General features: G+C 43.0%; 1 protein-coding gene across 1 annotated transcript; it reads left to right on the forward strand.

Moving 5' to 3' along the window:
* Positions 1–17,124: 17,124 nt before the first annotated feature.
* Positions 17,125–85,975, forward strand: MREG (melanoregulin). The gene is made up of 5 exons (XM_043445816.1): positions 17,125–17,651; positions 36,551–36,710; positions 81,364–81,454; positions 82,558–82,721; positions 83,974–85,975. Exons 1-5 carry the CDS (start codon positions 17,557–17,559, stop codon positions 84,106–84,108), a joined length of 645 nt encoding a protein of 214 aa, XP_043301751.1. The 5' UTR covers positions 17,125–17,556; the 3' UTR covers positions 84,109–85,975.
* The last annotated feature ends 58,204 nt before the right edge of the window (positions 85,976–144,179 follow it).

Here is a 144,179-nt window from a genome sequence, read left to right on the forward strand (position 1 = left end):
TTTGCCTTGTCTGCTCTAACTTAGCAGCCTCAATCCTTCTTCTGTTTTTTCTTTTTAGTATTTATTTATTTATTATTTGGCTGCATCAGGTCTTAGTTGTGGCATGTGGGATCTTTCATTTTCAAACTTCAAGTATGTTTGAGAAAATATCTAGAATATAGCAAGATCAAGTAGAATTAAATTAATACACAGTAAGTGGGAAAACATCAAGATATGATATTTAAATCCTGCCTAGGAAGATCAAGTAGAAACTTTGCTGTTGATTTGTATATATTTTTGGATTGTCTAAGTTTTTTGGATTCAATTCATAAAAGGCATCTTTGGTTTACAAACAGCACACTTCAAATGTAGTTTATTTCAACCTAAAGCACATGTTTTATATTTACATGAAATTTTAGCTAGTTATTTTTAGTGAAAGATATAAATTGTTGTATGGAATTCAAAATGCCATGCTTCACATTTAAAATTTTTAGCATGAAGAAGTTGTACTGAAGGAAAAAAAAGGAACATTGCATTCTTGAAAATTCAGGTAAACATTAAAATTTTAAATTCCCTTATATAGTATGTTATGGCAAATAGATGGGGAAATGGTGGAAACAGTGACTGACTTTATTTTTCTGGGCTCCAAAATCACTGCAGATGGTGATTGCAGCCATGAAATTAAAAGATGCTTACTCCTTGGAAGGAAAGTTGTGACCAACCTAGATAGCAAATTAAAAAGCAGAGACATTACTTTGTCAACAAAGGTCCGTCTAGTCAAGGCTATGGTTTTTCCAGTGGTCATGTATGGATGTGGGAGTTGGACTATAAAAAAAGCTGAGTGCTGAAGAACTGATGCTTTTGAACTGTGGTGTTGGAGAAGACTCTTGAGAGTCCCTTGGACTGCAAGGAGATTCAACCAGTCCATCCTAAAGGAGATCAGTCCTGGGTGTTCATTGGAAGGACTGATATTGAAGCTGAAACTCCAGTCCTTTGGCCACCTGATGCAAAGAGCTGACTCATTTGAAAAGACCCTGATGCTGGGAAAGATTGAGGGCAGGAGGAGAAGGGGACGACAGAGGATGAGATGGCTGGATGGCATCACCGACTCAATGGACATGGGTTTGGGTAGACTTAGGGAGTTGGTGATGGACAGGGAGGCCTGGCGTGCTGCGGTCCATGGGGTCGCAAAGAGTCGGACACGACTGAGCGACTGAACTGAACTGAACTGAAATGTGTTTTGAAATTTAGAAAGCATTTTATACAAAATATTCAAATTTGGAATGCTTTAGAAAAAATGAAATTTATAAGTGGTTCTTTTTTCAGAGAGGATGGAAGACAGGATAGTTGATTTGACTCTCACTTGTCTAGAACATGAACTTTGGCTATTTCTTATTTTCCAAAACCAAACACATTAAAGGAAAACAATCAGATGCAGTTATTCATGTTTTACCAATAAAAGATGAATGATTTTCATCAAGTATTTTTAAAAATTGTTTGTTTGGAGTGTGCCTTTCCAAATCATTCTGGAGATTCTAAAATCTCTGAACATTATTTTTTATTTCAACAAATTTTTAAGGCTGTGTGAATCACAATATTTCAAACTTCTTTTGAAGGAAAATACCCTCTAGTTTTAAATAGAAATTACTTGTCACATTTAAATGAGTTGCTTATAGTTATACATAATTTTGATTTATTCAGTGTCTGCTTGACAAGGATGCTTGATTTTTAAAACAAATAGTAGTAGCTGACTTGCCTTGTGTAATCTAAATTTGCTTTGAGGACAGAGTAACAACATGTTGATAACACCTAGTTACTCAGAAGGGGCTTCCCCGGTGGCTCAGTGGTAAAGAATCTGCCTGTCCATGCAGGAGACTCAGGGTTTGATCCCTTGGTCTGGAAGATCCCCTGGAGAAGAAAATGGCAACCTGTTCCAGTATTCTAGCCTGAGAAATCTCATGGACAGAGGAGCCTGACCAGCTACACCCCATGAGGTCGCAAAGAGTCAGATATGACTTAGGGACTAAACGAGTTACTCGAAAGTGAAGGCTCCTGCAGTAGAGGGTTAGTTTTAATATAACAAACTGCTTCCAAAGAAGAGGTTTTTTTAAAACTAATTTTTAAAAAGTGGAGGTGACATTGACATAAAACTAGCAATTTTTAAATGAACGATTCAGTGGCATTTAGTATGTCCACAGTGTTCTGCAACCACCACCTCTATTTAGTCCCAAAATATTCCCAAAGGGAAGCTCCATAAAGCAGTTGCTCTGCATTTCCCCGCTCTGCAGCCCTGGCAACAATCAGGCAGAGTTCTGTCCCTCTGGATTTATCCACTCTGGGATATGTCATGTATATGGAATTGTACAATATGTGATCCTTGGTGTCTAGCTTTTTTCATGTACCATAATGCTTTTGAGGTTCATCCAAATTGTGGCATGCATTTTTAATCAGTTTATGTAGGTGAGATTGCCTCCACCGTTGGACAGAATTCTCTTAACCTTATTTATAGAATGTTCCTTCTTAAGAGCAAAAGGATTTTGTGATAATGCCTAGAGGACTTAATATGTTTTACCACGATAAAAGGAGGAAGAAAATAAAGATCAGCCTACCTCACTCTGAAGTAATCTGATACTAGAATTCTTGGCATTTTCAGAGGAAGGAAATTCTGAGCTCATGGAATGACCAGGGGTATAGATTTAGGTCTCGGGGTTACCAGGCAATGGATGCTATGATGTGCCACCCAGATCTTCCCCAGGAGGAAAGGAGTTACTGGGGCGACTACTGGAAGTGCTGCCAGCAGTCAGCCCTCAGCAGCTACCAGCTCCCTGCCAGCCAGTCTCAGCTGGAGAGCTGCCCTAGCCAAGGTTATGTTCCCTTTCCAGGTGGCTCTCATCCAGAGGTTGATATCATGGAGGTAGAAAGGCTAAGCCCTCTTGTACCAACACAGAACAGCTCAGCCGTGAAGTCCCCATAGAGCTGGCTGAGACCCAGCCCTGCTCCCTTTTCTTCCCTCCCCTTCCACAGGTGTTGATTCCATGAGTGCTCCTCACTAAGCCTCCTATACCTCTGAGTACTCCCAGCTAGACCTCCTGTAAGACATGCTCTCCACTGTTTGTTGTTTAGTCCCTAAGTCATGTCTGATTCTTTGCAACCCCAGAGACTGTAGCCTGCCAGGTTCCTCTGTCTGTGGGATTTTCCAGGCAAGAATACTGGAGTGGGTTGCCATTTCCTTCTCCAGGGGATTTTCCTGACCCAGGGATGGAACCTATGTCTCCTGCATTGGCAGGTAGATTCTTAACCACTGAGCTATCTGGGAAGCCCTGTGCTTTCCATTATGCCTCCTGTAAGCCCTGAGTGATTCCTGCTGATATTCTGTAAACTCATTCCATCTCAGAGTCTGCTTCCCTGGAAACCCAATGTATAGTCCCAAATTTTGCATGGTTCCACGAGGCATTCCAGGAGTGAAGTCAGGCACCTTCTCTAAGCTGAGAAGCTTAGCTTTTTCCTACTGGAGACTTGCTCTTGTACCAGAGATCATCTCTCCAAGTTAAAATAAGTTCTCCTTTCAAGGTCTTTAAAGCAACGTCTCTTCTGGATATTGGATGGGGAGTAATTAAGGATTTTTTTTTTTATTTGTTAAGTCTTATTTGAGTTGGACTACAAAGAAAACTGAGCACCAAAGAATTGATACTTTTGAACTGTGGTGTTGGAGAAGACTCTTGAGAGTCCCTTGGACAGCAAGGAGATCCAACCAGTCCATCCTAAAGGAGATCAGTCCTGAATATTCATTGGAAGGACTGATGCTGAAGCTGAAACTCCAATACTTTGGCCACCTGATGCAAAGAGCTGACTCATTTGAAAAGACCCTGGTGCCGGGAAAGACTGAAGGCAGGAGGAGAAGGGGACGACAGAGGATGAGGTGGTTGGATGGCATCACCAACTCAATGGACATGAGTTTGAGCAAGCTCCGGGAGTTAATGATGGACAGGGAGGCCTGGTGTGCTGCAGTCCATGGGGTCGCAAAGAGTTGGACACGACTGAGCGACTGAACTGATTTCCCACGGAAATCATTCCCCCATCTGGCCAAGATGTGCATGTTCAAGGGTTCTTTCGCCTTGTCAAGGACCTCAGTAGTGCTAGGAATCAGGAAGTGGATATACTTAAATTTGGGGTTAAATTGTTATACCAGTTCCTCATTTTTATAATACATTTTCTAGAGGCAGAAAACCATCAGTGTTTAATATGACCTGAGCAAGGATGGGTCTCCGTTTAACTGAGGAGTCCTTATGATTAAAGTAGCCTATAGACCAAAAAAAAAAAAAACCAAAACACGGGGCAACTTATCCTTATAGGGAGTATAGGAAGGATGTACACAGAGGGTGGTCTATGTAAAACCCTGCCTGAAGTGACGAACGCCTTTCAAGATTGGAACAGGGCAGGCAGAGCTGATGTGGGGTTCAGCAAGGGAAGGGAGAACGGAGTTTACAGACTTAAGTAGCAGTCTTTACAGTCATAGGAAAGGACCCTCATGGCTTACACTGAAAAGAGCCTCAACTCCAGCCAAGCGGAGCATTAAGCATCTATAGACTTGCTGAGTTTCACTCTTTCCTTGTCCAAATACCGGCATATGGTGCTATTCTGTGATGAAGGAGCGAAGACCACCTCCCTTCAGATACGACTCACTGCCGATGGTCTTCTGGTACTGGCCTCTGTCCTTCCTGCTCCATCCTGTGTGTCCCAGCCTGTCCCCACCCCTGCTCCTCACACTCATACTCAGCCTCCATCTCTGTGTAGAACAATGTAGTTCTCTTTTCCCCCTTTTCTACACCGTTTATCAGAGGGAATCTTTACACAGCCCAACGACCTATTAACACCTTTCACCAAATGAAGACAGTTCTTTTTTTATTATTATTATTGTTGATAGCAGTTTTATTTGTAATAGACAAAAACAGGAAATAACCCAGATATTATCCAACGGATGAATGGATAAACAAACTGTGATCCGTTAAAATAAAAAGGAGCAAACTTACTGATACACTTAACAACCCAGATGGATTTTTAGAGAGCTAAGCTCAGTGAGAAAAGCCATCCCGAAGGCTATATATTGTGTGGTTTCATTTGTATAACATTTTGGGATTTTTGGCTGCACCTCCATGGCTTGCAAGATCCTAGTTCCCCCAGCAGGGATCGAACTTGTGCCCCCTGCCATGAAAGCTCAGAGTCCTAACCACTGGTCCTCCAGGGAAGTTCTTTACATAATATTTTTGAGATGACAGTTAACACAAGTGGAGTACAGAATAGTGGTTGCCAAAGGTTGATGAGAGGGTGGAGCAGGAAGGAAACAGGTGTGTCTGTGAAGAGCAACCTGCAGGATTCTTGAGTCTATGGAAACGTTCTGTATTGAGATGAGCTGCGTCGGTGTCAATATCCTGCTTGGGATATGTGCCACATATTTCCCACAAGATGGGAAAACTCAAATCTCTCTGCATTATTTCTTATAATTATCTCAAAATAAAAGGTTTAACATAAAAAACCTAAATGAATGAGATTATAACAGATTCTGTATTGGGGAAAAGAGTTGATGTAAAGGACAATATTGGGGCAACTGGTGAAGTTTGAATATTGATTGTATATGCTTAAAAATAATGTTGTATTAATGTTAAATTCTTTGAACTTGATAATAATTACACTGGGGTTATATAAGAACATATTTTAGGTCTGGCAGATACATTAGATTATTTAGGGCTGATGAATCTTGATTGCTGCAATTTTATCTCAAATATGCCAAAAAAAAGAAAAAAACTGACAACATATATAGATATAGGGGCGTGTAGGTGTGTATAAAAGAGAAAAACAATAAAGCCAAATGTGCCAAAATGTTCTTCTGGGAAATTGTACGCATACCTTTGAATCTATGTCTTACAGCTGTTTCAAAGATATTAAATTTTATTTAATTTATTAAATTTGATTTATTAGATTATTTTTATTTATTTATTTAATAAATAAATTTATTAAATAAATAAATGTATTAAAGTTGACAAAGTGCAAAATAAAATATTAAAATGCAAAACCCAAAGCACTTCCACTTTAATCATTTTACCTACATTTCTCCTTTTATATAAGTCAAGAAATATATGTAATAGCCTCTGCTTTCTATGTTTTTCAAGCTAACAAATCTAGTAGCAATGGTTAATAAGATCAAATGAAAGATTAAAGAGTAACCAGTGCTGTTTAGCCCATGCAAGTCAAGAGAAGAGAGGACTTATTGCTCAGTTGAGCAGTGCCCTATACAGGTTTAGAGTTTAGCCTTGCACCAGTTTAAACCTCTAAACTGAACACTACAATTCAATTGGCCCTTTAAGCTAAGGCTCCTTAGCCCCATCTCCAGAGAAACTGTAGTTCATTTACAACAGAGGCCCACGAGGTGGCAGCATGGAGCACTACAGGGGGTTTATATGTAACCTTCATGGGAAATTTCAGTTCAGTTCAGTTCAGTCGCTCAGCTGTGTGCGAGTCTTTGTGACCCCATGGACTGCAGCACGTCAGGCTTCCCTGTCCATCACCAACTCCCAGAGCTTGCTCAAACTTATGTCCATCGAGTCGGTGATGCCATCCAAACATCTCATCCTCTGTCGTCCCCTTCTCCTCCTGCCCTCAATCTTTCCCAGCATTAGGGTCCTTTCCAGTGAGTCAGTTCTTTGCATCAGGTGGCCAAAGTATTGGAGCTTCAGCTTCAGCATCAGTCCTTCCAGTGAATATTCAGGACTGATGGGGAGATTTACCTAGTCCTTTTTCAGTGGTAGAACTTGTGTGGAGAAGTTGCAGAGTTCTGGTCTGTTTATGTATCTCTGTGGGTGTTGTGGAGAAAGAGGTAATATCAATGAATGGGAAACTGAAGAATCATTGGCATAAATTTGGTTGTCTATTAACACTCATATTGGTAGGATCTGGGTTTAAGTTGGGGCAAACTTTCAGGGGCCTTTCATAGCAAATGTGAAAGGTGGTCATGTTTTCTCCGTTACTGTAGTTTTTGATGCATGTCCTATACAACTTTGTGTCACCTTGTGTACAGCAGATGTTTAATAAGTATTTATTTATTTTTTTGGTGCGTCAGGCTGCCTCCCTTTATTCAGATAAAATAGCTGTATGTTTTGATGAGTGTTAACAACCAGCCTCCAGTTTATTACACCTACAAGACAGTGATTAATGCTGCTTCAGAATTATCAAATTTTCTGCTATTGAAAAGTGAAAGTGTTAGTCGCTCATTCGTGCCCAATTCTTTGTGACCCATGGACTGTATAGCCTGCTAGGCTCCTCTGTCTATGTAATTCTCCAGGCAAGAATATTGGAGTGGGTAGCCAATCCCTTCTCCAGGGATCTTCCTGACCCAGAGATCAAGCCCTGGTCTCCTGCGTTACAGGCGGATTCTTTACCATCTGAGCCACCAACACTGATAAATGTTTATTAAGGTGAGTTTAATTGGATTAAGAATAATTGTGGCATGATGGAAGGGTCTGAGTTTATGTTTAACTTTAGTTAGGTGGAATTTAGAGAGACTTTAGAAAATGTAGAATTCTCGGGATTGTAGGAGTAGGTGGTCTTCCAGAGGTGGGAAAAGGTCTGATTCTAGATTACATCTGAAGATGTGAGAATTGAAGCTACTCTGGGTATCTGAAAAATGTTTATTGTAGCAGAATAGTTAGTATGACAATAGAGTTAGATAAATGCATAGTTAGATGTGGGAATATAGTTAGAGTGGGGGTATTGTTAGAAGGAGCAGTATAATTAGCTGTGGGAACATAGTTGGCTTATGGCAAGGTAGCTGGCTGTGGAAGCATAGTTAGTAAAGGTATGACAGGATAGTTAGCTATGAGAGCATAGTTAGGCACAGCAGTTAAACATGGGAAGTCAGGAGTAAGGTAAGAAAGAGCACATTGGAAGAATCAAAATGATGGGTGTGCTGGGGCACAGATGAACCACTTGTTTCATTATTTTCCAGTTTTTGCTTTATGTCGTGCTCTGAAGATGGGTACTATTTATTTTTCATCTTTGATTTCATAAGAAGTTGAGCACAATGCCATGTTTATAAAGTTGACACCAAATAAGTATTTCTTGGGCTTCCCTGGTAGCCCAACTGGTGAAGAATCCGCTTGCAATGCGGGAGACCCCAGTTCAATTGGGGCTTCCCAGGTGGCACAGTGATAAAGAATCCGCCTGCTGAAGCAGGAGCCGCAGGAGATGTGGGTTCGATCCCTGGGTTGGGAAGATCCCCTGCAGGAGGAAATGGCACTGTTCTTGCCTGGAAAATTCCATGGATGGAGGAGCCTGGTGGGCTATAGTCCATGGGGTCGAAAAGAATCAGACACGACTGAGCACACATGTACCAGTCCAATTCCCGGGTTGGGGAGATCCCCTGGAGAAGGGAGAGGCTACCCACTGGAGTATTCTTGAGCTTCCCTGGTGGCTCAGATGGTAAAGAATCCACCTGCAATGCAGGAGACCTGGGTTCGATCCCTGGTCCAGTATTCTTGCTTGGAGAATCCCCATGACAGAGGAGCCTGGCTGGCTACAGTCCACGGAGTGGCAAAGAGTTAGACACGACTGAGTGACTTAGCACAGCATAGCACAGGTGGTTTGTTAAATCAGATACATTTAGGTGGTCACAGTTGGCTGTGTAAACTGATAGGTTAGAAGCTGACTAAAGTACATGTGCTTTATTGATAACAATGATTATGGCCAGCATTTACAGGCTGCTTCCTATTTTTCATGAAATTGTACTAACTGCCTTCTGTGTATTATCTCACCTAATCCTGACTGCAGCCACAGGGGCTGATGACATATCTTGTTTTCCCTTGCCGACATCCATTCCTTTTCTGGTGGCTCCATTTGATTTTCATTAGGAAACCCACTCAGTCCAACTGGCTTACTTTTCCTCTTGCCCCCATTCTTCTTCACTTGAACACTACAGGGTGTCCTTGAGACTCAGCAGGTACACTCCTCCCTCTAAAAAAGCATTGGTTCCATTTCAGGCCAATTAAAGTTGGACCCAGGCCTGTGAAGGAGCTCCTATCTTCTGCTGAGATTATCAGCAGAAACGATGGTGAAATCCAGTGTTACCCGGAGCCTGAGAGTGTCACTACGTCAGAGCCCAGAGAAGACCGTGGAGCATCTTAGTCTGTTGTGTGTTCCTGTGTCCGTCATTCAGTCGTGTCCAACTCTTTGTGACCCTGTGGATTGTAGCCCGCCAGGCTCCTCTGTCCATGGGTTCTCCAGGCAAGAATACTGGAGTGGGTTGCCATTCCCTTCTCCACTTTGTCTGGCTGGGCTACTGTAACTGAAATTCCACAGACTGGGTGGCTTACACACAGTTCTAGAGGCTGGAAAAGCCAGGATGAAAGCACCAGTAGATTCAGTGTCTGGAGAGGGCCTGCTTCCTGGTTCACACATAGCTCTGCTCTCTCTGTGTCCTTATGTGGCAGAAGGAGTGAGGACGCTCTCCGGGGTCTCTTTTATTGGGTGCACAGTGCTCAGTCATGTCCAACTCTTTGTGACTCCATGGATTGTAGCCTGCAAGGTTCCTCTGTCCATGAGATTTCTCAGGCAAGAATACTGGAGTAAGTTGCCACTAGCTTCTCCAGGAGATCTTCCCAACCCAGGGATCGAACCCACATCTCTTGTGTCTCCTGCATTGGCAGGTGGATTCTTTATCATTGTGCCACCTGGGAAGCTCCTTTCATTAGGGCAGTAGTCATATTCCAATCACTTCATGAGAAATATATGGGGAAACAGTGGAAACAGTGTCAGACTTTATTTTTTGGGGCTCCAAAATCACTGCAGATGGTGATTGCAGCCATGAAATTAAAAGACACTTACTCCTTGGAAGGAAAGTTATGACCAACCTAGATAGCATATTTAAAAGCAGAGACATTACTTTGCCAACAAAGGTCCGTCTAGTCAAGGCTATGGTTTTTCCAGTAGTCATGTACGGACGTGAGAGTTGGACTGTGAAGAAAGCTGAGTGCAGAAAAACTGATGCTTTTGAACTGTGGTGTTGGAGAAGACTCTTGAGAGTCCCTTGGACTGCAAGGAGATTCAACCAGTCCATCCTAAAGGAGATCGGTCCTGGGTGTTCATTGGAAGGACTGATGTTGAAGCTGAAACTCCAATACTTTTGGCCACCTGATGCAAAGAGCTGACTCATTTGAAAAGACCCTGATGCTGGGAAAGATTAAAGGCAGGAGGAGAAGGGGACGACAGAGGATGAGATGGTTGGATGGCATCACTGACTCAATGGACATGGGTTTGGGTAGACTCAGGGAGTTGGTGATAGACAGGGAGGCCTGGCGTGCTGTGGTCCATGGGGTCCCAAAGAGTCGGACATGACTGAGAGACTGAACTGAACTGACTGAGTCATATTTATGAGTGCTCCATCCTCATGACCTAATCACCTCTCAAAGGCCTCATCTTCAAATTGCATCACACTGGGGCTTCGGTGTCAACATACGAATCAGGGAGAAACACAAACATTCTGTCTCTAGCAAAGACCAACCCTTTTTAAAAATCTTTTGAGTGCCTGGATCCATTTATGTTTAAAGCTAGCATGACTTCTTGATTTTCAGATACTTGGGACAGTAAATTTCCTTATACTTAAACTAGTCTTAGTGATGTTTTTGTCATTCAAAATTGGTGAATTAAGACCCAAAGGATTATCACAGAGGTCACACAAATCTAGACAGAAAAAGTATTACATAGAGTTGAGACACAGTCCCTTCACGTTGGGACTATAAGAATACAGTTTTCTTGGAGAATTTTTCCTTATGCTTTATACCTTTTTCTAGCTTACTGTGTTTTTATTCTCTCTAAGGGCCTCTTTTTAAAAGGTCTGACCTATGCCTAAGTATGAAGTTATTTTAAAAAGACATTCAACTAAATTTTGAGGAGAGACAAGATGTTTGTTGCTTGAAACTAAAGAGGGAACAAAGATTGATTATTAAGGTTTTCTCAGAGTATATACATTTGGGAGGAGGGAAGGAAGTGAAACTGACCAGCAAACTATAGCAAATAAAAATAGTTTCAAAATTTAGAAAGTATTATGGGAAACTACAGAGTGATGTAACTGACAAATTCTTAGGTAGTGGATAATGAATGTTTCTCTTCAGAGAGAAGCCAAGTAGAGAAACAGAAATAAAAGTCTCACCTGACTAAATCAAAGTGGACTGTTGTGCTTGGCTTGAAAGAGAACTCTTTAATTCTCTCTCCTGTCACAATTACCCTTTTTTGCCTTGTAAAACCCTTTATTTCTGAAAGCAACAGAATCTGATTCTTAGTTACTTAAGCAATAAAAAGAACTATTGATCCACAAGTTATGGAGTAACCCACAGAATGACGGGAAAACTAAATAGCTAGAATGGCTAGATTTTGGAAAATACAGAACCAGAAATGCTACAGGTATAAATATGTCCATTGCTGTTGAACCTCCTCTTCAAGATGATGTCCCCCAAATAATTCATATCTCAATTATTTTCCATCTTTGGGTTCTTGCCCTTAAGTTGCAAATTTCAGGAAGAGTGTCCGATTGGTCTATCTTGGTCACAGGCTCATCTCTCATTTGGGATCAGGGACCAGAGGTGGGGGAAATGCCTTCACTGTCTGCCTGGCTCCTGTAATTGAAAGGGGGGCGGGGTTCCTCAAAGGAAGACAAAGAGCTGGTAACAAAAGGAGGGATGAGGCACACTGCAGAGGCAGAAACAACAGACCCAACAGGAACCCTTGACTGGCTTTACCTTGTTGACATCCAGTCCACTCTCTGATGGGATCTTTGCAGAGTCCCATAAAAGGCATCTGGGCTGTCCATCCTGGGCCCCTTGGGGAGGATGATAATGCTGGCCTTGGCTTGGAGTGCTTGTTTGTTTCAGAAGATGTCTTTTTTTCTCTAAGGAAGACAATGCTTTTGAAATCTTTACTGGATTCGGGAAGCTCATTAATAGGCTCTTCACAAACTGGCATAATGCAAACTCTGGGTTCATTAGCTCTTTTTCTGTCTTCATACACACATTTATTCAACACACTTATTGAGTGTCTACCATATACCTACATTGTTCTAAAAGTTGTGATACAGTGTTTGTTTCTATTTATTCTCTGTGATAAGTCTGTACTATTGTAGATGCTAGAATATTGCAAAGAACAAGCAATATCCCCACCTTCATGAATGGAACCTACATTCTAGTTCACCATTGTATCCTAGTACTGGACTCTATAAATATTTGTTGAATGAATAACTGAATGATACCAACTTGAGCTATGTTGCTGCAAGCATAGCTTTTTTGTGGAATGCTAATTGTATGGTGTTGGAACACAAGAATTTTTCCCACGCTGCATATAGTATGCCTTTTCCTCCAATTCTCAGTAAGCTCTTAAAGAAATAGGACTTCAAACTATACTGTTCAGTTGCTCAGTTGTGTCCAATTCTTGTTTTCAAAGCAAACTGTAGTTTTCTCTGCCATGGAGAAATCTGAAACTATAGGATGGCAGTTCTGTCTTGTAACAAGCAGCTGATGGGTCTCTGAGTCACCGGTTGTTCCAGGGGACTGCCCACTCCCACAACATCAGGTGCTCAAGGGCTCTTGGTAAATGTCAGATGTTGCTGCCAGTGGTGGGTGGTGTTGGCATCAACTCAGGCAGGAGGAACAATGTAACATCACTCTAAAAAAAGGAAAGCTTGCTGCTCCCCTGCTAATGAAATCTGAAACAGGAAGTGGGAGTGTCAAAATGTGGTCTCAGATATCTACCAGCTGAAGCTGCAGCGTTTGGTAACACTATCATTCCTCAAGTTACCAAACAAAAAAAAAAAGCCAGGGAAATCATGAAGGTATTTAACTTCTGGGAAGATTAATACTTGAGAAAACCGATATAATAATCTTTAGAAAACTAATAAATAGAATATTCACATCTGTTAACCCTGTTGGAGATCATGGCAACCCACTCCAATATTCTTGCCTGGGAAATTCTCTGGACAGAGGAGCCTGGCAGGCTACAGTCCACGGGGTAGGACAGAGTTGGACATGCCTGAACAACTGAGCATGGATGCGCATCGGTTAAGAAGAATGAGGTAGTATGATGTGTACTAAAAGGCTATATCTCCACGAAATGAAGTGGAAAAAGCTCGCAGGTAAATGAATGCATGCCTTGTATATTAAAACCAAACTCACTATCAAAAATGATGAGGTAGGGACTCCCCTGTGGTCCAGTGGTTAAGACTCCGCACTTCCACTGCAAGGGGTGCGAGTTTCATCCCTGGTTGGGGAACTAAGATCCCTCATGCCTCATGGTGCGACCAAAAAAATAAAACACACACAATGATGGTATACATACATTACAGGGAACATACGTGTGTGTATGTGTCCAAAAAAACGTTTGTAGCATACTGATAATAATGGTTACCCTGAGGAGGCTAGAAAGGAGACAGGACTGTGGATAGTGATCACAGGGAACTTTGTAACATTTCAGTCTTCTAGAGGCATATTTCATTTAAAAGTTTTAACAGTTAACATTAATTTTAAAAAAATTAATAGTTGTTCAAGCAAGCAAACACTAGATATAATCCTTAGTAAGGAAGAGCATTAACCTTCTGATCAAGTTTGTTAAAATGGACATAGTTCTACGGCTTTCCAGAAATATTCAGTCTGAAACTGACCACATGAAAGATGCCCACACACTTCAGAGGCACAAATGTGAAAAGAAATACTGTCATATGTCAGCCCAATAGTACTGGAACTGACATTTGCTCAGCAGGCCTTACTATTTGGATTTAGTCAACTGTGTTGAATTCTACTACTTCCTAGAGTACTTTATGGCTTTCCAATGGTCTCATTTGAGTCTCACGACTCAGTATCTCCATTTCACAAATTAGAAAACTGAGGCTCAGAAAAATTAAGTGGGACTTCCCTGGTAATCCAGTAGTTGAGAACCTGCCTGCTAATGCTGGGGACCTGAGTTTGATCCCTAGTCTGAGAAGATCCCACATGCTGCGGGGCAGCTAAGCCCATTCGCTACAACTATTCAGCCTGCCCTCTAGAGCCTGTGCTCAACAAGAGAAGCCACGGAAATGAAAAGACCGCCCACCTCATCTAGAGAGTAGCCCCCACTTTCCACAACTAGAGAAAACCTGAGTGCAGTAATGAAGATCCAGTGCAGCCCAAAATAAATAATAAACAAATAAAACTTCTTAAAAAAGAAATTAAGTGACTTGTTTAAAATCAAGTTTAGTAAAGGGCAGAGAACCTGTATTTTCCAGGAACTGAATACCTTCTCTGATTTCTCCATTCTCAACAAATCCAACTTCAGTAGTTAATAAAAGTTGTCGGATGCCAGCTTTCATCTTATTGCTAGCAGCCCCCTTGGTCCACTTTCTACCTGAATATAGGTGAGTGAACTCAATCCAGCATCCAATTTCAGAACAAAGTTCATCCACCAAAGGGACTGCCCAGCTGCTAGCAAGTCTGCTGTCGAGAACAACAGTCCCCATCCTGGCACAGCTGTAAGTGATCAGGGACACAGTGCTGGGTTCGATACCGCAGCCCTGTGCCGCCGGGTGACAACTGGTGTTCTGTCACGTCCTCTTAACTTTTCATGATGCGTCCCTCTCCTGTTTCCCCAGCTAAGTCAGAGCTCTGAGGAACCTTCTCTTATCTTTCCTTAACTCTCAGTAGCCAGCCTCTCAATGAATATGCACTTGATAAGTTCCTTCGGCCTCATAATGTAGCCAGAACAGGATAAACTTAGGTGTAGTAACACACTTTTAAATGAACACACTGCCCATGAGAATTGACACTTCTGAAAATAAACTTGCTCTTCTTCCTTGCCTCTTCAAACCTGCCCATGTGACATCCATCTTTATCACAATCAATAACACAATTCTACTCTCACAAATTGTAAGCCCCCAACGTTGGACTCACTCTTGACTTTCATTTATGCTTTACTTCCAATCCATTATAAATCTTATTGGCTGTGCCTTCAAACTCCATTCAGAGTCCAGTTATTTCTTCCCACCTCTAGTTGCTTCCTCCCTGGTCTAAATCACAGTCATCTATCACGTGGGTCATTAGAATGGCCTCCAGTCGCCTCTTCTAAAACAGTCCTTGTTACCCAGTTTCTTCTCAAGACAGCAGTCAATGGATCCTATTGCCATCCATGTTGACCATATCTCTCCCTCTACTCAAAAGCCTCCAAAGGTTTGCTCGCTCACATGGGACAAAATCGAGTTCTTACCACGTCCTAAGAGGCCACTTGGTTCTATCATCTCCTATTACTCTTCCTCCTGGCCCATTCCTCTCTCCAGCCCCTGAAACCCCTGCTCTTTCTTGGGCAGCCTACTGTTTATTCTGTCTCCTCTGGGGTTTTGCATGTAGCCTTCACTCTCCCAGCAATACTCTTCCCCATGGAACCAGGGCTAGCTTGCTCATCATCTTTCAATCTTTCAAAGGTCACCATGTAGGGAGGCCTTCCCTGTCCCTAAAGGTCACCATGTAGGGAGGCCTTCCCTGACCACCCCATTTAAAACTGCAGCCACCACTCCTCTCCCCAGCACGCACACACACACACACACACACACACACACACACACACACACACACACACACACACACACACACACACACACACCCCCTTTCCTGTCACTGCTTAGCCCCTTTCCTGTCTTATTTTTCTCCATAGTACACATCGCCTTCTAACACACTCAATAATGTATTTCATTTGTCTAACTCCCCTAGTAGAATGTTTGCTCCAAAAAAGTAAGGATTTTTATTTCTTTCCTTCACTGCAGTGTCCCCAGAGCCTACAACATGCCTGGTACCTACAGATGTTTGATAAACATTTGTTGAATAAACATGATTGATAAAGATGAAAATTCCATAATATTGGTGGTTGTCTAGGGAAATATACTTTCAGATGTGGCCGGTCAGAGTGTGAATTGGAATTACCTCTTTGGAGGACAATTTGGCAAGATCCAGGCTTCCCTGGTGGCTCAGAAGGTAAAGCGTCTGTCTGCAATGCAGGAGACCCAGGTTTGATCCCTGGGGTGGGAAGATGCCCTGGAGAAGGAAATGGCAGCCCACTCCAGTACTCTTGTCTGGAAAATCCCATGGACGGAGGAGCCTGGTAGGCTAGTCCATGGGCTTGCAAAGAGTTGGACACAACTGAGCGACTTCACTTCACTTCACTTTTTGGCAAGATCCATCAAAAATTAAAAAGTCATCTTACCTATGACCTAGAAATTCAACTGCCAAATATTCATTCAAGAGATATACATGTCCAAACACATAGTTCAAGGATATTTACTGCAGCATTATTTTAATAACAAAAGGCTGTAATGAACTTGTTATTCATCCATTGGAATCTGGTTAAAAAAACATAAGGGCATCAACCACATAAATGCAACTGTTTAAGATCATAGAGAAGGAGTTCTTCATGAGCTGGTGGGACAGTCTCCGTTGTAAACTGAGTGAAAAAAGTCAGGGACAGAAATGTGTGGAGTATGGCAGAGTATAAAGGGAAAAGGCTCTGGGTGCCTATACTTACATGTTTGCATAAGCATTAAGTGTGTATGTGTGTGTGTTTAAAATCTGGAAAATAGTAAAAAAAAATTCAGTTGCAGCCGACTTGTTGGGACCCCATGGACTGCAGCCCCCCCACCCCCACCCCCGGTCCATGGGATTTCCCGGCAAGAATCCTGGGGTGGGTGGTGGGTTGCTATTTCTTCTCCAGGGGATCTTCCTGACTCAGGAATCCAACCTGCCTCTCCAGCCTCTCCTGCACTGGCAGGCGGATTCTTTACCATTGAGCTACTGGGGAAGTAAAAAAGCTAATGACAGAGGTTGCCTTTTTTTTTTTTTTTTGAGAAAATTATTCAAGGGCTGGGAGACTTGAAGACATTTTAAAATTCGTTGTGAACGGACTACTTAAAAAACTCGCTTCTATAATGCATGAATCCATTTTTGCTAACTTTTGCCCTGTGTGGTGCTGACACGCTAAAAATACGCCCTAACCTCTGCTTTGAAGGCAAGGGGTGGGGGCGGGAAGGAGGACCTTTTATTTCCTCGGGGAGTGAAGCCAATAAAACGTATGAATAGATCCAGCCCAACCTCGCGCTCTGTGACTCGGGGGCGGGCTCCTCCTTCCCCCAGCCCCATCCCCAGCTGCGCCCTCGGATTCTGCCATCTGGCGGCTGGAGTCCCGGCTTCCTCCTTAGAGGGCAGCAGCGGAGCGTCTCGGGGACGCATGCGCCCCAATTTGCGCCCGGGGAATTAAAGAGCGAGAAGAAAAGCCCCAACGAAACCCGCGCCCCAAACAAAACCCAAGTGGAGGAAAGCGCGCGGCTCCGCAGCTCCGGGGCCGTGGAGGCGCCTCCCGCCTCGCCCGCGTCCCCGGCCGCGGCGGGATGCGCACGGACCGGCCCGCGACGCCCCGGCCGCCACTGTCCCCGCACCTGGACGCCGGTCGGCTGGCCGCGCCCCAGCCGCGCTCGCTCGCCGCCGCGGCTCGCCCCGAGTCGCCCGGCGCCGGCGGGGCACCTCGCTCTCCATGGGGCTGAGGGACTGGCTGAGGACCGCGTGCTGCTGCTGCCCCTCCAAGTGCCTGGAGGAGCCCGCCGTGCCGGAGAAGGAGCCTCTGGTCAGGTGGGTGCGCGCGCCCCGGCCGTAATCTGGGGCTCCCTGGCTGCCGCCGGGCACCACGGACTCGGGGTACCCGTGTGCTCGTCCGAGCTGGGGAGGTGCGCTTGTTTTTAGCTCACACGGAGGCACAGACTAAGCCCCTTGGTTCCTTAAAGAAGATCCTGCTCCTTGGGGGTTGTTCCTTGGTAAAGTTTCTGCCAGAATGCACGAATCCTTGGAGGCGCCTGAGACCCAAGAAGATGCGTGTGGGAAACGGCAAGAGCTCGGGTGCAGTTCCCCGGGCAGAGAACTACCGGAGAGAAGTTTGCACAGGGGTCCTATTAAATACAACTGTGATTGTCTGTTACATAGGCGTATTTCAGTGAAATGGGCGACTGTGAATTTCTTTCACCCAGGAAAAAAGTTGGATACGTTATCATTCAATTTTGTTAGGAAGAGAAGACATTTACAGTGACGGAGAGCAAGGACATATTTTTCACATTAAAGAAAGTACCTATTTTTCTCAAGGGACACTGGAACGTTGATTCATGACAGATTAAGCTATTAAATGGGAAGAAATTAATGCATGTTAGCAATGTGCTAAGTGCCTTTGTGAAGGGACCATACAACAGGGCTTTGTTCTTGGCTGTGATTGTAAGCAATTATTTTATATCTTGACTCTGCTGAAATTAAGGTTTCATTTCGGCATGACTTGGGGGTAGGTAGGGTAGAAACAAAATATTTAAAATGAAATTAGGAAATAGTAGATGAGGCAAAATTCCAGGGTTGCGTAGGGGAGAACATGGAAGCCAGTGTTTCTTATGAAATATGCAACTGATATGATAAAGCTTTCACAACTTTTTTAAAACACGATTTACCTTTTCTTACTCTATCAAGTCCAAACACTCCCCTTGGCTTTTGAGATCTTACATAACCCTTTCCCTCCTGTCCACTCCTGTTTTCCAGTATATTACACATTGTGCACTCTTTGATTTAATCAGACAGGCATCCTTACTGCTCTAGGAACAATCTAAGCTTCTTATTCCCTCCAAGCTTGTTTCAAGTGGTGACCTTTATTCTTCCTGCCCCTTCTTAAATGCCAGTTTTCAAGTCCCCCTCAAACAGTCTTCTTTGATTTTTTCGTCCTTATTCGTCTTTCTCTCCTATGACTTAGGGTTTAGAACTTGCTATCTGCCCCTCACGGTTTAGTGAGCACATGTATATGTAAACTTGTATGTCCTGTTTGTTTTCTGTGTAATATACACACCATACAGAATGTTTTTGTTTGCTCCTGCAGTGGTGTTCCCACTTTGATTATTAGATTGTTGTGGGCAGGGAGAAACCCAGTAATCTACCCGTAGTCTTAAAATAGTGGATAGCAATCTGGAATTTCAGGCTTGGATTATGCCCTTAATTTGTCAATATTCATAGTAACATGAAATAACAGCCTTCAGCTTGGTCTCATTCTCAGAGCCTTGGGTCTTTCCAGTATTCTGTTGGGAATTGCTATTTAAGGTAATAGTTTTGGTTGTTTTAAAATCTCAACCCTCTTCTGCCTTGGTTTACACTGTAAGTCAGTGAATTTGCAAGTGATTTTAAGACTTTAGAGTCAGTTGGGGCAGAATAGCATAGTGCTTAGGAGCCAGATTGCCTGGGGTTAAATTCCAGCCTGGGTGACCTGGCACAAGTTATGAAACTTTTTTTGTGCTTTAATTTCCTCATCTGTAAAATGGGAATGATAATAGTATGTACCTCAAAGGGATGCAGTGTACAGATACCTGCATGTTCTTTCCTGCCCAAGTCATTAGAAGGTCTAGATTGAAATCTTTTTTAAATGTGAAGTTCACTGCTTTTTGATACATTCACAGAGCTGTGCAGTCATCAAGACTCTTAACTCCGGACATTTTTCATCACTCCAAAAAGAAGCACTATACTCATTGGCAGTTACTCGCTGCCCTCCCCTCCCTGCCCACTCCCTGCCGTCCCCTAGGCCCGCAGACAACCACGAATCTACTTTTTGTCTTTAGAGATTTACCTATTCTGGACATTTTGTATAAACGGAATCCTTCATTATGTGGCCTTTTGCATCTGACTTCTTTCACTTAGCATGTTTTCAAGTTTCATCTATGTTGTATGTTTATCAGTACTTAACTCTTTTTATCATTGGGTAATATTCCAGTGTATAGATGTTTTACATTTTATTTATCAATTGATAGATATTGGGGTGGTTTCCACTTTTTGGCTTTTAAAATAATGCTTCTGTGAACATTAGTGTACAAATTTTTGTGTGGACATATGTTTTTGATTCTCCTGGGTATATACCTAGAAGTGGAATTGCTAGGTCACATAGTAAATTTTACATTTTAACTTTCTGAGTTGCTGCCAGGCTGTTTTCCAAAGTGGCTGGTTTGAAATCTTGACGTGGTGAGGTCAGATGGCCAGATGGTCTTAATTTTTATTTTATTAAGAATTCATTCTTCATGTCATTTTTTTTTTCATTTATAAAAAACAGATTTTATACAGACACTGCCTGCCCTCAACTGAATCCGTTATTCCATCATAAAACAGTGGTTATCAAGCTTTATTTCATACCCCAAAGCAATAGTGCTGGAAGAGATATGGTCGGAAGGAAGACGTCATTTGTGCACATGGTCACCTGCAGTCCTTTTCCAAAACAGACCAGGGAATCTCATTAGTTCAGCAAAACTAGTTTTTAATCTCAGCTCCTATGCCAATCTGACATTGCCACTTGAGGTTTTTAAAAAATATTTATTTATTTGGCTGTGTTGAGTCTCAGTTGAGGCACACAGACTTGGGAGTTGGGGTTTTGCTGTCCCGCAGCATGTGGGATTCCAGTTCCCTGACCAGGAACCCAACAGGTGTCTCCCACATTACAAGGCAGATTTTTAACCACTGGACCACCAGGAAAGTCCCTGTGTGTTTGCTCTTGCTCTGTTTGCTTTTTCTGGAATTCTGTACCTAAAGGGAATGGCTGTCACTTGTCTGGCTTGCATCTATGCTTTTCTCTGTCCCATGAGTTCGTTCTTTGCCCTTTCTCTAGAAGTATGCTGGGGCCGCCCCTGACTGTAAATTCCTCCCCATGTTGCTGTTTTCTTTAGCTGGCATCCTCTGCTTTCCCTCGTGTTGGGCGCAGATGTCTTTAAAGTGCAGTTGGTTGTACCCCCACCTCCTCCTTCACCTCCCACTCATCATGAGATCTGGTTCTTTCCCCTGCATGATTACATGAGCACTCTTCTCTTGAAAGTTACAAGAGAAAGAAATCTGCTGCTCTTCTCTCCGTGTACACGGAGTGCCCCTATGCTGACCATCCGGGCCTGATTTCCCATTTCCTCATTCCCTGGCCCCTGATTTCGCATTTTCTCATCTCTGTGCCTGTGATCCATCTAATCATGCTGGTTTTCCTTCTGGTGTTGCTGTCAATGGCCTAATTGTTAGCCAGACATCTTTTTGTTTGCTCTACTGCTGAAGATTCTGCTTGGATACGGTCCATTTCAGTTGCTGCCTATATGATGAAGTCTTAGAAAGTCTCCCCAGACAGTTATGGTGTCTCTTTTTTTTCTGTTGACCCCTTAAGTCCCTTACTGCACTCTCCCTGGTATTATTTCACTTGTAAGGTGGGGACTGTGACCCCTGTCAGACTGTAGATTCGAATCTAGATTGGGGGGGATGAATCTTACTACTTTAGCATCCCCTGGTGTGTCCAGCACAGTCTTCCACATGGAGTCAGAACTGAATAAATGCTTTTTGATTAATAAAAATTATAATAGCTGTTAATTTATTAATTTCTTCCTATGTGTAAATTTTAAAAAATATATTTGGAACAAAATGTTATAAAGAATAACAGAGCAGATACCCACATACCAGCACCCACCTTAAAAAAAAATTAACAGAAGAGTCGAACCCCCTGTGTATCCATCCATGGCTGCATCATCCTTGCCCTGCATAAGTAACCTCTACACTGAATCTGTGTTTAGCATTCTTAAGCTTATGTAAATGGTGCATACTGTATTGTGCTATTGTATATGGTTTTTTACATGCATTCTGTCATTTGTCGCTATGGGAAAGATTAAAAGCCATGCATTCTGTCTTCTGTCACTGTGGGAAAGATTGAAGGCAAAAGAAGGGGGTGGCGGAGGATGAGATGGTTATTAGCATCATTGACTCAGTGGACATTAATTTGAGCAAACTCCAGTTGTTTCCCGTTGTCATCTGTGGATGTGAGAGTTGGACCATAAAGAAGGCTGAACACTGAAGAATTGATGCTTTTGAACTGTGGTGCTGGAGAAGACTCTTGAGAGTCCCTTGGACAGCAAAGGAGATCAAACCAGTCAATCCTAAAGATTGAAATCAACCCTGAATATTCATTGGAAGTCCTGATGCTGAAGCGGAAGCTCTAATACTTTGGCCACCTGATGTGGAGACTTGACTCATTGGAAAAGACCCTGTTGCTCGGAAAGATTGAGGGCAAGAGGAGAAGGGGGTGACAGAGGGTGGGATGGTTGGATGCCATCATCGACTCAACGGACATGAGTTTGAGCAAACTCTGGGAGATAGTGGACAGGGAAGCCTGGTGTGCTGCAGTTAATTAGTTAATGAGGTCCCAAAGAGTCAGACACGACTTAGCCACCAAACAGCAACAGTGACCAGATGAAATAGGTGTTATTTATTCCCATTTTATAGATAAGGAACTCAGGGCTTAGAGTGTTTAAATAATTAGTTCACAGTCACAGTTGGTAAGTAGGAGAGTCAGAATTTGAATCCATGTCTGTTTGACTTCAGAGTTTATGCCTTGCATTGCAGAAAATTCAGAAAGCTACCAAATGGTTTCCAAATTTAACTGATAGTGTTTATATCCTAGACACTGGTAGATGTCACTAGCCTTAGCTCCTGCCCATTGTGACTCTTTTCTCCTTTTCTCCTTTCTTCTATGTCCTTCCTTAGCTTAATTCTTCTACCTGGATGCAGGGGAAACCTGACCTTGAGAGCCAAGCCAGGGGGAGTTAGGAGACCTGAGTCCTCGTCACAACTATTAATTGTCTGTGGGACCTTGGGGAAGTCTCATAACTTCCTTGAACCTTAGTTTCTTCTTCTGTCCAGGAAAGGCATCTGACTTTAAGGTGCAGCCTTGAAGAGCCGTCCCAGGCTTGATGCAGACTGTCTTCTTTCTGTGGGCTTACGTCACCTGAATTCTGTTTGACATGGAATACAGGCGCATCAAGGTTGTGTGTAGTCCTGGGGAAGAGCCTGAAGGCCTACGATGTGTGAATCATGACTATGATCCAGCTGCCAAGGTCGGCTTCGCCAGCAAATATATGAGTAGGCATTTCTAACACCAGGAAGCTTAGAACAAGTCTAGGCTTGGAGAAATGATCCATGGTCTGATATGGGCTTGACACCAGGCTTCTGTCGAAAAAAAGCCAAAGGTTTCATTCAGTCTCACTATTTCCTCACTTTCATCCCAGGTTTAGGAATGAATCATGTAATGTTCATCTTGTCCATCATCTATGTAAGGTCTGAAGTTCTGACATTCTTCTCCACACTATTTTTCTCAAGTAGAGTAAGTAATGATCACAATGACAATAAAATATCCATATGCACTGAGGACAGGACAGTGATGCAAATGGATCATTTTGGAATGGCTGGATCATTGTTTATTTGTCTGTAAAATAGCGAATGATGTTTTGACCCAAGATTTCATGTTGCTAATTAAAAGAAACAGTGGGGTACCTGTTATTAGGTTACAGGACTGCTGTGACAAGTTGCCACAAATTTGATAGCTGTATATTAAGGCATATGTGTGGAATCTAGAACAATGGAACAGATGAATCTATTTGCAGAGCAGGAATAGAGATGTAGACATAGTGAGCAGATGTGTGGATATGGTGGGAAAAGGGAGGGTGGCATGATTTGGGAGATTGGGGTTGACATGTAAACACTGCCATGTGTAAAGTAGATAGCTAGTGGGAACTGTTGTATAGCACCGGGAGCTGAGCTGGTTGCTCTGTGATGACCTCGGGGGTGGGATGGGGGAAGCGTGGGAGGGAGGTCCACGAGGGAGGGGTTATATGTATGCTTATAGCTGATGGCAGATGGTGACTGCAGCCATGAAATTAAAACACGTTTGCTCCTTGGAAGAAAAGCTATGACTAACCTAGACAGCATATTAAAAAGCAGAGACATTACTTTGCTGACAAAGATCCGTCTAGTCAAAGCTATGGTTTTTCCAGTAGTCATGTATAGATGTGAGAGTTGGACCATAAAGAAAGCTGAGCACCGACGAATCGATGCTTTTGAACTGTGGTGTTGGAGAAGACTCTTGAGAGTCCCTTGGACTGCAAGGAGATCAAACCAGTCCATCCTAAAGGAAATCAGTCCTGAATATTCATTGGAAGGACTGATGCTGAAGCTGAAACTCCAATACTTTGGCCACCTGATGCAAGGAGCTGACTCATTTGAAAAGACCCTGATGCTGGGAAAGATTGAGGGCAGGAGGAGAAAGGGACGACAGAGGATGAGATGGTTGGATGGCATCACTGACTGGATGGCCATGAGTTTGAGCAAGCTCTGGGAGTTAGTGAAGGACAGGGAGGCCTGGTGTGCTGCAGTCCATGGGGTTGTGAAGAGTCTGACACAGCTGAGCAACGGAACAACAACAGCACAGAGTTTGTTTTGCACCAATAATATGCCCTGCACTCTGTTCTTCGGTGTTTTTTTTTTTTTTTAGAAAATAATTTTTGTGAGACTGTATATATCTAAAGAACTCCTGTACTGCCTGGAAAGGAGTTAAGAGTTTACAGTATTACCTCTCATTATTTTTTTCTTAACTTTTAAAATCTGGTGTTTGTATATCAAAGACTGAAAACATACAAGCACATGTACAGTGTAAAACACGACTACAGGGACTTCCCTGGTGGTCCAGTGGTTAAGACTTTGCCTTCCAGTGCTGGGGGTGCAGGTTCGATTCCCAGTTGGGGAGCTAAGATCCCGCATGCCTGGTGGCCAAAAAACAAAAACATAAAAAAGAAGCGATATTGAAACAAATTCAATAATAACTTTAAAAATGGTCCACATGAGAAAAAAAAAAACAAAACTTTTATTTTTAAAAAAGAACAACTACAAGATGGATACTCCTATAACTACCGCCCAAGGCGAGAGATAGCTGTGGGCAACCCCACACCCCGCCCCCACCCCTGATTATATCTAAACTTTTGTGATAGTCATTTCCTTGCTTTTCTTGATAGCTTTTCCACCTATGTATGCATCTTAAAAATGGACTTTAGCTTTGCCTGCTTTTAAACTTGACATACGTAGGATCAAACTGTGTGTGTTCTAGACTTTGTGAGCTCGGTCCAAGCTGGGGCAGGCCGTCGGTGGTTCTCACTGCTTTATGGTGTATCCCCACTGATTCACCCATTCTTCTGTTGGTGGATTTTCTGGCGTATTCTCCTTGGTTCACCCGTTCTTCTCTTGGTGGATGTTTGGGTGGTTTCCAGTTTGGGGCTCTTAGGCACGGTATAGATTTTAAAGTCAGCGCATAAGGACAAATTGCTCATTCTTCAGCCACATTGGCCTCCTCCTGGGTCCTCAGATACACTCTTAGCGCCCTCCCTGCCTCGCATGTTCTTTCTTCACTTACCCAGGAAACTCCCTCCCGCGATTCAGGTCCCTACTTAGAGTTATTTTATCAGAAAGATCTTCCCTGACCACCCTCTTTCAAACAGTACTTTTTACCCTCACTCTGACCCTTATTCTTTCAGAGGCTGATCACCACCAGACATGAATATGTATGCTTACTGTCTGCTTCCTCTGGAAGACTCTGAGCCCCACCTTCATGAACTTAAACAGATCAAAGATGTTAAGAGCTTGTCTGTGAGTCCAGAGAGTGGGATTCCAGCCTCGTTTCTGACATTCAGAGCCCTGTGATGTTGGGAAGTCAGAATTCATTCATTCAACAAATTGAGCATCCATTAAGTGTCAGGTTCTGTTCTAAGCACTCCACATACATCATTGAGCAAAACAGATACAGACCCTATTCTCAGGGGGCTTTCATTATGGTTTTAGGGGAGCACAACAAACAGTAAACATAGTAGTGATAAATAAATCAGAAGGTAAACAAATACAGTCATCCCTAGGTATCTGCAGGGAGTTGATTCCAAAAACCACCATCTCCTCTGCCCCTCCCCAACCCAGGGATGTAGACCCCATGAATATGGAGGTAGAGCCGGGGCAGGAGAGCATGCATGCAATTTTAAATAGATTGGTTAGAGTAAGCCTCATTGAAGAGGGGATATTTAAACAGTGATATGATATGAAGGAGGGGAGGGAGCGAGGCATGTGGATATGGGGGTGGGGTGGGGAGGGAGCACTATTATAGGTGGAAGAATCGGCCACTGCAAGGGCCTCAGATGGCAGTGTGACTGGTGGGTTCAGGGAACAGCAAAGAGACCAGAGTGGCTGGCATGGCATGTGGGGACTATAGACCACAGTGTGACCTAGGCTTGTATTCTATGTCAGATGGGAGCCGCTGGAGGGTTGTGACGGAGGGGAGACAGGAATTGATTGATGTATTGAAAAGACCACTTTAATTGTGTTAAGAAGAGAATTGGTAGAGGCAGTGGTTGAAAAAGGTGAAAGTGAAAGAAAGTGTTAGTCACTCAGTCATGTCCGACCAACTCTGCGAGCCCATGGACTGTAGCTCCTCTGTCCATGGGATTTCCCAGGCAAGAATACTGGAGTGGGTAGCCATTCCCTTCTCCATGGGCTTTTCCAGACCTGGAAAAAGGTAGATCAGTGAAAAAAAAATCTGCAGGAATCCTTTTGTAAGACAGAGGTTCTTTGACCTGGGGAGTGGTAGTGGTAGAGGTGGGCATTTGTTTAATGTATGGTCAGTAAGATTTTCTGTTGGATTAGATGTTGGGGCTGAGACAACCAAGGATGACTTGAAGGGTTTTGGCCTGAGGAAGGATAGGTTTCCCATCTTCTAGATGGGGAGACTGTTGGTGGGGAGGTTTGGAGGGAAGGTCAGGGGCTTGGTGCACCATGCTGAACTTGAGCAGTGGACCAGGCATGCTCATGGAGAAGGGGAGAAGGCAGGCCGTGCAGGAGTCTGGGACTTGAGAGCGTGGTCTGAGCTGGGGATTCAGTTACAGGTTTGAGACTCTTCCTCAAGAAGATGGCATTTAAAGCCGTGAGACCAGGAGTTAGTGTAAACAAGGCAGAGACCAAAGGCTGAGTCTAATCTTCCCGAGCCTGAGTGTTTCCTCATCTGGGAGACAGAAAAGTCATGCTTCCCCTGCCTACCTCACAGACTTCTTGTCAGAACCATCTTCAAGCCTTTAAAGCATTTAAAGCAGTGAATGAAACCTGTGATGACGCGAGGTTCTGTTTCAGCCTTGGGATGGGAAGGCATGAAGGGTGAGAGCATGTCAGGGAGTGATCGGGGCCCAGAAAAGCAGTGAATGAAACCTGTGATGACGTGAGGTTCTGTTTCATCCTTGGGATGGGAAAGCATGAAGGGTGAGGGCATGTCAGGGAGCAAGCGGGGCCCGGAGAAAAGCACCCGGAGGTTTTCTTCTTACATATTGAGAAGGTAGATACTTCTGCTGTTAAAGGATGTCGTGAGACCAGGTGTTTAAACGCTGAGAAAAGCGCCAGAATCCATGGGACGATGTTTAGACTTGGGGTTCAATCATGTTCAAACATTGGATTAACATTGGTGTATTTACGCCTGGAGTCTCCCTTAGCCCTATTGGTATTGGAAGAAAAGATTCCCGAGAGGTTTGGCCTCACACCCTAGGTGGGGTTGGGGATGGAAGCTGAGACTTGGCTCTTCTTACCTTCTGGGAGAAAAAGCAGCCTTTGCTTTGCTTCACGTGTAACTTCAGAGTCACCTCTCAGATGCCCAAAGTTCATAAAATATTTATCATCAGCAGATGGCAGCCAGGGGCGAATCGGCCCCTCTCACTTTCCTCGGAACCTTTAGAGATCATTTTACAGAGGAGGGAGGGAGAGTGAAGCTCCATTTCAGTGCCCTCTTCTCCCTGCCGTCTGTCCTTCTGGGCTGTGTCCCAGACCCCAGGGCCTTTGCACAGAGTTCTGTTTACACAAAGGTCCCACAGTGCTTTAAAGGCTTGAGTGCACAGAGGTTCCCAAGCTTCTGCTTTAGTTGTTCGCTAGGTTTTTCTTTGCTCTGGACTCTCCACCCTAAGGGTTCAAAGTTTTAGAACAGTGGATCCTGCCTTGCCTGGGTGGTGGAGCAGGACGAAAGGAAATGGGGAGCAGGGATCTTGGGAATCAGGCTGGTGTGACAGGTCCTTCTCTATGAGTTCAGGCCCTTGTTCACTGTTACCTTGATTGGTGTTTTGGTGACATTGTTAACACAATGATTTATTTAGCGGTGAGCCCCACCTCTCTAGGCCTTCAAAGAAACCAGACTTATAACTTGAATAGGTAAGAAGAAGGTGATGGGAGCGAGGTCCAGGTGAGGGAGGCAGCCAAGCAGAGTAGGGGGCTGCTCTGCAGAGGAGGACAGCTGCCCAGATCCCGAGCTTGAGAGCATCACTCGGATGAGAGCCATTGCTCACCCTGGGCCAGAAGCCCTTGGTTCTCTCCCCCATTTTATATCGTCCCCTGGGGAGAGGATCAGTGACTAGGCAGAGTCTGAGACTCACAGGTTGTCAGGGGAGCACTGCTCCTAATTAGGGGGTGCTGGCGAGGCACCGCCTGTCTGGAGACATCCAAACAGGCCAGTGTTGACCTTCCTACAGAGCTGTCTTCAGGATTTGAGGTTAAGGATGAGTGGTACTGTTAGACATTGGCTGGAGTCGTGTGTGTGTGTGTGTGTGTGTGTGTGTGTGTGTGTGTGCTTGTGGGGTGGGGAGAAGAAAGAGAAGACAGAGAGATATTGATTAACTGATTGACTGTGAGAGGGTAGGACGACTGGCCAAGGGGCTTCCTGGTGGCTCGGTGGTAAAGAATCCACCTGCCGATACAGGAGACGCGGATCTGATCCCTGAGTTGGGAAGATTCCCTGGAGAATGAAATGGCAGCCTGCTCCAGTATTCTTGTCAGGAGAGCCCATGGACAGAGGAGCCTGGCAGGCTATAGTCCATGGGGTTGCAAAGAAACGCATACGACTTAGCTACTAAACAACAATGAGTGACTGGCCAAGAAGGCACCTGTCATAATCTTCTCAAAACAGGCCAAGAAATTGTGGCTTGTGAAGCTAAAAGCGGCTAGATTATTCAAGGTCAGATGCTATTTTATCACCTTCCCAGGTGGCACAGTGGTAAAGAATGTGCCTGCCAGAGCAGACATGAGACTCAGGTTCGATCCCTGGATCGGGAAGATCCCCTGGAGAAGGGAATGGCAACCCACTCCAGTATTCTTGTCTGGAAAATTCCATTGACAGAGGAGCCCTGTGGGCTAGAGTCCATGGGGTCACAGAGAGTCAGATACAACTGAGTGATTGAGCATACACCCATTCAAGTGGATATTGGCCAATGTCTAAACCTCCTGCATTAGGGAACTTTTAATGAGTTATGTCGGATTTCCTTTAATACTTTGGGGTCACAGCTTTGTAACTTTTAAAGGTACTTGTAAAGCAGCTTCTCTCTGCCCGCCCCCACCAGGTGATGTGGGTTGTGAAGAAATACTGGGTACATCCCGGTGACTCAGATGGTGAAGAATCTGCCTGCAATGTGGGAGACCCAGGTTTGATCCCTGGGTCAGGAAGATCCCCTGGAGAAGGAAATGGCAACCTGCTCCAGTATTCTTGCCTGGGAAATCCCATGGACAGAGGAGCCTGGCAGGCTACAATCCATAGGTCGCAAAGAGTCGGATACGACCCAGCAACTAACACTTTCACTTCTCATCCCTACTTTAAAGTAGTGGAACCTATCAACTTGTTGAGACAAACAAATGAAACAGATTTGGGGAAAAATGAAAGACTGAGTTTCTGGAATGTAACTCAGGTTTCAGGATCTGAGAGGGGTGTGTACTGTCCTGGTGAAAACTGTGCCCCCGGGGTTTGGATGCCTTGAGAAGTCCCAGGGGAATTTGCTTCCCAGGGAAGTCGGGAATCACTTTACACCTGGAGTCAGTATCTGAGCTGCTGTGTTTGAGGACCCTTCCCATCACAGCACTTGGACGCACTCTATGCACTCTGTGACCTTGGCTGCTTAGAGATGCCCCATCGGGGACCTTGTGTTGGAGGGTGGGGACCATCCTGTCCCGGGAGAAGTCAAACAACTGTGGAATCTCGTCCCCATCTGTTAAGTGGGATAGCGTCCCTGTCACCTGCCCCCGTGAGACCTCAGATGGTTGTACAGAGGGAGGGATAGAGTGTGGAGGGATAAGGTAAATGCTGTGTGGTTTATCACTGGCCGCAAAATTGTATGGGCATAAAGATGTTGGAGTTCATGCTCTTCACGCTCTGACGCTGGCCGGTGTTGCCTGCTCTGGAGGATTCCTCTCTGTCCAGCGTTCTCGCTCCCTGGCTCTCCTGCTGTCTGTAGTCTCCTTTTCCATTCCCCTGAGGTCCTTCTTCACTCCCTCCCTTTCCTTCCTCCTTGTTCCCAGATGCTTCCTCTGGTCCCCTGGTTTCTGCGGTGATGGAGATGCATGAGTGTTTCTCCCACATCTAGGTCTCCTGTCCTGTCCTTGGTCCTAAGCCCAGATCCTGAGTGCCCCCCGCGTGTCCTGCAGGTCAGCCGTGGCTCCTCCCGTCCTCCGTAAAGGCATCACCTGCACGCGGTCAGCGCTGACTCCCCTCCTCCCACCTCCGTGTTACCCAGCTGGGGTCAGGAGGGCAGCCTTGACTGAGTCACTGATGCTGCAGGAACCCATGCTTGCTGTTCCCACCTCTATTTCTCAAGCCCGTGCCCTCCCTCACTCATGCCCCAACCAGTATTTCAAAATGTTTCGAATTAAACATGGACTTATTTAGCGATAGAACACTACCTTTCCTATGCCCCAAAGGAATCTTCTCTGTAGCTCTAACGAATTACAGATTTGAACCAGCTGTTCTGGCTGTGGTTGGTTTGTGGGCATCTTCCTCTCTGCCGAGCAGCCCTGCCCATCTCCTGCCCCACGGTGGCCCCGAGGCCCCCAACACTAGGAACTCAAAAGGAAAGCCACACCTACCCTCTTGTGACCGTTGATTGTGACAGCCTCCTAAGCCCTGTTCCTTCTTTATCGAGAGTTGTTGTTGTAAAACTTAGACCTGACAAGGCTCAAAATCGCTTCGATAACTTGTCACCATTCACAGAACAAAACTTGAACTCCAGCAGGCCCCAAATGTCCTTTTCTTCCTGCCTGTCCATTTCCCTCCTTGGGAGCCTATGTGGTCAGCCCTGTGTGAACACTTGGGAATTCCCCCACCCTGTGGACACTTTCCATTTCCATACGCTGCAGGTGGTGTTCCCTCTGTCAAAAACACCATTCCCTTTGCTTCTCTTCCTGGAGAAAGACTGTATAGTCCTCAGATCTGGGTTACTTTCTGCTCCATGCAACCTTTCTTGAACTTCCTTCTCATCACACATAATGTGTCACTCTTTCTCTGTTCTACAACTTTCTGTTTGCACTTAAAAAGGAAATTCACTTGCCTCCTTGCATCATATAGTCACACCAGCAACAGGGACAATGCCCTGTTTATTTGTGAGTTCCTAGAGCACCCAGCCCAGTAGCAGTATACAGTTGAATAAATGAATGCATGAATGAATGAATGAGATGGACGTGCTTGGTAAAGCTCGTATGGACACCAAGGCATCATTTGCCTCCCCGTTTGTTGGCTCATCATTCTGAAAAGGAGCAGGTGGTGGGTCTCTCTGTTCAGCTTTTGCGGGGTCAGGCAGCTAAGGGAAAACAGGGCATTTCTGACAACCTCATGGCTGAGCTGTGTCTGACTCCCTGAAAGTCGCTCCTTCTCCGTAGTTCTGATCCCTCTGTCCAGTCTCTGCCCCTGCATTTCTGAACTGGAGAGACTTCAAGAGCACTTTTCAGCATCCATTCAGGTAGCTGGCCTCCTGTAGACCTTGACTGCCAGCTCCTGTCCCCTCTCTGTCCCAGTTTTCATGAGCGGGCCGTGGTTGGCTCTCCCAAGCCTGACCCAGACTCATCACTCAAGTGCTAGAGTCCATCCGTAGCTGGGAGGGTTCCTGTGTTGAACACCAGTTTGGAGACCCAAGTTTTGCTTCCTGTTGCAGCATCTCCTTAGTGCCAGCTTCTGAATATTTCATGTTGGTTTAAACCTTAACATTACCTTCAGCCCAGTTGTCAGTTACTCTTATCCTTCCTTCCCAGAGGCTGTCTGCTTATCAGGCGCCCACTGTCTGTCCTCCTTTGCCAGTCCCTCTCCTCACACCTGCAGATGTGTTGGCCACCCTGTGGCCGTGGGGCATTGTGGCTCTGCCTCAGACGAGGGCATCACTCACCGTCCAGGTAAAAAGCCAGGAGCTTCTACCACCTCCTGCTCCTGGATGATGCAGGGTAATACCTACCCTGTCTCACCAGAGTTGCTTCAGTTCCATCCTAATGAATCCCTCACATCCACTCTTCACCCCTCTGAAGCATTCCCCACACTGTAGCCAGAAAGATTTTTTTTTTTTAATTGTGGTAAAAGTCACATAATATAAAGCATGCTATATTAACCATGGTCTACCTTGATAGCTCAGTTAAAAGAATCCACCTGCAATGCAGGAGACCCCGGTTCGATTCCTGGGTCAGGAACATCCTCTGGAGAAGGGATTGGCTATCCACTCTGGTCTTCTTGGGCTTCCCTTGTGGCTCAGCTGGTAAAGAATCTGCCTGCAATGAGAGAGACCTGGGTTTGATCTCTGGGTTGGAAAGATCCCGTGGAGAAGAGACAGGCTACCCACTGCAGCATTCTTGGCTGGAGAATTCCATGGGCTGTATAGTCAAGGGCCGCAATGAGATGGACCCGACCAAGTGACTTTCACTTTCATGTGAACTATATCTAAGTGTGCAGTTCAGTGGCTCTAAGTACATTCACATTGTGCAACTGTCACCACCATCCATCTCCTGGATTTTTTACTTTCCTAAACTGAAACTCTGTCCCTATTAAACACTAAGACCCCCTTCCCCCTCCCCACCTCCCTCCCACTCCTGGCCCTTCTCACCTACCATTGACTTTCTTTTATTAAAAAAAAAATTATTATTTGGCTGGGCTTGGTCTAAGTTGCAGCATCTGAGATCTAGTTCCCTGACCAGGGATAGAACCTGGGTCCCCTGAATTGAGAGCCGGGATTCTTAGCCAGTGGACCACCAGGAAAGTCCCCAGTGTACTTTCTGACTCTGTGAATTTGAGTATTCTTTGCTGTTGTCATTGTTCAGTCTCTGAGTTGTGTCTGACTCTTTTTGACCCCGTGGACTGCAGCATGCCAGGCTTCTGTGTCCTCCACTGTCTCCCAGAGTTTGCTCAAAGTCCTGTCCATTGAGTTGGTGATGCTATCTAACCATCTCATCCTCTGCCACCCCCTTTTCCTTTTCCTTTTCCCAGCATCAGGGTCTTTTCCAGTGAGTCAGCTCTCCACATCAGGTGGTCAAAGTACTGGAGCTTCAGCTTCGGCATCAGTCCTTCCAGTGAATATTCAGGATTGGTTTCCTTTAGGATTGACTGGTTTGATCTCCTTGCAGTCCGAGGGACTCTCAAGAGTCTTCTCCAACACCACAGTTCAAAAACATCAATTCTTCGGCGCTCAGCCTTTTTTATGGTTCAACTCTCACATCCATACATGACTACTGGAAAGACCATACCTAGCTTTGACTATACTGACTTTCGTTGGCAAAGTAATATCTCTGTTTTTTAATATATTGTCTAGGTTTGTCATAGCTTTTCTTCCAAGGAGCAAGCGTCTTTTAATTTCGTGGCTAGAGTTACTATCTGCAGTGATTTTGGAGCCCAAGAAAAGAAAATCGGTCACTGTTTCCACCTTTCCCCCTGTATTTGCCATGGAGTGGTGGGATCAGATGCCATGTTCTTAGTTTTTTTGTATAAGTTAGCCAGAAAAATCTTTAAAGGTGTAATATTGTTCATGTCACATTACAGTCCTGCTTTAAGGCATTCTGCACCTTACCTAGCTCCTAGGAATAAAGACCACATTTCTAAAGAATGTTAGAAAACATGGCCTACGGAGCCAAGATTATCTGGCCCCCACTGCCACCTCAGCTTCTCTTGCACTCACTAGCCAACATCCCCCTTCTTTTCCTACCTTTGCTCTGCTTCAGTCGACCCCAGGGCCTTTGAACATGCCATTTCCTTTGTTTGGAACTCTTGTTTCTTGTCTTTCAGCTTAAAGCTCATTTAAATCCCTTTTTCACAATGCCTACCTGATGCCTACCCCCACTACCTCTCACAGCTCCCTGAGTTCCCCCTTTATAGCACTTATCACTGTTTTTAATTATATTGTCATGTGATCATTCATTACTCTGTCGCTCCTTAGACTCCAAGGTCCAAGGATAGGGACCACGTCTGTGTTGCTCACAATTTTATAAGCCCTGTGAGTAATGTAGAGTCAGGGACTTGTACATATTATTAACGTCAGATGAAGGAGATGACCCCAGCGTGACCCGACCTGACCAGTCCCACAGAAGTTAACCAGGTCTTTGCATAAGCATGTCCTAGGTATGACAGTCTGCCACTCAGCTCCTTGTGAACATAGATACTGCCTCATAAAGGGTAAATCCTTTACCTTTATGGCTCATGAAATCCTTACTCAACATCCAGTACTGCTTATTAAAAGTATTCAGATGTGTGTGTAAGTATTCAGATGTGCATGTTTATTACTTAATTTTCTTCTAAGGAATTTGATTGATAATACATACCATTGTACTTTGAATTCACTCTATTTCCTTGAATTCAGAACCAGTAAAAATTTCATCTCTTCATATTAATTGTTTGCTTCTTTTAATCACACGAGAATTCTATTCCTCATTGGAACCCCCCCCCCTTTTTTTTTGTCTTAGCTGCCAGGGTATTCATGATAAATTTCATGTTTAACATGGTAATATTACCTCTGCCAGGTATCCTATTTTAGCTGTCCTCTGTTGTTCTAAAAGTGATTTTTTAATTGTTATGCTGTGTTATGCTTCATTATTAAAAACAGCGCAGATTCTTTTCCTTGGAATATATATTTATATGTTGTGCGTGCATGCTAAGTCACTGACTCTTTGCGACCCTGTGGACTGCAACCCACCAGGCTCCTCTGTCCATGGAATTTTCCAGGCAAGAATACTAGAGTGGGTTGCTGTGCCCTCCTCCAGGAGGTCTTCCTGACCCACGGATCGAACCCCCATCTCTTAGTCTCCTGCATTGGCAGGCGAGTTCTTTACCACTAGCGCCACTGTGCTCTAGAACCCTTGATCCACAACGGGTGAAGCCTCCCACACAACTATTATATGTTACTGAGAGAGTTAACTTCAGTTCATTCAGTTCAGTCACTCATTCGTGTCCGACTCTTTGCCATCCCATGGACTGCAGCACGCCAGGCTTTCCTGTCCATCACCAGCTCCTGGAGCTTGCTCAGACTCATGTCCATCGAGTCGGTGATGCCATCCAACCATCTCATCCTCTCTCGTTCCCTTCTCCTCCTGCCTTCAATTTTTCCCAACATCAGGATCTTCTCCAATGAGTCAGTTCTCCACATCAGGTGACCAAAGTACTGGAGTTTCAGCTTCAACACCAGTCCTTCCAATGAATATTCAAGACTGATTTCCTTTAGGATTGACTGGTTTGAACTTGCAGTCCAAGGGACTCTCAAGAGTCATCTCCAACACCGCAGTTCAAAAGCATAATTTCTTTGGCGCTCAGCTTTCTTTATGGTCCACCTCTCATGTCCATACATGACTAATGGAAAAACCATAACTTTGACTAGACTGACCTTTGTTGGCAAAGTAATGTCTCTGCTTTTTAATATGCTGTCTAGGTTGGTTATAGCTTTTCTTCCAAGGAGCAAGCATTAAGGAGAGTTAACAGGCAGGTTGATAAGAAGTCCAAGCCTAAGACCCCCTTTAAGGAAGAGGTAAACATTCTTTCTTTTTCACATTCTTTTACCTTAGACAAGTAGGCCTTATAAGCAGCAGTATCTGTTGTTCAAGGACCTGCCTTTTTTTGAGCTTTGGATGTATGTTATGGGAGAAAGTCTGGATAAAAACTTCCGCAGCCTTGAGCTCTGGGTTAACCTGTTTTTTCTGGCTAATCTCATGCTGATGTCATCCTAGGATGTATGTTATGGGAAATGGTCTGGGCAAAATTCTCACAGCCTTGAGGTATTTTTTTTCTGTTCTCAGCAGCTAGCAGAAAAGTATATAAGGCCCCACTAAACTAGTGAGGCAGGTACTCTTTCCACCCCCTTCTGCTGTCTATGTCAGAAGCTTTCTTTGTCCTGTCCCTTTAAATAAAATTCTGTGCACAAAGCTCTGAGTGACTGAGACCTGTCTTTGGTCCCAGAGTTAAATCTTCTCCTTTGGAGACCAGGAATCCACTGGTGGCACTGTTCACCACAAGCTATCACTACATTATGTAATATGTAACACATTTTGATTTATATGTAACTTACATGTGGTGTATGTATATGTTTAGTTAGTTATTTTGGGTCTTTGTTGCGGCACAGCTTTTCTCTAGTTGTGGAAGTCAGGGATACTCTCCTGGTGCGCGGCTCCTCTTGCCGCAGAGCACGGGCTCTACAGCACAGGCTCCATAGTTGCGGCTCTTGGGTTTAGTTGCTTTGCGACATGTGTATCCTCCCGGACCAGAGATCAGACTCATGTCTCCTGCATTGACAGGTGGATTCTTTACCACCGAGCCACCAGGGAAGCCTGATGTATGTATCATATGTAATATGTATTACAAAGCCCTTATACCCCCTTTTTTTTTTATCCCATAGTGGTAGCAATCCATATTCTTCGTTTGGAGCCACGCTGGCGAGGGATGATGAAAAGAATTTGTGGAGTATGCCTCACGACGTGTCCCATACAGAGGCAGACGACGACAGGATCCTGTACAACCTGATCGTCGTTCGTAATCAGCAGGCCAAAGATTCAGAGGTAAGCAGCTTTTGAGATCATGCTATGAGCCGATGGTAATGCACAGCAAAAGAGAGCCATGACAGGGAAGAACAGCTTGAAGTAGAGAAAAGAATGAAGCATGATACGTGTGACATGAAGGGCAGGTCTTTTAGCAGCATCTAGTCACAAATTATAGCTGGTCTTGGTGTACCTGCTTAATACACAGATAAGACTGATTTCTACTTGTTGCTTTAATGATATAAGTTACAACTGTATGGGAACAGCAAGGCAGTGCTGCTCAGATCATGAAGATACTTTATGGTCTTAAATAGTGTAACCAGCCCGTGTCTAATCTTTCCAGTTGTTTGGCAAGCCGCAGTTCAACATTCAGACTGAAGGTTGGAGGGTACTTTGCGTCATCCCCAGTTTTGAATTAATGGAGCCTAAATTGTTTTTTTTTTTTTTTCCTGTTTTACCTTCTTGAATTGTGCTTATTGGTCAAATAATGTATCTGGAGTATTTGAGATGATTTGTGTGATAAGGCTTGAAATCACTCTTAATGGACTTTTAATCAAAGTTATTGATACAGGAACACTAGACTATTGAAAAGGAGATGACCTCATAAATTAAGAGAAAACAGCAAAAGGGATCATATTTTATTTTCTCTTTTTTTTCAAAAGTAGTATTATATACTATAAAAATTCAGTATAATGTTGTATTATGGGTGTCTTTTTCCATATAATACAGCCTAAGTTTTCTTATCTCTGTGTTCAACTGTTAGTTCTGAGTAGATACCTATATTAGATATGACTTTATGTGTTCCTTTGTATATTATAGTAATTGAGAAGAATAGGGACATTTAAAATGCCAGGCTCTTGCTTTGAAGTAAAGTACCAGAGTGTGTGTGTATGGGGTAGTTATGGCAAGGGAGGTCTGTTTCTTATGTAGGTTTCTTTATATTTTTGATTATTAATTGTTTTTTCTCCAAAACATGCTGTAGCAGGATATGATAACTTTTTTTTTTTTTTTGGTCACATGACTTGTGGGGTCTCAGCTCCCCAGCGCAGAGATCAGTCCCCCACCCCCTGCAGTGGAAGTGAGGAGTTGTAACCACTGGACCGCCAGGGAAGTCCCATTAACTCTTAGAAGAGCCACGTGTCCCAGTCCTTTTATTCTAGTGTGACCTGGGGTACCTTAGGGGGATAGAGGTAGACTTAGAAGTAAGGAATCACAGTTGCCTGTGGTTCTTAAGACCTGGGGGAAGGGTAGCTGAAGAGTTCCCCCAGTGGCTTTGATGAGCATCGTTTCTTGGCAGTGGGGTCCTGCTGAGGACCACTTCTACAAAATATTGGTCACAGGGCTTAACTCAAAGACTAGGGGAAGGAAATGGCAACCCACTCTGGTATTTTTGCCTGGAAAATCCCATAGACAGAGGAACTGGCGGGCTACAGACCATGGGGTCACAAAAGAGTTGGAGTTGACTTAGCAACTAAACCACCACCACCAACATCCTACTAGTGGCCCTGCACCTGCTACCCCGGCTTCCCTTATCCCCACTGCAATCCCCTCCTCCACTGGTAACGTTCAAAAGACATCATACAGGCTGCTTAGGCCAGGAACAGCTGTCCTGGCTGCCCCTCCTGAGCATATGGATGGGAATGCATGCATGACCTAGTTTTTCCTTTAATGGGAAGAGATAGTCCTTACCCTACTGTATTGAGCTGACCAGTTAGGGTTTCTGCTGGTGAGAATGGAACCCGTTCTTTTTCTTTTCCTTTTCTTTCCCGACCCTGCTCAAAGCTGTGACTGTAATAGGGAAATGAAACGTGTAGTACTCTCCTCTCTCTCCCCGCACAGGGTCTCATGCCAACTCGGAAAGGGGCTTGAAGGGTGTTTGCACGGGGCCTGGCAGCCCTCTCAGAGCAGCTCCAGCTTCTCTGCCCTGTTTGCCTTTGCTATTGAAGAATCAGTGGAGGAGGCAATGTGAGCTGCACATCGCCCTGAATAAGCACAGCTTCCAAAGAGGCTATTGTGTCATTCTGTGCTGCTCTTGGGCCTGTGTGAAGGGCCTTCCAGAAGCCTGTTTCTTCTCCTTGCCTAAGAGTAAAGTCAAGTTTAACTCTAGAGAAAGAAACCCTGCAACCAGGACAGGCCATCAGGTCAATAACATGAAGATGTGACGATGTGATGATGATGAACTGATGTGAAATGTCTGTTCATAGTGCTTGCTTCTTTTTAGGTGTGAAAAATATATATAAATATATTTCCTGGTGGCTCAGATGGTAAAGAGTCTGCTGGCAGTGCAGGAGATGTGGGTTCAATCCCTTCATCAGAAAATTCCCTGGAGAAGGGAATAGCTATACACTCCAGTATTCTTGCCTGGAGAAGTCCATGGACAGAGGAGTCTGGCAGGCTATAGCTCATGGGATTGCAAAGAATCAAACATGACTGAAGTGACTAACACACTATATCTATATGTTTACATACATATATACACATAAAGTGAAAGTCTCTCAGTCGTGGCCGACTCTTTGTGACCCCATGGACTGTAGAGTCCATGGAATTCTCCAAGCCAGAATACTGGAGTGGGTAGCCTTTCCCTTCTCCACGGGATCTTTCCAATCAAGGGATTGAACCCAGGTCTCCTGCATTGCAGGTCTCCTGCAGGGATTCTTCATCAGCTGAGCCACAGGGAAGCCGTATACATATAAAGGTGTTTTATAAAGTATGTATTTTAAGGTATATGGGTTTCCCTGGTGGCTCAGTGGTGAAGAATCTGCCTGCAATGCAGGAGACCTGTGTTTGATCCCTGGGTCGGGAAGATCCCCTGGAGGAGGACATGGCAACCCACTCTAGTATTGTCGTCTAGAGAATCCCATGGACAGAGGAGCCCGGAAGGCTGCAGTCCATAGAGTCGCATGGAGTCGGACACAACTGAAGTGACTAAGCAGCAGCGTCTATACATACATACATACATAATATATGAAAAAGAAAGTGAAAGTGTTAGTTGCTCTGTCATGTCCAACTCTTTGCGACCCATGGGCTGTGTAGCCCACCAGGTTCCTCTGTCCATGGAATTCTCCAGGCAACAATGTATATACACGTGGTTAAAAAAAGTTTGTTTTCTACCAAAAGTATGATACGCATATAAAAGTATTGTTGTTCAGTTAAGTCGTGTCTGACTCTTTGCAACCCTGTGAACTGCAGCACGCCAGGCTTCCCTGTCCTTCACTATCTCCCTGAGTTTGCTTAAACTCACATCCATTGAGTCAGTGATGCCATCCAACTATCTTATCCTCTGTTGCCCCCTTCTCCTCTTACCCTCAATCTTTCCTAGTATCATTCTCCCCACAGATTGGATCATATGTTACATATCATTCTGTACTTTGCTTTTTTTCCATTTAATAATATATTTTGGACATATTTCCATCTCACCATGTGTTCAGTTCAGTTCACTCGCTCAGTCGTGTCCAACTCTTTGTGACCCCGTGAATCGCAGCATGCCAGGCCTCCCTGTACATCACTAACTCCCGGAGTTTGATCAAACTCATGACCATCGAGTCAGTGATGCCATCCAGCCATCTCATCCTCTGTCGTCCCCTTCTCCTCCTGCCCCCAATCCTTCCCAGCATTAGGGCCTTTTCTAATGAGTCAATACTTCACATGAAGTGGCCAAAGTATTGGACTTTCAGCTTCAGCATCAGTCCTTCCAATGAACACCCAGGACTGATCTCCTTTAGGATGGACTGGTTGGATCTCCTTGCAGTCCAAGGGATTCTCAAGAGTCTTCTCCAACACCACAGTACAAAAGCATCAATTCTTCGGCGCTCAGCTTTCTTCACAGTCTAACTCTCACATCCATACATGACCACTAGAAAAACCATAGCCTTGACGAGACGGACCTTTATTGGCAAAGTAATGTCTCTGCTTTTAAATATGCTATCTAGATTGGTCATAACTTTCCTTCCAAGGAGTAAGCATCTTTTAATTTCATGGCTGCAATCACCACCTGCAGTGATTTTGGAGCCCCCAAAAATAAAGTCTGACACTGTTTCCACTGTTTCCCCATCTATTTCCCATGAAGTGATGGGACCAGATGCCATGATCTTAGTTTTCTGAATGTTGAGCTTTAAGCCAACTTTTTCACTCTCCTCCTTCACTTTCATCAAGAGGCTTTTTAGTTCCTCTTCACTTTCTGCCATAAGGGTGGTGTCATCTGCATATCTGAGGTTATTGATATTTCTCCCTGCAATCTTGATTCCAACTTGTGCTTCCTCCAGCCCAGCATTTCTCATGATGTACTCTGCATATAAGTTAAATAAGCAGGGTGACAATATACAGCCTTGACGTACTCCTTTTCCTATTTGGAACCAGTCTGCTGTTCCATGTCCAGTTCTAACTGTTGCTTCCTAACCTGCATACAGGTTTCTCAAGAGACAGGTCAGATGGTCTGGTATTCCCATCTCTTTAAGAATTTTCCACGGTTTATTGTGATCTACACAGTCAAAGGCTTTGGCATAGTCAATAAAGCAGAAATAGATGTTTTTCTGGAACTCGCTTGCTTTTTTGATGATACAGCAGATGTTGGCAATTTGATGTCTGGTTCCTCTGCCTTTTCTAAAACCAGCTTGAACATCTGGAAGTTCACGGTTCACATATTGCTGAAGCCTGGCTTGGAGAATTTTGAACAGTACTTTACTAGTGTATGAGATGAGTAGATTTCCCTTATTGTTTTGAGGGGCTCTCTTTTCTCTTGCTTGGATTTCCCATCATTTATTCAGACAGTCCCTATTATTATTTAGGTTGATTCAGGTTTTTTGTTGTTAGGAGCAGAAGCAATGCCTCAATGGGTATCCGTATATACTTGTATGATCTTTTGTTGTTTTTTCAGGTGTAGAATTACTGGATCAAAGAGTCCATGTGTATTTAAAATGTAGGAATTGTCTTAGTGCTTCCTTTCTGGAAGAACCAAGGAAAAACACTTTAGGGTGCAGAACTAACACTGGAAATTCACACAGTGTTTAAGAGGAGCAGCTGCTGATCTCCAGATAGCTATTTGCCATGCTGAGAACTGTGGATCTGGAAGTGCCAGAACTGGCTTTTTAAGAGAAACTAAAACCCTAAATTTACATATAAAATGTTCAGATTAGTAAATGATAGCTCACATTAAACATGTGTCAGCTAAACAAAATATGTTTATGGGCTATATACTTAATGTTTACGATACAGACTGCTGCTGCTGCTGAGTCACTTCAGTCGTGTCCGACTCTGTGACCCTATAGACGGCAGCCCAGCGGGCTCCTCTGTCCCTGGGATTCTCCAGGCAAGAACACTGGAGTGGGTTGCCATTTCCTTCGCCAATGCATGCATGCATGCTAAGTTGCTTCAGTCGTATCCGACTCTGTGCGACCCCATGGACAGCAGCCCACCAGGCTCCTCTGTCCACGGGATTCTCCAGGCAAGAATACAGACTACTACTACTCAATATTATTGTTATTTTGTTCAATAGGATTGAAAAACGAACTAACTGTAAATTTAGAAGGTAGAAGTAAAAAGCTGGTGGTGGGTGTATCTATTGCTTATTTTCTTTTTCATGCAGGATAAAATTGGCACACATTTTAATAAAATAGAGGATTTTCGTTTCTTGAGAGAAAAACAAATTCCACCTCCTAAGGAATAAGGAACCCTAGATACTTTTGCATGAGGAAGATTTAGAAACTCAAGCAAGGCATTAAGGAAAATTGAACATTATGTTTTTCCTTGAGCAGCAATAGCGTGAAAAACCTAGGAACGTCTGTACTTGGAATTCTCTGGAAATGGAAGAGTAATTTCAAAACAGTGTGTGTATCACCTACATTCCCTCATTGAATCTGGAGCTGGTAGGAGAAGGGCTACGAGTATAGTTAAGGCTAAATTTGCAGTGTTGTCCCAAACTGGAAAAAAATCAGAAAAGACGATATATAGGAGGGCAAATAATGAAACATGGCCTGAATTTAAAGTTACTTGCAGTGTCAGAAAATAAAATAGTAACATTATTTAATTCTTACACAATACACTTTCATTTACACAAGCCTTCAAAAGCTTGAAGACAGCAGAAGAACTGACACATTTACAGACCTCCAAGTACTGGAAAAATTTTGCTCTTGTCTTTAATTTTGGAAAATATTTTATGCTTAACTAATTCAGAAAACTAAGATCATGGCATCTGGTCCCATCACTTCATGGGAAATAGATGGGGAAACAGTGTCAGACTTTATTTTTTTGGGCTCCAAAATCACTGCAGCTGGTGATTGCAGCCATGAAATTAAAAGACACTTACTCCTTGGAAGGAAAGTTATGACCAACTTAGATAGCATATTAAAAAGCAGAGACGTTACTTTGCCAACAAAGGTCCGTCTAGTCAAGGCTATGGTTTTTCCAGTAGTCATGTATGGATGTGAGAGTTGGACTGTGAAAGAAAGCTGAGCGCCGAAAAACTGATGCTTTTGAACTGTGATGTTGGAGAAGACTCTTGAGAGTCCCTTGGACTGCAAGGAGATCCAACCAGTCCATCCTAAAGGAGATCAGTCCTGGGTGTTCATTGGAAGGATTGATACTGAAGCTGAAAGTCCAATACTTTGGCCACCTCATGTGAAGAGTTGACTCATTAGAAAAGACCCTAATGCTGGGAAGGATTGGGGGCAGGAGGAGAAGGGGACGACAGAGGATGAGATGGCTGGATGGCATCACCCACACGATGGACATGAGTTTGGGTGGACTCCAGGAGTTGGTGATGGACAGGGAGGCCTGGCGTGCTGCGATTCATGGGGCCGCAAAGAGTCGGACACGACTGAGTGACTGAAATGAACTAAAGAAATAATAGGGACTTCCCTGGCGGCCCAGTGTGCTTTGAATGGAGGGGGTGTGTGTTCAACCCCTGGTTGGGGAACTAACACCCCACATTCCAAACCACCAAAAAAATTTTTTTAAGTAGTAAACAACCACCAAATTATGTCAATAAATCATTGTCCTTATATTCATTCTCATTAACCTAGCTGTATACTTCATATAACACTCTGTATTCTAGGGGGCCTAATAATGGTTAATGAAATAGCACTGCACCTTATTTATTTGTTTTGTGTAAATAATTCTAATCATACTGACTGACCCTGCCCTCCGAGATAATTATGAAAACTGTGCCAAGCACTGGTGAGCTGCTTGACATACATTAAGTCCTCTACACAACAGCTGTGAGGTGTATGCCATTATTATTTCTTTTTGAATCAACTTGTTCAAGGCCACATTGTTGAAATATGGAGCCAGGATCTGAATCTGGACTTTGTGACTCTAGAAATGTAAAATGTAGTGAGCACCATGATTGAAGTTGTAAGAGAGGACTAGATATTGTCTGTGATTCCATGAAGATTTCAAAATGCATGGGCGGAATCTATCCAAAGTCTGTTTCTGTGACTTTTTGAAACCAGTGATGTGAAAGGCAGTCTCACATCAGTGGGATAAGAACTGTGTTTGGTTTGGGGATTGTGACCAAAGTTCAGAAAGTGGTCTCTGTCAAAATCCACCTTTTCCACATTATGGATCTATATGCTGAGTACAGCTGGTTAAGACTCCAACCAAGTGTTTTGGTTTTATTAGCTCCAAGATTCTTCATCTTGTTTCTTCTCAGCCCTTCGGTGTTTAGTGTTCTCTTGTCTTGCTATTTGGTGCCTCTTCCAATGGTTCAGTAATAGATCTTTTAGGAGTCTGTGCGTGGCTTTAAGATTTTTACTCTCTTCAAAAATACTTACATTTTTGATTAAGAATGTGAGTGCTGAAAATCAAACTGTTCTTATAAATGCTATTAAGGACTATTTTGGTTCAAAATAGGTAATGTTTATTTGGTACCATTGGTAATAGACATGCTAGGCTTGTTTTTAAAGCTATTAAATAATTACATGCTCGGAAATGTACCTCGTTCTGATGATGAGCTTCTATCACTGACTGAAGTAGTGTTTATGCACTGGCAGGAGCCACGTGAACACCAGATGCTATGTGGCTCAAGGGATCCTGTGAAAACTTGAACATCTCCCTCTGCTGAGCCCCAGGGAGTGGCTGTATGTTACTATTTTTCAAAACTTTACAGGCAAAAACATAAAATGTTCCTGTTTGCAATTTGTTTGTTCTTCCTGTGCCTCAGGACTCCCTGCTGGCAGAGTGTTGCCAGGCATTGTAAACAGTCCCTATAAAATGTTTAAAAGAGCGACAGGTGTTCCCAGGGGTTTGTTTGAAGTGTCTGGATTATACGCTCAGCCTGTCATATTAAAAGAAGGGACAAAACAGAGTTAACTGGAATGTGTGGTCGGAGGATGTGAGGAGGTGGAGAGAGGGTTGAGTTGATGGGGTACCAGCCACATCACTTGGAAGCGCTTGGAGGTGGGATGTTCTGGCTGGGCTCTGCATGACTCCCTCCAAGTCTTCACTTGATGCGTGCGGCTTGCTCTGGTCAGGCCCTCTGACTTCTCTACAAGTGGGTGAACACTGGCTACAGTTGGTGATAGGACTGTAAGTTTTAAGCCAAGCGTCAAGGAGCAAAATAACAGTGGAAAATGGAAGCGATTCTCTAGATAATTCTGGGCTTCTCAAAAGGCCTCTTTGTTTAGGATGCGGATGATCCAGATTGTTGAATGTAAGCATTCTTTTTTTTTTTTTTTAACTTTTTATTTTGTATTAGGGTATAGCCGATTAATGAACAATGTTGTGGTAGTTTCAGGTGAACATTGAAGGGACTCAGCCATAGGTATGCATGTATCCATTCACCCCCAAACTCCCCTCCCATCCAGGCATGCAAGCATTCTTTATTTGACTTTACTAGTGACTGTTTGGGTTGGAGGGGGAGAGAATAAAAACACTCATTAGGATCTGAGAATTAAGTTGTCTTACCCTCTGTGTTCTAGGTAATAATATTTATGCAGGATCATGCTGGGTGCTGAGCACAAGTGCCCTTCTTAATGTGTGTGCTCCAGACAAAAACTCAAGCCTCACAGGAACCCTATGAAGAAGGGGTTTTGACACATAAGATCAGAGACTTTCGGCCATCTGTCCAAGGCATTGAGAGTGGGGCAATTGGGATCATAGTTCAGCCTGTGTGTGTGACCTGGAAGCCTGTATGAACAGAAACACTTGTCCACATCTCTCTCTTGAGCTTAGAAAGAGCTTCAGTGGGATCTTTTTGGTCAAAGATAAAGTGAATGGGTGTTAACAAATGGGTGTTGAAGTGAAGTGAAGAAGTCATTCAGTCGTGTCCGACTCTTTGCGACCCCATGGACTGTAGCCTTCCAGGCTCCTCCATCCATGGGATTTTCCAGGCAAGAGAACTGGAGTGGGCTGCCATTTCCTTCTCCAGGGCATCTTCCCAACCCAGGGATCGAACCTGGGTCTCCTGCATTGCAGACAGATGCTTTAGCATCTGAGCCACCAGGGAAGCCAAATGGGTGTTGACTTCTGGCCAAAGCAGCTGCCCTGGGCTGAGTATTTGTCAACTGTTCCTCGCCCTGCACCAGCTGAATCACAGAGTGGATGACGTTGGTATTTGTTTAGTATCCGCCTCCCTGGTGGCCCAGACAGTAAAGAATTTGCCTGCAGTGTGTCGGACCTGGGTTTGATCCCTGGGTCAGGAAGATCTCCTGGAGAAGGGAATGGCAACCCACTCCAGTATTCTTGCCTGGAGAATCCCATGGAGAGAGGAGCCTCGTGGGCTGCAGTCTGTGGGGTCACAAAGAGTCGGACACGACTGAGAGACGAACAAAACTGCAAACCTGTGGTGTGCAGTGCATGCAGCAGCCTCCAGGCGCTGCTGCCTGGGGAACTTCTAACACCTCGGGCACCATTCTGGGTACAAAAGATCTGCTGGGCTCCACCAGAAGACATTGTCTGTCTGTCTGTAATGTTCTTTTCTACTCTTTGCCCACCCCTGACTTTAAAAAAAAAAATCTAAGCATTTTGGATATTAGCATTAAGGTTTTACGTGTTTCTTAGCAAGTAGGTAGCACATCAAAACTCTGTGTAAGCCAACGGAGCTGAGACAGAAAATGAAGCAGGCAAAGGGAAAATCATTAGATATTCCGTAGGATGTGAGGTGGTGAAAAGCATGCTGTTTTGGAATTAGACAGCTGGGGATGAGAGTCATACCTCTGCCGACACGGAGATGACACTGAATAGGTAGTTATTTGACCTCAGGGAGCTCTTCCTGTTTATTGTCCAATCTGGGACACGATCACAAGGTCTTCACTAAGAGGAAAGATGGAGGACTTCTCTGCTGGTCCAGTGGTTAAGACTCTGCGCTTCCAGTGCAGGAACCGAGGGTCGATCCCAGGTCGGGAAACATAAGATCCAGCATGCTGTGTGCCGTGGCCAAAAAATTAAAAAAAGGAAGAAGAAGAAAGAAGTTTCTTAATATTGAGTATGTATATACATGTGTGCTCAGTCGTGTCTGACTGTGACCCCACGGAATATAACCTACCAGGCTCCTCAGTCCATGCAATTTTCCAGGCAAGAATACTGCAGTGGGTTGCCATTTCCTACTCCAGGGGATCTTCCTGACCCAGGGATCAAACCCGTGTCTCTTGAGTCTCCTACACTGGCAGGCGGATTCTTTACCACTGAGCCACCGAGTATGCCAGGCCAAAGATATAAATTGAAACTGCTCTAGACAAGCTGGGATGTATGATCACCTTTTAAAAAAATCATGGTAAAATATAAATAACATAAAATTTGCCATTTTAACCATATTTAAGTGTCAGTTCAGTGGTAGCTAAATGCATTCGCATTGTTGGGCAGCCATCATCACCATCCACCTCCAGGACTTTTCATCTTCCCAAACTAGAACTCCATGTCCGTTACACGGTAACTCCCTCCTACCGTTTCGCAGCCCCTGAAACCCAACTTTCTACTTTCTGTCTCTGTGAATGAGACTATACTAGGTACCTCGTATTAAGGGAATCATACAATATTTGTCTTTTTGTGACTGGCTGACTTCACTTAGCCCAAGACCCTCAAAGTTCATCCATGTTGTAGCATGTGTTAGAATTTCCTTCCTTTTTAAAGCTGAATAACATTCTATTGTATGTATAAATAACATTTTGTTTATTCATTCTTCTGTCAGCAGGCATTTGGGTTGCTTCCAACTTTTGGCCAATGTGAGTGATGCTGCTATGAACGTGGGTATACAAATATTTGCTTGAGTCCCTGATTTAAATTCTTTTGGGTGCATACCCAGAAGTGGAATTATTGGGTCATACTGTAATTCTGTGTTTAATTTTTTGAGGAACCACCATAATCTTTCACAGTATCTGTACCATTTTACTTTCTCAATAGCAAAGCATGAGAGTTCTAATTTATCCACAGCCTCTCCAGTACTTGTTAGTAAGATCACCTTTCTTAACTTCCACACTGATCAATGAAACAGCTGATGACTTCAGATTGATCAGCTTTCACATCCAGATAGAGACAGTTGCAGCTGTGGACCACTCACCACCACTTATAACCCTAGCATTAGGGTTATAAACCCAGAAGAAACTGATGTCTTAGCAGAGCCTTCTTCTGAGCCACTTGTCCACGGAAGAGAAATAGAGACTGGGAGAGCTCTTTGTATGCGAATTTAGTTCTGTTTTTTCCTGAGCATCCACATGCTAACGAGTAATGGCCAGGCCCTCTTTCTATTCCTGTTCCTTAGATTGTCCTTACTGGCCTCCTTTCCTTGGAGCTCTAGAAAGGTAGTAGATAATACACCTTGGGAGTACTGACAGGTCAGTGCCAGAGAAGATGGACAATGCCTTGGGGACCTCCAGGAAGATGCAGTGCCTGGAAGAGAAGGGCAGGGAGCTGTCCATCTCGTTGCGTTACTAGAACTTCACTGTCACAGTAACAGGTGGCTGCATTTTTGGGTTTCCTAAGTTATTGTGCTTGTGCTGGTGAATTTCCAGAAGGCAAGCCACATGTTTATTTGTGCTCATGTGCAGGATCGTTTGATGATAAGACTTGTATCTCTCCGTTAGTTTTTCTACAACTTGCATAAAGCAATTAGGCCTAAGAAGAAACAGAAACCATAAAGCTGCCTCAGTTCACTTCCGTTCAGTTCAGTTCAGTCACTCAGTCTTGTCTGAGTCTTTGTGACCCCATGGACTGAAGCACGCCAGGCTTCCCTGTCCATCACCAATTCCCAGAGCTTACTCCAACTTATGTTCATCGAGTCAGTGATGCCATCCAACCATCTCATCCTCTGTCGTCCCCTTCTCTCTTCTTCAATCTTTCCCAGCCTCAGGGTCTTTTCAGATGAGTCAGTTCTTTGAATCAGGTGGCCAAAGTATTGGAGCTTCAGCTTCAGCATCAGTCCTTCCAATGAATATTCAGGACTGATTTCCTTCAGGATGGACTGGTTGGATCTCCTTGCAGTCTAAGGGACTCTCAAGAGTCTTCTCCAACACCACAGTTCAAAAGCATCAATTCTTTGGCGCTCAGCTTTCTTTATGGTTCGACTCTCACATCTGTATGTGACTACTAGAAAAACCATAGCTTTGACTAGATGTACCTTTGTTGGCAAAGTAATGTCTCTGCTTTTTAATATGCTGTCTAGGTTGATCACAGCTTTTCTTCCAAGGGGCAAGCGTCTTTTAATTTCATGGCTGCAGTCACCATCTGCAGTGATTTTGGAGCCCAAGAAAAGAAAGTCTCTCACTGTTTCTATTGTTTCCCCATCTATTTGCATGAAGTGATGGGACCAGATGCCATGATATTAGTTTTCTGAATGTTGAGTTTTAAGTCAACTTTTTCACTCTCCTCTTTCACTTTCATCAACAGGCTCTTTAGTTCTTCTTCACTTTCTGTCATAAGGGTGGTGTCATCTGTGTATCTGAGGTTTTTGATATTTATCCTGGCAACCTTGGTTCCATCTTGTGCTTCATCCAGCCCGGCATTTCGCATGATGTACTCTGCATATAAGTTAAATAAGCAGGGTGACAATATACAGCCTTGACGTACTCCTTTTCCTCTTTGGAACCAATCTGTTGTTCCATGCCCAGTTCTAACTGTTGCTTCTTGACCTGCATACAGGTTTCTCAGGAGGCAGGTGAGGTGGTCTGGTATTTTTGTCTCTTTAAGAATTTTCCACTGTTTGTTGTGATCCAACTGCCTGAAGAGTTGTATTTTTTTAAGTTATAGTTAACTAGTTACAAATTTGAAACATGAGGGATTATCAACAAATTAAGCCTTCAGTGAACTACCTCAGTGATGACTTTGGTTTTTCCTTGAACAAATGAGATCATCAGAAATACCTGCCTCTGTAGAGTCAGAGAGCTTCCTCCACACCACACCTGGATTTTCACAGCAGTCTACTGATGTAGATGAGTCATTTATTAAAAAAGAGTGAGAGAGGCTTCCCTGTTGGTTCAGTGGTTAGCACCCTGAGCTCCCAATGCATGGGGCCCCGGGTTCGATCCCTGGTCAGGGAACTAGATCCCACATGTCACAACTAAAGATTCTGCATGCCGCAACCAAGACCCCATGCAGCCAAAAATATATATAAATTAAAAAAAAAAAAAAAAGAATGTGAGAGAGAGAGACCCTAAGAGGTTTTCTCTTCCTGATAGCATCCAGAAATAGGCTTCTGACTCAGGGTTCAATGCCCTTCCCTCTGGGGAGGAGAAGAAGAGCTACAGGATCTGAGGATTTAGGGCAGATAGCTATATGATTGTCTCTGTTCTTTATTTTAAACGAGAGCAAAAATAATCATGTGGTAAAATAAGTCTGTGGGCCTAGAACTTTATAGAGAAGAATGTAAAACACTTGCCAACTTATTTCCTTCTTCAAAAAATACCAGTGGGGCCGCGGCGCCCGTTCCCCGCCGGCGGGGCAGGGCCCGTTCCCCTGGGGGTGGGGAATTAAAAAAAAAAAAAAAATACTAGCGTGTCTGATCTTTCAAGGTATCTGCTATTAAGGATTTGTTTCAACAAAATTCTGCCTAATGTGTCTAACCTATTTATTAGTTAATTTTATTAAAAACAATGTGTCTAATGTTCAGTTAGGCAAGCTTATTTCCAATGAGTGTTTTCAGTTCTTCATAGAGTCTAGTATTTTCTAGACCCTGAGAATCTAGTATTTTCTAGTCTTGATGTTTATTTAGTGTTAACAATGCAGAAAACTCCTTTATGCTCTTCCTGCATCTCTTTCCTCTCAACTCAATACAAGGACAAACTGATTTCTATTTGCCATGCAGTTAGAATTTCTGCTTTCATCAAAGTAAGGACCCGCTTTCAATTTCACAGCTGTTCTTGGGTCACCGTGATGGGTATGTATGCCAGGGAGCCTGGTTGTTTGCTCATGCAAATCTCACAGGCTTATGATACCATGGGTGTGTCACTTCTGCCCCAGATCTAGTAATCAGCTTTGCAGGTCTCTGCACTTGATTTTCTCAGGGCACATAGAGATTTTTGAACTTAGGGAGCATATTATTCAGAGAAACAGAAGCAGGAGGATGTGTGGTGTATCTATATCTCTATATCTGTATATTTATACCTATATATCTCTCTCTCTACTTCTCTATCTTATCTATCTCTATCTTTCTATCATATTTACCTGTCTATTTACTTTTTTTTTTTTTTTTAAAGGAAATGGTGCACACAATTGTGGAGGCTTGGTGAGTCAGCATCTGATGGGGGAGGCTGTAGATTTAGGGGGTAGTTGCAATTCAAGTTCAAAGGCAGAATTCCTTCCTGTAGAAAGGAGGGTAATCTTTGTTTTATCGAAACCTTCAAGTGATTAGGCAGGGCCCACCCACACTGAGCTTCCTTTGTGGCTCAGCTGATAAAGAATCTGCCTGCAGTGTGGGAGGCCTGGGTTCGATCCCTGGGTTGGGAAGATCCCCTGGAGACGGGAAAGGCTACCCACTCCAGTATTCTGGCCTGGAGAATTCCATGGACTGTATAATCCATGCAGTCGCAAAGAGTCAGACATGACTGAACGACTTTGACTTCACCCACATTATACAGAGTAATCTGCTTTACTCCCAGTGTGCTAATTTAAATATTAATCTCATACACAAAATACTTCCAGAGAAACATCCAGAATATTTGACCAAATATCTGGGCACTGTGACTCAGCCAACTTGACACAAAGATGAACCATCATAGAGGATTTTACTAACACTAACCAAATTTGCAAGAGACTGCCATGTAAACCCGAACGTATGTAACCATTTGATGGGCCATAACCTTGACTAATGTGTCCAGCCTCTCCCACATAATGAAATGTGTAAAGGAAACCAGTGACCACACTAGGTGACTGGGGAAGAGGGATCAGAGCTCAGTCGCAGCTGACATCAGCGGAACACTTGCTGTGTGCCCAGTGCTGCTCTGAGTACATTACACTGGCTTGTGCTCAATCACTAAGTCCTGTCTGACTCTCTCCAGCTCCATGGACTGCAGCCCGACAGGCTCCGCTGTCCATAGGATTTCCCAGGCGAGAATACTGGGAGTGGGTTGCCGTTCCCTTCTCCAGGCCAAGCCAAGTGAAGTTGCTCAGTCGTGTCCGGCTCTTTGTGATCGCATGGACTGTAGCCTACCAGGCTCCTCCGTCCGTGGAATTTTCCAGGCAAGAATACTGGAGTGGGTTGCCATTTCCTTCTGCAGGGGTACTTCCCGGACCAGGGATCGAACCTCCTGTGTCTCGTTACAACTCAGTTACCAGGGAAGCCATCCATACACCATGTTGACAGCTGTTGTCCTCCAGATGTGATAACCTGGAACTTTCACCCCCGGTATAAAGGTATTCCTCTGATTTGGTTAGGACACCCTGCCCCTTGATGGTGGTGGATAGAGGTTTCTGAACATCACCCCCAGGTGACTTGTAGCTTCAGGAACTGGACATAAGCAGGGATTTGGGAGGGCAGGCAACAGGATATGGAATCAAGGGAGATCCAGAATAATGCAATATTAGACGAATCTTAGACTTGAGAGCAGGGGCTATTTGTTTAGTCACTAAGCGGTGTCCAAGTCTTTGAGACCCCACAGAATGTAGCCCTCCAGGCTTCTCTGTCCATGGGATTCTCCAGGCAAGAATACTGGAATGGGTTGCCATTTCTTTCTCCAGAGAGCAAGGGAGATATTTCAGATATTTTAAACTGAAGAGGCTAGGCAGATACCCAACAGAGCCAGCAGATTAGTAATGGAAGGTAAGGTCTCTAGACATTTCACTTCCAGTGAAATAATCTATGTAGATTTATTGCAGATAGAATTTAATGCATTGCCAAGGCTCCGCAAGTCCTATCTCATTTTCTCCCATGGAACCTCTTGACTTTTTTCTCAGTCCAGTAGTGATGTCATGTGTGTTGCCTATGGACAACTACACTTCTAAAATTGAAGACACATTCATTTTCTTAATTTGTTATTTAATATATAAAGCTGGACTGAGAGCATAGAAATTGAGGAGGCTGTTGAGCTTTGAGGAATCTCTGCCTAAATAGACTGTGGCAGCCTTCAGTAAAGTTATATGTTTTCCTCTTTGCAGAAAGGAGAGAGCCCAGGGGAAGTGGTGGCCTCTGAGTGGTATCCCTTGTGATCAAAATAGCTCCTTGCTTCCTCATCAGTCCTTTTGGCCCCTTTCATTGGCTTGAAATTCTTTTAAGGTGGAGCAGCCTAAGTATCAAATCCAAGTTACATGAACTCACGGGGCAGTTCTGCTGTTGGCAGTCCATCCTATACATATTATACCGTTAAACAAAGATACGTGTTCTTTGCAGTGGTGTTTTGAAAAGTAAACATCTGAAATAAAAATATTTGATGGTTAAAAAATAATGAGGTTTAAAAAAAATAAAAAGAAAGCAGTGCTGTGATGAGCCAGTCTGAAGCTTGAGGCAAAAAGGTTAGTTATACTGTTTGTATTGAAAAATGGTATTATTTGTTCATTGTGTATTTTTTTATATTGATTTAAAAAAAATATTGCATTAAAATATTTATCTTGAGAAAAATAATGAGGTAGGATTATCCTGGCTTGGAAAGATAGTTATGATCTATTGCTAAGTGGGTATGTATAATGTGTAGGAAAATGTCCATTTGTATAAAAGTATATGTATGCTAATATATAACTAAGATTTCTTCATAGGAAGGTCACCTATGAGCTTTTTTTAGCCTTGGTGACCGCTGGGGAGTAGAAGTGGGTGGAAAAAAGGATACTTTCTCTTTTAATTTCATGATCTTCTGTACTGTCTGACAGTGGTACATACGTGTGTTTTGCTTCTGTATACATCTACTTGGTATAAAATAATTATTTCACAGCACACTTTGTGGAGGCTATTTCCCTGGGTCTTTCTAATCTGTCTAGTTTTAGTGTGGGTATGTTGAAGAAAAGGGAGGGAGTGGGAAGACGGAGAGAGGGAGGAAGGGAGAGACAAGAGAGATTAAAAGAGAAAAGGAGAGATCGCTTAGGAGGAACTGCAGCACGTTTTGAGGAATCCTGCCAAAATGGACTGAACGGCAGAATGTGCATGAAGCAGTCAGTTGGTATTTATCTTTTTAACATTCTGAGATTCGTCTGATAAAGCAGGCTCTTTCTCTGGAGCTTACCTCCCCTCCAACCGCCTGCGAATTCACATGGTAATTAACAGAGCCGCGGTTGTCCGCGGCTTCCCCACCCCCGCTTCCCCACCGCCCCTCCCCCGCCGCGTCCTTTGATCGGTCCTGCTCGTCTTAGAGGAACCGAAAATGGCTCTTAATTGCACAGAGCCTGCCGGATCCCTGGATACTGGTGCGCTGGGACTGCAGGGTGTGAATGTGCTCAGCTGGGGAATCTCGGAAGGCTTACGGGGAGTCCTCTGTAAGAACAGTTTTCTGGTTTTGAGTGGATGCGGGGAGTGGGAGCTGGGGGGCAGGGGGCGTGGATGGCAGCACCCGCCCGGTTCTGTTGGGGGCCGAGATCTGTGGCCTCTCCGCCCTAAAATCCCCAGAGTGTTCTGGAAGGAGATCATGTTTTTCTTGATATGAAACCACCCTTCCGTTTAGGTATTCAGTCCCTGGGTAACTGTTGTTACATCATAATTAGGCCACGTGACCATGCTCTTCCCCCACCCTGGTGGGAGCTGTGCCCTTTGATGGGTTTGCAATACAAGAGGCAAGTCAGGTGGCTTTTGAATGAATACAAACTGGGTCTGCACTCTTGAAATAATCCTTCTGTTTAATTAGAAATGAGGTCAGGTAAAGTCACTCCCACAGCTTGTTTACCACATTGCTGTTGTCATTGTTATGATTAAATAACTTGGAGCCTAGACCTAGAGATTATCATACTAAGTGAAGTAAGACATACAGAGAAAGACAAATACCATGTGATACTACTCATATGTGAAATCTAGTTTTTTAAAAAAGATACAAATGAACTCATTTACAAAAGAGAAGCAGATTTATAAATGTTGAAAAAAAAACTTAACAGGTACCAAAGAGGAAATGTTGAGGGGTGTGTGGATAAATCAGGAGTTTGGGATGAACACTCCAGCCCTGCTATATATAAGGTAGATGACCGGAGGGGCCCTACTATATAGCACAGGGAACTCTACCCAGTATTATGTGATAACCTATGTGAGAAAAGAATCTAAAAAGTGATGACTATTTGTATATGTGTAACTGAATCACTTTATAGTACACCTGAAACTAACAGAACATTATAAATCAATTATACTGAAATAACATTAAAATATTTTTTGAAAATCAAGTAAATGTGTGTGTGCGTGTTAGTTGCTCAGTCATGTCTGACTCTGTGTGACCCTATGGACTGTGGCCCACAAGGCTCTTCTGTCCATGGGATTCTCCAGGCAAGAGTATTGGAGTGGATCAGTCAGTCAGTTCAGTTGCTCAGTCATGTCCAGCTCTTCGTGACCCCATGGACTGCAGCACGCCAGGCCTCCCTGTCCATCACCAGCTCCCGGAGTTTAATCAAACTCATGTCCACTGAGTCGGTGATGCCATCCAACCTTCTCATCCTCTGTTGTCCCCCTCTCCTCCCGCCTTCAATCTTTCCCAGCATCAGGGTCTTTTCACATGAGTCAGCTCTTCGAATCAAGTGATCAAAGTGTTGGAGCTTCAGCTTCAACATCAGTCCTTCCAATGAACATTCAGGACTGATTTCCTTTAGGATGCACTGGTTGGATCTCCTTGCAGTCCAAGGGACTCTCAAGAGTCTTCTCCAACAGCACAGTTCAAAAGCATCAATTCTTTGGCGCTCAGCTTTCTTTATAGTCCAACTCTCACATCCATACATGACTATTGGAAAAACCATATCCTTGACTAGATGGACCTTTGTTGGCAAAGTAATGTCTCTGCTTTTTAATATGCTATTTCTCACTTGCACTGTATAATCATTAGGGATTTGATTTAAGTCATAACTGGAGTGGGTAGGTAAGCATAAACAGAGATTAAAAAAAAAAATCCACTGAAACTGGCTCCGAGTTATTATTTTTAACCAAGCATAGACAACTCCTTAAAAAAGTAAATAACTTGGAACTAGTTTCAGTGGACCTGAGTCAAGTTTACCTGGTTCCTTCTCCGATGGTGTGGTTTGCGGCAGGAGGCCACATGCAGTGAGCAGTGTGTGTTTGGGCCCCACGTCGTCTCTCCTGGCTGTGGATCCAAGAACCAGAAGATCGTTTGCTCCTGCTGCTTTCCCCAGGCCCAGATGCTGGGCAGTCATCAGGGAGGGGCCAGGCAGGAGGAAGGCCTCACAGACCCACCAGGATACTTTTTGTTTCATGGTGCAGTTGAAGGCACCTCAGTCTCTCGGAGTTTCCTTTTTTACTTTTTCTTGTTTTTGCCAGCCTTGGTGAGTTTACCATGAAGTTTTGAAACCATGTACAAGTGGTCGAAATAAAATGTCCCTGTGGTTGAGTTTGTTGTTAAACACAGGACACGCTTCAGGGACACGAGCTTTTATCTGTTGACTCTTTGCCAGCAGTCACTTAAAGCTTGGTGGACTCCGAGGAGAGCTATGGATGGGAGTGTCAACAGCTTCTAAGAAGAGAGAGACCCTCAGACCAAGGACTGGTCAGGGTGTCTGCTGTTTCAGCCCAGCCTTGGCAATGTGCGAAAATAAGTTTTAAAATGCCCTCTTGTCGTCTTATACTGCATAGACTATCATCTGTCTAAAGTCAACGCAGTTTCTATATTTTTTCCTTCTGGGAAATGACTGTAGGCCATGGTCTTCAGCCATCATCCATTTGCCTCTAGGCAGAAGCCTGGGGGGAAGGGTGATGGGGTGTGAGGAAAAGGGTGATGTGCAAACAGGAGACTGCTTGAAGTACGACTGAGCTACCCGGGGATGTATTTGTCACCCCCAAGATGGGCAACCTTCAAGTACAGAACTGTTCTCCCTGCCTTTCTGGGGCCCCATTGACTTCTCAAGGCTCCCCTCCACCCTGCCCCCGCCAGGATTGTTCTCATGGTGCCCTCTGGCTGTGCCCTTGTTGTTGGCTCTTCATCAAGCCTGGTCCCCCTACCCCCAGTTACCCCATCGCTAACATTTTTTTTTCCCCATCTTTCCACCCAGTTCAACATCCTTTTACTCTCTGTAGGCTCAGCTCAACTGGAAATTAAAAAGAAACAGGTATTAGGTCAAAGCTAGAGGAATTCAGTGAAGAGTATGAATGACTTGGAGGAGGAAATGTGTGATCTCGAACTCATCATCACTGGTAAAATGTGAGGAAGAGCGGAGGTTTTCTGAGCAGAGAGGTCCCTCAGTGTAGTGGTTTCTTGCTGGGCATCCAGATGTATTCATGCCTGTTGTCACTGTGGTTTTTGGTCCTGAACTGGGGTTGGAGCAACCTCATCACCTTGGAAACACTGCCAGAAGCATGCCATATGAGATTCCTGGGGTAGGGATAGAATCCTGTCTGAGGGCTCTCAGGGTGGAGGTCAGGGCCCTGGATGAGCCAGTCTGTTTCTTATCCCAGAGGACTTTGTGGGGCCCAAGGGCTGAATTGTTGAAAGGGGTGGACTTTGGCACCGACTGGCAGTCAGCATCAAGCGCAACTAGTACCAGCCTTGTGTGAGCTGCACAAGAATGTGGGCAGTGAGCTGGGGGTGCCTGGATACGCTAGCCTTCTGACCGAGGTCGGGTAAGGAGGGGACATTTGAACATCATCTCCCTTTGAGCTGGCAGATCCTCTGCTGATGTGGAAACACTGGCTGCCGTTCACACCACTCACTCTGCCTGTTCTTCTGACCTAGTTTGGAAAGGTCTTTTTCTTCCTCTCTTGTTTCTCCTGCTCGTGGCTCTTCTTCCAGCCATGGAAAGCAGAAGGGCAGGGCTTTGTAACGTGTCCCAATAGGGAAAGAAGCAGAACCTGATTTTTTGGGTCCATCCTTCTCTGCATTTTGCTTGCTCATGTTTTCACCCCTGTCTGTGCTTGTATTTAAAGTGAACGTCTTGGCCGATGCGGGCTAAGATTTAGTCATTGAGAGGAACTGGCTCAAGCCCACATGGATCTAGACTTTTCATTGCTGAATGTTTTTGAACTCTCAGCATTTTCATTGATGCTTCAGTTCCCACCTTCGTATTTTGATCCATGACATGCTGTTTATCTTTTACCTGCTTTAAAGTGACGTTTGGGGGATAGAAAGCATCTTTGAACATATTTGGGCTTCCCTGGTGGCTCAGACAGTGAAGAATCTGCCTGGAATGCAGGAGACCCAGGTTCGATCCCTGGGTGGGGAAGATTCCCTGGAGAAGGGAATGGCAACCCACTCCAGTATTCTTGCCTGGAGAATTCCACAGACGGAAAAGCCTGGCAGACTACAGTCCATGGGGTCGCTATGAGTCAGACATGACTGAATGCCTAACCCTTTGAACATAAAGCGCTAGAAGGTACATGTTTCAGAGGGATGATTCTCTATTGGGTGGAGAGTAGTTGGCACTATTGCTTCTTCTTTTTATCCATTGCAGTGACTTATTTTCTTCCTTCCTTCCTTCCTTCCTTTTTTTAAAGTGTTTATTTATTTGAGTGCACCTGATCTTTATTGCCTCACACACGACCTTTTGATCTTTGTTGAGGCACATGGCATCTTTAATTGTGGCATGTGACCTCTCAGTTGTGGTATGTGGGACTCAGTCCCCTGACCAGGGCTTGAACTCAGGCCTCTGGAATTGGGAGTGTGGAGTCTTAGCCCCTGGATCACCAGGGAAGTCTGGCACTATCTGTCACTGTTTTAACCTATCGTGGCAGCGTACCGTGTGCTTCTGGCACATGTTGCCTTCTTTGAAAGCTCATCAGTCATGTTGGATTAGGGCTCACTTTAATGACTTCATTTTAACTTGATCACTTTTGTAAAGACAGTGTTTCCCAATAAAGTCACATTCTGAGGCGCTGGGGGTTAGGACTCGGCATACAAATTTTGTGGGGACACAGTTCAACCCGTAATGGGGACCAAAAATATTTACTTGTTTGGTCATCAGATGTAGACCCTGTGGCTATAGCAGGGTTTAAAGAGTCTGCCCTCAGGGAGCTTACATTCTATTAAAAGGACACTGACAACAAATAATGTAGGTTTTGCTTGCTTCTTAGAAGGAAAGCTGACAGACTTAGATAGCGTATTAAAAAGCAGAGACATCACTTTGCTGACAAAGGTCCGTATAGTCAAAGCTATATGGTCTTTCCACTAGTCATGTATGGATGTGATAGTTGGACCATAAAGAAAGCTGAATGCCAAATAATCGATACTTTTGAATTGTGGTGTTGGAGAAGATTCTTGAGAGTCTCTTGGAAAGCACGGAGATCAAACCAGTCAATCCTAAAGGTTAAAATCAACCTTGAATATTCATTGGAAGGACTGATGCTAAAGCTGAAACTCTAATATTTTGGCCACCTGATGCAAAGAGCTGACTTATTGGAAAAGACTCTGATGCAGGGAAAGATTGAAGGCAGGAGGAGAAGGGAGCGACAGAGAATGAGATGGTTGGATGGCATCACCGACTTACTAGACATGAGTTTGAGCAAACTCCAGGAGATAGTGAAGGACAGGGAAGCCTGGCATGCTGCAGTCCGTGGGGTCACAAAGAGTGGGACAGAACTTAGTGACCGAGCAACAACAACACAAGGTTATGTAGAGGTGGAAAAATTTTCCTTTCTTCCCTTCTTTGGCTGGACTGATAATTAAATTGATATAAGACAGATTAATAGGAGAAAAATAAACTTAATTATGTATTTATGAGATTCCCATAAAGATATGAAGACTCAAAGGGCAACCACATAATTGAAGTTTATGTAACATCCTGAGTGAAGAAAAGGGGTGTAGGAGTTCGGGGGTTCAAAGTTGGAGGAAAGCCATTCATGGGAAGGCAGAGGAGATGTTTGAAAAACAAGTTTCCTTGTTATGCAGATAAGTTTCCTAGATAAAAAATAATTTTGGGTACAGGCCCCCTTTCCAATATAAATTTAGATGGTTGAAGGGAAATTAAAAAACTTTTCCTTAATCCGATGGGTTTTGATTGCCTTTACCTTCAAATATTGGGTTGGCCAAAAAGTTCATTCAAGTTTTCCTGTAACATCTTATGGAAAAACCTGAATGAACTTCTTGGCCAACCCAATAATCCTTATGCCAAAGAGATATGTTTTAGGGTAACAAAATCTTCTCCCCTTTCAGTTGTGATAAGCATTTGGAAGAAAAACGAGATAATATGAGGGAACAGAAAGTGACTTTGGGGTCAGTGCAGAGACCTGATTGGGCTGGGAACAGCCTTGTAAAGCGCATTCAGGCAGAGGAATAGGACCTGCAGAGGCTCCGAGGCAGGAATGAGCACGGTGTGTGCGGGGACAGCAAGGAGGCCAGTGCGGCGCAGCAGAGGGAGCCAGGGGAGCAAGGACCAGACCCCTCAGGCCTGGTAGGCACGGTGAGGGTTTTGAATTCTAAGAGGGGTAGGGAGTGCTTTCGAATTAATCAGATAGGAAATGCTAATTTGTTGCTTTGCAAAATCTGTTCTTCTCTGGCCCCAGTTACTTCTAATCTGGGCAACTTGCATTCCCTGGGAGTCCTGAGCAGGCCTGGCCTTCCACCATGCCTCTCCTCTGCATTGCAAGATACATCTCCACAGGAATCCTGATCTCTGCACACACCCTGAGCAGAGGCACTGTCTGCCCTTTGTCTGGACTGTCTTGTCAGGGTGTTTTACGGTGAACAGCCTTGGGAGGTAGAGCCAGGTCTCTCTCTGGAGCAAAGGGTGGGTGGGTCTATCCCATTGTAAAAGGTCAGGTTCCCTGAGTTTAGGGTTCCTTTCCTGTAATGTAGCCCACTGCACGTGTAGGCATCATTGAGCTCTCTTCTCATTACTGGATGGGATTTGGCGTGAACAATGCTGATCTGCTCTTGCTGGATTCTTTGTCTCTGACCCTGGAGTCTTGTGTCTTTTGCCAGCACTTGTGAAACTGTGGCAGGAGATCACATTCGTTTCTAAGCTTGTGAGTCAAATCTCAGATGCTTCACAATTTTCAACACCCTTAAAATAGTTCTTATGTTGGCATCATGACTGAGAGCTTGACCGTGGGTCAAGACTTCCGTGTATGTATGTGGTTTTTAAACATTTTTTCTGTTATTTTTGGAACTCTTCACACTTCCCTCTTCCATGAAATTTACCAGAAAACAGATCTAAATTGAAACTGCCCTGGTCTGAGGAAAGGCAAGAACTTAAAGGGCGAGGTGAGGACATGGTCTCAGAAGTTTCTGTGCTTAAAGGCCTGTGAACCATGGAGCCCAGATGCAGCTTTTAATGCAAGAAACGTTAAGTGCTGTCATCCTGGGTGTCTGCATTTTAAGGATTCAGACCTTCTTTGAGTGAGATGTGTGCCCTGTGGGAATGGGGGTGGGAGTGTTTCTGAGAGTAAGTCAGGTGGACTGGATTCCTCCATGCCACATGTCTCTCCACAGTTTAGACAAGCTGTGGTCCACGTGCCAAATTCCAGTTTTATTGGAACACAGACACTCCCACTTGTTTATATGTGTTTTCTGGCTGCTTTGGTGCTTCGGTGACAAAGATGAGTAATTGTGATGGAGACCTTCTGTTTTGTCAGTTCAGTTCAGTCGCTCAGTGGTGTCCGACTTTTCCAGTGGGTCAGCTCTTCGCATCAGGTGGCCAAAGTATTGGAGCTTCAGCTTCAGCATCAGTCCTTCCAGTGAATATTCAGGACTAATTTCCTTTAGGACTGACTGGTTTGATTTCCTTGCAGCCCAAGGGACTCTCAAGAGCTTTTTCCAACATCAAGTTCAAAGCATCAATTCTTTGGCGCTCAGCTTTCTCTATGGTCCAACTCTGACATCCATATATGACTACTGGAAAAACCATTAAATATGTCTTGTAAACATATGAAATATGCTTTGTAAAATATGTGTTGTGAAATATGAAAAGCCACTAAATGTGTCTTGTAAACCCTAAAATATTTAGTATCTGGCTTGACGCCATCCAAGCTTTGCTTGTGGTTTGGTGCTCAAGTAGAAGCTCCGATACTTTGGCCACCTGATGCAAAGAGCCAACTCATTGGAAAAGACCCTGATGCTGGGAAGGACTGAAGGCCAAAGGAGAAGAGGGCGGAAGGGGATGAGATGGTTAGATAGCATCACTGACTCAATGGACATGAATCTGAGCAAACTCTGGCAAACAGTGAAGGACAGGGAAGCCTGGGATGCTACAATCATGGTGTCACAGAGTAGGAAATGACTTAGCGACAGCAACAACATACTTGGCTCAAATGCTTGTGTGGCAGATTTAATTTTTAAAACAACAAGCACACATAACCAACCCCCCTCGAGGAGGGCTCTCCACACCCGCTGCCTGGTGATACTTTGGAAGAAGACATTCTCTTTGGAACCTGACAGACTCTTTTCAGCCTTTTCATTTATGGGTGCAAAACAGCTTTTAACTCCTGATGCTTTTTTCTTTAGAAAAATGCCTATACAATTACGTATCATGTGAGATTAGTCAACATTTTAAAAAATACCCTGGCATTTCTAAACATGTTGATTTTACCATGGATGGGTGCCACTGTTTTCTCTTCCCATTCTGAGAATTTTAAATGCAGAGGGATTGTTTTAGGGGCTTTGTTTGAATTAATTAAAGCCTGCCATGTTGATAAGGAAACAGGCAGGTGACTGACAAGGCAGAGGTCTGGAAAACTGGAAATGGCTGCTGAATTTAGGATTCATGAAGGCAGCTTCCTAATTGGCTTGGCAAAGGGTCATCCATGTGTCTATGACAGCCAGTGAAGACTGGAGTAATTATAAACCATGTGTTAACCAGTGAGTTTGCAGGCAATTACAGGACTGCTTCCACTTAAGCCATTATTTTGCCTTCAGGCGGAGGCATTACATCACGCTTGGGGCTTTGTCAGAGTCATCTCCAAACACTTGAGTTGGGGGAGCAGCATCTTCGGGTTCTGCTGAAGATGGTAGAGGAGTAAAACATGGATGGCAGATGAGATACTGGAATTGTAAGGAAAAATGTTTGACAAGGCTTGACTCTAAATAATAACTTCCAGTTGTTATAGGAACCCTGTCGTCATTGACAGGTGACAGAGCAGGCATTTTGTGCCTCTTTTGAAAGGGTCCGTGTGACTCCACGGTGTGTCCGTGGGGGTATAATATGCTGGAGGTATTCTTTGAGTGATTGGATGGTGGTTCAGTTCACAGGTCCATGTCTTCAAAAGGACATAGATCACTTAGAGCAGATCTGGAGTAGACAGCGAAAATACAGAAAAATTGGAAAGTAGGAATCAAGTGAGGGGACAGGTGGGGTGAACGCAGATTGTCAAGTCAGATTCACACGGATCATGGATTTTGCCCAGTGCCAAACTTTCCCTGAGAGCTCAGTTGGTAAAGAATCAGCCTGTGATGCATGAGACCCAGGTTCGATCTCTGGGTCAGGAAGATCCCCTGGAGAAGGGAATGGCTACCCACTCCAGTATTCTTGCCTAGGAAATCTCAGGGACAGAGGAGCCTGGCAGGCTACAGTTCATGGGGTCGCAAAGAGTCAGACACGACTTAGCGACTAAACCACCACCTCCTCCAGGCTTTACTAGCACTTTCAATGACACAGACAGTTGAGAGGCTCAGGAGAAGCAGAGAGAAGTCTGGGACACTGAGAATGTTTCCCAGGGCCCCCTGCACCCCACAGGACCTGCACCCTACAGGACATGCACCCCTGACTCAGAATACTAGGCGAGGTTCACTGGGTTACCTCACACAGTGCAAAGTATTTAAATTATGAAAGAGCTCTGTTGTATGACCTCTCATTATTCTGTAGAATATGTGACATTCTCTGGGGACTATACCCCAAAGATATTTGATGTCTTGAGTCCAAGTCATCCTATGGCCAGAGACATCCTGCTAAGGGTATTCTATAGTCAAACCTTCTTCCTAGCAAATATTATTAGTCTAGTTACCTGGAGGTTCACTTGATAAGAAAATCAGATAGATTTACCTGCCTTCTTGGGCTTCCCAGGTGGTGTTAGTGGTAAAGAACCCACCTTCCAATGCAGTGAGTTCAGTCCCTGGGTCGGGAAGATCCCCTGGAGGAGGGCATGGCAACCCACTCCAGTATTCTTGCCTGGAGAATCCCCATGGACAGAGGAGCCTGGCACGCTACAGTCCATGATATCAATTCAGTGGTGTGCGACTCTTTGTGACCCCATGGACTGTAGCCCGCCAGGCTCCTCTGTCCATGGGATTCTCCAGGCAAGAATACTGGGGTGGGTAGCCCTGCCCTTCTCCAGGGGATCTTCCTGACCCTGGGTTCAAACCCGTGTCTCCTGTGACTTGTGAACGCAGGCAGAATCTTTACTGCTGAGCACCCGGGGAAGCCCGTAGGGTTGCATAGAGTCGGAAATGACTGAAGCAGCATAGCACGCATGCACGCACCGGCCTTCTTTCCTTTTTTGGGGGAGGCTTACCCACGCCTGCCCTTAACACACAGCCAGTAAATGGACCACAGGCCAGCTATTTAACTCCTGAAGGTGTAAAGAACTGGAATTATTCAGGGCCAGGCAGAAATAAAAGCAGTTTGGCAGCTTTCAAATAAAGGAAGGACAATTATAATTTGGGTTCCTGGTAATAAAGTATGGAAAAAGTCATTCAGAAAGGGTTAGCACTATAACAAGAAGTATTTTTATTAAAAAAAAAGAAAAGAAAACTTTCAGATTTGGGAGGTTGTTAGTGTTTCAAAGCAAGTGACAACTTCCTACTTTCTCTCCTTCCTTCCTCTCTGCTGTCTCTCTGCCTGGCTCTGCTCAGTTTTGCATGTACCAGCCACCCCCTTCCGGGTTATCATCTTGTCCTTGTTCTTTCTCCCTTTTCCTCCACCTCTTTGAAGCTGGCAGAGATCCTGAATTCAGAGTAAATGCCCATAGAAGCAACAGTGTTTTCAGCTAAATATTGTAACATGCACAGGAACTTGCAGACTTCTTGACAGGCTTTTCAGTTCAACAGAATTCTGTTGAAATCAGGTGACCTAAGGTCTGTGCATTGCAATCCAGAACATGGTAAATACTTTTAAAAATAAATTCGACTTACGGTAATATCCATAGCTAGATTTTTCTATTTTTGAAGCAGTTAGATACTTGGTTAGGTTAATAAAGGAAATCATTAAAAATAATAAAAATCAATAAAAATAATCCTTGGGGATTTTAAAGTTTTTATTCTGAATATAAAAGCAGTACATGATCATTATGGAAAATTTGGAACATATAGGGAAAAAAATCATCTATACATAATCTTATCCTTAGATTAAACACTATTATACTACTTCATTACATTTTTCTTTTGCTTTTTTTGAGACAAAATATACATATATATAGACATGCACAGACATGTATGTATTTATTCTCCTCTGTCCATGGGGAATTCTACAGGCAAGAATATTTGCCATTCCCTTCTCCAGAAGGGAGAATATATATATATATACACACATATATATATGTAATGTTTTATATACTATATGTAATATTACATTTATACATAACATTATGTATAGTGTATATATTATGTATATAGACTATACATACATGTACTATGTATATATGTATTATATATATTATGTATATACACTTATATATTATGTGTGTATTTATGTCTATAATGTATATATACTAATGTGAATATATACACTATTGTTTCAAAAATTTGTTATGATAAATATATATAGTCTGCTTTAACCCTGGTCACTAATGTATCATTTTTTTCATCCATCACCTTTTAATTAGTGCTTTAAAGCACATTATTTGCATTGACCTTTTTTGCATTTGAGATTATTTCCTTAGGCTAGATTCTTAAAACTGGAATTCATAGATTAAAGATTTTAGCCATTTTTATATACTCTGATATATACTGCCAAATAGTTTTGTCTGTGAAAAAAAAATAGCACCAATTTCATAACTCTCAATCTTAATACAAAAAAGCTCCTTTCACCACACCCTTCCCAGCACTGGATGTTCTCATTTTTTTTTTATTTTTAATAGATAATTTCGCTAAATGTAAGGGTTAGTAAGGGTTGGTTAGTTGGTCAGTCGTGTCCAACTCTTTGCAATCCCATGGACTGTAGCCCTCCAGGCTCCTCTGTCCATGGAATTCTCCAGGCAAGAATACTGGAGTGGGTTGCCATTCCCTTCTCCAGGGGATCTTCCCAACCCAGAGCTCGAACCCGGGTCTCTTGCATTGCAGGCAGATTCTTTACCATCTGAGCCACCAGGAAAGCCTTTATACACCTTGGCTAGACAACAGCAAGACAAAATTTACTGTTTCATTGAGAGTTCTTGAAGGGTAGATAATTATTTCCTAATTGATCCTTTCGTGAATTATCTATCCATGGCTTCTGTTCTTTAGTATGATTGTTCTTTCTGTATTCATCCCTTGCTATACTGTATCAGTGGAGAAGGAAATGGCAACCCACTCCAGTATTCTTGCCTGGGAAGTCCCATGAACAGAGGAGCCTGGCGGGCCACAGTCCATGGGGTCGCAAAGAGTCGGACACGACTGAGTGACTAAACACCATACTTGTATCAAATGCTTTTTCCACTATGTTACCTGCCTTTTTAATATTATTATTTTTCTCTGTGAATAAGTTTCAGGTTTTTATTTAGTCAAATTATATATTTTTCTGTTGCCTTGGAGTTCTTTCAAAGTAGTATGACGTTTGTCCAGGTATAGGAATCAGTTCAATGAGATTGTGGTACAAAAGCATTTTTAGAGAGTGAAAGACACACTACCAATGATAGGGGCAGTGACTTCTCCCCCGACCGTCACCTGGAAAGAACCTGCAGTTCTTATGGACCCACACAGGAACGTTTTCTGTAAGGTCTGGATAGAGAGGTGGCCTTTTGCAAACTGCCACTCTTTAGCATATATTTACATATACGGCATCTTTTCATTTGGATGAGCCTCACTGAAGGTGCTAACTCGCCAGGCATGGCCAGCAGCTGCCATATTGCACATCCCAGGGCTAGAGGCTGACCTTTGCGATGCCCTCTAGACTCATGCAGACAATCCATGGTTACATCCAGGCTTGCCTCGGTACTTTGAAGATGCTGCCTTCCTTGACGGCACACACTTCAAGTAATTGGCTGTTTCTGTCTTGCTCAGAAATTCAAGCCCCCCTTTCCACTCCATGCACAGGAATTGACTTATCATCCTTTGCCTTTAGTGACAACAACTAATTGTCTCTTTCTTGCCGTGGCCTGAGCAGCAGAACCGAGAATGGGTTCCAGTGAGTTGATTAGGAGTTGCAGTGTCACAGGAAAACACCGAGGCCCAGTTCTTTCCACTGACCATGTTGGCCAGATCGCCTCCTGAGTGGAGCCCTTCTCCCATCACTAAAACTGTGCGTGGGCTGGAACCCCCCAAATTCAACAAGACTGACTTGAAATCTCTTTGCTTAACAGCCCCATCCGTGGCTTTGCTGGCATCCATCCACAGCCGGAGCTGCAAGCTATCCCTCGGCTTAATCTGGTTTAAACCAGATACAAGAATTAGGTCAGTGGCCACTGGCTGCAAGGCAGTCTGTTTCCAGAACTCCAGTGGAACTGCAGAATATAAATAAGCAGGGAGAGTTGGAAAAGTATTACTTGGTACTTGAATTTGACTTGTTCTGGGTCAGACTTCTAGCCCTGGTTCTGGGTCTTGACACAAGAGCTCGCAGAGGGCAGTGAATCTACATTAGCAACCAGGGGTGGTGGTGGTTCAGTAGCTCAGTCGTGTTTGACTCTTTGCGACCCCACGGACGGCAGTGCTCCCCTGTCTTTCACCATCTCCTGGAGTTTGCTCAGACTCATGTCCATTGAGTCGGTGATGCCATCCAGCCATCTCAGGATGTACTCTTCCATGGTGCCTCCGGCAGGAACTGCAGGATGCTATTTGGGGTTTAAGGCTCTGCCTGGTAGGTTGGGTCAAACCGCCCAAACTGCCAGACCTTGGGCAAGTTTCACTTTATTATCTTTTAAGTATTAGAGCAGAGGTCCCCAGCCTTTTTGGCACTAGGAACCAATTTTGTGGGAGACAATTTTTCCAAAGACCAGGGATGGGGGGATGATTCAAGTGCATTACATTTATTGTGCACTTTATTTCTAATCTGATGCCACCTCTGATCTGACAGGAGGTACTGCTTTGCCGCCTGGAGGCTGGGGACTCCTGTTAATTAGAGCATCTGGGGTGGGGGGTCTCAGACCGTAGCGGTCAGTGCAGGAAGCTTACCCAACTAAGGCCCAGCTTTCTCTGGGATTCAGGGAAAAGGCAAGTAGATGGCTCTGGAAGGTCAGTAGGAAGGAGTTGTTGTTCAGTCGCTCAGTTGTCTGACTCTTTGTTACCCCATGGACTGCAGCACGCTAGGCTTCCCTGTCCTTCACTATCTCCCAGAGTTTGCTCAGCGATGCAAACCTGTGTCAGAGGCTTGTTCCTTCTTTTTTTTTTTTTTTTTTAAATATGAGCTTTATTTTTTTTAAAGATTATTTTGATGTGGATCATTTTACAAGTTTAAATTTTATTGAATTTGTTACAGTGTTGCTTCTGTTCAATTTTGTGTTTGTTCGTTTGTTTTGGCCACAAGGCATGTAGGGTCTTAGCTCCCTGACCAGGGATTGAATCTGCACACCCTGCATTGGAAGGTGAGGTCCTAACGACTGGAACGCCAGGAATGTCCCCAGAAGCTTGTTCTTATTTCACTGGAGTGGTGGGTCTGAGGAGACTGGGGGAGAAAGAACCTCATCAGAGTTTGACCTTCCCAACTGAAAAGGCTCATTTCCTTAGGCCTTAGTTACTGACTGATAGGTCTGGAGTGGAGCAGGTGTTCCAGAGTAGCAAGATGTCTAGGCTGAAGCAGTAATGAAACTACACACTTCAGATTGGGACCCGAACCCAGGCTCACTTCAGCTGGAACTGGAGCCCAGTCTTCTAACTTCTCTCCTTTGGAACGGACTGGAATTCAGCCTCACATGAGGTGGGACTTGAACCCACAGTCTCTGGCTTAGAAGGGGACTCGAACCCACAGTCTCCCGGTTGAAACAGTCTAGGACTTCCCTGGTGGTCCAGGGTTAAGACTCTATGCTCCCAATGCAGGGGACCTGGGTTTGATCCCTGGTCGGGGAACTAGATTCGGCACCTAAGAGTTGGCTAAAGATGCTGCAGGCTGCAAACTAAGATCCGATGTGGCCAAATAAATATTAAAAAAAAAAAAGAATGGAAACCCCACGTCTGATCACAGGACTTAATGAAGCAGGCTGTTTATATCTCAGCACAGAAGGAACTCAGCAAGAGGTCAAGTGATAGGCAAGAAGTCGATTTATTATTAATGATATAGAAGGCTTGTGAAAGACACGAATGGGCAGGCAGGAGGGCTCTGCCCTGAGAGCTAAGAGGAAAAGCAGGTTCATTCAGGGAGAAACACGCTCCACAGAGTGTGGGCCGTGTCAGAAGTCAAGAGGCCATGAGGTGTGAGGTTGGTTAGTGTTTATGGGCTGGGTAATTTCATAGGCTAATGAGTGGGGGGATTATCCCAACTATTTTGGGGCAGGGGCAGAGATTTCCAGGAATCGGGCCAGTGCCCACTTTTATAGGTGGCTTTGGAACTGTCATGGTGCTGATGGGCGTGTTATTTAGCATATGCATTATATATTATAATGAGCATATAATGAGGCTCAAGGTCTACTGGAAGTTGAATCTTTTGCCATCTTGGACCTGTTAGGTTCTAACCAGTTCATGTTGTATCCTGAACAACGATGTCATTCTTTTTTTAAAAAAACAATTTTATTTATTTATTTTGGCTGTTGTGGGTCTTCATCACTGCAAGGGCTTTTCTCTAGTTTCGGTGAGGGGAGAGCTAGCTACTCTTCATTGAGGTGTGCGGGCTTCTCATTGCAGTGGCTTCTCTTGTTGTGGGGCACAGGCTCTAGGGCTTGCCAGCTTCAATAGTTGCGGCAGATGGACTCCATAGTTGCGGTTCCCGGGCCCTAGACCGCAGGCCCAATAGATGTGGCATACGGCTTAGTTGCTTTGAGGAATGTGGGATCTTCCCAGAACAGGAATCAAACCTGCGTCTCCTGCATTGCCAGGCAGATTCTTTACCACCGAGCCACCAGGGAAGCCCCCCTATGCCATTCATTTAAAGTTTGTGCCCTGCCTCCTCCTGTCCTGCCTCTATAAGGCCAAGCCTTGGTGGGAGCTGTTGGAGGGCCCTCCAAATTCTGGAGCCTCCAAGGACCAAGCGCCAGGTCCCCGGGTACTGGCTTCTCCTTGGCCTCCACTCCCTACCACTTCCTCCTGCAGTGTTCATCTGGTCTGCGGTTTCTCCTCTAACACACCAACTTTCTTGTCTGATCTGTGCCACTTGGGCCGAGGTGGAAGCAGAAGGCTGATGAGTGGAGCGGCAGTCTAGGAACAGTGAAATACAGTCCTGTCTTTCCTGCTCACACACGGTGGGGTGGAGGGTGGAGAGAATGGGCTTTTATAGTCCCGACGGAGGATGCCTGTCCTGGGTGGGTGGCCTTGACTCTGTCCAGACCAAGCTCTGAGCTTCCTCTGCATAATCTCTTCTTTCCTCCCCTGGCCCCTTGCACTGGGACCTGGGCAGTGAGGGGTGTGTGGTCAGGGGTGTGTGGAGAGCAGGGTGGGGCCTGTCTGTCCTCTGAATCCGAGTGGCCCTGCCAGAGCCGCTTTGGGAATGAAAGTCCCTGCATTATGTTCCCTTTCTTTCTCTGTGCCCCAGTTTCCACATTGGTGACAGGGCAGGGCCATGGAATGAGCTACATTTGGGCCTAATTGGTGCAGCTTAGGGTACTGGGAGAAGCATGGGTTAAGGTGTCAAAGAGACTTGGGTGGAAACTTTAGGTTCCCTACTTAACAGCTGTGAGGTCGCAGCTGAGTTGTTTAACCTCCTAGGGTCTCACTTAACAACCTCTAGAAAAGAATCCACAAACCCAGCTCATCAGATTCTCTAATGAAAACAAGGACACATGTGGCATGCTCAGGACAGGGCCTGCCTCACAGTCTAGCCTCAATGTCTGTTGTTATTTAAAGAGACATATGTGAAAAGTACTTTTCAAATGTCGGCTGCTTGATCAGCACAGAGCAGGAGATGTGAATGGGTTATTTTGTTTTATTTCATCTTTCTTGAATTTATTCTGCTTCCCCAAAATATGGGGATCAAAATATCTTGATTATATAAACCTGCCTTGTTCAGAATCCACATGGAGAACTCACATGGCTTTTTCTGATAACATTTAGTGCTGCTTTCTAGATTCAAAGCAGGCACTCAGGCATCAGCAGAAGGTGGCCTTTCTGTGAATTGTCATTTTCATTTGAGTTCAGCCAACCCACTGGGATGCCTGCTGTGTGCTCTACGGCATGGATGAATCCAGATTCTTGTATCCACAAAGTCCAAAATCTAGTAGTGAAAGAGGTATTACAAGTGCCTGTATGACAGTGTGTGTGCCCAGTTGTGTCAGGCTCTTTGTGACCCCATGGACTGTAGCCCACCAGACTCTGTCCACGGGATTCTCCAGGCAAGGATACTAGGGCGGATTACCATTTCCTTCTCCAGGAGATCTTCCCAACTCAGGGATCGAACCCATGTCTCTTGTGTCTCCTGCATTGACAAGCGGATTCTTTACTGCCAAGCCACCTGGGCAACCCCTCAATGACAATATCTTGACAGTCAGTAACTCTACAGCAGTTCCCATAAAGGGGCTGAGGAATTTCCACAGAAGCAGCAGTTCCTTTGAGCTGGTAAGAAAGGTGAAGGCTTCTCAGGGTGGCAGCATTTGGCTGTCCCTGGGAGACGGGGTAGGGTTTAGATGACAGTGGGTTGTGGGCAGGAGTGAATGTGGTCAGAGGCAGACAGGGTCACGATGGAGAGCCTGTCTGGGGCTGACACTGCTTTTTCAGTAAGTGGTACCCACTGGAGTTCTCTGTGAGAGAAATGACCCAGTCTGACCTTTAGGAAGATAACTTGTTGGGAGGAGACTGGAGTAGTTTGTTTCTGGAAGCAGAGGGACCTTTACTGGAGCTGTTCAGGCCAGTGAAGGCTGAGGCAGTGGGGATAGATAAGAGAGGAATCTTGTGACAGAGGCCGAAGGACCAGGACTGGGTGACTGATTGGGATGCGATGCGAAGGTGGGCTGGAAGGGGAGTGAGCGGTAGATGGCCACGTTGGGAGTGTCACGCTCCACAGAGCGGTAGATGGCCACGTTGGAGTGTTGGGGTGCTGGCTTGGTGGAGGCCGCTGGGGAGTCAGACTGGGCTTTGTCCAGTGGCCGGGTCAGCCACCCATCCATGTGGAGGCATCGGGCAGGAAGGGGATGATGGAGACCTGGACCCAAGGCTTGGGCTCAGGGCCCCAGAAGGAGTGACCACAGAGGTGGGGGCGTTTGAGGAAATCATCCAGGCAGGTGGAAAGGAAACGACCCGACACAGTGCCTTGGGAGAGGACCGCCCAAGAAGAGGCAGAGGAGGAACAGGACCTGCAGAGGGAGGCAGGAGAGCGAGGAAGTGGAGCCGGAGGAGGCACTTTAGAGGCAGTCAATGAGTCTGAACCTCAGACCTCTTGCTGGCTGACTCCAGGCAAGGACCAGACCTTTCTTCTGTCGTATGGGGGGACTGATGTCCACCCTCCCCCACCAGGTGTCCTGAAGGGCACTTAGTAGATGCTTCTTTCTTCTTTCCCGTAGAGACCTGGGGAGACATGGGAAGAAGTGGGGTGGGGAGGGCACATCAGTGTCCAATGCTTTAGGAAAGGACACTCCTGTTGGGTTACTCCTGAGCTGAGGAGGTGGGGGACGGACCCTGGTACTTGGCGTGGGTAGCAGGTCTGAAAAGCTGACGGCCAGGCGGCAATGAGTAAGGGGATGAGGAGGAAGAGAAAAGGCTCTGGAAGGTCCCTTTGAAGCCACGTGGCCGAGAAGGGAGGGTGGAGAACCACGCGACGTTAGAGGAAGCAGGGTAAAGGGGAGGGCGTCCTGGTAGTGCGTCAGTGAAACCCTCTGACCTCTCAGGAAGAGGGAGCTAGTTCCTGGCAGAACTCCATTTCTTGCATTTGGCATCTGGGGTTGAAGCTTTCGAGTGTTTTTGTTCAGAGATGCCAGCCAATGCACTCTGGAAGGAAGAAGTCTGTCACGTGAGCCAGGGAAACTGTGGTTGGTCTTGTGAGCCCACTGGGGCCCCAGCCGGGTTTCTGAATTAGGTGTCCTGTGACCCAGTCATCTCGAAAGCCTGGGAGGAGAGGGCCACCAGCTTTCCGGGGACTTTTCCAAGGGAAGGGAGACAGTGTGACCGGTCTCCTTCTGAAATGAGTGATGGGGCTTCAAGGGGAAGAGCAAAGAAGTACCCAGTAGGTAGGTGAGTCTAAGAAACTTGGGGCCTTTCTCAGTTCCAAAGCCTAGTTTCAGAAAAGCGTGGGCAGTTTCTCAGCTCTCTCTGCATTGCAGACAAGCACAACCCAGTCCCAGACATTGACCTTTTCTCCTCTGTCCTCGTGATCTCAGACCCTGGCTTCTGCCACCCCTCACTGCCCACCCCATCTGCATCTTGAAGGGAGTGGTTTTGCCTTTGTCTCACTCCTCAAAGATGAGTGTAGCAGGAGGGTGTGGGAGAGGGGGGTTGAGGTCCTTCCACCTGCTCTGAGGAGGGGAGGCGGAACGGAAGTCCCCAAAGGAAGGACTCCCAGGAGTCAGCCCTTGAGAAGGATGTTCTTGCATGGCTGCATTCTTGCCTACAGCCTGGTAATACTTTGCTTTTAGAAAAGTTCTTTTTCCTTCCAGGATTTTAATTGTGTTTTCTTAGATCCTCCTTCAGGTTGACCTCTGTTCCAATCACCGGCTCTTTCGTCTTTACCTCCCTTCTTCCCTTGCTCATGTGCCAACTCCCCCCCAACCCCGCCACTTTCCCATTTGGAGAGACAGGGTGGACAGTGGCTATGTGTGTTGGCCTACAACCAGACTGCCTGGGTCAGAAATCCCAGCTCCTTACCTACTGCTGTGTACACCTGGGCAAGTACTTCATCTCTCTGAGCCGCAGTTTGCTCATTTTTCAAATGCTATAATAATATCCATCTCGTTGGGACTTCCCTGGTAGCCCAGTAGCTAAAGCTTTGTGTTCCCAATGCAGGGGGGCAGGGTTTCGATCCCTGGTCCGGGAACTAAATCCCAGATGCTGCACCTAAGAGTTTGCTTGCCACAGCTAAAGATCCTGCCTGCTGCAAATACGATCCAAATAAATAAATTAAAATATTAAAAAAAATCCATCTCATACATGTCATATCATGAGAATTAACTAAATAAATAGATATAAACAGCTTAGAGTAGTACCTGGGAGGTTGTAAGTACTCTGCCAGTATGATCTATCTATGTCTGTCTACTGTCTGTCTGACTCTCTTTTTTTTGTAAATGCCTTCAAATCCTTTTCTGATTTTCCCAGGTGACACAGAAGGAATATATTATGTTGAAAGAACCTACAGAAGTTATATTTCTAGAAATTATAAATTATATAGTATATTTTCACTGTGCTGTGTGCTTAGTCATTCAGTTGTGTCTGACTCTTTTCGACCCCAAGGATTGTAGCCCACTAGGCTCCTCGGTCCGTGGGGATCCTTGAGGCAAGAATACTGGAGTGGGTTGCCATGCTTGCCTCCAGGGGTCTCCCAAACCCAGGGATCGAACCCAGGTCTCCTGCATTGCAGGTGGATTCTTACTGCCTGAGCCACCAGCGAAGCCCCTAAAGTACAGCAGCTATCCCATGAAGCTCCAGTGATGGAGAGCCCATTCTCTTAGAAAACCTTCATCCTGGGTGGAAAGTTCCATCTAATATCGATCTTTCTGTGGCTTCCACTAAAGCGAACAATTCTTACTAGAACAAGGAATAAATAAAGTTATTAGTTCTTGTTATGAGGAGCAAATAAAAATGCACCCAACTCTTAGGTTGAAAAAAGTCAACATAGTCAAAGGACCAGATGCAGGGACGTGTCTTTTGCATGAACTGCTGCTAATAAATTTCACCTTGTTGATTTTATATCATAGGCCTTATTTGTTACAGGTTTCAAGCCTTGATTCTTACATTCCCTGTGTTAGTCATCTCTGCTATTTTTGTGACCTTTGACCCCATGCAGTACCTGATGAAAATGATGACTAGGCTCAGAAACCAAGCCCTTTCCTGGGTCACTAAAAACCTTCCTCCAGGCTGACATCAACAGCTTTGAATGCTCTTCAGTAGCTGGAAGACTACCCTAGTCTGTGTTATCCACTTCGAGTTTCTCTGTGAAAAGCAAGCACGAGAGAATCTGTTAGAGGCTTGTTAAAATCCAGATATTCCCCCACTCCCATATATCACATGTCTTTTTCTTACTTATTTACCTGCAGAATGAAAGAAAATGAAATGGGAGAAGCAGTCAGTATTTTTTTTTTAATATCTTTTGGAAACTTCATTTTGAATAGAAAGTAGCATAAGATGATCCAAACTGGTGAAAGTTGAAAGGAAAGAGATAACAGTTACAATGTTCAAAGAATTCATTTTATCAAAAAGCTGTCACTTGCAAGTAAAAGTGTTTGACTACTCTGTACCTTGTAGTTCCTTGAGTTAGATGTTTAATGTTATTATAGCCACAGTCGTATGGAGTCTTCTTTTAGTGTGGATGTTGAGTTGAAGTGGGAATTCCCATAGGGATGTTCACAGTGTATGATACATGTGGATACTTGGGGCGATATAGCTATTCCATCTTTCTCTCTCTCTCATTGCAAGGGAGGAGAACAACTGGGGACACAGATTCTCACTAGCATTTGCACAGATCACGATCTGTTCCCTGGGACTGGCACATTGCAGCCCCAAATAAAATCTGGGTTCCAGTAGCAAAAAAGAAAGACATAATGCAGACCCTGGGGTAACTGTTCAGTCTGCCATAAGCAGATGCTTGATGTTTGCTTCTCCAAGACCTGTTTTCTCCTTCCCTCATCAATCTATCAAGTTTGTCCCAAATTTCCTTTGGAGAGAACAGTTACATTCTCAGTTCTAAGAGTGGACACTGATTCAGTTCAGTTCAGTTGTTCAGTCATGTCCAACTCTTTGTGACCCCATGGACTGCAGCACGCCAGGCTTCCCTGTCCATCACCAGTTCCCAGAGCTTGCTCAGGCTCATGTCCATCGAGTTGGTGATGCCATCCAACCATCTCATCCTCTGTCATCCCCTTCTCCTCCTGCCTTCAGTCTTTCCCAGCATCAAGGTTTTTTCCAATGGGTCAGTTCTTTGCATCAGGTGACCAAAGGATTTGAGTTTCAGCTTCAGCATCAGTCCTTCCAGTGGATATTCAGTACTGATTTTGACAGGTTTGATCTCCTTGCTTAGAGTCTTCTCCAGCACCACAGCTCAAACAGGACACTGATTGGCTTAAGCTAATAAACTCAACCCTGGCTAGATATTAGAACCAATAAGAAACTATTTAAAAATATCTGTGCATGGGACCCACCTCTCAGAGCAATAAAATCAGAATCCTTTGAAGGGGTGCTTGGCTTGAAATCCAATAACATAAGCCAATCAGCATATCCCATTGGCTCAAGGATGGTCACATAACCCAGCTCAAGCCAAGTAGATGCAGCAAGTTTTCATTTTATGCCCTCTGTTCTCTTTGAATTTTTATTTCTTTGTGTTTATATTATTTGTATAATTAAAAATAAATTGATCTCTTTTGAGGTTGCTCCTAGAAGTATAAGGTGATTTTAAAGTATATGTCATCTATTGTTAGAGTTCATTTCTTTAAATGTACAAATCTCCAGGAAGAAGTAAGAAGTATTTTTTAACTGTGCCATGTATCCACAACCTCACAATAACACAGAACAAGTGTGAATAAAATGTTTTAATTTTATGTATGAGAAAATGACCCCTGGAGCTTGAATCAGAGCTCAAGGTCAGGACCAGTTCGTGGGATGGAAGAGCTGCAGGAGAGCTGGCTCCTGACAGTGGAAGCCGATTGTGGTTTGCTCTGCTTTTCATGTTTGACCTCAGCCTTCCTCTCTAGCAGCTCTAATCTGATCTGGCCAACAACTAGAGAGGAGAAAGACCTCAAGGATTCAGCTAAGTATCTTCAGTTGCTCTTTGTCAGACGTTTTTGGGTTTGACTTGGTTCCCAGATATCTTGTGAAATTAAATTTGCATGATTTTTTTGATTACACCTCTGCTAATGTATTCATTGTTTAACTTTCAGGCCATGGCATCACAATGACCACATTGCATTACTTCAGAAGTTATGAGTAAACAAAGATTGTTTTAGAAAATAAGAGTTTAGCTTTTGATGTCTAGTTAATTTGAGTGTCAAGTCACTTATGAAGAATATTTGACTTGTTATTTTCAAGTTATTTATCTGAAGAAAACTGGTGCAATTTTTACAATGTAGAAGGATATCATAAGACTCGTTTTCTCTAATACTAAGGAATAAATGAGTTAGTTTCTTTAGTTGTGGGTAAGATTTTGTTCATCACCGTTTCTTATTTGCTACTTTTAGATTCTGTTCTTTGGGATCATATGTTAAAAAGAAATTCAAATCCCCTCTTATCATTTATTTTTTCAAAAACCAGTTCTTTGTTAAAACTCTGCCCAGGTTACTTCTGGTTTTAGAGCTTTAAGTTTTGCACAGAGCTTTTGGATGCTTTCATATATGATTATCCATGACTATTGTGTCAAAAGAAGACAGTGGATAATGTGGATTTATGAAATGTGCAGTTTCATTCTGTTAATCTTAACAGGCACTTATCACATGCATCCATCCTCAGCAGATTTTAAAATGTTGCATTGTTGCTTCTCCTTGACAGTTTATCAGAGGAACAGACAGTGAAATGGAATGAGTTTGTGTAACATTAAGTGTTAGTGTCTAGGAATAGCAAAATAATCGACAGATGGACAGCAAGAAAAGAAAGATTAAAAAAAAAATCTGAAGCCTGGATTACCCAATGATGAATGTGTGTCTGAAAAAGAGAGATTTGGCTACACTTAATTCAGGACAGAAGTTCTTACCATAAGCCCAAGGAGCTAAAGAAGAATTAGCAGAGACTTTCCATTGCGAGGTAATGAAGCCACCTAGTGGTTTGTTAGATAATTTAAGGTTATGTGAATGTATAAAGTGTCTTACTTGCGAATTGATTGGGTGGGTCTCTATCAAGCATGAATAGGACTCTGATCACTTGTCATTTAGTCCGGCAAGGAGGGTCAGTTTCATTGAGAATAAGCACAGCGCTGCTCTGTGTAATCTTTTATATATTTATAATCTTTTTTTAAATCATAAAGGACTTAAGTTAACTCACATGAAACTACAATGAGAGCACAAACTAGAAAAGAGAAAAAAGATATAAAAAGTAGTAAAAATTTCTGATAATTCAAAAATGTTTTCAAGATTCTGTACATTTTCCATGATAGGATTCTATGTTTTCAGGAAAGCATGGAAACCGATCAGTTATAAAAATTAGTGTTCAGAACAGTGAAATAATTTTGGGGGAAAGCAAAATCCTACCTGATGTCAAGAACAGAGAAATGTTTTTTTCTGAAGGTCCTCACCGATGAGGTACTGCCTCATGCCATGTATAATACCCTCAGTCCTTGTAATGGAAATCATCCCGAGTCTTGGAATATTGTTTCTTAGCTGTGCCTGGAGGAGAATGTGCACCAAGCTCTGTTTTCAGGGCTTGCATTAAAGCGTTTGATCCTCATAATAAGCCCGAGAGGAAGGCAGTATTATTATCCCATAGTGCAGATTAGGCCAGTGACATGCTGTGTCACTTTATGAACCTGCCCAAAGTTAGGCTCTTAGTGAGAATGGAACTGGAATTCAGACCCTCTGCGCTTTTTTCCAAGATGCTGTGTATACTGAATGACACGTCCCGTGAAAATGGCAGTGCCGTACTGAATACTTGGACGGTCTGCAGGGCGCTGGTTAGGAGCGCTTTGACATGGTGCCCAGGACGCGGTGTGGACTGCACACTTCTGAGATGACCCAGCTAACGTTGCCCTCCGGTGTCGCAGGCTTCTCCCTGACTCCAGTCCCTGCACACTCATGCATATGCATGTGCATTCACACCTTTGATCAAAAACAGAGGACCAGGCAAGAGGATTCAGACTCACCACTTCCTGACTGATGAAAAACAGCTGAAATTCATGACCTTTTAAAACAGTTTTATTGAAGTACAGTTGATTTACAATGTTGTGTTAATTTCTGCTGTATAGCAAAGCAGTTCATTCATTATATGTATATACATTCCTTTTCATATTCTTTTCTATTATGGTTTATCACAAAATATTGAATACAGTTCCCTGTGCTATACAGTAAGACCTTGTTCAGCCATTCTATGTATACCAGTTTGCATCTGCTAACCCCAGACTCCTAATCCATCCCTTCCCGCTCCCCTCTCCTTGGCAACCACCAGTCTGTTCTCTATGTCCACAATTCTGTTTCTGTTCCATAGATACGTTCATTTGTGTCATATTTTAGATTCCACATATAAGTGATACCAGAGAGTATTTGTCTTTCTTTATAAGTGATACCAGAGAGTATTTGTCTTTCTTTCTGACTTATTTCACTTCGTATGATAGTCTCTAGGTCCATCCATGTTGCTGCAAATGGCATTATTTCATTCTCTTTTATAATGGCTGAGTAGTGTTCTGTTGTATACATGTACCACATCATCTTTATACATTCCTCTGTCGATGGGCATTTAGGTTGTTTCCATGTTTTGGCTGTTGTGAACTATAGTTTGTGAAATCCATGACCTTCTGATGGCTTTGTACCTTCAGATACAAGATTTAAAATGCAGTCATAACCAAATCTGCTTTATTTTGCTAGTTTTTCTTTCTTAGAGTGGTATCTATAAATGTTTGGGGATGGAAGCTAAATTGATTTCTCTTAACCAGTCATGAAAGTTGATTAGGGATGAGCAAGGCAAGCCTGGCAACACTGAAACGTTTTCAGTTAGAGGAGTCAAAATACCATATAATCTGAGTCTCAACTTGAGCATTTAGAATGATGCTCTTTTAAGCTGTACTTTAGCATAATTGTATGACTAATTTCTTGCAAAGCAGAAAAGATATACTCTATAAAATGAATTTTCCATATAGATAAGGCTCCTTGAAAACAAATTTCCATGGTGTTTAAAAGAAATCCATAGCTCAGTAAAGATTCTAATGTTCCTGAAAGATTTAAGTTCTGTTTGAGGAGCTGAAGCTCAATATTTTGGCCACCTGATGCGTAGAGCCGGTTCATTAGAAAAGACCCTGATGCTGGGAAAGATTAACAGCAGCAGCAGAAGGGGATGACAGAGGATGAGATGGTTGGATGGCACCACCGACTCAATGGACATGAGTTTGAGCACGCTCTGGGAGATGGTGAAGGACAGGGATGCCTGGCATCCACGGGGTTGCAAAGAGTCGGATATGACTCAGTGACTGAACACCACCAATGATGACCTACTACCCATAAGGTTGAAGTATTCAGAAAGATAACCTTTTAAGAGTTCTGCTGAGTGCTTGAAAGTTTATCCTGTCTTGGGAATATAAATGAAAGAGCAATGCTGTAATACGATAAAGGAAACATTGGCTGGAAATCAAGAAACTTGGGATTCCCAACTCCACTGTATTCTGATAGCAAAGGAAGATACAAATTCTTTGGGTGTCATTTTTTCTCAGAAACTTCTGAGTCAGACCTGGGTTCAAATACCAATTCCAGTACCTATTAGCTGGATGATATTGTATTAGCTAGGTAAACTTTCTGGGTGTCAGTTTATTTATCTATAAAAAGTCTTTAGTAATACTGTGTGCAGGTATTTTATATATAAAAGTGTGCAGATATTTTATATATAAAAGTTTTTTTTAATACCTTCAATCTTTATAACATTCTTAAATGGAATATTCACTGTTGTTATCCCCACTTTATAGGTGCTATCACTGTAGTTGGGAAATTAGATAATGTGAAGAGGTTACTTAGGACAGTTTCTGAGATGTGTTACCTGGTACATGATATTCCAGACATGGAGGTGATGTATTCCTGCTGACTTCATCTCACCCAACTCCTTCTTCCTTTTGGGATATGCCTTGAAGATTAGTGAAGAGGAGAACCACACGCATTAACAAGTTAACTTTGGGAATTAGATAGAGATTTAGGCCAAAGTGTAAAAATAAAACTGAACTTTAATTTTTCCTACAGGAGTGGCAAAAACTCAATTATGATATCTACACCCTGCGGCAGATTCGAAGGGAAGTGAGAAGTAGATGGAAACGCATTTTAGAAGATTTAGGTGAGTCTAAAAGTGATTATAAAATGGCAAATATAACCAGTTGTGGTTATTCTTCTTTACTTCTTCCAGCCTGGTTTTTATAAAAGGAATGTCAATAACTGACTGATTAAGGCTACTGTGTACTAATTATTTTCCCAATGCCATCCTCTCTGTATCCTCCGGCATACACATCTGATGTTTCTGTTATCATCAGCCCTTGTCTTGAGGACATATTTTGCCATGTGTTACCCCATCTGTCTTCAGTATCAAGTAGCACAGGGCAGTGAAATCATATGGGACATTCATTCAATCAAGATCATTGAATTGGGGGGCACTGTACATTGATTGATTTAAATGGAGTGATTTGCCAATTACTCATAGATTTATAAGATAGAGCAGATTGGGAGAAATATTATTTGTAAGAGAGGCAGCAAATACCTGTGGTATTAGAGTAGCTACTGGGTATTGATTTTTCTTAATTCTGCCAGGGTTGTAATTCAGTAAATATGGCCCTCACATGATAAAGAAGCTTGTTTTCATGTTCACAAAAAATGAATTTATCAATTTTGAAGTCCTCAGTCCTTCTCCTTTGAAAGAGAACATTACACCTTGGCATTATAACTTTGCAAATGTGGGTACCAAGTTGCTGTCCCCTGTTACTTATATTATGCTTGTATTAAATCTATGAGTCTTTTAGACCTTTGTACAAGTAATTTAGCCAACCAACAATATTGCCCTGGGGGAGGGAATCTGGGCTTGGAGGGAGGAGTGTGGACCTGAAGATGACCATTTTGCAGGTTGAGGGGGCAAGTAGGAATTCTGGGGACAGGGGAGGAGGTGGGGAAGGGGAGGAGGGTTTCCAAAAGGGGGTGGCAGGCAGTCAGTAGGTGAGTAGCAGAGGCTTAACTTGGAGGGATAAGTAACAAAGAAAATTTGATACGAAGAAACCGCAAAAGCATTTTGATTAAAGACCCGACCAACCTCACTGAGCTGCAGGGCAGCAAAGGGAGTGGGCTTCAGTTTTCTCGCATTTGCTCCAAAGCCATCGACAGGTCCCCTCACCCCTTGCAGGTCTGTTGTCTCCTCGTGACTGCTTCACACGAGGGTTTAATTTCTTTACACAGGTTTTCAAAGAGAAGCAGACTCTTTGTTGGCAGTGACAAAACTTAGCACCATCAGTGATTCTAAAAACACAAGGAAAGCTCGGGAAATACTGCTGAGACTGGCTGAAGAGACCAGTATTTTCCCAACCAGTTGGGAGCTCTCGGAGAGATATCTCTTTGTTATGGTAAGTGTCCATCTGCTTATTTTTTTGTAATTTTTTAAAAATTAATTTTTATTAGAGTATAGATGCTTTTGTCCTTTTGGAGGGTGTCTCAGATGGTAAAGAATCCGCCTGCCATCCAGAAGATTTCAGAGACCAGATTCTGGCCTTGGGTTGGGAAGATCCCCTGGAGAAGGGAATGGCAACCCACTTCAGTATTCTTGCCTGGAGAATCCCATGGGCAGAGGAGCCTGGCAGGCTATAGTCCATAGGATTGCACAGAGTCAGACATGAATGAAGCAGCTTATCTCATGTAGTTGCTTTAAAATGTATTGGTAGAACACTGAATCGAGTTTCCTGAGCTATACCGTAGGTCCTTATTAGTTAATCTATTTTATGAATAGTATCAATAGTGTATATACGTCAATCTCAGCCTCCCAATTCATCCCACTCACTCCCCTTTCCCTCTCGTTGGTGTCCATACATTTGTTTTCTGTATCTTTGTCTCTATTTCTGTTTTGCAAATAAGATCATCTGTACCATTTTTCTAGATTCCACATACATGCATTCATATATAATATTTGTTTCTCTCTTTCTGACTTACTTCCCTCTGAATGACAGGCCTTTAGGTCCATCCACATCTCTGCAAATCATCCAATTTTGTTCCTTTTTATGGCTGAGTAATATTCCATTGTTTAGATGTACCGCACCTTCTTTATCCAGTCCTCTGTTAATGGACATTTAGGTTCCTGATTTTGCTTTAAATTTTTGCTTCTCTGTTAATGTATATACTTACTCATCATTCTGACCCCATGAACTTCACCATGGTATGAGGTGTGGCAGATGGTGCTGACATCTTATGCCTCGGTGTCCAGTGGCCAGCACATCATAATCATTTGGAGGGCTTTTAAAATTCAGGTTTCTGGAATATGCTTAGACCAGTTGAGACTTGGGTTGTAGTTCAAGAATCTGTATTTTTCAGCCAATTTTGTTGTGCAGTCAGCTTTTTGAACCGTTTTTAGATCAAAGAGATGTGAGAAATAGTGGGTATACAGCCTAAGATTGAAAAATGATTTGAAAAGACTCTAAGAGCCAGGGGAATGTTTCCTGAGAATGTAAGTGATTAAGGAGTGTCTCTAAATTTGTTGAGAAATATTTAATAAATGTTTTACTCACTCATTGTTATTTCTAGATGGATGTGCTTTTAGATGAATTTTGCCACAGACATGGCTTTGTTTCCATTTTGACAACAATTTTGTTTTTAATTTTTTGGCAGGACCGTCTCATTGCACTTGATGCTGCAGAAGAGTTCTTTAAAATTGCCAGTCGAACTTACCCCAAGAAGGCTGGGGTCCCATGCCTGGCAGATGGCCGGAAAGAACTGCACTACTTTCCTTTTCCAAGTCCCTAAAGGAGAAGCTTCAAGGCAGAATGGGAATTCTTCCACTGGACCTCAACAACCAACCAAAGTTGGGCAGATGTGTGCAAACGAGAATGAGCAAGAAGAGAGCTAGCTAAGAGAAAAAGGATTTTTGAATCCTCCTAAAACCTAAGAGTTTGGATAGCTGGTCATCATGAAACTCTATGAAATGTTGAGGTTGCATTGAAACATCTTGGTGATCTTGCATCAAAGAGTTGGTCAGTGGGCTGTTTTATCATGGGTGATTAGATTCTTTTGCCCCCATTTTTATAAGTAAACGGCAACCCACTCCAGTATTCTTGCCTGGAGAATCCCAGGGACAGAGGAGCCTAGTGCCGTCTACGGGGTTGCACAGAGTCGGACATGACTGAAGCGACTTAGCAGCAGCAGCAGCAGCCCCCATTTTGGTTTTGGTTGTACAATGAGCTTTGACCACTGATCCTATTAGGAGAATGGGATATTCCAGTTAATAAAATAAGATTACTGGAGCCATCATTGAGCCCAAATATGGATTACCAATTTTTAAATAACTGTTATATAATACAGGCTAACACCAAAACACTACCAGACATGATGTGACCTTCCTTGATTTTGGAGCACCTACAGAACCTTGGAGGTGTTTGGGGCATCCATTGGATAATATCCAGAAGTTTAGGTGTACCAAATAATAGAAATATCTAGGAGTGCTGCTCAGGAGGGAGTCCTAAGTAGAATGATCCCAAGTAGAACTCCATGTAAAAAGCTTTGTCTTCAGTTGTGGTACAGGCATCTCAAATTTTTAACATTAGCGATATCTGGTTACCTCGTTTTTGCATAGTGTCCAGCTCTAGTCCACAAGCCCCTGCCTGATATTTTATTGGGGATATTTGACCTTCACTGCCTTCTCTTCTCTTTAGCCTATTTCCAGCTTATTGACTGAAAGTTGGACCTGCCCAGAGTCCTCGCGTGTATATTTGCAAATCTGTAGGCCGTGTTGCATTGAAGAAAGTCATTGCTGAACTTTCTTCCATCCTGAAGATGATTTTCAGAATGGAGCATTTCTGTCAATACAGTCTGCCACAGGTTGAGCAGCTCAGCTTCAAAAGTTAATAGCCCCTTAAGCAAGGAGCTTGCCATGAAATCAGGGTTCATTGTATTGAAAAGAGCTTTTCAGGTTTATCAGTAGATTGCTGAAAATAATAGTAATATTCTTACTTTTACAGATTTTGCTTTTATGACTTCAAGTTTAAAAGTAACTTGTATGTAGTCTGTGCAGGGGATTGTGACTTGAAGATTTCCCTACCCCAACTCGCTCTTTAGGTAGTGAATACTTTGTTTAAAATATTTGTTAAAAAAAAAAAAATATTTGTTAGAGGAGATCCATGTTATCCATTTATGAGTGCATTGCAGACCAATTAACTGACATGTTTCAGAAAATTTTTTCATAGTTGAATAAGTAAACAAAAAGTTTTATTTTTTAAAATAAATAATACATTTTTATTTTGTTTAGTTCTTAATACCTCTCTCAGGTATTAAGAAAATATGAGAGGTATTTTCTCTCATTTCTGTAGGCTCTTGCAAGATAAACATACAGTGAGACAAACAAACAAAACCAAAAAGAAACCATAAATTAGCAAAATACATTTGAAGATCATACTGTTTTCATCCTTGTCCATGGAATTTGTGTTTTGTCTTTCTCCCTTTTTTGATGTCAAAATAGAGAATATTGTTTGCATCTATAGAAATAGAGAATAAATTGTAACCATAGTCTTTATTTTTGGTAATGAATAAGTAAGGTTAAAACTGTCTCTATGATTATAAAAACTCATGGAATTATCCAGGAAACTTTCATTGCAAAGAATTAAAAAGTTTCTATTTTACTTTTCAGTTGCATGTGTGTTATATTTCCGAGAATAAAGAGGAAACAGATATTCTTTCCTTAATCCCTTTAAATTAAAGGTAAAGAGGCTGAGAGAGATGGGCTTAAGGACCTCTGGTCGTTCTAAAGCCAGTCAAGGGGCCAATCTGTGCTCAGTTCCATTGAGAAGTACTTGAGAGGGGCTTGAGGGTGCCGGAAGCGACCACTTCAGAAATCACAAGGTGCTCAAGCAGGAACAGGATCCAGGGGTTCATGTGTGTATGCAGGGCAGTTTCAAGTGGTAGGTGGATGGAAAATTTTATATTAATAGTTATTTATTTTAACATGCACCAAGGAAGCGAGGGGGTGGGGACTTCCCTGGTGGCTCAGCGGTAAAGAATCTGCCTGCAATGCAGGAGACCTGGGTTCCATCCCTGGCTCGGGAAGATCCTCTGGAGGAGGGCATGGCAACCCACTCTAGTCCTCTTGCCTGGAGCATCCCATGGACAAAGGAGTCTGACAGGCTGCACTCCATAGGTTGCAGAGGCGGACATGACTGAAGTGACTCAGCAGCAAGAGCGGGGAGGGGGGCTGTAATTTAGCAGATAGAACACGAGATTTCCTATTCCATGAATATAATTACAACCAATAAAAAGTATTTCTGTTTCCTCAAAGGGTCCCCAGGAAGGCAGAGTGGACACACCGACCAAAGTGATAAAGGATGCTTTGGTGAGGAGTCACTAACATCACTGAAAGCTTGGTGTGTCCCTTAGGACAGGGGCTGTTCCAGAAATGAGCTCACTGGTAGCAATGGGGATGGAAGAAGAGGGGCCCAGTGGCAGGGCTTCACCGTCAGAAGCCAAGTGGGCACAATTATAATATGAGTGACCAGATCTGAAGAGTACCTGTAGAGAGATTTGGCGATGGCTGATGGAACATGGCCTCTCTAGGGGCAAAATAGATGGGTAGCCAATAAGAATACTCTTCACACTTTACCATCAAAAGATCTCAAGGACAAGGCTAAGAATCCAGCTTTCAGTGCAAGGGACACCAGTTTGACCCCCAGTCCCGGAAGATCCCCACGTGCCACAGGACAGTTGAACCCGAGAGCCGTAACTACGGAAGCTCATGCACCCTGGGGCTCAAGCTCCGCGACAAGAGAGGCCACTGCAGTGAGAAGCCTCATGCCGCCAGCTCGGGAGTAGCCTCCGCTTAACTGTGACTAGATAAAGCCCTTGCCTAGCAACGAAGACCCAGCACAGCCAAAAATGTATGAATATTAAGAAAAAGATTAAAAGATCTCAAGGATGCATGATCAAGAGATAAGCAGGACACAGATACAGCCAGTTTAATAAAAAGTTACGATCTCTTGCCAGCTTTCCAGACTTGGACTGTTTTCCAGACCCAGAAACTACGGACTGAAAGAAAGACTCGATCTCTTAAGAAGGAAAACTTTGAAACACCACTGCAAGGGGACATGGCAATGCTTCCCCTAGTCCTCCCTCAAAAGGACCTGTGGTTATTTACTGGGATAACTACACTAGGGAAAGGAGTCTACACAGACACACTGCAGACAGGGGACACAAGGTCCAAGTGGACGTAGACACCCAGGGGCAAGAGAATCATTACAGTGTGCGGTTTAGAGTAGGGCACATGGAACGCAGATAATAAATGGAGTCCTACCCCACTTGCCTGGTGGCTCAGACAGTAAAGCGCCTGCCTACAATGCGGGAGACCTGGGTTCAGTCCCTTGGTCGGGAAGATCTCCTGGAGAAGGAAATGGCAACCCATTCCAGTATTCTTGCCTAGAAAATCCCATGGACAGAGGAGCCTGGTAGGCTACAGTCCATGGGTTGCAAAGAGTTGGACACGACTGAGCGACTTCACTTCTGACCCCACCTCTAACTCGCAGTCAGTCAGTTGAGTTCCTGGATCTACCCAGTGGTCATCTCCCCAGTTCCAGATTAAATTCCTGGACAGAACATACTTGGGACTTGGCAGAACCAACATTTGTTTTTTGGCCTATGGGTTAAAAACCAACCTACTGAGAAAGCTAAGTAGAAGACTCTGAAACTGCTTCACTCCCTGGCCAAGACAGTAAACCCAAATTAACATTGGATTCCAGAAAGACAACAGAGATTAGCACCCTTAAAGACCTAAAGGATGCAGGAGTGTCGATCCTAATTATAATTCCATTCAATTCACCACTCTGACCCTGAAACCAGATAGGTATTGGAGAATGAAAGTGAATTATTGAAAATTCAACTAAGTAGAAGCCTTAATTGCAGCTACTGAGCTAGATGTGGGATCTTGGTGAGAGTAAATTAACAAGTCTCATCTACAATGTGGGTATTGATCTGGCAGATGCATTCTCTCCATGCCCATCAGAAAGGAAGGTCAGAAATTGCATTCACTTGAGACAGACAACAGTATGCATTTCTGGTATTGCTCCAGAGCTAAGACTCTCCTACCCTTTGTTATACTAAAAAGGATCTGGACCCTCTGGATTATGCAGAGTATCACTTTGGTTATTATATGGTAAAATTAGATAAATTGGTATCATTAGATCTGATAAATGCAAAGTGGAAAATGTACCAGAGGCCTTGAAGAAAGACAGTTCAGAGGATGAGAGAGAAATTCTACAAAGTCTCAGGAGCCTGTCACTTCATTGTAGTTCTTAGGGGTCCAGCGGTCTGCGATGTGCTGAAACATCCCCTCAAAAGGAAGGTTGAGTTACTTCATTGTACACCTCTTAGGAGCCACCAGAATGCTAGGTAGGCCTCTATGTTGCCTCCTGGAACTACCCCTCATCCCATTTAACTAGATGATGTGAAAAGCTGCCAGCTCTGAATGAGGTCCAGGGCAGGAAAGCACTCCCAAGCAGGTCCGGGCTGTGGCCAAGTGGCCTGACACGTGTAGCTTAGGACCCTGCAGACCCATCACTATTGAAAGTTGGTGATGAAAAAAAGATGCTATGTGGAATTTATGGACAGCTCAATAGGAAAAGGACAATACAGACTCCAAGAGTCCTGGAGTGAGGTCATGCCATTTTCAAGGGATGATTACATATTACTTGAAAAACTGCTCATCATGAATTGGATTTTTGTCAGACCCATGAAAGTGTAAGGTCAAATCTAACAGCAATCTATTTTTTTTTCTGTTATTTTTCAGTATAAGCTATTTAATTTTAGAATAGTTTTAGATTTACAGAAAAGTTGCAGAGGTAGTGCAGAGCATTCCCATATGCCTCATGTCAATTTTCTATTATTATTAACATAGTATAGTACCTGGGGCTTCCGTGGTGACTCAGACAGTAAAGAATCCACCGGCAATGCAGAAAACACAAAAGACACGGGTTTGATCCCTGGGTCAGGAAGATCTGGAGTAGGGAATGGCAACCCACTCCAGTATTGCCTGGAGAATCCAGTGGACAGAGGAGCCTGGCGAGCTACAGTCCATGGGGTCTCAAAGAGTCAGACATGAATTACCAACTAACAATAACAATAGTACCTTAGAATGGTACATTTGTTATATCTAATGAACCATTATCAGTGCATTATTATTAACTAAAGTCCAACTTTATTCAGATACCTTAGTTTTTACCTAATGTCTCTTTCTCTTGCAGGATCCCATCCAGGATATGGTATTCTGTTTGAAAGAAAGTGAAAGTGTTAGCCGCTCAGTTATGTCCAACTCTTTGAGATCCCATGGACTTAGCAAGCCAGTTTCCTCTGTCCATGGGATTTCCTAGGCAAGAATACTGGAGTGGATAACCATTTCCTTTTCCAGGGACTCTTCCCAAACCAGGGATTGAACCCTGGTCTACTGCACGGCAGGCAGATTCTTTACCATCTGAGCCACCAGGGAAGCCTGTGATGGTTTCTCAGACCTTCCATGCTTTTGGTGACCTTGGCAGTTTTGAGGAGTGCTGTTCAGGAACCTAGGAGGGGAGAGATGATAAGTATTGGTGTGGCTTTGAGACCAGCTGTGGCAGCGGGGCTGTAAGTCATCCAATTAGCCTTTCTTCAGGAAAAGAAATACACCAGATTCCAGGAGGAGTCTCTCCCAGGACGTGCCATAAAAAGCAAGCAGTTCAGGCAGCATGGAGATGCTGTAGTCTGCCCCCTGTGGGACAGAAATATCCATCCCCTCCGCTGCTGGCAGTGTCTGAGATATTGGTGTCTGAGATCTCAGCCAGGTCTCTCTGTAGCAATTGCCATCAACCAGTTAGAGCTGCCTTGTCCAAAGTCGTCCCCCCATTCAGCCCATCCTGCCTCTACGGATGAGTTAGCTGGTGCAGGGGTGGGAAGGGTTATCCTAGCTCTGGAGCTCCCCACTAGATTGATGGAGACTTTTGTTGCGACAACATCTCAGTAACAATTTTCCCAACCCTGCTGTACATATTTGCTTGCAAACTTCTTGCAGGCCAATCTCCATTTCAGAATCTTTTTCTCAGGAAACCGTATTCTGACAGTATCTGAGTCAACAATACAATATGCAAGTCTGCAGTTGTAGCTAGCACATTCATAGTGATTCTACGTTAATTTTAGTGGAACTATACTGGAGCATTTATCTATTGAAATACATACTATTTCATCATGAGTCATTAAAATGTATTAAACAGGTATCTATCCTTGGTATTAAGGCATTGTTTTTTAAAAGGTTAATTAGGTGGTTATTTGTAAATTCATTTAACATAAATGGTTAAATTATTTATTTATTCCGGCTGTGCTGAGCCTTTGTTGCTGGGCCTGGGATTGTCTCTAGTTGCACTGTGAGGGCTTCTCATTGCAGTGGCTTCTCTCGTGGAGCACCGGCTTTAGGCGCATGGACCCAGTCGTTGCAGCTCTTAGGCTCTAGAGCAGGGGCTCAGTAGTGTTGCATGGGCTTAGCTGCACGTGGGATCTTTCCAGACTAGGGATGTAACTAGTGTGTCCTGCATTGCAAGGTGGATGGATCCTTAACCACTGGGCCACCAGGGAAGCCTGGTTGAATCATTTTTAAAGACCATCATAAAAGTTACCTTTTCCTTACCTAAGACATTAAAGTCAGTAACTTCTGGGAAAGAACTGCATTGACAGCCTCAGAAACTAGTTTTTGTGATTTCTTGCCAGTGATTTCTTACACAGAAAATCTGTTTAAGTTGCATTGAAAGGAGCATAACTCATAATTTCTAAATCATTACTGTGTACAGAGTGAAAATGGCCAGCCACTTTGAACTTTCTTTTACAATGTTTCAAAGAGTGTTATTATTAGCTTTCAGAGTAGTAGTCTATATTTTTCTTTGACAGCCTACAACCGGACATATGGAGTTTCAGTTTTCAACTTCCTTATCAGATGTGTTTAGAACCATGTATGGTTTTCTGTAATCTTAACCTGATTCTCATCCTTTAATCATTTAGTAACTAAATAAGATTTATCTAGTTTTGCTATTCATCTCTATTCTAAGTATTTAGTCATGTTAAATTTATAAAGAGCAGTCTTTTGTACATATGTATGTGTACATATTAATATATTTCTATATTATAAAAAGAATAAAAATAAAATTGTGAGATTTATAAGAGCTAAATAAAGCCCATACATATAGGTCAGTACTCTTTCAAAAACTAACAGCAGTAGTTTTTAGGTAGCAATTTACTTTAAAAAATTCTTCCACATTAATAGTGTGAAGTGTGTAAGTAAACTTTTTATCATATATCTTAGAGACATGTATTTAGCATTTGAAGTATCCTAATCAGGAAACTACTTTCCAATAGGGTTGTTTACTCATTTCAATCATCTTTATCAAAATTTACACCAGAAAGTTCATCAAGTTGCATAAAGAGTTAGGAATGATTTTCCATTTAAAAATGATTTTCCACTTATAAATTATGAAACCACTCAAGATAAATGGTGAGCTAGAAAGACTGACTGACCTCTATCCTTTTTGCAGGATGAGGACATATATACACATATACACTACCGATACTGTGTATAAAATAGACAGCTGATGAGAGCATACTCTACAGTAGAGGGAACTCTACATAACGCACTGTGGTGCCCTGTTAAATGGGAGGAAATCCAAAAGTGAGGGGATGTATGTATACACACGGCTGATTCATTTTGTTGTGCAGTAGGAGCTGACATGACATTGTAAAGCAACTATACTGCAATTAAAATTAATTAATAATAATGAGAAAAGAATCCATTGTAACCAGCAGTGCTGAGGAGCAGAGCACCTTTCTGTCCTTTGTCTGCCTACTTCCAAGTCCTCATACCAAGCTGTTCCACTTTGTTACTGGAATGTTGTTGTGTCTGCCTAAGAATGAAACTTTCACGCAAGTGTCTTTAATGTTTATTTCAATATTGTGGGTGCTAAGAAAAGAAAAAAGGGAGATTTCTTTGGGATTACAGGAAGCCGCTCATAATTCCTGGTTCATGAGTGTTGTTTCTTTAGAAGAATTTGGGCTAAGATCTGCTTTCGCTAGGTTGCAAGTGATGGGAGACAAGACCCACACAGCCTTCATTTTCTTGTAATTGCTGGATATCGCTGATATTTACTCACAGACTGGACATCTGCTGAAAGGTTACAACGATTTAACTCAACTTCTACTATCTTTTAAAAATATAAAAGTAATAGTAAAATAAAGGTAAAATATTTTTTATATAAAAAATATAAAAGTAAATAGTAAAAAAAACAAAACCATGATACTCAAATTCTAATGTGACTATTCAAAACATTTTGGGAGGGTTCACTTAAAAAAACTTTATTTATTTATTTTACTATTTGACTGCGATCTTTGTTTCTGGGTCTTTGTTGCTTCACGTGGGTTTTCTCTAGTTGCTGCGACCTGGGGCTACTCTTCATTGTGGTGTGCAGGCTTCTTATTGTGGTGGTCTCTCTTGCTGTGGAGCAGTCTCTTAGGTTCTTGGGCTTCAATGGTTGCTGCACGTGGGCTCAGTAGTTGTGGGGCTAGGGCTTAGTTGCTCTGAGATGTGTGGGATTTTCCTGGACTAGGGATCAAACCAGTGTCCCTTGCATTGCAAGGCAGATTCCCAACCATTGGACCACCAGGGAAGCCCTGGTTCATTTTTTATGGGCATATTTGAAATTTGTATGTAGTTATTTTCTGTCCTATTAAATTTAGGTCAGGGGTAATGAGCACCCAGGCCACCCTAAAGGAGATCAGTCCTGGGTGTTCATTGGAAGGACTGATGCTGAAGCTGAAACTCCAATACTTTGGCCACCTCATGCGAAGAGCTGGTTCATTGGAAAAGACCCTGATGCTGGGAGGGATTGGGGGCAGGAGGAGAAAGGGACAACAGAGGATGAGATGGCTGGATGGCATCACTGACTCGATGGACATGAGTTTGAGTAGACTCTGGGAGTTGGTGATGGACAGGGAGGCTTGGCGTGCTGCGATTCATGGGGTCGCAAAGAGTCAGACACGACTGAGCGACTGAACTGAACTGAACTGAATGAGCACGAATGCTTCCAAGGTAACTGCATAGGGACTGTGGATCAAGGAGAGTTTGTGTTCCTAACTCTAAAGCAGCACTTGCCTGGTGGCTCAGACACTGAAGAATCTGTCTGCAATGTAGGAGACCTGGGTTCGATCCCCGGGTCAGGGAAGACCCCCTAAAGAAGGGAATGGCAAGCCACTCCAGTATTCTTGCCTGAAGAATTCCATGGACAGAGGAGCGTGGTGGGTTACAGTCCATGGGGTCTCAAAAGAGTCACACACGACTGAGTGATTTTCACTTTTCACTTTACTCTAAAGGAAATACAGTCTCTAGTCTCCTGAGACAGCCCACACATACCCTGTAGAGTGTTTCTCTCTAAATAAATCCACTTCTTACCTAAAAAAAGAAAAAGGAACAGCTACGAATTAGTTCAAATGATTGTTGTCATTGAATAAGGGCTCAGTTCTGTTTGTTATTCTGATTTTTTGGCAAGATCCAAACAAGCATGATTTTAATGCAAATTTTATCCATCTTAAAATATGGTTACTAAGTTTAAAATTTAAAAACATCATGTAAGCCAAAGATATATATATATATATATATATATATATATATATATATATATATATATATATATATATATAAATGGACAGCTTACCCCATTTCACAGATCATAAATATTTTCTGTTACTAAGTACTTTCTGAAAGCATCATTTTTACAAAGCTGCATATTGAGTAGATGTAAGCAATTTTACTGTTCCTGGGGTTCTCAAGGCAAGAATACTGGAGTGGTTTGCCATTCCCTTCTCCAGTGGACCACATTCCGTCAGACCTCTCCACCATGACCCGTCTGTCCTGGGTGGCCCCACACGGCATGGCTTAGTTTCACTGAGTTAGACAAGGCTGTGGTCCTGCGATCAGATGGGCTAGTTGTCTGTGATTGGGGTTTCAGTGCCTACCGTCTTACCTGGGTTTCTCTTACCTTGGACATGGGGTATCTCTTCACAGCTGCTCCAGCAAAGCGAAGCTGCTGCTCCTGACCTTGGGCGTGGGGCAGCTCCTCTCGGTCACCGCTCCTGACCTTGGGCGTGGGGCAGCTCCTCTCGGTCACCGCTCCTGACCTTGGGCGTGGGGCAGCTCCTCTCGGTCACCGCTCCTGACCTTGGGCGTGGGGCAGCTCCTCTCGGTCACCGCTCCTGACCTTGGAAGTGGGGCAGCTCCTGCGCTGCGCAGCTGCCATTCCTGACTCTGCAAGCCAGGCTTCAGCATGCGAGAACCGTGAACTTCCAGATGTACAAGCTGGTTTTAGAAAAGGCAGAGGAACCAGACATCAAATTGACAACATCCGCTGGATCATTGAAAAAGCAAGAGAGTTCCAGAGAAACATCAATTTCTGCTTGATTGACTATGCCAAAGCCTTTGACTCTGTGGGTCACAATAAACTGTGGAAAGGTCTGAAAGAGATGGGAATACCAGACCACCTGACCTGCCTCTTGAGAAAGTATGCAGGTCAGAAAGCAACAGTTAGAACTGGACATGGAATAACAGACTGGTTCCAAATAGGAAAAGGAGTACGTCAAGGCTGTATATTGTCACCCTGCTTATTTAACTTCTATGCAGAGTACATCATGAGGAATGCTGGGCTGGATGAAGCACAAGCTGGAATCAAGATTGCTGGGAGAAATATCAATAACCTCAGATATGCAGACGACACCACCCTTATGGTAGAAAGTGAAGAACTAAAGAGCCTCTTGATGAAAGTGAAAGAGGAGAATGGAAAAGTTGGGTTAAAGTTCAACATTCAGAAAACTAAGATCATGGCATCTGGTCCCATCACTTCATGGCAAATAGATGGGGAAACAGTGGAAACAGTGGCTGACTTTTTTTTGGGCTCCAGAATCACTGTAGTTGGTGACTGTAGCCATGAAATTAAAAGACACTTACTCCTTGGAAGGAAAGTTATGACCAACCTAGACAGCATATTAAAAAGCAGAGACATTACTTTGTCAACAAATGTCCATCTATTCAAGGCTATGGTTTTTCCATCGGTCATGTGTGGATGTGAGAGTTGGACCATAAAGAAAGCTGAGTGCCACAGAATTGATGCTTTTGAACTGTGGTGTTGGAGAAGACTCTTGAGAGTCCCTTGGACTGCAAGGAGATCCAACCAGTCCATCCTAAAGGAGATCAGTCCTGGGTGTTCATTGGAAGGACTCATGTTGAAGCTGAAACTCCAATACTTAAGCCACCTGATGCGAAGAGCTGACTCATTTGAAAAGACCCTGATGCTGGGGAAGATTGAGGGCAGGAAGAGAAGGGGACAACAGAGGATGAGATGGTTGGACGGCATCACCGGCTCAATGGACATGGGCTTGGGTATACTCCGGGAGTTAGTGATGGACAGGGAGGCCTGGTTTGCTGCAGGTCATGGGATTGCAAAGAGTCGGACATGCCTGAGTGACTGAACTGACTGGCTGAAGCAATTTTATGATCTTTCATCTATTTTTGGACATGTAGTGGTTGTTTGCAATTTTTCTCTACAACAAACATCTTCATGCTCATTGCTTTCTCCTGTGTTCTTAGTGAAATTACAGAATCAGAACAGGAATACCTAAATCCTATTTGATATACATCATTAAATATTTTCCAAAAAGTTTGTACCAATTTATGCTTTTTCTAGCAATGATGCTTGAGAATATAGTTGCAGCATATCGTTGTCATCATTCAGAGATATACCAAGAAAAAATTGGCAAAGAAAAATGACGGTACCTCCTTGTTGATTTAATTTGCATGTCTATTTATTAGAGTGAGCATTATTCCATATGCTTCTTTACCACTTCTATTTCTTTTGTGATTGGTCTATTTGCTTCTGTTGCCCTCTGTCTACAGGCTGAGCTCCTGTTTTGAAATTGTAACAATGTCAAGCTATAAAGCAAGGCATAAATAAACATCAACACCTGGTTCATGTTTAAAACATCTGTTTTATGGGCTTTTCTTTTCTCTCCTTGTTTTCAGCTTTCATTCTGGGCGTTTTCACTGTCTCACATGGCAGCATCCATAACAGTGGCAAAATGAATTGAAAGGCATCTTTAAACAGGCTTTGATATTGGCTGTGTCTCTTTATTGTGTGGGATGTAATTCTCAAGGATTAAGACTGCTGAAGTTTGACAGCTATATTTTGTGATTGGTTTCTGAATTATTATGAATTGTTTTGAGTTTATAAATGCAGGTTTTAATTCTTTTATTAGGCATCAGACTAATTCTTGGTTTTGAGAGGTCATACTCAAAATTTCAGAGTTCAGAAGGGTCTTTAAAGTTGTCCATTCCAAACTGCTCATTTTGTTGATGAAATTGAGTCCAGATTGCTTCTCCAAAAGCACACAGCTAGCCAGTACAGCACCACCGTCTACTACTTAGGCCTCTGACCCCTGGTTTAATTTCCTTTCCATTTCACCACGCCGCCTTCCTCTTCTATTGTTGCATGTGTTGCTATACTTTGCAATATAATTTGATCCTGATATATCTGAATTCAACTAATGAATGACTGCATTTCTGTATACTCACGTCAGCAATCCATTACAGAAAGTAATTATTTTGCTCTTTCAAGCCTGTTGAAAAATTTTCACAGAGTTGTGGAAAATCTTTATAAATATTGTTTTTATTACTCTTATTCCAAGAGATTATGGAGGTAAGAGTGGGAGCCAAGAAGTAAGAAAAATTAAATCTCCAAATGCTTGCTTTACTAATCATAGAAGCACAAAACTGCTGCCTAGATATTTTATTAGGGGTAACTCTATTAGCATTATTATGGCAGAGGTTCAAATTCAATCTGGGGGCAAAACACTGAACTCATGCTTTCTATCTAAAGGCATTTAATGTTAATAAAATACACACAAAAAAGGAATTGCCAGCATTGTTCTAGAAGCTGAACATTTACTTTGGGTATCCAGAATATCCCTGTGTGTGTAAGGGTCTGCATCTTTCTTTGTGGCAGCCAAGGAGGTGGCCTATAGGGTCTTGCCTCTCAAATGTAGCAGGGATCTCAGATTTGGCCTAAACTAGTACTTTTCAAACTTGAGGGTCTTGTTAAGTACAAAGGTAGTTGAATTCCACTCATGATAGTGTGATTCTGTAGGATTGGCATGGAGACTGGGAATATTCATTTAATGTACTTTTAACTTTAGGATAGTTTTATTTATTTATTTTTAATATTTATTTATTTCTGACTGTGTTGGGTGTTCATTGCCATAAGGGCTTTTCTCTAGTTGCAGCGAGTGGGGGCCAATCTCTAGTTGCAGTATGTGGGCTCCTCACTGGAGTGGCTTCTCTTGCTGTGGAGTCCAGGCTCTAGGGCACGCGGGCTTCAGTGGTTGGGGCACACAGGCTCTTGAGCACAGGCTCAATAGATGTGGTGGACGGGCTTAGGTGCGTCGCGGCATGTGGAATCTTCCTGGATCAGGGATTGAACCTGTGTCTCCTACACTGGCCGGCAGATTCTTCACCACTGAGCCACCAGGGGCGCCCTAGAATAATTTTAGATTGATAGGAAAATTGTAAAGATAGTACAGAAAGTTTCCATATACCCCACTCCCATTTTTGCTATTTTATTAACATCTGACGTATGGTACATTCATCACATCCTGTGAACTAGTATTGATACATTATTATCTAGTAAAGTCCATACTTTATTCGTATTCCACCCCCGCCTTTTTTTAACCTAATTCCCCAACTGTGAGTTACAGAGAACCCTACACAGAAAGTCTTATTTGTATTATGCAACAAAAAAGTCTGGGGTGGGGCAGTCCATGGATCAACTGAGTCATCTATAGCTTACTTCCAGCTCTTCATCCTTAACTATGACTTTAATCCTCAGGGCTCCAAGAGGGCTGCTACCTCCAGAGTTAGCATCTACATCCGGGTACAGAATGTACAGAAGGTACAAAAGCAAAGGAAAAATGGGCATGTCATCTGTGCCTGTCACTCTAAAAGAGTTCTGTTTATAAAATGGGATTGTCCAGAACTGGGTCACTGGGCCAGCCAGGAATACAGGGGAATCTGAGAAGGTGAGTAATTTTAACTGGGCACCTTGAATAAAATCATAACCCTGTGAGTGAGCAAGAAGGGGAGGGTGGCTGGTAGGTGGGCACTCAGTAGTACCTGCTTCCCGGAGATGCCACCAACAATGTATTTATATTCTTTCTTTCGATTCTTCCATAGCAAAGTGACTTTCTGAAAAATGCAAAGAGGTTCATGTCCTCTGCTGCTTAAAGCAACATCCTTTGGAAAAAGTTCAAATTCCTAAACACGTCCGTGAGGTTCTGCAGTTTTGGACCTTGCTTGCTTTTCAGCTTCTCTCTGCAGGCTGGGTACGGTGGCCTCCTTCTAATAGCACAGACTCCTTTGTTTTCTCTTCCCTCTTAGCCTGAGCATGTAGTGTTCTTTATTTGGAACACTCTCCAGCTCCTACAGGCATCTCCCTCTCAGCTTGTTACTGCTCCTAATTTCATTCATTCTTTAGATCTTCATGTTTCAGTTCAATCCAAGTTCATCAACACAGTATTCCCTGACCCTAGAGATCAACAAGACCCCACTGTAAAACATGTCCTCTTAGGACAACATGCACTTTTCCTCCATGGTTCTTAGCCCAGTCATCATCTTGAATTTGGCTATGTGATTATTAAATGGGTGGCTGCCTGCTCCATAAAATGCTAGCCCCACAACGCTGGTGGGCATCACATCTATCTTTGCTCATTGATCTATTCCTTGTGCCTAATAGGATGGCTGGCATATGGAAGATATTAAGTTAATATTAGTGGAGAGAATGAAGGAGGGAAGCTTGCATTCTGAGGGATGAGAGAGTCAAGAGGCAGAGTTTGCTTCGAGAACAAAGGGTTAATGATGGAGGAGAGGCACTCTGAGCCTTGCTAGGTTTGCCGCTGACATTTTCCTTCTCCTTTCTCACTCTGGCCTCATCTCTGAATTATAAAGTGAGAAGATGCAAAAAATAGAGAAAAAGCTACACAAGCTATTTTCTGTGCCCCCCATGGGACACTGGGAGATGTCTGCAGTGTTGGCATCAGTGGCATCGACGGCTCATAAGCATGAACTCTGTATGCAAGGTCGATGCATTCTACAGCAATGGTCATAGTCTTAGCGTGTTGGCTGTGGCTTTGCAGAGGCAGAAGGGGTCGGAGGGAACTGTAATTTCACCACAAAGATTGGTGATACCCTAGGTGGTCAAAGGGACAGCCACATTTTAAGGGTTAAGATTATTTTAAGGGTTAAGGGTTATTTTACCTAATTTATCTATTCTTTGTAAATTGCCATTCCAAATATTTCATTTTTCTCGGAAATGGTTCCACTGTTAGTTAAAAAAATATTGAAAATCACTGGCTTCGTCACAAGGAAAAATATTTTTTCTATTTCTTTAATGTTGTATCTATATGAGATGTGCACTAAACCTATTGTGGTAATCATTTCATAACGTATGTAAGTCAATCATTACGTTGTACACCTTAAACTTATGCAGTACTGGAGGTCAATTATATTTCAAAAAACGTGGAAAAAGAGGAAAACCACTGCATGCCTAGATAAAAAATAACCTCTTATTTATAGAATGCAATTGGTTCAATGGTTCCCCTCAGAATTTGCTATTCATTGAGAAGTTCAAGATGTCAAGGAAAAGCTAATGGAAAACCAAGATTATTTCCCAAAGTTAAACAAGATCTATTCCATTTACTCCAAGACAAGTCTGTTAAGCAACGGCCCTGGGCTCTTACCTCTGGGACTCTCTTATCATCCTGTCTTTGAATACAAACAGGGAAGGCTGAGGGATGAACCAACTCCTTAGCTCCAGGTGTGCCCCAAGGCTTCCAGCTGTTGGGTGTCTCTGGAATTAGCACAACCTGCGTGCTTTCCCTGTGAACGTCTGTAGAAACAGCACCGTAAATACTCAGGTGAGTGCCTCTTAATGATCTCCGTTGGTTGGTTGGTTAAAAGTAACAGGTTTGATCTTCCAGTCGCTGTTCGAAAGCTTTGCTGAAAAAATCTAATAGAACACTAGATGTCGCTGTTGACTCACTCTGTTGTCTGTTAACATCGCGTTTTTCTCTGGTCTCTGCCAGGAGATGCAATTAAAGAAAAAAAAAAGCCTAAGTAAGTATGCAAAGTTCTGTTAATTTTCCTCTCTTTTAATGACTGATTTAGAGGGTTTTTTTTCTCTTAATAAATTCCAGAGGTGGTCTTTTTTCTACAGAACATTTGACAATTGGCAGAAAATGGAGAGACGTAGATGCATGAATGTCAATTAGCTCACACTTGGGGTTTGTAAATAAGATCCTTTTTGTATCAGTTTCTTTTTTTTAAGAGTTAATTTTACTTCTTTATTTCCAATTTGAATGCCTGTATAATTTTTTCCTGCCTGATTGATCTGACTAGGAATCTCATAATATATGGGATATGGGAATAATATGTTGAATGGTAATGGTGAGAGTAGGCATCTTTGCTTTGTTCCTGATCTTAGGAGAAAAGTTTTCAGATATTCACCGTTGAATATGATGTTTGCTGTAGGCTTTTTAGACACGTTTTTTTTTATCATGTTGAGATGCATGGCTGTGTGCTCAGTTGCAGCTCACTCTTTTCACGCCACAGTCTTACAGGCTCTTCTGTTCGTAGGATTTTCCAGGCAAGAATACTGGGTTGGGTTGCCATTTCCTTCTCCAGGGTGTACCTAACAGTTGCTGATGAGGAAAACACTCCACTTCCCCTCAAGTCTACTTGTTTCTTTTTTTCTTTAATATTTATTTATTTAGGATTTTTTTTTTTTTGGCTGTCTTGGGTCTTTGCTGCTTCATGGGTGTTTCTCTAGTTGCAGTGCGAGGGTTTCTCATTGCACTGGCTTCTCTTGTTGCAGAGCACCGGTTCTAAGATATCAGGGCTTCAATAGTTGTGGCTCCCAGACTCTGGAGCACAGACTCAATAGTTGTGGCACATAGGTTTAGCTGTTCCACGCTATGTGGGATCTTTCTGGATCAGGGTTCGAACCTGAGTCTCCTGCATTGGCAGGAGGATTCTTTTCGACTGAGCCACCAGGGAAGCCCCAATCCTCCTTGTTTCTTTATCTAGTTCTCTGATGTACTAGATTGTTTCCACCTTTGGAATTTATTTGAATATTATAATAGAATATCTGCTTAATGGTTGCATTAATTATGCAGCAGTCCAGGTTGTTGGTGGCATTTTTTTTTTCTTTTTATAGGTTTTAGTTTTTAGAGCAGTTTTAGGGTCATCAGAAAAATAGAGCAGAAGGGGCAGAGGTTTCCCATACACTCTTTCCTACCCACCACACACAGCCTCCCACATCGTCAACAGCTCTCACCAGAGCAGTACCTTTGCTCCCACTGTTGAACCTACTCTGACGTGTCATTATCACCCAAAGTCTGTAGTTTACATGAGGATTCACTGCTGGTGTTTTATGGGTTTGGACAAATGCATCATGACATGCATTTACCATTACGATGTCATACACAATATTTTCACTGCCCTAAAAATCCTCCTTCTTCTGAGGATTCATTCTTCCCTTTTCACTAAGCCCTGGCAACCACTTATCCTTTTACTGTCTCCATTACTGGGTTTTCACTATAACCCTCCAAACTTTTCACTTTAAAAATTTTTTATCACAAAAGTAGAAAGACTAGTAGAGCAAACCCCAGCAACTATCTCATCACTTTAAAAACCATCAAACTTTACATAATTATCTACTTCATCTTCCTTGTAGATAGGTTTTACAATTCTGTTTTTTTTGGCAAATGTTGTGACTCCTTGCCTTTCTAAATTTTAATTAATTAATTAATTTCTATTTTGGCTGCGTTGGGTCTTTGTTGTGGTTCATGGGCTTGGTTGCCCTGCAACCGGTGGGATCTTAATTCCCAACTTGCATCTCCTGCAATGGAAGGTGGATTCTTAAGTACTGGACTACCAGGGAAGTCCTCATGTACATTTTATAGATAGCGAAATTGAGGATCAGAGAGGCCAGGCAACTGCCCAATTTGATGCAGCTAATTCATGGTACAGTCCCATTCAAACCCAGTTCTGTTTCCAAAAAGTATTTCTAGGATGGGACTTTCTGCCAGCTTGGCTTGCATATCTCATTTGAAGACCACCCCTGCATATACATTTTCAAAACTTTTGAAATGTATTTTCAGGAATCATCTAAAGAGAGAAAAATTTACCATTAAATTCAAAGATAGATTTACAATAGCTGTGTGTTTTGTAAATGTGTATATATTTTTAGGCATTTTATTCTATAAAAAATTCAAAACTATCAAGATACACTTGTGATCCCTTGGGCATACAGTTGTAGGTTGCCCATGTCAAGGACAGTACAAGATCCTTTCCAGCTTGCATTTCCAACCTGAACATACCCCTATACGAGTTTCCTTCTCCATCTCACTATATTCACAGAGCCCAGATATTTTTAAATAAAATCTATGCTCTTATTGTCTATCGCTGGTCATCGTCCATCTTCAAAACTACTCATCACTCCCTATTTTTAATAAAGTCTCTGATCCCTCCTGTAGCAACCCCAGGCAACACTCACATGCCAACCCTGGCAAGTTGGTTTCTCTTCACATAGCGTATAGTCTGGGATGCCATTTAACAAAACGTATGAAGTTCTTACAGCTTCTTTTCATTATCACTATAATTTCAGCAAACTGAGCACTAAAGGTACAAGGGTCTCTTAAGACCAGTTTTGAACTCTCCACGATCTGTTGATGGATGGTAAAGAGGTATCTCTCTCAAAGGCAGATCACTAAAAGTTATTTGGAAACATAGAACATTGCACATAACATTGGAGAGCATTTGCTTCATATTAATGCTCAAAATTCCCTCATTCTCCAGCACAAGTATGACTCAGACACAGCTCCCGCTCTGTACTTTCAGAACAGTGTGCTCAGAATGTTTATCATATTGCGTTGAAATACTTGTTTACACACCTTGCTCCCTGAAGAGAATTCCTCTAGAATAGCATCTGGTCATTTTTGTGCTTCTGTGACCCAAATTTTTCACAGTGCCTGGCTCACAGTGGTGTTTTCCAACCTTGACTCCATGTCAGAATGTCTTTGGAGTTACAAATGTGGAGCTCTCTAAAGCTCCCTGCGTACCTCTCGAGTCAGAATCTCGAGACAGTGTGAGACAATATGGTTCTGTGTGGTTTGGCATGGTGGAGGGATAAAAAACAGGGATGTGAGCAGTCATGGATCTGAATCTTCCAGGACATCTGCCCAATTACTTCCGGTCCTCCATTGTTGGTTCCTTGCCTCTCATTTAATTGAAGTATGGACACCCTTTCTCATCCTTAAACAGTTGATGCTACTACAAAATTCTATCCTTTTTCTGCAAAAGTAAGAACTTTGGAAGACTATGCAAGAGTTGTTAGCCTCTTTGAGTCATAACTTTGGAACAGAGACTCATTGACTCTGAGATATTCAATATTAGAAAACCATCCAACCTTTGCATAGAGAACCACACCCAGAAGAAAAATGCTTCTTTAATCCATATTATATTAACACCAAACAGAACAAATATATAAGATTCTCCTTAGAATTATGTGAGGGAAATCCCAAAATGTTAAATCCAAACTAGGATAGTAAGTGGGGAAATTAATTGTGCCAAAATTATACCCAATATTATGAATTTCAATTCTGCAAAATGTTACTGATAATCTTTTTGTTTTGTATGCTATTGTTATTGTTTTAGTTCAGTAAATATTTTAAAAAATCATTGTAAGATTTTTCAGTTTCATAGGCATCCGATAATCCTGATTTTCCCATTAAATTTTTATTTGCTGGTGATGTTTTCAGGAACATAGCTCTTTCTTAGTCTCCTTTGCTGGATCCCTTTCTAATAAACCTGGAAATGTAGGGATTTCTATGGGCTTTCAGTCACTCTTTCATTATGAACAAATATTCAACTAATTATAAATATACTATAAAGAAAACATTAACCTTAGTCTCTAAGAGGGAAGAGACGAGCAGACAAAGTAACTACAAATGACAATAAGACTGTGAAACTGAACATGGATAAGATAACATGGAAGTAGGTGAGACAGTGCTATGTAAGTTAGTCAGAAACATCTCTGATCAAGGACATTTGAGACCTAAAGGATGAGTGGCAGCCAGCCGTGCAAAGATTTAAAGGACAACTGGTCCCATCAGAGGGAACACCAAGTGTAGAGTCCTGAAGTTAAGAAAGGATTTGGTATAATTGAGGGAAAGAGGGGAAGACAAACTAGAAAAATAATGCACTTTTTGTTGTGATTGCATCTTTTTCTGAATACTGAACTTAAAAACTTTTATTTGGACAAGAATCTATGTATCTATGAGGACAGATATAGAGACAGATATACAGATTTTATATAAAATCAAAGGAGATAATTTAAACAGTTTTATATGTTCACCTTTTCAGTAATGAAAGTTTTAAATATTAAATTTTCATGTTTCTGAGAGAGCATTGCTGACTAACCAATACTTGAATCATACCAAAAAAGTGATATATCCCATTGGTACAAGCCATCGTAGAATATATACTGGTCACAGTCTTTTCTCAAGGACACAGAAATATATCCAACAAGTACCACCCAATTAAAGAGGAAGATTCTCTTTTCTCTGTAAGTTGTGCAATCCTGCATAGCAGGATTCTTGAAATTTAGTCTTGACTTCATTTTTAAAATTGAAATGCAGTTGACTCACAATGTTAAGGACACAATGCTGTGTTAAGGCAGACACAAGAGCCACCTGCGTTGTGGCCTCAGCCTCTCACTGCTTATGAGGAAGTGTGCCCAGCACATCCTAAGGGGTGGAGTGCCGAGACCACGGTGCAGGTGGATGTTGTGTCCCAGCAACAGGGAAGTCGCTGAAGGAGTCTGCAAGAGGGACAGCCACAATCTGATTTCCACTCTAAGACAATCACTCTGGCAATTTGTAGGGAATGGATTGGAGGATGGCAAGAATGGAAGCAAGATCAGTTGAAAGCAAGGAGACTGATGATTTGGATTAGAGTGGAGGTTGTAAGGATGGGGATAAATGGGCCAAATTTAAGATATAATTTAGAGATGATATAATGAACTTTAGAGATGATATAATGATGGACTTGGATTTTGGAAATGGCACAGGAAAAGGAGATGTCCAGGATTACTCAAAGCTTTCTGGCTGTGCACGAGTGTGCTTCCATTTCTGAGATAAGGAAGGCTGGAGAAAGGTAGTCAGTTCTCATGGAGCACCAGAAGTTTTTTTACCCTCAATAATTAAATAGCTCATTTTGTTTTGAAGTGCATATAGAATATTGTTTTTTGGTAATAGCTTTACTGAGGCATAATTCACATACCATGCAATCCACCTATTGAAACTGTATAATTCAATGCTTTTTCTTTAACAGTACATCCATAGACTTGTGCAACTATCACCACAATCATTTTAGGATATTCTCTTTCCTCTGTAGGAAAACCTGTTCCCTTTAGCAGTCACTCCCTCCTAGTTCTTCACATCTGAATCTCCTTTCCCACCCCAAACACTGTGCATGCGTGCTTAGTCGTGTCCGACTCTGTGACACCATGGACTCTTGCCTGGCAGGCTCCTCTGTGCATAGGATTCTCCAGGTAAGAATACTGGAGTGAGTTGCCATTTCCTCCTTTAGGCAATCTTTCCAACACAGGGATCAAACCCACATCTCCTATGTCTCCTGCAATGGCAGACAGAATCTTTACCACTGATTCTTTACCAACTTGGCAACCACTAATGTAGTTTCTGTCTCTATAGACTTATGCATTTGGGACATTTGGTGTAAGTAGAATCATGTAGCTACATTAATATGTAGCCTTTGTGTCTGATTTTTTCACTTAGGATAATACTTTCAAGGTTCATTCATGTTGTTAAGTGTACCAGTATTTTCACTCCTTTTTATTGTTGACTAATATTCTACTGTATCAATATACTATATTGTATTTAACCACTCAACTGTTGGGCACTTGGATCATTTCTACTTTTTGATGCCTATGAATAATTCTGCTATAAATATTTGCATACAAGTTTTAGTGTGGGTATCCATGAGTTTTGTTTAAATTTATGAAATTTGCAGTGTTCCCAGACTGCAAAGAAGTCCAGTTGCTGCCATGGTCTGTGCTTCCTTCCTCTGGCCTTTTGACCTTCATCACTGTACTAAGGAGACTCCATTCCCCAGTAAACCAACCAACCTGAGTCCTCAGAACTGCCACCTCCCAGGACCCTTTTCTTTATCCTGGCTTCTAAAGTTGGGGGGAAATACTATCTTACAGTAAGTCAGCTGGTGAGCATTCCATGTAGGAGATGGCTCATGTTTTTGTCACTTTCACAGGTGACATCCTGGAGGAAGGTGTGCGACCCAGTGTGTATCCTGAGAGTCAGGATATGTCGGTGAGGCCGTCCTGGGTCGAGTCCCAGCAAAGTGCTCAACTTTCTGATCCTCTTCTCTAAATGGTGCCATCCAGATATATTTAGCTCACCGAGGGGTTCTTAGGAGTAAATAAGATTACTGCTGAGCACCATCCTGGCACAGAGGAACTACTCAATAATTGATTTTATTATTATTACATTTTTATTGAAGTATAGTTGCTTTACAATGTTGTGTTCATTTCTTCTGTACAGTAAAGTGTATCAGCTATATGTATGCATATATCCAGGGCTTCCAGGTGGCTCAGTGGTAAAGAATCTGTCTGCTTATTCAGGAAACTAGAGTTTGATCCCTGAGTTGGGAAGATCCCCTGGAGAAGGAAATGGCATCCCACTCCAGTGTGCTTGCCTGAAAAATCGCATGGACAGAGCAGACTGGTGGGCTACAGTCCAAGGGGTCTCGAAGAGTCAGACAGGACTTAGCAACTAAAGAGCAACAACAGCGGACATGTATCTCCTTCCTCTCGGACCTCTCTCCCACCCCATCCCCATCCCACCCTACCCTCCAGCCCACCCATCTAGGTCACAGCAGAGCACCGAGGTGAGCTTTCTGTGCTATATAACAGGTCCCCATGATGATTTTATGCATGGAAGTATGTATATATTGATCTCAATCTTCCAATTCATCCCACCCTCCTCTTCCCTCATTGTGTGTCTACACATCCGTTTTCTACATCTGTGTCTCAATTCCTGCCCTGCAAATACGTTCATCTGTAGCATCCCTCTAGTTTCTATATATATGCATTAATATATGACATTTGTTTTTCTTTGTGACTTTACTTTACTCTATGACAGACTACAGGTCCATTTGCATCTCTACCAGTGACCCAGTTTCGTTCTTTTTTAATGGCCGAGTGATATTCCTTTGTCCATATGTACAACATCTTCTTAACCCATTCATCTATTGATGAGCATATAGGTTGCTTCCATGTCCTGGATATTGTAGATAGTGCTACAATTTTTACTATTATTATGCAGTCATCTCTTTGTGGGCTACTGGTAATGTAATATGAATTTCCCCCCTGTTCTGTCTGGCTATTACCAAATCTGCTTAATATCACTTTCTGCATCAATAATGAAAGGATAGTAATACATATCTCATAGGTTATTATAAAGATGAAATAATGGTAAAGGACTGGGCATAAAATATGGCATTCAATAAATGACAGCTATGACCCTTTTTTTTTTGGTAAACGTATCTTTTAAGCACCCTTTATGAACCGTTTTTCTAGTCCTGGAAGTATAGCAGTGGGTGGAATCAAGTCCATATCCATGTGGAATCTGCATCATCATCACTATTAATATTACTGCAAGTCTGGTCTGGGTTGCTGTGTACAAGGGGAAAGGAGAGTGAGGTATGTCTCAGGCGATGGACCATATTTCTACTTTACCTGGAAAAGTGGGCTCATGGCTTTTCATCTTTTCTCCTTCATAGGAGCAGACAAACAAGAACCTCTGAAGACCTCGAGCTGCTATGATCAGAGGCTGTGGACTCTCCCTGGGCTTTCCCCACTGTCCTGGTGTGGGTCCCTCTGGAGTCCAGGCTGCCTGCTCACAGACCACAGGGTTGAGGTCTGCTCTGTTTGTGCGGTTTTAAGTCAGATTGCCTGCGAAGCTGGAAATTGTTATTGATGTTCTCGACTGTTTACTAATACGGCAGCGACTGTGATTTGTGCTTTAATATTTTTTCAGAGCCCATTTGCTCTGCAGCTGCAGCTCTTAAGTGCTCAGGTGGATTCCCTGAGCGGCAGTTGCTAATGGACACTGGATGTGTCGCCAGACGATGGCAGCAGAGACACGCCGTGCAGGTTCTTGCGAAGGGACCCGGGCCTCTTAGGCAGGGTTTCTCAGATGGCCCGGTAACAAAAACCGCATTTCTTGTTGCTCTTGTTGTTCTTGTGTTTTTTTGTTTTTTTGTTTTTTTCCATGTAAGCATCACAGATAACCCCACAAACAGGACCTCATAAAGGATCCATTTGGAAAAGTGAACAAGATTACTTGTGGACCGGATCTTCCGCCCCTCCACAGCTGCTCTGTAAATTGTTGCTGGTGGACCTATGGGAGTAGGCTAAAAGCGATTAACGAGAAACAAAGAGATGTTTCTTATCTCACTGGGGTTTTTCACAATGTGTTTTAAGCACATTCAAAGATTTGTTAACAATGGAGACCCTTATATGTTCTATGACTCACAGGGTTTCCCAGATAGCTCAGATGGTAATGAATCTCCCAGGGGATCTGGGTTTGATCCCTGGGTTGGGCAGATCCCTTGATGAAGGGAATGGCAACCCACTCCAGTATTCTTGCCTGGAGAATTCCATGGACAGAGAAGCCTGGCGGGCTACAGCCTATGGGGTTGCAAAGAGTTGGACATGACTGAATCGACTAACACACACATATATACATACATACATGACTCACAAGAGGAGGATAGATGTGAAAGCTGATTTTGATTACAGGTATTGAGATGCTTGCCCAGGATGGATGGTTTTTGTCATCTCTACAAGGGTTAGTGTTCTGGCTCTTGCAGGAAAGAACACCTTCTCTAGTCCCTACAGCTTCTATTCCTTGAGAAAATGTCTGTTTATGTCACACGATTCGCTGCCTGCCGCTGGATGCCTTGTGTGGATTTCCTAGACAGTTTGATGTGAGAGAAAGGAATCTGCAGGCATTTTGAAATCCATGGCACAGGGATATTTTCCGGCTTCAGCTCCACCACAAGCCAAAAAGAGGTCTTAGAACAATAGCACACACTGCAATGTAGAAGTAGAATGTTGGGGTTGCAAAAGGGGTGATGTGGAGAACAGCCGGTTCTGCTGCAGTAAAGCATTGCTCAGGGTAAAATGAAAATGCGGGACTTGCTCAAAATTATTAAGAATTTCAAGATGGCAGCAGGGTGCATGTGTGTTCAGTCGAGCTTTAGTTGTGTCTGATTCTTTGTGACCCCCTAGACTGCAGCCCATCAGGCTGCTTTGTCCATGGGATTCTCCAGGCAAGAATTTTGGAGTGGGTGCGATTTCCTCCTCCAGGGGATCTTCCTGACCCAGGGATGGAACCCACATCACTTATGTCTCCTGCATTGACAGGTGGGTTCTTTACCTCTAGTGCCACCTGGGAAGCCCTGGCAGCAGCATTGGATTCTAACAAGTACAATGGCTTTTCTGAGTGTGGGGGCCTGTGCATCTTCACGTACGTGTGTGTGTGTGTGTGTGTGTGTGTGTGTGAGAGAGAGAGAGAGAGAAAGAGAGAGAGAGAGGAAGTGGGGGAGAAGCTTTTTAAAAATTCTCTTTTCACTGCTTAGTCTTTTTAAGCCAGAGTTCTAAACCTCGTCACTATTGACACGTTCACTGGATCATTCTTGATTGTGGGGGCCACCCTGGACATTAAAGGGAGTTTAACTGCATCCTCTGTTGTCTACCCTCTAGATGCCAGAAGCACCTCCTGCCCCCCAGTTTTGACAATCCAAAATGTCTTGAGACATTGCCAAGTGTTTCTTTGGGGGAGGCAAGATCACTCCCGTTGAGAATTACTGCTTTAAGATAAGGTTTTACAACTCACCCAAAGAGAGCTTAATGGCTTGCTTTTCTTCTTTTTTCTGGTTTTCCCTTTCATTTCCTTTCTTCCTATCTAAGCATGAAGGAAACTATGAACTGTGCTTTTTGGCTTGTTGCTGGTGGGTGCAGAATACTAAACTTTCACGCCAGGCTAATCCAGCGTGGAGACTCCCGTAGAGCTGAAGGCACACCCTGGTTCTGTAGATGTGCGATTTGTCCTGGTCGCCTTGGGTGGATATACAGTTCAGAATCTGTTCTCTGAATCCTGAAAATGTATCCTTTAATCTTTGACTCAGAAAACCCCTTGACTCTGGGAGGAGACACCAAAGGCCTTCTCTGTGACAGGCGGGGAGAGGGCTGTTTGGACTGCTAATTTGTTTTCACTCCCTGGTCTGTTTTCCTTCATGCTCCCTTTCCACTTTAGACCTTGCGTATGAATAATTCCGCATAGCCTGAGGGGAGAAGCAGGAGGCCTGCTAGTAGTGTTGTTTGTACTGTAATGAAATAGAAAGTTTAAAAGCCCTGTGAAGCCTGAGACCTTGGAAAGGGAGGGAGGTCTAGAATGTACTCTAAAAATGACTCATAAAACATGACAGATTCTGGAAGCCTCTTGGAGGTCAGCACAATATATTGCCCACTTGCTTTAGGAGGGGATCCCCAAACTGCTCCCCCCCCCCCTCCGCAATGTGGAGTCTCAATGCAGAGTGTCCCTGTCACTCACAGGCCCTGTGAGATAGCTTTCTTAACCCTGTATTTCACAAACTGTCATCCCGAAAGGCAAGCTAAGCAGTGACATTTTTTGGATTGTTAGTCAGTCAGTCAGTTCAGTTACTCAATCGTGTCTGACTCTGCGACCCCATGGACTTCAGCACGCCAGGCTTCCCTGTCCATCACCAACTCCTGGAGCTTGCTCAAACTCATGGCCATCGAGTTGGTGATGTCATTCAACCATCTCATTCTCTGTGGTCCTCTTCTCCTTCTGCCTTCAATCTTTCCCAGCATCAGGGTCCTTTCCAATGAGTCAGTTCTTCACATCAGATGGCCAAAGTACTGGAGTTTCAGCTTCAACATCAGTCCTTCCAATGAACACCCAGGACTGATCTCCTTTAGGATGGACTGGTTGGATCTCCTTGCAGTCCAAGGGACTTTCAAGAGCCTTCTCCAACACCACAGTTGAAAGGCATCAATTCTTTGGAGCTCAACTTTTTTTACAGTCCAACTCTCACATCCATACATGACCACTGGAAAAATCATAGACTTGACTAGATGGACCTTTGTTGGCAAAGTAATGTCTCTGCTTTTTAATATGCTGTCTAGATTGGTCATAGTTTTTCTCCCAAGGAGCAAGCGTCTTTTAATTTCATGGCTGCAATCACCATCTGCAGTGATTTTGGAGCCCCCCAAAATAGTCTGTCACTGTTTCCACTGTTTTCCTATCTATTTGCCATGAAGTGATGGGACTAGATGCCATGATCTTAGTTTTCTGAATGTTGAGTTTTTAAGCCAATTTTTTCACTCTCCTCTTTCACTTTCATCAAGAGGCTCTTTAGTTCTTCTTCAATCTCTGCCATAAGTCTGGGGTCATCTGCATATCTGAGGTTATTGATATTTCTCTCAGAAGTCTTGATTCCAGCTTGTGCTTCATCCCACCTGGCATTTCGCATGATGTACTTTGCATATAAGTTAAATAAGCAGGGTGACAATATACAGCCTTGATGTATTCCTTTCCCGATTTGGAACCAGTCTGTTGTTCCATGCCCAGTTCTAACTTCTTGACCTGCATATAGATTTCACAGGAGGCAAGTCAGGTGATCTGGTATTCTCATCTCTAAGAATTTTCCACAGTTTGTTGTGATCCACGCAGTCAATAGTAGTCAATAAAGCAGAAGTGGTCAATAAAGAGTAGTCATTAAGCAGAAGTGGATATTTTTCTGGAACTCTCTTGCTTTTTTGATGATCCAAAGGATGTTGGCAATTTGATTTCTGGTTCCTCTTCTTTTTCTAAATCCAGCTTGAACATCTGGAAGTTCACAGTTCATGTACTGTTGAAGCCTGTCTTGGAGAATTTTGAGCATTATGAGAAGAGTACAATTGTGTGGTACTTTGAACATTCTTTGGCATTGCCTTTCTTTGGGATTGGAATGAAAACTGACCTTTTCCAGTCCTGTGGCCACTGCTGAGTTTTCCCAATTTGCTGGCATTTTTAGTGCAATACTTTAAGAGCATCCTCTTTTAGGATTTGAAATAGCTCAACTGGAATTCCACCACCTCCCCTAGCTTTGTTCATAGTGATGCTTCAAAGGTCAAAAAAGGCTAACAGAGTTTTGCCAAGAGAATGCACTGGTCATAGCAAACACCCTCTTCCAACAACACAAGAGAAGACTCTACACATGGATATCACCAGATAGTCAATACCAAAATCAGATTGATTATATTCTTTGCAGCCAAAGATGGAGAAGCTCTATACAGTCCTTTGCATTACCATCTATTATCCACAACTTACAAAATTACAAAATAGCTCGAAATCAAAGACAGCCTCATGGCTCAGAAAGTAAAGAATCCACCTGCAATGCAGGAGATACAGGAAACTCGGGTTCAACCCCTGGGTCGGGAAGATCCCCCGGAGGAGGAAATGGCAACCCACTCCAGTGTACTTGCCTGAAAAATCCCATGGACAGTGGAGCCTGGTGGGCTACAGCCCAAAGGGTTGTTTGGCACCATTACAATGTCTTTTACAATTTTTTCCTACACCTGTATATGTTTGATTATCTAATAGTGATATTTTGTTTGGGGAAATCAACTGTACTTTCAGGAAAAGAAGCTGTTGAGTAGCTTCCTCTTTGAACAACTCCAACAAGACAGGATGAAATGTCCATGGATAGCCTTAAGGATGAGTTGGAAAGAATGAAAAGAGGCCATTGATTAACCAGAGGTGTGTGTGGCATACTGCCTCAGAGAAAAGAGTTACAGCTAAGCTTTAGACTAAGTGTTATTGCCCTGATGTCATCTTATCTAGCCTCTGCCTCACCTTGAGCTCATCTTGTGGAGACATGAAAGCCATGAGAGGCTGTGATTTAGAGCTCCCTCCAGAGCAGAAAAAGGGGGATGGAAAAAAAAGGGGACGAAAGGGGGCTTCCCAGGTGGTAAAGAATCTGCCTGCCAATGCAGGAGACGCAAGAGATGCAGGTTTGATCCCTGGTTGGGGAAGATCCCTTGGAGTAGGAAATTGCAACCTACTCTACTATTCTTGCCTGGGAAATTCCATGGACAGAGGAGCCTGGTGGGCTACAGTCCATGGGGTCACAAAGAGTCAGACACACTGTGAGCACACACACACAGGGGAAGAAATGTCATTAGAGCCATCCTTGATGTAATTTGGAGGGTGGAAAGGACTTGGACATGCGGAGCGAGCACCATCTAAGGTAAAAGGAGCATTCTGAGAGAAGGATCATAAAATTCTCGAAGGAATGGTTTTCAGAGGCCATGTGTTTTCCCCCTTTACCAGAGCATCCTCACAAAGATAAGAAAAAAAAAATTAAAACATCTGAAAAGTCTGTTCTGACTGGTTTTTGTTGATTTTGTAGCTCAGACCAAAAGAGACCATTTGAAGCTAAGTGGTAAAAATAGGAAAGAAATGTATGCTTTTTAAAAGATGGAGACGTAGATATGGATGAGGGAAAGCAATGTGACTGAAGCAGGCTGGTATTTCTGAGTCATGGGATCATGAACCTCTAGTCTTGGGGTTAAAAGGTGATCCTTGAGAATTTACCTGTTTATGAGGAATTTAGTACAGGCCATTGTTTTGAATCATAAAGCTCTGACTGCTTGCTCATTTCTGTTCTTCCTTCAATAGGCAAACAATGGAGAGCTTTTATTCTCTTCTTGCTCTTGAATTTTTCAAAGTCCATTATGAATAATATAATATCAATATTTCACTTAAGTCCAGGTCTCAGCACCACAGAACTTGAAAAAGTCAGCCAGAATAAAAGGAAAGAAAAGACACAAACCTTCTTTTAAAAATCATTAAAACTCTTTTAACACAAAGTGTGGCTAAATTATATCTGTGCCATGGAGATAGTTTAAAAGCCAGACATAATTTATGGCTATAACATGTTTTCATAATTGTAGCTTCAATTGAGAATAACTAGGATTTTTGGATTGACTTGGAATCTTCCTCTGGCTGTTAATTTAAAATATGAAAATGAAGCTGTAGGCTTGGACTCTTTTCCGAGTAAACACAGGAAGAAAAATATGTCTGTGAAACTCGAGAGCATTTGAGGGGTTTTGCCTTCTTATGTGAATAGTTAGACAAAAACAAAGTGAAACCAGAAATGGAGAACTACTTCTTATTGCACATCTCAAAAAGAAGTTGGCTCTGAAGCATTAACTTCAAAATAGTTTGTCAGTGAATTAATAGAACCTAACATCACCGATTCTCAGCTGAATTAAATAAATAACCCAGTCAAGCCCATGGTAGCTACACAGGTCTAGTTTAGATCTCCCAAGTTACTAAGAGAGTGATTACCAAATCAGGGGAAAAGGGCAGAGTTTGACACTTATAGTGATTTATAAGCCCCTGTTCTTGGAAAAATCTGGCTAAAATCAATTTAGGTTTGACTTGCATTGCGTTCTCTTTCATACTGCATGAGGGCTCAGGAATAGTCAGTGGCTCAGGTGTGTAAAGACATAATTCACATCGTGTGCCTGCGAGTATTGCTCCTCCCATAGGTGTGTTTGGATGGCACATTACAAGATTGAGGAGGGCATATGAGGTGGTCTCCTTTTCTTGATCGATGCCAGAAGCTCTGGTGAAGAAGCAACAGTGGGTGGTTAAAAGCATCTTAGCATTCTAAGATTGCTTGCTGCCCAGAGAAACTGTGTTACCGTTTCTGAGACCTATGCATTTGGATTCACCGTACCTACAGGGAGGTTGGAAAGAAAGACTAGTGAGAAAGACAGAGACACTGAGAAACCTCTCAGCTCCTCAGTGGTCGCTCACTCACAGGTTACCTGGCCTTGGCCAGGCCCTCAGCTGCCGTTGGTTCTCAAGTCGCTTGCTCCTTGCAAGAGATTAAGGGCTGAACTGTTCCCCGGTAAGGTGGAAACATCAATTCTGGCTATAACGGATGACACTTTAAGGCTGGAATATCCCTGGACGGCTGTTCTGGAAGAGCCAAAGTATCAATCCGCTGCTGCTATTCTTATTATTAAAAATTTATTTCCACTTGACAACAATGGCTGCGATAAAATTGCCTCTCCGATCACTCCCGTGTCGAGGACCAGAGCTACCCGAGGTCCCAGGATGTCTGCTGATGGCCGTCTTCTGGTGCCTCCTGGATGGCTCAGGGGGTCCTGGTCTCCGGAATTCCCCCTTCTTTCCTGGGGTGTGAGGTTGATTGCTGAGAAGATGTTGTATTAGGGGGACCCCTGAGGGAGGATAGCAAAGTTATTCTGAGCCAGAAATGGAATGTCTGGACTTGTCCTGGGGCCATAAACTTGCAATTGAGTGTTGGGAATAGAGAGCTTGAAGACATAGCTCAAATGATGGAGTGATACTGACTTGAGTCTTATTGACCTTAAGATGCCTCCTTCTACCTGCTGTAAAGACAGGCTGGCCTGTGGCTGGTGGATGTCATTGCTTACATCCTGAGACCCAGAACCTGTAAGACAGAAATGTGTTTCATGGAACAGTGAGATTGTCTCTAGAAACATCTCTCAAGTATAGTTGATGATCATTGTTATGACCAAAGTGACATGAATGTGAACTAGTAAGACTGGCTTTTGTCTCTGGATTAAGTAATTTTTGCCTTCTTATAGTAACACTTCATTGAAAAATTCTGTAAACAGTGAAGCTCAAAAACCAATGGGAGACAACAGGAAATTCTCTTTCATCTTAGATTCGTGGTTGGCGCACCTCAACTCAGGGCTGGCCCAAGCATGCCTTTCAAATTTTACAGCAAATCTTCATACTTAACTGCAAATGTTGAAATTACAGCCATTCTTAACACCAAACAGGAGATTTAAAAAAAGTCATGTTAACTCAAGCTTTAAAATTTTTTCTAAAAATTCTTTTCGCTTAAAAAAAAAAAAAAAAAACCTTTAATGCTGGCACAAAGAAAAATTTTAAGTCAGCACATAAAAATGTAGAAAGAGTTTCTTTCCCATCCCAGGTCTCCAGGTCTTAATTCCTCTCCCCAAAGACAAGCACTAAGAGAATATTCTGGTATAAGCTGCCAGAGACAGTCTTTTCAAGTCCAAATGTGTATATGTGTGTTCATGGGTTTACAGTCTTTTCAAATGCAGCTGTGTGTGTATGTCCTACCTTCACAATCATTAGCACCTTATACACGTTGTTCTGCATATTCCTTTTTTGCACATCTTATCTTGGAGATCATTTCATATGATATTAAGCTGCCTCATTTTTTAAATGCTGCAATATTACAACACACCTTTCTTTGTGAAAAGATATGAGTAAACCTGTGGAATTAGTTTTAAAAGAGTATAACTGCTACTCTTTTAAAAGTGAAAGAGTATATGCATTTTTTTATTTTAACATATATATTAGTACATTTTTTTTCCCCTGAAAATGTGTTAGTAAGTTACACTCACACCAGCAATGCACCAGAGTGTTTTTCCCTCTATCTTCCTGCTAACACAGTTAGCTCAAGTTTTTAACAGAACTAACAGTTTCTTCTTTTCATCTCTTCTCCATCTGTGGAAAGTGGGGCTTCTATGGCTCAGGCAGTAAACAATCTGCCTGCAATAAAAGAGACCCAGGTTCAATCCCTGGGTTGGAAAGATCCCCTGGAGGAGGAGGAAATGGCAACCCACTCCAGTTTTCCTGCCTGGAGAATCTCATGGACAGAGGAGCCTGGTAGGCTACAGTCCATAGGGTCTCAGAGTCAGATATGGCTGAGCAACTAACACTTTCACTTTCACGTGTAACCTTAGCCAACTTGCAAAAAATTTTTTGTTTTCTAAATAACATCACTCTTCTGTTCTCTGATGTTATGGGAGCTTTGGTATTTGGAGAACAAGTGCATTTGATTTTGTTTTGTAAAAGTGGTTTGAATTCTAGTTCTGATTTGATTCTGATTTGATTGCCTACATGTCCTGCGCTCACTACTGGGAGCAAGAGGACATAATTCTTACTTTGAGGTAGCTTGAATAGTTTAACAATTAAAAGGGAAACAAAAGACCTGGAAACATATTTAGTAATCTGCTTTAAATAATTTGTGGATAAGAGTGTATATCTGGATATATCTCCTCTTGGCACACAGATCAGCATATGCTTGTCTGGCTGAAATCTGGATGGAATCAGAATATGGTAAAAATAAAGGAAAAGACCAGCAGTGAAGTGAAACTTCACTCTTTCTGGTGGGCAATTTTAAGGGCGTGAGCAGCAGATAGGAATTGAACAATGGGAAGAGTGTGATTTTTTAGGAATCCGACTGCAATAGAAAAGGAGATGGAGGAGTCAGTGGAAAGAAAGAAACATGAGCTACAGGGAAGACAGGTCCTGCAGGAGCCCGGCAAGGCTGAACTTCTAAGCGTGGATGGAAAAGAGAGAGAACCCTTCCTACAGAGAGGAGAGTAAGTGCCTCGTGATGCTGGTTGAGGTAGCTCCGAGCAGAGGGAAGAGGAGCTGAAGTTCTCTATTTAACAGAGAGTGTGTGGGACTTGGAGAAGACCTGGAAGTAGGTCCTGGCTCAACCACTGCAAGGCCTGTTTCCCCCACCTGCCTGGGTGTTCCTGCTTGTGCGATGGGGACATTCTGCTTATCTTGAAACTTTGGGGATCAAATGAGGGAGTGCACGGGGAGATGTCTATCACAGCACCTGAAGCAGAATCCCTTGTAAGTAAAGGTGGATTGAATCTAAAGCCTGAAGGTTTGAGGAACAGGATGCTTTCTAGGGCCATAGTCTGGGAATATAAACCACAGTAGCAAAAAGGGGGTGTGGGGGGGAGTGATAAAATGAGTGATACTGGGTGATATGAAGGATAGTTCACATTTTTAAAAGATTTTTTAATTGAAGTATAGTTGATTTGCAATGTTATGTTAATTTCTGCTGTACAACAAACTGACCCAGTTATATACACTCTTCTCTAAAATATTCTTTTCCATTGTGATTTATCCCAGGAGATTGGATGTAGTTCCCTGTGCTATACAGTAGGACCTTATTGTTTACCCACTCTGTATGTAAATAATAGTTTGCCTCTCCTAACCCCAAACTCCCAGTCCATCCCTCTCCCACGTCCCTGCTTTCCTCCCACTTAGTAACCACAAGTCTATTCCCTATGTCTGTGGGTCTATTTCTGTTTCATAGATACGAGGCTCATCTGTGTCATGTTTTAGATTCCACATGTAAGTGCTGTATCATAAGGTATTTGTCTTTCTCTTTCTGATTTGCTTCACTTAGTATGACAATCTCTAGCTGCATCCATGTTGCTGCATTATTTCATTCTTTTTAATGGTTGAGTAGTATTCCACTGTATCTACATAAGGAGAGATCCATTTTTAAAAAAATTTTATTTTGGCAGTGCCAGGTCTTAGTTGTGGCAGGTGGGATCTAGCTTGCTGACCAGGGATTGAATCTAGGACCCCCTATACTGGGATCATGGGGTTTTAGCCACTGGATACCACTGGGCAACTTCCTGGACAGGTCACATTTTTGAAGCCAATTTTTAAAATCCAGTTTTATCTCAGCAATAAAGGGAAAATTGAAGAAGAAATTCCATGCAGTTAAATGAATAGAGTTATTTAAAGTTAACAAGGACCATTAAAAAAAACAATAACGTGATCTGTTCTCACGGCAATGGAGGAGGTTGAGGACAATTCTTTGCAGGACCCGACTGTAGGCAGGACAGAGCTGCATCAGACAGGCAGTACCCTGTACATGACTCTCTTTCAGGAGAGAATGTAAGCTTGCCCTCTTGGTCCATTTTCCATTTGTACCACCATCCTTTGAGAAGTTATCAAACCATGAAGGTCCCTGTGTTATTAAATAAAATGCTATGAAGGGCTGTGCCTGGGATATCAGTGTGTTGGTATAGCTGCAACACATTTTGAATCGTTCTTGAATAAGCTCTGGTATGATCCAGATTGTTTCAGTAAGAGAATTGCTGTCTTGGCATGTTGGGAGGCTCTGGTTTGGCAGATGGAGGCACAGGGACAAGCCATGTGGGATTTAGGAGATGCTTCCTCTGTGTGTATCTTGCCTCTCATTCACAGTGATCAGTTATCAGGTGAAGCTCTCTCTTATACAGAGACATGTGCCCCATAGTGAGAATGGACACAGGACTCAAATCCTTTGATACCAAAGGGTTGTTGCAATCAGGTAGGAGACCTCCCTGGACCCCGCCAAAGGCATCCGTAATGTCAGGTTTCATTGATTCATCACATATAACTGTTCTTGCCAAGATATCAAAACACTCCACAAGCATCACCTTCCTTATCTCACTTCACGTGGATCATGAGGAGGAGCAGAAAGGAACAGAGATGAGACCCCTGTCTACTATTGCAGATTGTGTCTAGAAAACACGTTCCTCCCAGGATGAGGACACCAGGAATTTTTAAGTTGTAGAAGCTCCCAAAGAAGGAAAAACTGAAGTTCCCTCACTGAGGTTTATACTCATATCCTTCTTTCCAGATGGCCACGACTCCAACCTGGCTGAAAATGTGAGAATGCAACCTTCTTCAGCCTTGCCTGCTACCTTCAAAAAAATGTCACGGCCGTTGATTGAGGGTAATGACCCCAGCTGCAGTGTCTCCCTCATCACCAGCTCTTGTGCGGGAAATGGGACTATAAACCTGACCCCCCTTGAGGCAATGAGGGAAGAACATGTCTGGGTCCTCGCCTGACACCTGGACCTCACCATGGTGCAAAGTGAAACTCATCAACTCAGGTGGCCAAGAAAAGCAGATGTTTAGCATGGTGAAGTGTAAAGTGTGGGGGAAGTGGCTTTATGGACCTTTGGCTGAGATGCTCACATTTGAATGTTATACATAGGAAGTCATCAGGTAGTGGAATAATATAAACAGACCTTACTTCATGAAGTAATTTATTTTGGATCGGCAGCAGCAGCAACAGCCTCTACAGCACAAAGGAAATGTAAGGATCTACTTTTTTATATGGAAGATTTTTCAGCCAGCAGGGGCTGCTTGTAGTGAAAAAGTTGGGGCACCATTTCCTTAATTTTAAACATTTCTTCATCGTTAGAGGGGATGAGGTTGACTTGCGGCCATAATGTTTCCCAAAGCATTTGCAGAGGCATGATTTCTTCAGTCTCTACAATCACCAGTAAGAGAAGTAGGAATTCCTATCTAAGTTCCCCATGGGGGGAAACTGAGGCTTAACGCTGGTCAGAAAGTTTGCTCAGGGCCACAAAGCAAGTAAGGAGTGAAAAGGGAATTGAAATCAAGTCTTCTCTGAATCCAGAATTCTTTTCCACTCAGCTGGTATTTCTTCAAGTGTCGATGTAAAACTGAGTGGTCTATGAGATGATTTGAGACAGTATATGAATTAAAATGAAAACTTTTTAATAGCTTAAAAATTTTGTATTAAAAAAGGATATAGCAGATTAGCATAGGAGTTAACTTAAACTCAGGTGAAACTCAAGTTCTAGAGCCCGTCTACCTGGATTCCAATCCCAGTTCTACTAGCTACTGTGATTTCCTGCTCATCAGTCTAAGCCTCAATTTCCTCATCTGTAAAATGGGAATAATAGTAGCTTCTACCTCATAGGGTTGTTGTGAAGATTCAATAAGCTAATATTGATAAAGTATTTAGAGAGGGACCTGATATACAGTGAGAATTCTTTAAGTGTTAGTTAGGGAAATAATAAAAATAGTATATTAAACTCATGACTGCATGAATCTTTTGAATTTGGAGAAGGTAAGGAAGAATTTATGTTTTAAAAGGATAGATGATAATTTTGGAATACAATATTAATAGGTAACTAATAGAACAGGTAGCACTCTGTATCTGGGGGTTTTGTATCCACAGATTCAACCAACTTTGATCCCAGATCAAAAATATCTGGGATCTCTTTGAGGGAAACACGGTTTCCGCTGCAGGGGAACCCCAGGCCACCCGCTCCTGCTCCTGACTTACCACTGTTCGCTCTCGTGGGGGAACAAGTTGGTCGGGAAGCCACAGCATCTATGGCCTTTAAAGACAGGAGCAAGACTCCCGTGGAGCCAGAGGTGGCCATTCACCAGATTAGATCACCATCACCAGCCACAACGTGAAGTCTCTGAAGAAGCTATGTGCGGACCTGATCAGAGGTGCAAAAAGGAATCTCCAAGTGAAAGGACCTGTTCTGATGCCTACCAAGACAGAATAACTACAAGGAAAACTCCGTGTGGTGAAGGTTCTAAGACTTGGGATTGATTCCAGGTGAGGATCCACAAGCGACTCATGGACCTGCACAGTCCTTCTGAGATTGTCAAGCAGATCACTTCCATCAGTACTGAGCCAGGAGGAGGTGGAAGTCACCATTGTCGATGCCTAAATCAACCTTTTTAATAAGTCAAGAATCAGCTGTTAAATATATATATATATATATACACATGGGAAAACATTCCAGAAAGTTCCCGAAAGTAAAACTCGAATTTGTTGTGTACTTGCAACTGTTTAGTTAGCATTTGCATTGTAGTTATTACTTGTGAAATAAATACAAATACAATAAATACATTGTGTTTATTAAATGTGAAAGTGAAAGTGCTAGTCACTCAGTCATGTCCGACTCTTTTCCGCCCCATGGACTGACTGTAGCCCATCAGGCTCCTCTGTCCATTGGATTCTCCAGACAAGAATACTGGAGATGGTTGCCATTCCTTTTTCCAGGGGATTTTCTTGACCCAGGGATGGAGCCTGGGTCTCCAGCATTGCAGGCAGATTCTTTACCATCTGGGCCAAAGTGATCCATGTATATAAATATCTGGGAAAAAAATTCCAGAAAGTTGCCAAAAGCAAAACTTGAATTTGCTGTGTACTTGCAACTGTTTACATAGCATTTACCTTGTATTTACTAGAACTAGTTAAATAATGTTGATATTGTGGTAGGTATTATAAGTAATCCAGAGCTGGTTTAAACTATAGTGGAGATGATATGCAAATACTATGACGTTTTATAAAAGAAACTTGAGCATCCATGGCTTTTGGTACGTGCCTGGGGGTCCAGAAACCAATCCCCTGTGGATATTAAAAGACAACTGTGTGGAGAAAAGTGTGGCACTTGTGACGCACCAGTCTATACCAGGAAGGACGGTGTGACAATAGAAAAGTTTGAACCAATAGTTGGGCTGCACAGCCGGGCTGCCTCTGGTTGATTTTCTGAAGGGAAAGGTGGTGATGGAGACTCAGCCTGTGTTAAGACACATGCTAGTTTTCTTTTTTTTTCATGATTAAGAAGTTGAATATTTTATTATTAAATTGTTTATTCTACATGCTAGTTTTCTATATCTTTGTCCTCTCACCTTTTCTAAATAGGTCCTCTTCTCAGGCAACGTTCCTTAGACCCAGAGAGCAGGCATGAACACTCGCTTTAATAAGAAATACATTTACTGTCACCCAACCCGACCAGGACAGGAAAGCTGCAGTGGTTTCTCGCCCTGTTTGTTTGGGTCAGAGTGTCAGAAGCAGGAAGATGGAAGCCAGACCTGACTCAGGGTGTGGAAGGTAAGGGACATGGGGATGCTGGGACCAAGGGAGGAATGATCAATTCGAAACCCAGACACCGTGGCTGTAAGAAGGAGACAGAAGGAGCAATGCCTTCAAGTGAGACATGCTGCTTCCGTTACTTCAGTGAAATAGAGGCTCACGGGTCTGCTGACTCGTCGTTCCTATCCTCTGAGTGGCAGGGGAAAGAAATGAACCTGGCGTGGGTGTTCTGTCTCCTCTAGGGACAGGTTTCCTGTAACGGACTTCTCCCTGGACTGAGGTTTTTGCTCTGCCCGAAGGACACCAGGGGGAGCATCTTGGGCTCCTTTACCCGAGTTTTCACTTTCTGCCCCTTAGTGAGCTGCTCCAACAGCTCACCCACCCAGAGCGACTCTCTCCTGAGGCTTGTGCTCCCTGATAACATCCTGCCTCCAAGTCACTAAGAAACACAGTGGCCTGAAACCTCAGAGGGAGGGAAGCCCAGTAAGGTGCTTCTTCCTTTCTCATCCTTGATGACAAGGGCGCCTTATGCTCTGGTTCCATGTCTCTTTGGACCAGCAGGACATTGGATGTTTCAGGCTCTCATGTGGTCTTTTTTATTTTTTCAAACTGTGTATATTTATCCATATCTATGTATACGTATCATTAGACCACCTGCTTCAGACAGGCTCATTTTTGTCTGGTTCCTCTGGGGTAACCAGCATTGATCACAGTAGAAAGTTACGCTGATCAACTGAGGCAAAACGTCAGCTTACCGGAAGGATTGCTGCTGCTGCTGCTAAGTCACTTCAGTCGTGTCTGACTCTGTGTGATCCCATAGACAGCAGCCCACCAGGCTCCTCTGTCCCTGGGATTCTCCAGGCAAGAATACTGGAGTGGGTTGCCATTTCCTTCTCCAATGGAAGGATTACTGCTGTCTAAAAGAAGAAAAAAATGGAATAATCATATTTTGGAAAAGAGAGAAACTCAAGCAGATACCCAAATCTACAGTAATAGAAGCATTTTTTTTTTTGAGAGCTTATTATGTTCCAGCCCTTGTTAAGCCCCAGACATGTACTAATCATCTGACCCTCCCCACAGTGCTGTAAATGGGTACTGTTATTATTGTTTGGGTGAAAGTTTTCACAAAACCAAATTCCCGCACAATCTGACAATCTGACCTTTGCTTAACTGCCACTCTGAAGACCAGATGCAATGATTTCTGTCAAGCCTAATGCCAGGCAACATCACTTCTGGTAAAAATGACCCCTGATTGGTGAGTGGCCCCCAGAATGGGAGACTGTGTGTACCTGTTAGGAAGCTCTCATTTTGGGCTTCTCTGAGTTCTCGCAACTGGCATGACTCTCTGTGGGGACTTGTAAGCTATGTCCAAGGAATTGTTACAGGAACTACTAGCTTCCAAAGGGGAGGTTATAATATTTTTAAGCCAGCGAAATTCCTGCCTGGAGGAGTTGTTGTCTCCTTGTACTTGAAACCTTCTGTATGGATTATTGTCAGGGCTTCTGGGCTGAAGAAGAACATCTGATGTGGTTCTGAGTAATCTGATGCTAAGTGTAGAGCCTATGGCTGTCTTATGAATTTGAATCTATATTTTCACCTAAGTAGACCATCATGGGCCTTGTATATTGCTTTTATACAGAAGAGGAAACTGAGGCAGTGAGGAGTTAAGCAACTCTAAACCAAAGACACATGGATAATAAATGGTAGATCCTTGTTTGATCCAGGGCACGTGGTGCCACCTGGTCTCTTAAACAATGGCCAGTCTCTACAGGGTACAGACTTCTGGAGGAATTTGCTTCAATTACCAGTCTTGGGTCACTCAGTTCAAGCGGGGCAAACCTGGACAGCCAAACTGGACCATCAGCTCATCTCTTGGCCATGGTGCCACAGAGAAGCCCTTGCCATGATTGTCCATCCCAGAGGAAAATCAGAAGAAAGAGAATGGATGCCAACTGGACAAAAATAATGAATGTCCACAGTTCTTGAGTCAGATAGGGCTCCAAGGATGGCTACACAGTGGGCATTAACCTCATTAGATATTTTCTGTTGTTGTTGCTACTGTTGAACACTTGTGTCACTCAAGGGAACCTCTTTTTGGTAGTTTTTACAACATCTCCTACCAGATTTTGTAAAGCATTCAATGATTCATTCATTTATTCATGCACTCATTTATTCTCATATTTTTTCTCATTTATTCATCATTCATTTACTTACTCACTCAGTGAACACATTTAGAGAACCCTGGGGATGAAAGGATGCAGCAGTGGGGTTTAGTGATGTTCGGCAGAGGAGGTATCCCTGGGCACACTACGCAGTAGCTAAAGTTCGTCGGAGGCTGGGGACAAGAGATCTAGTGATGAGGGACAATTAGAGACCGGTGGGAGGGGGTGATGGCTGGTCGAGGGGAAAGTCTAAAGAGAGCCGGAGTATTGGGCATGGACGTAGTCTGACTGGGTCAGGACAAGGCCCTGGAGCCCACAGGAGGTGCAGCAGATGGGAGCAGAAGACAGAGCAGGGATGACAGGCTGGGGCGGTGTTTGGGAGCAGGTGAGGAGGTGGCAGGTGGGGTTGTTAGAGGAGAAGAGAGAAGAGTCAGTGTGTTAGCTGAAGCATTTGCTGAGGACGTGCCCACAGGAAGTTCTTCACTAGAAAGTACACCTGTGCAGCCATTGTGGAAATCATGATGGAGGTTTCTCAAAAAAGTAAAGCTAAAACTACCATGCATGTGTGTGCGCTAAGTTGCCTCAGTCCTGTCCGATTCTTTGTGACCCCATGCACTGTAGCCCGCCAGGCTCCTCTGTCCATGGGATTCTCCAGGTTAGAATACTGGAGTGGATTGCCATGCCCTCCTCCAGGGGATCTTCCCCACCCAGGGACTGAACCCACATCTCTTACATCTCCTGCATTAGCAAGTGGGTTCTTTACCACTAGTGCTACCTGGGAAGTCCAGAACTACCACATGACCCAGTAATTCCACTCCTAGGTATATACCGCCCACCCCGCCAAAAAAAACCCAAAACATTAATTCCAAAAGATCTACACACCCCAGTGTTCATAGCAGCATGATTTACAATGACCAAGATATGGGAGCACCCTAAGTGTCAGTCAACAGATGAATGAATAAGGAAGATGTGGTACATATTACATAATGGAATACTGCTGCTGCTAAGTCACTTAAGTCGAGTCCGACTCTGTGCGACCCCATAGACAGCAGCCCACCAGGCTCCCCTGTCCCTGGGATTCTCCAGGCAAGAACACTGGAGTGGGTTGCCATTTCCTTCTCCAATGCATGAAAGTGAAAAATGAAAGTGAAGTCGCTCAGTTGTGTCCGACTCTTAGCGACCCCATGGACTGCAGCCCACCAGGCTCCTCCGTCCATGGGATTTTCCAGGCAAGAGAACTGGAGTGCGGTGCCACTGCCTTCTCCAATGGAATACTACTCAGTCCTAAAAAGGAATGAAACATTGCCGCTTGCAGCAAAATGGAGGGTATTAAGCTTAGTGAAATAAGTCAGTCAGAGAAAGGCAAATACGATATGATACCATTTATGTATGCAGTCTAAAAAAATACAACAAACTAGTGAATATAACAAAAATGAAGTAGACTCAGATATGGAGAACAAAGTGGTAGTTACCAGTGGTGGTGGAGGGGCAATGAAGGGTTGGGGGAGGAGGAGGTACAAACTATTGCATGTAAAATAGGCTCAAAGATATATTGAACAACATGAGGAATATACCCAATATAATAGCTGGAGCTAGAAAATAACCTTTCAAAATTGTATAAAAAAATTAAAAAAACAACTACACCTGGGTCTGTAGTGTCGCCTAATAAGGAGAGCTCAAGGCTTCTTGGGTGGCCGTGTCTGGTGGGTCGGGGCCTTCTCTCCGGGGCTGGGGCTCGGGCCGGGGTCGCTCACATGGCCCATCCCTGGATCACTCCTCTCCTACTGCTCCAGGCCCTCCTCCACTTTGCTGTGTGTTCTCTCTGGGCTTTGCCTCCTGCTCACCTCACACTTTGGAATCCTTTCCTTCTTCACGCTTCACATAATGCCTCAGGGCATGGCTGCTTGCCTGGTTAGCTAAATTGAGAACTGGGCTCAGAGAATGAGGTTGGTGTCAGCGACTGAAGGTTTTACCTGTTTTAGGGAATATATTTATATTTACCCAGTCTTTGGGAAGTCACTGTGGGAAATTTAGACTGGTGACATTTCTGCTGGTTGATGGGGAGAAATATTTTGAAGCAGAAAGACCTTTGACCAGACCTCAAACCCTGCCAAAAATCTGGCTAAGGAAGGCCTTCCATAAACAAAAACTGGCCCCAAATTATGCATATTGCTTTGTGAAGTAATAAACTCCTTGTCGTTGAATGTATAGAGGAGAGTGCTTACCTGTTAGAGTTTTGTCCCAGAGGCTGCATTTAGAATGGACTAGATCAGTGGCATCCTTTTAAATGAAGTTTTTAAAAAAATTCATGAAAAAAGTGAATTTTTCTGTGGGGCCTCAAAACAAAAAAGAAAAAAAAACAAAACCACACTGTATTGTAATTCATAGTCTGTCTCCATTTCCCCTGCCTTTCAAGGAAGAAGGATTCATACTTATTGCACTAGTGTCTGGGCTTTCCTGTATAGGGCAAAGGAGGGAAAAACCCCAGGTGCCAGCCTATGGAGCTGGAGACCAAGCTGAGATACAGACTGGAGAACTGAGCCGGATGAGCGAGGGAAGAGGGTGGGTGAACCATGAGGCTGCGTGTCGTGGAGTTTTTGGTCTGGCTTTAGGACTAGGAAAGACCATAAGATTTCAGAAAGAAGCTGCCATCTGTGTTGAGGATATTAAACATGGCAGAGATAAGGAATAATGGGTTTTAAAGGCATCTTGGTGCTCGTTAAGAATGCACTTTGCCCCTTCTACTTTTTCTTTAGAGGCTGAGTAGAGATTCGGATTGCTTTGGATGATATATTTTTTTGATGGACAGTTGTTTCTTTGAACACGACTCCACGCTGAGGCTGGACCACAGGGGAGAAAGTCGGAGAGAAAACAGGTAAAATAGTGAACGGCTCTCAATGAAGCCAAAACAGGCAGCCCAGAGCACCCCTAGGCTTCACCCTTGTCCCCTGAGATGCCTGCTCTGACCCCTGGGCCTCTGTGGAGCCCAGTCTGAAATCCCCCTTTGACTCCCCCTCAAAGTCGCCTCCAGCTCTGGAAGTCATTGTGCAATGCCAGCCTCGCCTCCTTCTCAGTCACAGACACTGACCACAGGGAAATGCAGACTCCTTCTGGTTACATGTCTGAGTTGCCACACTTTGGAAAAGGTGCCCTCAGCACGGAGGCTCTGGGCCGCGGGGTGTGGCTTTGTAAATGGGGCCCGCTGTGGTTCTGTGGAGCCCAGGTAGCCCGGCCCCGTCCCCCGCCTGGCCCCGGGGCAGACGTCTAGTTCCATGCCACAGCCAGCCCCTGGAGGAGGCTGCTTCTATGACCCACATTTTCCTGTTGCCTCCAGACGCGACTTCTCATAAATTGCTTTGCTATATCCTGTTGGAACGAGACTTGAGGGTTTAAACCAGTTTGTTCAGCAGATCTGGGTGTCCTGCAAACAAGGGATCATTTGAGATAGACTGGGAGTTGCCCCGCTCCTGGGCAGGCCGACTGGCAGAGGACACAGCAGGCTGCCTTCTGGGGTAGAATTGTTTGAGGAGTGGAAAGGGACAGGGTTCGTTGAGGCTAAAGACACACAGGAGAATCCCAGGTGTGCAACTCCATCTGAGAGATGAGATGCTGGTTCCTGGGATGACGAGGCTCCAGGGTCCCCCAGTGGATGAGATTTGTATTTTCCATGCTACCCACCGGAGCAGGCTGGAGCCACCGCTCACTGAGAATTTCCATACGGTCATGGCACCTCTGTCTACTTTTAACCTCCCATATAGGACCCCTAAAAAAAGAGACTTGTGATTGATTTTTTTAAATTATAGAAGTCATACAGACTTGCCCTATTAATCCTTATACTCACTACCTCCACCCTAATATTTACTTATTTTGACACATTTGTAAAATCCAGAAATACACGAATTTAAAAGCAGTCCTTCTGTGGAATATTATATGACATCCCTTATATGTGGAACCTAAAAAGAAATGATACAAATGAACTTACAAAACAGAAATAGACTCACAGACTTGAGAACAAGCTTATGGTTGGGGGAGGGGGAAGGGATAGTTAGGGGGTTGGGAATGGACAGGTACACACTGCTGTATTTAAGGTGGATAACCAACATGGACCTACTCTACAGCACAGGGAACTCTGTTCAGTGTTATGTGGCAGCCTGGATGGGAACTGGTTTTGGGGGAGAATGGATCCATGTGTATGTATGGCTGAGTCTCTTCGCTGTTCACTTGAGACTATCACAACATTGTCTGTTAATTGGCTATGAAAGGAAAGTGAAAGTGAAAGTCGCTCAGCCGTGTCCAGCTCTTTGCGTCCCCATGGAGTATACAGTCCATGGAATTCTCCAGGTCAGAATACTGGAGTGGGTAGCCTTTCCCTTCCCCAGTACAAAATAAAAAGTTAAAAATAAAAAAGTCAGTCCCTAAGCTTCTCCTGTGAGCTCTTGTCTCAGGGGCGACTGTTGTTAACGATTGAATGTATTGCTCTTCCAGAGTTTTTTCCAGGAGAGGCTGCCTTCTGTCTCAGAAGGAGGGAGGATCCTAAGTGCTGAGGCTACTGTTTTAGATTCTAGGAGACAAGTAAGATTTGAATGATTGGGGCTGACAAAGGCCTGGTAAGATGCAACAGCTAAACCCAGTCCCCCGTTCTGAGCCAATGATTTTTCCAGCAACCCTGCTCTTGTCTCGTGGGCTCCATTTGCCCATATATATTGTTTTTAATGCAGTTTTAATTGTCCAGACCACAGTGGATTTATCTACTTTATGGCAGGTGGTGACGGACTTGCTAGTGGCATCCAGGACTGCTGCAGGGCCCTTGGTGAGCAGACAGCAGCTCCCCAGGGCTTCCTGAACAAGAGCTGCTTGAGTTTCTGAACACCTTGAAGGTTTTCTTAATGAACTGAGAGTGCAGTGGTGGATTTGTAAGTCCACTGGGGAAGTATGTCTTTATTCCTGTAGAGATTTCCAGGGGTCTTAGGGAGGAGGTGTGTTAGTTTGCTACCACTCAGACCAAACCTTAAGACTGACTGTTAGGTTGTGTCTTGTCAGTTAAAGGTCTTTGTTCTAGAAATTCTGTGGGGATGGGGAGCTCTGTATTAGTAAACATGGGTATCCATGCAGTGCTAAAAGAAATCAACCCTCAATATTTATTGAAAACACTGGTGCTGAAGCTAAGCTCCAATACTTTGGCCACCTGGTGCAAGAACCAACTCATTGGAAAAGACCCTGATGCTGGGAAAGACTGAAGGCAGGAGGTGAAAGGGGTGACTAAAGATGAGATGCTTGGATGGCATCACTGACTGAATGGGCATGAGTTTGAGCAAACTCTGGAAGATAGTGAAAGACAAGGAAGCCACAAAGAGTCAGACACAACTTAGTGACTGAACAATAACAAGAAAATTTGTGCAGTGCCCAGCAGGGTGTGGTCCTCCCTGCCCCTTCAGCTCTCCAGTTTACGGCTGTGCTTTTAAGATTTCTTATTATCCATTGGGACCCCATGGACTGTGCTAGGCTTCTCTCTCCATGGAATTCTCCAGGCAAGAATAGCATAGTGGGGAGCCAATCCATTCTTCAGAGGATCTTCCCAACTCAAGGATTGAACCTGGGACTCCTGCATTGCAGGCAGATTCTTTACCATCTGAGCCACCAGGGAAGCCCCATCAATAACATATAACCATTATTATTATTATTAGCAACCTAAATTATATCATTACAGTTGATCCTTAAACAACACCAAGGTTGGGTCATCAACACTATACATAGTCAAAGATCCATGTATAATTAGTAGTCACCCCTCCATGTCCAAGGTTCCATATCTTTAGATTCATCCAACCATAGATGGTGTAGTACTATAGTATTTACTATTAAATAAAATCTGTGTATACATAAACCCACACAGTTCAAACCTGTGCTTTTCCTGGGTCATCTGTAATTCAGTGATAAAGAATCGTCCTGACAATGCAAGAGACACAGGAGATATGGGTTCGATCCCTGAGTTTGGAAGATCCCCTGGAAGAGGAAATGGCAACCACCTCTAGCATTCTTGCCTGAAAAATCCTATCAGCAGAGAGCCTGGTTGGCGATAGTCCATAGGGTTGCAAAGAGTTGGACACAGCTGAGCATACATGCATATTATTAGATTATTAGTATTAATTATGAGCTTTTATTGAGTACCTGCTATGTGTCAGGTACACTTGGCATACACTGATGAACAAAAGAAATATTCCTGCCTTCATAAAGCTTATGGGCTTCCCTGGTGGCTCAGTCAGTAAAGAATCCACCTGAAATGCAGGAGACTGCCTGCAATGTAGGAGACCTGGGTTTGATTCCTTGGTTGGGAAGATCCCCTGAAGAAGGAAAAGGCAACCCACTCCAGTATTCTTTCCCAGGAAATCCCATGGGCCTGGTAGGCTACTTTCCATCGGGTCTACAAGAATTGAACACAACTTAGTGACTAAACCACAGAAAGCTTACAACCATCGGGAGAAGAAAGATATGAACAATACACAAAATTTGCAAGTAGGTTTTGCCGTGTTTTGAATATTGGTAAATGTTATGGCAGAAAGGAAAGAAAAATTGGGAGTGTGGGCAAGGGGTGAGGAACAGGTGTGGTTTTCAGTAAGATTGCTCTGGGTAGACCCCATGAGAAGATGAGATTTGAGTCAAGTCTTAAAAAAGATACGGGAATTAGAGAAATTCTTAGGGAGTAAGAAAATTTGGCTATAGTCCCTGAGTAAGGACTTGAGTTCCCAGTGCTTCCCTCCCCTGCACCAAGCCAAATGTATTTACATCACGCTTACTAATTTTAGGAAGCCAAAAGTAAATTCTTCATTAGGAAACAGTTGGGGGGCGGGGCAGAGATGGGAGGCTCCAGAGTAGATGGTGAGAGTGGGCTCTTCCTGAAAGAAGAAATGACCAGAGGTCAACAATGACAGAGCCGTGCCTGGCTGGATAGAACGGCGGGGATACTGAGTGCCATGCACGGCCATGGAGTGAGACTGGAACAGCACGTCTCTGAGTTCTGGGGTCTGAGAATACTGACTCACTGATGTGATTGGGGACCATCTCCCCCCTTCCCCCACCCCTGGACATTCCCTCCTTAAATCCCATTATGGGGAATACAGATGGTCCCCGACTTATGATAGTTTGACCTTTTCTGTTTTATAGTGGTGTAAAATCACTGCTCATTTGGTAGAGACCAGACTTCGAATTTTGAATTTTGACATCTTCCAGGGTTAGCCAGATGTGGTACTACCTCGTGATGCTGAGCAAGGTAGCTGCCGCAGCTCCCAGTCAACTCCCAATCAGCCCCGTGATCATCAGGGTAAACCACCATCCTGCATCCGTTAAGGCATTCTGGTTTCCACTTTAAGTACAATATTTAATAAATTACATGAGATATTCAGCACTTTATTATAAAGTTGGCTTTTTGTTCAATGATTCTGGCCAACTGTAGGCAAGTGTAATTGTTCTGAGCATGTTTGAGGTAGGTTAGGCTAAGCTAGGAGGTTTGGTAGGTTAGCTGTATTGAAGGTGCTTTCACCTTATGATCTTTTCCATTTATGAAGGGCTTATCTGACATGGCCGCACTGTAAGTCAAGGAAGATCTGTACATTCTTTTGGTTTCCTCTTTTAAATCGTACGCAGAGCTAAGAGGAGTAACACAGTAAACTAAATCAAAATTGTATTAGCGATTTATCAGTTTTTGCTCTCTGCACGCAGAAACTCAGAATATAGGACTTCGAGAAAAGGGAGAAGGTGAGGTGGAAAAGGATTTGGGGAAAGGGGAGGTCCAGGCACTGCAGTGAACCAAGCAGATCTGTTGAGTCTGAGCCTACCCTGTTCAGTTATATCCACTTTCCAATGCAGAACTGGAGGACAATCACATCACCGACACAGATGGGTTCCTGATTGAAGTGGAGTTGACATTTGAAGAACAAGGGTTTGGATTACTTGGGTCCACATATACATGGATTTTTTCCCCACAAATATGTCCCACAGTATGTACAGATCTCAGGTTGTTTGAAGCCACTGATGCAGACAGGGGATGTGGAGGAACCAAGTGTAGAGCTGACTGTAAGTTCAGACTTTTGACTTTGTGAAGGAGCAGCACACCAACTCCTGCATTGTTTAAGGGTCAACTGTACAAGGCAGTTTTTGAAAAGTCAAGAAAAGCCTGCTGATTGAGAACTGATGAGGAGAGAGTGCCTTCTTTTAAATCCCTAAGCTAAGGAGAAAAATTACCCTCTCTTCTTCTGGTCACTTGCTGAGTTAAAAGTTGGATCGCTACAGTCTCTGCAAGTAGAGATCTTGACTCAAGAGTTTTCCACAGGATTCTGCATCCTGAGGATAAGTAATTCTGGGGGGCTTATTATTCTGTATTGACTGTCCTCCCCATGGGATGTACTGAGCAAATGTAACATTCAATTTGTCCCTCTCCCAGCTCAATAATTCTTTCTATTGTTCTTTCCAAAAACCGCTTTTGGAGGGAGGATCCCTCCCTGCCTATCACAGTCATGTAAGTACTATGTTTGATTTATTTGAATGACAATAGCTCAGTGTCTACCAGCAGAGTCTGCAGGTAGGAGATGATTTGTATTAGTTACACGGCTGAATCCTGTCAGATGAATGGATAATTATAACAGTTTATGCTCAACTGATATTTGTGTGTGCATGTTAAGTAGCTTTAGTCATGTCTGACTCTGCGCAACCGTATGGATCGTAGCCCACCAGTCTCTGTCCAAGGGATTCTCCGGGAAAGAGGAGAGGGTTGCCATGCCCTCCGGCAGAGGATCTTCCCAACCTAGGGATCAAACTTGTGTCTTTTATGCTCCCTGAACTGGAAGGCAGGTTATTTATCACCAGTACCACCTGGGAAACCCCAATTGATGTTCAGCAGATTTCAAAAGGCTTTTCCACACAGTGCTCACTTAATTCTCATAACATCTTGGTAAACATTTTCCTTGTTCTCAATTTGAACATGAAGAATGCACTCAGAAAGGTTAGGTGACCCATCTAAAGCCACACAGCTGAGGAGTGGAACTTGTGTTCTGCTCTAGATTCTTGCTAGTTCTCACTAATCTGAGCTAGGGTTCAAGTCTGTTCATACTAGGCAACATGAAAGCCCTCTTGGATATTTGAATACTTGTTTGAATGTACTCTCTACCACAGATAATTGATACAAATGATTGGTCAGAATGTCCTGCAATGAACATGAACTCTTAACCTGGATGACTCAAAGAGTAGAATGACAAGAAGTCTATCTACAGGACAGGGAATCAGGGAGAATCTTTGACACTGAATAACCCTCAAACCTTACTCCCACCCTCCCCCCAAATTTTATGGCTCTGGGATACATGATTAAAAATGGCGTCACACATACTTTTCATAAAGGAAAAGTGATGAGACTTTGGTTCTGCTCTTGGGCATTTTGCTCTCTGGAATAACATTCACTGATCAAACCTGGTCTAGTATAATAGTTTTCAAATTTTAATGGTCATGAAAAGCCACTCAGAGGGCTTGTTAAAAGTGGAGGTTCCTTAGTCATGCTTGCCACTCTGATTTAGGGGGTCTATATTCAACATCACCTCAAGGTGGTTCTGATGCCCACTAAACGTATCTGCAGGGACACTGGCTTGGAGTCACTTAGAAAACTGCTCCTTTCGTGACTTGAAGCTTTCATAACACCAGTCAGGAGCTCCAAAAGTCAACACCTTGTGGATTCTCACCTAAGTCTGCCTCAGGTCACTTTGAAGGTTTACTTGAATTACTTACCTTGGCTGATGGCCGAGGTTTCTCACCACTGACTTACCATGGCGTGTGGATTTTGTATTTGGTTGGAACTCTGGGACCAGGGGCCGGGGATGGATCTCTTTTCCAAATGCCTTCTACTTTTTATAATCATGAAAAGCACTATCTGTGTCTGAAGGTCATTGACCTAAATGTCCCACTAAATGACTAAAATGGTGCAAGGAATCCTTAGTGATGGCCCAAATTCTGCACCTGCTCCTCTTCTTTCCTTGTTAAATATTTGCTGTCTGTCTGAACTGGGAAAGGTTATTTCATACCAGAAGCAAATGGGGATGGTTTTGGCTGATGCCTCTTTGTACTTCTGTGTGGTTTCATTTTCTTGAGAAGTGTACCGTGGGTAGAAGTGTTGTCTATGCCTCTTACTAAAGGGCTATTCATAAAAGTGCCCCTCAGGTCAATCAGCTTGTTTTGTCTGTTCTGTGGCTTTATGGAGCCTCTGTTTGCTCACCTGTAGCAGATGTTCTTGGATTCCAGATGTTTTTAAGAATCTTTCTCTGTGGGCCTATGTAATGTTATATAGCAGCAATAACCCTTAAAGGTGTGTGACTTTGTAAGAAGTTCTGATTGCTTACTGTTTGGAAAGTGTTTGTGGTTCCTAATTAAGCATTTCATTAACAGCTGACAAGGTCTTTTGGTCTATAAACTGACTCTATTGAGTTGAATTGTTCTTCCAAATTCGACATGGTTTTACATCTATGTTTGGTGATATGTGAATTCTGTTAAATTGAGACCCACATATGAGGCACTTAGTAAAGAATTTTTAGTAGGTGATGACAGTAAAAACACACCCACAGAAACTTATCTCAATAAAAGTATGTTTATATTTTTAAAGAAACTGGGAAAGACAAAATCTAGGCAACCTCGGAGTATAGGAACTTAATATTTCTAAAAGCACTTGAAGTGATATTTCCAACAAATACAAAATCAGACAATTAATATGTTAACTTTTTATTATCTATTACTAAACTCAGCAAGTGTCTGTTTATGATCAACCTTATTTTTCTATAACTCTTCTCATTATTCCTACCCCTGATTATTCTGAAGCAAATCCTAGGCATATAGTAATACAACTTCATATGTAAATACTTTAGAATGTATTTCTAAAAGACAAATACTGTGCTCTTAAAACATAATCATAATACACAAAATAATGCACAATAATCATACCAAATAGAAATTCCTTAATAACATCTGATATTCAGTCAGTATTTATGTTTCCTTAATTAATTATCCTAGGAATGCATTCTTTTTTCTTTTTCCTTTTTTTTGTAATGAATCAGGATCTAAAAAAGTTCCTACCATGAAATTGGCTAAATATCTCTTTTAATCAACAGATACCCTCCTCCATTTCTTTTTATTATACTTGTGACTTTGTTGTTATCTTATCATTTTTGTTGAAGAAATTGTGGTTTGTCCTAGAGTTACCACAGTTTGGATTTTGCTGATTCCACTCCAATGATGATGTTAGATAAAAATAAAATTCATTATGTGTCCACACTGATATTTCCAACTGAAATTCAGTACTAATGGTTTTTACTTAATCTCTTATATTTGTGTCTTCTTTCTCTCACTCTCCAAAATCCCAGTTCTTAACAATAGCAACATAATTGCTTATTTGCTTATCCTGTACTACACACAAAACAATCTCAGAATAAAATACCAACACTACTACAAACGCTGTGATTAGTGAAATTAATTTGTGGTGAGTTTGTTTTGTAATTGTTTTTGTCTCTAGGTAGGTACAGTTAAATTCTGTGATGTGCTGGTAAATGTTCAGTAATCGTATTCTGAAAACAAAGAAACAAGAAAACAAAATCAAAATAAGCAAAAGCCTGATTTATAGCATTTGCTGATTTCCATGGTGCAAATAGACCTTCCCAGGTGGCAGTAATGATATAGAATCTGCCTGCCAATGTAGAGGACTGAAGAGATGTGGGTTCAATCCCTGGGTTGGGGATATTCCCTGGAGTAGGAAATGGCAACCCACTCCAGTATTCTTTCCTGGAAAATTCCATGGACAGAGGAGACTGGTGGGTACAGCCCATGTCCGCAGAGTTGGACATGACGGAGTGACTAAGCAGAGCGTAGCATGTGGTGCAAATACATCCATGGTGACTGATGCCTCTGAATGCAGATTTGGGGAGAAATGTGCACAGCTTGTGAGAACCGGGCTGGCTGGCTCCCATGCACCCTCGGGGATTCCTCTGCCTGATGACACTCAAAAGCATTCCTCACTGTGAGGTGCCACCTACTGGACACAGAGTCAGGCTCATTCTCCCATTTCATGTTAAAGTTTCAGGGATTGCTTTCTAAATTTAAATTTTGTTTTCTAATTGCGCAAAATATTTGTGGTTTCAAAGTTAAATCTACAAATATTCAAATAAATCTAGCTTCCATTCCTACCACTTTCACCCCGTCTTCCCTCCCCCATAGATAACTGATTATCTTAAAATATTGTTACAGATATTTATATGTATAAATGTATACTCAGCTTCTTAATATATTTAAATATTATTATATATTTATATAGTTTCATATATCTATATATAGATGCTTTCATCTAAGCACACTTTTCTATATCTTGCTGTTTTCACTTAACAAAATATCCTGGAGGTCATTTCATAGCTATGTACAAAAATATACCTTGTTCCTTTTGAACTAAATAGACATTATTTTCTGAATGGACTCTGGCTTATTTAACTAGTTTCTTATTGATAAACAGTTGAGTTCCTTCCAATAATTAAAAAAAAAATTTTCAATTAGAGGAAAATTGCTTTACAATGTTGTGTTGGTTTCTGCCATACAACAACACGAATCTGTCATAATTAAATATTTAGGTTGGTGAAAAAGTAATTGTGGTTTCAGACCATGATTTTTAAATCATTATAACTAGGCTCAACGATATCTTTATTAATCAAAATAGAAACCATTACAATTAACACATTTTTGCCAATGAGAAATAAGTTTGTTTCTTTTGTAGCATAAAAATCCGTGTTTATTCGACAAACTTTTGGAAAGCATTTTCTGCCTCCTGCTGCTTGTGGGAGCGTTTTCCCCGCAAAAAGTTGTCGAGACGCTTGAAGAAGTATCTGGTCTTGTGAAGTAGGTCGTCGTGTGAATATGGCATCTGTAGCCCAATTCATTCAAATTTTGAAGTGTTGGCTGTGCAATGTGTGGTTGGGATTTATTTTGGAGAAGAATTGGGCCCTTTCTGTTGACCAACGCCGGCTGCAGGCATTGCAATTTTCTGTGTATGTCATCGATTTGCTGACCATACTTCTCAGATGTAATGGTTTTGCCAGGATTTGGAAAGCTGTAGTGGATCAGACGGACAGCAGATTACCTGTGACTAGGACATTTTTTGGGTGCAAGTTTGGCTTTGGGAAGTGCTTTGAAGCTTCTCCTTGGTCCAACCACTGAACTGGTCTTCACTAATTGTCGTATAAAATCCACTTTTTGTTGCACATCACAATGCAATTGCAAAATGGTTTGTTGTTGCATAAATAAGAGAAGGTGACACTTCAAAATGATGGTTTTTTAAAACTTTTGGTCTGCTTGTGAGGCACCTACTTACTGAGCTCTTTCGCCTTTCTAATTTGCTTCAAATGCTGAATGACCTTAAAATGGTCGACATTGAGTTCTTGGCAACTTCTCATGTAGATGTGAAGATCAGCTTTGATGATCCTCTCAGTTGGTCATTGACAACTTCCAAAGACCAGCCACTGAGCTCCTCATCTTTAAGGCTCTCATCTCTTTTGCAAAACTTCTTGAAGCACTGTACATTTGTTAGCAATTTCTGGGCCAAATGCATTGTTGATGTTGTAAGTTGTCTCCACTACTCACCTGTTTTGAACTCGGGTATGAAAATTGCTTGAATTTGCTTTTTGTCTAACATCATTTCTCTAGTTTAAAATAAATATAAAATAGATAGCAAATAATAAGTCATTAGCAAAAAAAAAAATAAAGTGAGAAATGCATATTAATATGATGTATAACATAACCACATTTATTTAAGAATGTATTCCAATATCAAGCAGCAAATTTCAACAATGAAAAACCGCAATTACTTCTGCACCAACCTAATATCTATCCCCTCCCTCTTGAGCCTCCCTTCACTCCTCCCATCCCACCTCCCTAGGTCATCACAGAGCATCAGACTGGGTTTCCTGTGCTATATACTAGCTACTCACTAGCTATCTCTTTTACCCTTGATAGTGTGTATATGTCAATGCTACTTTCTTAATTCATCCCACCCTTACCTTCCCATACTGTGTCTACAAGTCTGTTCTCTACGTCTGCATCTTTGTTCCTTTCCTGCTAATAGGTTCATCACTACCATTTTTCTAGATTCCGTATAAACATGTTCATGTATGATATTTGTTTTTCTCTGACTTGCTTCACTCTGTATAACAGGCTCTAAGTTCATCCACCTCAATAGAACTGACTCAAATTCATTTATTTTTAACGGCTGTGTAATATTCCAACATTGGAGTTCCTTCCAATAATTTTTTAAAATTTATTTTTTTGAGGTTGATTAGATAGTACATTTAATAATTCAAAATTCAGATGCTGCAAAAGAGTATGCAGTGAAAATATGCTTTTCACTTCTTTTCCACAGACGGCTATATCCTATCTTTAGAGGCAAAGTGTTTCATATGTGTTTAGCCTACAGATTCTCCTATTTGTGCTTGCAAGGTGAAGACTGTTATTAACAATTTTATTTAGTAAGAGGGATAAAAAAGAAGGAGAGACCTCAAATATTTCAATCAATTTCAGTCAATGATGTCATTGGATATGGGATTAGGCATTAGGTTTTCAACTGCAGTTGGCTTTTCTATTATATGCGCTTGCATTCCCTTTTCCAACTTCAAGAGAAGACTCCTAAGAGTCCCTTGGACTGCAGGGAGATTGAAACAGTCAATTCTAAAGGAAATCAAGGAAATCAACCTTGAATATTCATTGGAAAGACTGATGCTGAAGCTGAAGCTCCAATACTTTGGCCACCTGATGCGAAGAACTGACTCGTTGGAAAAGACCCTGATGCTGGGAAAGATTGAAGGTGGGAGGAGAAGGGGATGAGAGGATGAGATGGTTGGATGGCATCACTGACTCAATGGACATGAGTTTGAGCAAGCTCCGGGAGTTGGTGGACAGGGAAGCCTGGCATGCTGCAGTGCATGGGGCCACAGAGTTGGACACCACTAAGGGACTGAGCTGAACTGAATTTCCAACTTCTACATAATAGAATATGGAGGAAGTGACAGTGTATGACTTCTAAGGCTGGGTCATAAAAGATACTGTAACTTCTGTCTCATTCTCTTCAATTCCTTGCCCTGAAGGAAGCCAGCCACCAGCCTGGGAGTACACTCAAGTAGTTCTGTGGAAAGATCCAGAAGAGGAGGAACTGACGAATAACCATATCCACTTGAATCCACATGAGTGAGGCTCCTTGGAAGTGCATCTCTCAGCCCTAGTCTGACAACTGCAGATGGTGCAGCCCTGGCTATATTTGACTGCATCTCCATGAGAGACCCGAGCCAGAACTGCTCAGCTGTGCCCTCCTGAATCCCAGAGCCACAGACAAATCAGCAATACTCCCACTGTTTTATATTACTAAGTTTTGGGGAGGGGGTTGTTACTCAACACTAGATAATTAATATACTATCTGATTCATAAGTTAGTAGAGAACAGTAATTTTCACAATAACTTTGCAAAAACAGCCATTTTCTAAAATAATACTTACTGTTCTTTTCTATTAGAAAAAATTGAAACACACAGTAAAACTGCAAGGAAAAGTAGAAAGTATCTTCAACCTCTTATTGTAACTGAAAGTGGGATCCGGATGCTTGCCACCCAAAAGCTAACAAAGGGGCCAGGTTGTTGGAAAGGAAAGTTTGCTTTATTTTGGATGCCGGCAACCAGGAGGTGAGAGGGATAGGCTACATGTAGAAATAGCACAGTTGGCTCTGATAGTCATTGTGAAATTGGTCATCAGTGGTCTGACCTATGTCCTCTCGATTGATTTAAGTACAGTTAATCTTCAGTTCCTGGCTTCCTTGGTGGCTCAGATGATAAAGAATCCACCTGCAATGCAGGAGACCTGGTTTTGATCCCTGGATTGGGAAGATCCCCTGGAGGAAAGCATGCAACCCACTCCGGTATTCCTGCCTGGAGAATCCCAGGGACAGAGGTGCCTGGTGGGCCACAGTCCCTGTGTCACAAAGAGTCGGACAGGACAGAGTGACTAATTATAGCACAATCTTCAGTTCCAGGGTCAGTAGGTTTCCTTTTCTTGAGGCCAGTTCTCGGTGGCAGCTTATGTCTGGTCATTGTGTAGTTACCTTTTCCCACCTGGTAGGGGTTTCAGTATCTGCAAAAGAGCTCACAGGATATGATAGTTCTTGAGAAGGAACTAAAGGTCTTTGATGATTCTTAATGACTACATTATTATCATTATTTGGTCTCCTTTGACTGTTTTCTTTTGTTTCAGCATTTTCTCACATCCCTGATTAAACTTATTTGTTTAAAGTTTTCCATAGACAAAAGGCAGGCAGAGGACATGGGGGTCCAGGACCATACAGTCCTGCTCTATTTCACTGTTACACAGAATATATTATCCCAGTTACACAGTTTAAAAATCCAAGATGCAGAGAGGGTAGAAACTTCCCCAAGTTATACAGTTATTAATTGGTATAAGCAGTATTTGAACACAAACCTGTTTAACTCAGCTATATACTTCTGTATATTCTGCTAATCTTAAAAGAATGAAAAAAAATCTGCAATGGAATGAATATATGTATATGCATAACTGAATCACTTTGCCGTACATCTGAAATTAACACATGTTTGCAAATCAACTATATTTCAATGAAATAAAAGTAAAAATTTTAAAAAGGAAATAAATATGAATACCTTTTAAGTGAAAACTCTCTGAAGAGCAAAAATATCACTAAGCCTTGGTTTCTGCTAATTTATTCATCCAACATTTAACAAATAGCTTTTGAACACCTCTTATGTATTAGACTCTGTGGTAGGGAAACAGAGGTGAACCAGAGAAACATACCTGGTTCCCGCTTTCATGGAGATTACAGTGTAATGGAAGACATTGACATCAAACACACACAATGAAGTAAACACACAATGAAGATGGTAGGTTCAAATTGCTGTGCTAAGAAGTATATAAGTGCATTGAGAAAGAATACCATAATTGAAAATAATTTAGGTTGATGGGTCAGGAAAAACTGAGTATTTTAGTTGAGATCTGTAAGAGGTAGGAGTTATCCAGATGAAGACCAGGTACCAGAATATTTCAGACAAAGGGAACATCACAAGCTAAGAACTTTCTGGAATCAAAGATAGTGTCTCTGGAGAGTAATTCATAAAGTGGAGAAAAGTGTGAGGTGAAGCTGGAGAAGGGCTGAGGCCAGATCACACGCATGGCTTAGCCTAGCACGTGCTACAAGGTTTCATTTCAGAACAAAGGGAAGCTCCGAGGGGCTTGTCATTCCTGATTTGTGTGTAAAATCTCTTTAGCTGCTATGCTGGGGAAAGATAGAGAAGGAGAGAAGAGGGAGGGCGCCAGCAGGGAGGTTCCTGCAGTTGGTACAAGGACATGGTGCAATGAACTAGGGTGATTCAAGTGGTTTGAGATTGTCTTGGAGACCTGGTAACAGATGAAATAGGAAGATGAAGGAATGCTTGCAGAAATGAGCAGCAGGCTGCTCAAAGTGACTTTTATGAAAGTGGGAAAGATTAGAGGAAAAACAGATTTTCCTGGGGTATTAAGAATTGTTTGGTATATTGTGATTGTCAGTTTCACAGTGGCAAGATGAAAGAACGTGGTCATTCCTTGGGAAATAACTTGTCTTATATTCAGTTCTAGTTTTGACAGCAACCAGCTGCTTACAGATACCATTTATCAACCATTATCTAGGTCCTCTGCTTTTCTTCTGCTAATAAGTTTTATGTTTGAGGATCTCAAACTACAGATAAGGAAACACTCTAGCTGGATAACACTTAAGGATTAAATGAGCCATGCTAACTACATTTGAGCAGTCACCTGGAGGTCTCCTTTGAAGGAAATACCCCTACACTTTTCCTTTTTGGTCACTGCCAGGGGAGTAGGGGCTTTTGTTCTTAAAGATCATTTGTTTGTGATAAAAATCTATACTGTTTACTCCTCTTCGGCACACTGTCTCTGGATGTTTTCTGAGTAAAACAGTCATTTAACTGGTGAAACACAGAACTGTTTCATTACAGAGCATGCACATTTGAGGTAGATACACCATTTATTTATTCAGCTATTTTAATATTGCTAGTTCCAAAGAGATATAGTTATGGAGATTTCCCCCTTACAGAATCTGAGAGAATAATTCACCTTTCACACATTTAGCAGATGTTCTTGGGGCAGTAAGATACACGTATAATTCTTCAGATCAAATATTTGGGTAAAAATAAGCCCTAGCTATTGAAATGTAGAAAAGAAAAAATAAAGTAATATTTTAAAAAGTTGAGGAAAATTCTCAAGATAAACATTTCTGATACAATTCTTTGGTTACTTAATTTTTCTAAAAATGTTTCTCAAAGCGGTCATGCTTTTTGAACAACAGAAAGAACTGTTTTTTTTTTTTTTCTTGAGAATTTCTCTTCCTTAACTCAGTCTCCTTGCCAGTGGGCTTTCTCTCAAATCACATACATTTTCTCCAAGTACGGTTGGCAGCTTCAAAGACATAAACTCATTAGTTGCAGGTGTTGTTGTTCAGAGGCGAGAGGCCTGGCCTGGGCATGTGCCTTCTTCCTGGGAGGCAACTTCCTACCTGAATCCACCAACTGGGGTCCATTTCTTTTGATTAATTTTATTTATTTATAAAAAATTGATTGCTGTGTAGTTAATTTACAATGTTGTATTAGTTTCAGGGGTACAGCAAGGTGAATCAGTTTTATATATATCCAATCATTTTTAGATTCTTTCCCCATAAAGCCCATTATAGAGTATTGAGCAGAGTTCCCTGTGATTTACAGCAGGTTCTTGTTAGTTATCTATTTTATGTATAGTAGTGTGTATATGTGAACCCCAATCTCTCAGTTTTTCCCTTTTCCACTTTATCCCCTGTTAACCATAA

The sequence above is a fragment of the Cervus canadensis genome, chromosome 24 (assembly GCF_019320065.1).
Source record: "Cervus canadensis isolate Bull #8, Minnesota chromosome 24, ASM1932006v1, whole genome shotgun sequence".
Taxonomy (NCBI): domain Eukaryota; kingdom Metazoa; phylum Chordata; class Mammalia; order Artiodactyla; family Cervidae; genus Cervus; species Cervus canadensis.

What these genes read in the sequence shown, in the direction of transcription:
- MREG (XM_043445816.1), top strand. Translation starts at nt 17,557, where the DNA reads ATGGGGCTGAGGGACTGGCTGAGGACCGCGTGCTGCTGCTGCCCCTCC. An exon ending in GAGAAGGAGCCTCTGGTCAG is followed by an intron (nt 17,652 to 36,550) that starts GTGGGTGCGCGC and finishes TTTATCCCATAG; the next exon opens with TGGTAGCAATCCATATTCTT. An exon ending in ACGCATTTTAGAAGATTTAG is followed by an intron (nt 81,455 to 82,557) that starts GTGAGTCTAAAA and finishes TTCTTTACACAG; the next exon opens with GTTTTCAAAGAGAAGCAGAC.